Below are 144,179 nucleotides of genomic sequence, written 5' to 3'. Positions count from 1 at the left end.
CTTCATGGGAAATAGATGGAGAAACAGTGGAAACAGTGTCAAACTTTATTTTGGGGGGCTCCAAAATCACTGCAGATGGTGACAGCAGCCATGAAATTAAAAGACGCTTACTCCTTGGAAGAAAAGTTATGACCAACCTAGATAGCATATTGAAAAGCAGAGACATTATTTTGCCGACTAAGGTCCGTCTAGTCAAGGCTATGGTTTTTCCTGTGGTCATGTATGGATGTGAGAGTTGGACTGCGAAGAAGGCTGTTCAGTTCAGCTCAGTCGCTCAGTCGTGTCCGACGCTTTGCGACCCCATGAGTGGCAGCACAGCAGGCCTCCCTGTCCATCACGATCTCCCGGAGTTCACTCAGACTCACGTCCATTGAGTCTGTGACGCCATCCAGCCATCTCATCCTGGGTCATCCCCTTCTCCTCCTGCCCTTAATCCCTCCCTGCATCAGAGTCTTTTCCAATGAGTCAGCTCTTCGCATGAGGTGGCCAAAGTACTGGAGTTTCAGCTTTAGCATCATTCCTTCCAAAGAAATCCCAGGGCTGATCTCCTTCAGAATGGACTGGTTGGATCTCCTCGCAGTCCAAGGGACTCTCAAGAGTCTTCTCCAACACCACAGTTCAAAAGCATCAATTCTTCGGCGCTCAGCCTTCTTCACAGTCCAACTCTCACATCCATACATGACCACAGGAAAAACCATAGCCTTGACTAGACAGACCTCAGTCGGCAAAGTAATGTCTCTGCTTTTGAATATGCTATCTAGGTTGGTCATAACTTTCCTTCCAAAGAGTAAGCGTCTTTTAATTTCATGGCTGCAGTCATCATCTGCAGTGATTTTGGAACCCAAAAAAATAAAGTCTGACACTGTTTCCACTGTTTCTCCATCTATTTCCCATGAAGTGATGGGACCAGATGCCATGATCTTCGTTTTCTGAATGTTGAGCTTTAAGCCAACTTTTTCACTCTCCTCTTTCACTTTCATCAAGAGGCTCTTTAGCTCCTCTTCACTTTCTGCCATAAGGGTGGTGTCATCTGCATATCTGAGGTGATTGATATTTCTCCCAGCAATCTTGATTCCAGCTTGTGTTTCTTCCAGCCCAGCGTTTCTCATGATGCACTCTGCATAGAAGTTCAATAAGCAGGGTGACAATATCAGCCTTGACAAACTCCTTTTCCTATTTGGAACCAATCTGTTGTTCCATGTCCAGTTCTAACTGTTGCTTCCTGGCCTGCATATAGGTTTCTCAAGAGGCAGGTCAGGTGGTCTGGTATTCCTAGCTCTTTCAGAATTTTCCACAGTTTATTGTGATCCACACAGTCAAAGGCTTTGGCATAGTCAAGAAAGCAGAAATAGATGTTTTTCTGGAACTCTCTCACTTTTTCCATGATGCAGTGGATGTTGGCAATTTGATCTCTGGTTCCTCTGCCTTTTCTAAAACCAGCTTGAACATCAGGAAGTTCACGGTTCACATATTGCTGAAAAGCCTGCCTTGGAGAATTTTGAGCATTACTTTACTAGTGTGTGAGATGAGTGCAATTGTGTCGTAGTTTGAGCATTCTTTGGCATTGCCTTTCTTTGGGATTGGAATGAAAACTGACCTTTTCCAGTCCTGTGGCCACTGCTGAGTTTTCCAAATTTGTTGGCATATTGAGTGCAACACTTTCACAGCAGCATCTTTCAGGATTTGAAACAGCTCAACTGGAATTCCATCACCTCCACTAGCTTTGTTCGTAGTGATGCTTTCTAAGGCCCACTTGACTTCACATTCTAAGATGTCTGGCTCTAGATGAGTGATCACATCATCATGATTATCTGGGTCGTGAAGATCTTTTTTGTATAGTTCTTCTGTGTATTCTTGCCACCTCTTCTTAATATCTTCTGCTTCTGTTAGGCCCATACTATTTCTGTCCTTTATCGAGCCCAGCTATGCATGAAATGTTCCCTTGGTGTCTCTAATTTTCTTGATGAGATCTCTAGTCTTTCCCATTCTGTTGTTTTCCTCTATTTCTTTGCATTGATTGCTGAAGAAGGCTTTCTTATCTCTTCTTGCTATTCTCTGGAACTCTGCATTCAGATGCTTATATCTTTCCTTTTCTCCTTTGCTTTTCGCCTCTCTTCTTTTCACAGCTATTTGTAAGGCCTCCCCAGACAGCCATTTTGCTTTTTTTGCATTTCTTTTCCATGGGGATGGTCTTGATCCCTGTCTCCTGTACAAAGTTATGAACCTCTGTCCATAGTTTATCAGGCACTCTATCTATCAGATCTAGGTCCTAAGGCTGAGCACCCAGGAATTGATGCTTTTGAACTGTGGTGTTGGAGAAGACTCTTGAGAGTCCCTTGGGCTACAAGGAGATCCAACCAGTCCAGTCTGAAGGAGATCAGCCCTGGGATTTCTTTGGAAGGAATGATGCTAAAGCTGAAACTCCAGTACTTTGGCCACCTCATGCGAAGAGTTGACTCATCGGAAAATACTCTGATGCTGGGAGGGATTGGGGTCAGGAGGAAATGGGGACGACAGAGGATGAGATGGCTGGATGGCATCACTGACTCGATGGACGTGAGTCTGAGTGAATTCCGGGAGTTGGTGATGAACAGGGAGGCCTGGCGTGCTGTGATTCATGGGGTCGCAAAGAGTTGGACATGACTGAGTGACTGAACTGAACTGAACTGAACTGAACGCCACCTGGGAAGCAGGCAATGTTTTTTTTGTTTTGGTCCACATGCTATGATTTGAACCACAATACCCCCTGTCTGATATACCAACCTCCTTCCCCACTACCTTTTTTTGGGTAAGAAGTTGTGGCACTATCTTTGTGTTCAACTTTGTGGGATCTTTGAGTGCACTGATTTCAGCAGCTGCTCTGATCACAGAGGGAACATTAGCTTTTCCCTGGGGAATGTTGGACTTTCATGTACAACTGCAGAGATGACATCTTTGGTTCTGTGTGAGATGCTCACAATGGTTTTGAATCGTCTCAGCTTTCCCTGGAAGGTACATATCCTGGGTGTCAATGTACTGATATCACAGTATATCAGCCCAATACCTGTCCTTATACAACAGACTTTCTGACCCTAGAAAAGGTTTCCCAGTTTCTAGAAAGACTACTTGCCAGGGTGCAGCAATTGAAAAAGGGACATGAAATAAATCTACACTTTTACCATTCATCTTTATAAGTTGTCAGCAGTTTGAGTTGGTTGAGAGACTGACCTACTAATAAACTTCTGGATATGACACCTCTTGTTGAACACGAGGTAATGTGTTAAAAAATGAGAAGTGGGACAGCCTCTCTGTCTATATCCTAACGCTGCCTGTCCAGGGCTCTGCAGTGGTTGGCCTGATGCTTTCAGCCTGAGGGGTCTCTCTGAGGCAGCTGAGGGAGAGTGGCATGACAGGTTAGATGGCTGTCTGCCTGCTCTAGGTACAGATGGAGGACCGCTCTTGGCTATTCTTACTCCAGTGAAATCTGCGAGACTGTGACGATTGCATAAAGATTTGAGAGCACAGTGAGCCTTTCTGAGAGTGGATTCTTCTCCTCAATGGACATCCCCTAAAATGGCCTTGCAAATAAATGTAGATTTTTGCTTCTTGGTCAAAATTAGAGCCTTAAATAGGAGCATACTCTTCTCCTTTCCAGTCATTACAGTCAGCACTGGCTTCATCAGTTCAGGGGCCCACAGGCCCCTGTCGTTGCTGAGAAAGGCTTTGGAAGTCACCACTGGCTTCATCAGTTCAGGGCCCCCAGACCCCTGTCATTGCTGGGAGAGGCTTTGGAAGTGCCCCCTCCGGTTTGTTCATCCAGGCTCAGTGTCCATTGCTTTCCAAGGACAATCACTCATAACTTGAAGGCCTTGTTGCAGGCTCACCCTCCTGTCCTCCGCTATGCCTCCCTACCTTGGAATCCTGAAAGCAGCTCTCCTCCGCCCCCAAGAACTTCAGCTCTCTTTGCAGCAAAGGGTATCCCCCGAATGGGGTCTTCACTGCTGACAGGCTTTTCTGTAGCTGCAGCGAGCAGGGCTGCTCTCCAGAAGTGGTGCTTGGGCTTCTTACGGTAGCGGCTTCCCTTGTTTTGGAGGATGGGCTCTAGGATGTGCAGGCTCGGTAGCTATGGTGCAACTTAGTTGCTTAGTTGCTCCGAGGCATGTGGCATCTTCCAAGATCAGAGGTCGAACCCATGTCTACCGCGTTGGCAGGTCGATTCTTTACCACTGAGCCACCAGCGAGGCCCTTGAATCTTTACTGAACGTTAGATTCTTCCCTGAGAACAATGATTGCTGACTCACCTGTATCGCATCCCTAAGCAGGCATCAACTGACCTTACTCAAGGAAAAACCAAGTTCTGTTCAAAGGTAACCATTTTTTCCTCCCAGAGAGATGATGCTGGAAATGTCTTTAGATTAAAAATAATAAAAACCAAGCCATACTCTGTTACATAAAAGAGTAACTACTGCTTGTGATATGTTTTATTATGGTCTAAGCATTCGACACATATTTTCTCACCTATCATTGCGATAATATTGGAAAGTTGTAATAGCTACCCCCATTTTATAGATAAGGAAACTGAGGTTTAGAGACGCTAAGTAACTTGCCCTGAGATCACATTGCTGGTAAGCAGAGGCAGAGGTTCGTGCACCGGTGGTCTGGCCTCAAAGCCACTGCTCTTAACCACCATGCATGTCTGCCTCTCAGGTTCTTATGTGGCTGGTGGGGCCTTGAGTTCCTAGAGATGTTTCCCATCAGATTCTGCAGGAGATTCTGTCTCTTGAGACATGAGATAGCTCACATTACTGAATGGCCGGGGGATCTGATGTAATATTTGCATAGGTGGTGAATAGATTTTTTTTTTTTTTAACCTGAAAAAAAAAAAAAGAAAGAAAAACCAAAAGAGTTCTAAAAGAAGCTTTGATGTGTCTACATAAAACAGCTTTCCTGGAATTTCTTGGTTCCTGAAATAATACAGAAGCATTGTTATCAGCCTGTGTAGCTGATGTTGCATCTGTGTCTTGGCACTTTGAGGTGAAGAGCAACTCCAGCCCAGCAAGGGCATGTCAGTGGTAAGGGGCCCTCTGCCCATGCTTATGTTCAGTGTGTGGTTTTGGTTTAGTCAAGAAGTCATGTCTGACTATTTTCAATCCCATGGACTCTAGCCTGCCAGGCTCCTCTGTGCATGGGATTCTCCAAACAAGAATATTTGAGGGGGTTGCCACTTCCTTCTCCAGGAAATCTTCCAAGACTCAGAGACTGAACCCAAGACTCCTGCATTGGCAGGTGGACTCTCTACCACTGAGTCATCTGGGAAGATCCCACAAGGAAGATCCGTCCGGTGCAGTCGCTCAGCCGTGCCCAACCCTTTGCAACCCCATGAATCACAGCACACCAGGCCTCCCTGTCCAATTCCAGCTCTTGGAGTTCACTCAGATTCACATCCATCGAGTCAGTGATGCCATCCAGCCATCTCATCCTCTGTCATCCCCTTCTTCTCCTGCCTCCAATCCCTCCCAGCATCACAGTCTTTTCCAATGAGTCAACTCTTCGCATGAGGTGGCCAAAGTACTGGAGTTTCAGCTATAGCATCAATCCTTCCAAAGAAATCCCAGGGCTGATCTCCTTTAGAATGGACTGGTTGGATCTCCTCGCAGTCCAAGGGACTCTCAAGAGTCTTCTCCAACACCATAGTTCAAAAGCATCAATTCTTCGGCGCTCAGCTTTCTTCACAGTCCAACTCTCACATCCATACATGACCACAGGAAAAACCATAGCCTTGACTAGACGGACCTTAGTCAGCAAAGTAATGTCTCTGCTTTTGAATATGCTATCTAGGTTGGTCATAACTTTTCTTTCAAGGAGTAAGCGTCTTTCAATTTCATGGCTGCAGTCACCATCTGCAGTGATTTTGGAGCCCCCAAAATAAAGTCTGACACTGTTTCCACTGTTTTCCCATCTATTTCCCATGAAGTGATGGGACCAGATGCCATGACCTTCGTTTTCTGAATGTTGAGCTTTAAGCCAACTTTTTCACTCTCCTCTTTCACTTTCATCAAGAGGCTCTTTAGTTCCTCTTCACTTTCTGCCATAAAGGTGGTGTCTTCTGCATATCTGAGGTGATTGATATTTCTCCTGGCAATCTTGATTCCAGCTTGTGTTTCTTCCAGCCCAGCATTTCTCATGATGCACTCTGCATAGAAGTTCAATAAGCAGGGTGACAATACACAGCCTTGACAAACTCCTTTTCCTATTTGGAATCAGTCTGTTGTTCCATGTCTAGTTCTAACTGTTGCTTCCTGACCTGCATATAGGTTTCTCAAGAGGCAGGTCAGGTGGTCTGGTATTCCTATCTCTTTCAGAATTTTCCACAGTTTATTGTGATCCACACAGTCAAAGGCTTTGGCATAGTCAATAAAGCAGAAATAGATGTTTTTCTGGAACTCTCTTGCTTTTTGCACGATCCAGAGGATGTTGACCATTTGATCTTTGGTTCCTCTGCCTTTTCTAAAACCAGCTTGAACATCAGGAAATTCACGGTTCACATATTGCTGAAGCCTGCCTTGGAGAATTTTGAGCATTACTTTACTAGTGTGTGAGATGAGTGCAATTGTGCGGTAGTTTGAGCATTCTTTGGCATTGCCTTTCTTTGGGATTGGAATGAAAACTGACCTTTTCCAGTCCTGTGGCCACTGCTGAGTTTTCCAAATTTGTTGGCATATTGAGTGCAGCACTTCCACAGCAGCATTTTTCAGGATTGAAATAGCTCAACTGGAATTCCATCACCTCCATTAGCTTTGTTCATAGTGATGCTTTCTAAGGCCCACTTGACTTCACATTCCAGAATGTCTGGCTCTAGATGAGTGATCACACCATCGTGATTATCTTGGTCATGAAGATCTTTTTGTATAGTTCTTCTGTGTATTCTTGCCACCTCTTCTTAATATCTTCTGCTTCTGTTAGGTCCATACTATTTCTGTCCTTTATCGAGCCCAGCTATGCATGAAATGTTCCCTTGGTGTCTCTAATTTTCTTGACGAGATCTCTAGTCTTTCCCATTCTGTTGTTTTCCTCTATTTCTCTGCATTGATCGCTGAGGAAGGCTTTCTTATCTCTTCTTGCTATTCTCTGGAACTCTGCATTCCGATGCTTGTATCTTTCCTTTTCTCCTTCGCTTTTCACTTCTTTTCTTTTCACAGCTATTTGTAAGGCCTCCTGAGACAGCCATTTTGCTTTTTTTGCATTTCTGTTCCATGGGGATGGTCTTAATCCCTGTATGCTGTACAATGTCACGAACCTCCATCCATAGTTCATCAGGCACTCTATCTATCAGATCTAGGCCCTTAAATCTATTTCTCACTTCTACTGTATAATCATAAGGGATTTGATTTAGGCCATACCTGAATGGTCTAGTGGTTTTCCCTGCTTTCTTCAATTTAAGTCTGAATTTGGCAATAAGGAGTTCATGATCTGAGCCACAGTCAGCTCCTGGTCTTGTTTTTGTTGACTGTATAGAGCTTCTCCATCTTTTGCTGCAGAGAATATAATCAATCTGATTTCGGTGTTGACCATCTGGTGATGTTCATGTGTAGAGTCTCTTCTTGTGTTGTTGGAAGAGGGTGTTTGCTATGACCAGTGTGTTCTCTTGGCAAAACTCTATTAGTCTTTGCCCTGCTTCATTCCGCATTCCAAGGCCAAATTTGCCTGTTACTCCAGGTGTTTCTTGACTTCCTACTTTCGCATTCCAGTCCCCTACAATGAAAAGGACATCTTTTTTGGGTGTTAGTTCTAAAAGGTCTTGTAGGTCTTCATAGAACCGTTCAACTTCAGCTTCTTCAGCATTACTGGTTGGGGCATAGACTTGGATTACTCTGATATTGAATGGTTTGCCTTGGAAAGGAACAGAGATCATTCTGTCATTTTTGAGATTGCATCCAAGTACTGCATTTTGGACTCTTTTGTTGACCATGATGGCTACTCCATTTCTTCTAAGGAATTCCTGCCCACAGTAGTAGATATAATGGTCATGTGAGTTAAATTCACCCATTCCAGTCCATCTTAGTTCACTGATTCACATCATACTCAATGATTAAAGGCTGGATTCTTTTCTCCTAAGATCAAAAATATAACCAGGGTGCCCACTTTCACCACTTTTATTCAGTGTAGTACTGGAAGTCCTAGCCAGAACAATTAAGCAAGATAAATAAATAAAAGTCATCCAAATTGGAGAGGAAGAAGTAAAATGGTATGTTTGCAGATAATTGGACCTTATCTACACAAAATTCTAGTGACTCTACCAAAAATCTGTTAGAATTAATAAACAAATTCAGTAAAGTGGCAGTATATATAATCAACATACAAAAATCAGTTGCATTTCTAAACACTAATAATGATCCCTCCAAAAAAGAAATAAAGAGAACAATCTCATTTATGATAGCATCAAAAACAATAAAATACTCAGGAATAAATTTAACCCAGGATTGTCGAGGTCCTTTAATGGACCGGAACCTGGTGCTCTGGAGTCAATGATAAGCAAGTAAAAGAGAGAGAGAAGGAGGCTGATATTCCTTGGTTTACGCAAAAAACCAATAACGTCCTTTGACACAGGGCTTGCATAGCTCATGAAGGCACCTGGTGCCCTCTCGAGGGGGATGAAGGCACAGTGTGCCTTCTCAAGAGGGTCTTAGAAGCCTGGGCAGGAGAGTGAGCATGACGGGTCTCTGCACTCCAGAAAGTCAGCCTTAGAAAGAGAGAGAGAGAAAGAAAGACATGGGGACCCAAGCTCTGATGGAGCAAAGGTGTTTTAATCAACATGGTGTGGGCACATATACTGTCTTACAAGGCAGTTACTCTCAGCAAAGATAAAAATTCCAGACTTACAAAACATAGGTGATCCATATTAAAGAGAGAGAGCTGTAAACAATCACTTTTACGGTATGGTTCATAAGAAGGAACGGGGTACTTATCACCGTATTGAAAAACTAATGAAGGAAATGCCTGGATCCCTCAGCCCCGGGAGAGGCTTGCCTCTCCTCTTAATTCCTGAATATTCAGGAATTAATAAGTAACAGAGGATTCCTGACAGATCAAAAACAGCACACAGGAAGCCTCCTGTTAAATGCTTCCTGACGCAGGATGTGAAAGATCTGGACAGTGAAAACTATAAGATATTGACAGAAATCGAAGAAGATGCAAACAAATGCAAAGATGTCCTTTGTTCATGGACTAAAAGAATCAGTATTGTTAAGCTGTCCATACTACATACAACTATCAGTAAAAATCCCTATCAAAATTCCAATGGCATTTTTATAGAAGCAGAATGGAATAAAATTTGTATGGAACAGCTAGAACCTGAATAGACAAAATAATTCTAAGAAAGAAGAACAAAGCTGGAGGCATCTCAAGGTGATCTTTCTTTTGACAGATTCTCCATTTTCAATTGGTTGAATGCATAGGCAGAATATTAGGGTAACTTGTCACAACCTGAGGAGGGATTGGTGCATCGTATTTGGTCCATAATTAAAATTTTCAGGTCAGGCATTATTTTTAAGAGCTCTTTGGAACAAAGAACTCCTAGTCGATAATTAGCTGTATGAAGTGAAGTGAAGTGAAGTTGCTCAGTTGTGTCCGACTCTTTGAAACCCCATGGACTTAGCCCACCAGGCTCCTCCATCCATGGAATTTTCTAGGCAAGAATACTGGAGTGTGTTGCCATTTCCTTCTCCAGAGGATCTTCCTGACCCAGGGATCGAACCCGGGTCTCCCAGGTCTGCTTAAAAGGAACAAAAGAGCAAAAGTTGAACCATATTACATTTTAAAATATATTAGAAAATCATATTTCACTTGGCATTTGTATGAAATAGTCCAGTACTGTTGGGTGGGGGTAGTCACTGCACTTTGTGGCAGGAGGGATCTCAGTTCCCCAACCAGGGATTGCACCCATGCCCCTGCAGTAGGAGCACGGAGTCTTAACCACTGGACTGTCAGGGAAGTCCCACAACACTTTCAATGGCATTAAAATACAGACATATGTAGTCCAATGCTCTTACCACAATTGCATTCAACCTGCAGTTTGGACTGCTAATTCTACCCTCCAAATTATAGCCAATAATATCAGTCAAGGGCTTCCCAAGAGGCTCAGTGGTAAAAAAAATCTGCCTGCCAATGCAGGAGACTCTGGTTCAATCCCTGGGTTGGGAAGATCTCCTGAAGGAGGAAATGAAACCCCACTTCCGTATTCTTGCCTGGGAATCTGATGGACAGAGGAGCCTGGAAGGCTACAGTCCATGGAATTGCAATGAGTCAGACATGACTGAGCATCTGAGCACAATACAAATCAGTCATGGAACTCTTGTACTGAATTTGGATTGAGTTTCAGAATTCTTTTCAACATAGTACTGCAGGGAACAATTGGCAAAGTATTAGAACTGACAAGTTAGGATCTCCTAGTCATCCTTAATATTCTTTCGTCTTCCCTTTTCTATTTTAACCAGCTGACCACATTACAGTATGACACCATGTTAGGAAGGTGATTTTGAGAACCTGTTATCAGGGAATGTGATGTGTGTCACTTACAGTCATGCATGGGCAACACTGGGTCTGGGTTATTGTTGTGAAGATGGAAATACACGGAGATTCAGGAAACAGCCCTGCATGTGTGGGGTGGCACAGGAAGCAGGGAGCCAGCAAGAAGCAGTTGGCATAGAAATGTAAGATACAGGGAACTAGAAATAGAGAACAATGCCAAGGAGGGTTTGTATAGAATGATTTAACTTTGGGTATTTAAACGGCTTGCTTCAGCCACAAGCTCATTTGTAGTTGACCTTCAAAACAGGCAGAGATAAAAATTTGGGCAGAAGAAGCAACTTGTGGGATGAAGTAGTGCCTCTGGGAAGCCATCCACCAGACAGATGTGAAGTCACCAGGTAAGCCAGGCTGTGAGTGGGGACAGTAAGCCTGAGAGGGAGAGAATTTGAATGAAGAAAGGAGACACAGATATTGAATCAGGAGAAGTGCCCCCAGGTAAATGATGGGGAGAGGAAGACAGTCAGCTAAGTGAAACACAGAGGAGAGTTTCTGGGAAGTATATGGTGGCTGGAGAAATATAAAATTCAAATATAGAGTTACCTTCTTTACTAAAGAGATTATAGAAGCGGAGTGATTGAAAGTGCCAATAGCAGTAACATCAGTAGAAGAGAATGACCCGACAAATCACTCTGACCACACTGGGGTTATCAGTGACCACAAGGTAAAAGGCTTGGACTTCTCTCCACCTCCCTTTCAGAAAAGCTTCTTCCAGTTTTCCGTTAGGCACCAAAAACTCTATGGAAACCAGTCTGGTGATGAACGCTAATCACCTCCCTCTGCTAGATGTTCAGAGCTTTTCTCACATAGCCTCTCATCAGCGTTTGACATGGTTGACACTCTCCTTTCCTTAACCATTCTCTTTTTGGGGATTTTGGTGAGCAAGCCACTCTTAGCTTCTTGTTAGGTCCTTGACTGTTCTTCAGGGACCTCTAGCCTCCTCTCCATGGCTATTACATGTTCAAGTTCCTCAAAGATTATGTCCATCTCTCTTTTCTTCAAGCTTCCCAGGTGGCTCAGTGGTAAAGAATCTCCCTGCCAAGGCAGGAGACGAAGGTTCAACCCCTGGGTCAGGAAGATCCACTGGAGAAGGACATGGCAACTCACTCCAGTACTCTTGCCTGGGAAATCTCTTGGACAGAGAAGCCAGGCGGGGCTATAGTTCATGGGGCTGCAAAGCATCAGACATAACGTATTGCCTAAGCAACAGATCTTTTCTTCACACGTTATTAAAAATTTTATTTATTTATTATTTTTGGCTGCACTGGGCCTTCATTGCATTTTCTCAGGCTTTCTCTAGTTGTGGAAACTGGGGGCTACTCTTCCTTGTAGAAGCGGGGGCTTTTCATTGCAGCGGCTTCTCTTGTTTTGGAAAACAGGCTCCAGGTGCTTGGGCTTTGGTAGTTACAACTCATGGGCTCAGTAGCTCTGGCTCATGGACTTAGCTGCTTGGTGGCATGCAGAATCTTCCTGGACCAGAGATTGAACCTGTGTCCCCTGCAAGGGCAGGTGGATTCTTATCCACTGCACCACAAGAGAAATCCTTTTACACACTTTATATTCTCTCTGACCCCATCTGCATCTATACATAAGTCACCACTGAAATAACTCCCATGTTTATATAGCCAGCCTCAATTTCCCTCAGCTCTTCACTTGACTTTCATTCGAAAGTCTCAAAGTCTCTTCCACATCAAAACCAAATTCAAGTTACCCTCCTCACAAAGCAAAACAATCAAGCCCCAATCCCCTTCCTCTGTCCCATAGCTTAGCACCATCCATGCTGGGGTGGTGCCTGGAAAGCATCAGTTTCCCTCACATCCATTCTATTACCAAGTCCTGCTCATTTTTACGCCTTCATTACTTTTCTCCACCTCTGCGACTGCCGTCTTCATTCAAGGTACCGTTATCTATCACCATCTCTACTGAAATAAACTTACTGCTTATTTTGCCCACTGAAACATTACTCTCAAGCCCTTTTGTAATTCTCCCATTGAGAAGTGCAGTCCATGATCTGGGTCCTGGAATCGGGGTGTGCTGTGGGGCAGCATTGCCCAGTGTTACCTGACCCAGGGACTGAACCTGGATCTCCTGCATTGCAGGTGGATTTTTTACCACCGAGCCGCCGGGGAGGCTTTAAGCTGGTGAGAGTAACCATCAGCCATCAAAACAGCACTGTTTTGCAGCAACAGTAACTGAAACACAGATGGATCCCATTTATTGCCCCTATTTCTAATTTGTTCTTTTTTTTTTTTTTTTTCTTTTTAGCTTGTTTGTTTTGGCCACACCCTGCAGCATGTGGGATCTCAGTTCCCTGATCAGGGAGGGATACTTTACCCCCTGCGTGGGGAGCACAGAGTCTTAACCACTGGGCCCCCAGGGAAGTCCCTATAATTTGTTCTTGACACTGCTGAACCCAAGTAATCTCCCTACTGAAAACTCTTCACCACTCTAGGTGAGATATCAGATTTCTTCATCTGCGCTAGAGGACTCTAGCAGGTCACTCCACCCTCATCCTGTAGCGCACGACCTCTGCTCTGTTTTCCAGCTGCCCTTTTTCAGTTCTTGTATTTGCTGTGCTTCTTCCTGCCATAGGACTTTGCACTATTTCCTTTGCTTGCAAACTTTCCCCCTTTGCTCTTCAGCCTATTAATGGCCACTCATCCTGCAGGTCACAAATCCACCGGCTTCCTCAGAAAGACCTCCCTTGCCTGCTCAATTCTGGAGCAAATTTCCCTATTGGATGCTTTCAAAGATAAGATCCCTGTACCTCTAAGCACGGCAGTGCCACCAGGAATTTTGGACTTTATCCAAAGGCAGTAGTAAGTCACTGAACAATTTCTTAAGAGTAACTGAAATATTAATCTGGCCGCAGGATGTAAAGTATATTGAAAATGAGAAGCATAATTTTTTAGAAGCTTTTTTTGGGGGGCTAAATATTTGATTGATGCCTGTTTCCTGCAGCAGGCTGTCAGCTCTGTTGGGGCAGAGACCACGTTTATTTTGCTTTCAGTAGCGTTCTTGCTGTTTTGCCTGGATCTTTGGTCTTTAACGCACATAACACGGAAAGTATACTCTTTGCTGACAGAACAAAGCTGGAGGGTCTATTTATGAGGCCAGTGTGCATCCACTGTGGTCTGTTGCATAGCTTTAGGATAGCTAGACTACAGAAATAGTTATAAATCTGTTCTTGAGGAAATTACAGTCCAGGTGGGGAAACGGGGCAGGCACAGTAATACCTCTGATGCTTGAACTTCTGTTAAAATTCAGATGTTATGCTCGGTGCTCTGTTTAAGCTATGCTATTTATCTTCACAACTCCTATGAGGTGAGTATTGTTATTATTCTTATTTTGCAGACCAAAGAACAAACCCTCAGCAGGATTTGAACAAAAGATTCTTGTTCTAATAACCTGCTAAAAATATGAGATTTTTCTTGGGAGAGAATATTTTGATACAAATAGAAGTGGGGGATAAAGTAGGTTAGATCAGATTTTCTGGCTAAGAAATTGTGAGTCTCAACACATTTTTTTAAAAAATTAAAACATACAGAGTAAGTTATCTGACCAAGAGAGAATTAAATTAGGATTGAACAACAAAAAGGTATCTGGAATATTCCTGAATTATTTGGATATTGAGTAACACACTTTTATATAGTCAATGCATCAAAGAAAAAGTTACAGGAGAAATTAGGCAACAACATTGGGAATGTTATAAATAAATAAAATGTTTAAAAAGTATTATCAGAGGAAAGTATTAATACAGAAACTAATATGAGTTGAAGGTCTTCTATCATTTAACTCTCACAAGTCCCTGGAAAGGAGGTATTATTCCAGCTCTAAAACTCAGGAAACTGAGGCTTAGGCAGCCTGACAAGCCTGAGTGAGATTCCAGTCTCTGGTTTGAACCATAATCACCCTGGGAATTTTAAGCATATATACCGCTGGGCTTCCTGGTGACCCAGAGCATGAACTTCCCTGCAGGTGGGACCTGCTCACCTGTTCTGTAGACAAACCTACACCAGTCATTCCAGTTACTGTGGCTCAGACTCTATTCCACTATCCTTCAATTATCGATGTTAGAGTGGAGAAGATGGGAGAATGCGGGACACTACCATTCTTACCTCCGTTTGTCTTTTGCAATTGTGTGAATCTGGCATCTCGCAAACTCAGCCACAAGAGGAACTTGACTTACCTGGATTCATTGCTGTATCAGTGTCTAGAACAGTACCTGGCATGTAATGGATGCTTAATACATATTTGGAAAGAATGGGTGAATGGCTAAGGACACCAATGTAGGAGAAAGGTGATTATAATATGTTTACAGGTGATTATAAATGTATTTATAAAATAAAAACATTTTATTTATTATTTTATTTATTTATTGGGAATGGAGTGTGTGTGTATGCGCATTTATATGCATATATTTGTAAGACAAAATAGAAGCAGTGCTTACAGGGAAATACATAGCTCTGGTTTATAGCCCTGGTGGATTATATCAGAGAGGAAAAAAGGGTTGAAATCAGTGGTCTAAACATCTACATTAAGAAGATAGGAAAAGAAGTAATTAAATTTAAACTTTATACTTAAAAGTAAAAAGCTGAATATATATATTTTTAAGGTCAAGAAAATCAGGATGTCTGCCCTTTCTATTTCTATGCAAGATTAACCTAAGAGCCCTAGCGAGTGTATGAAGACAATAGATAATAAATATTGGAAAGAAAAATTAACATTGCCTCTATTTTCCAAAGAAATTGAGTGTATATGCAAAAAGCACATTCAAAGGAGTCTAAAACATAAAAGTTTCTAGGGCTGATAAGTGAATTTGCAAAATCATAAGATAAAAGATCAATATATAGAAATCATTGTTTTTCTATACACTGGTTTTTGGAAAAGGGTGTTTGCTATGACCAGTGCATTCTCTTGGCAAAACTCTATTAGCCTTTGCCCTGCTTCATTCCGTATTCCAAGGCCAAATTTGCCTGTTACCCCAGGTGTTTTTTGGCTTCCTACTTCTGCATTCCAGTCCCCTACAATGAAAAGGACATCTTTTTTGGGTGTTAGTTCTAAAAGGTCTTGTAGGTCTTCATAGAACCGTTCAACTTCAGCCTCTTCAGTGTTACTGGTTGGGGCATAGACATGGATTACTCTGATATTGAATGGTTTGCCTTGGAAACGAACAGAGATCATTTTGTCATTTTTGAGATTGCATCCAAGTACTGCATTTCAGACTCTTTTGTTGACCATGATGGCTACTCCATTTCTTCTAAGGGATTCCTGCCCGCAGTAGTAGATATAATGGTCATCTGAGTTAAATTCACCCATTCCAGTCCATTTTAGTTCGCTGATTCCTAGAATGTCGACATTCACTCTTGCCATCTCCTGTTTGACCACTTCCAATTAGTTTGCACTGACTCATTGGAAAAGACTCTGATGATGGGAGGGATTGGGGCCAGGAGGAGAAGGGGACAACAGAGGATGAGATGGCTGGATGGCATCACCAGCTTGATGGATGTGAGTTTGAGTGAGCCCTGGGAGTTGGTGATGGACAGGGCCACCTGGCGTGCTGCGATTCATGGGGTCACAAAGAGTCGGACACGACTGAGAGACTGAACTGATACACTGCTAGTGAACAACTAGAAAATAAAATTTAAGAGTATAATTTACAATATGCATAAAACCTCTACATTTCTAACTACAAAATGTTGCTGAGAAAAATTATAGTAGGTATAAACAGATGAAGCTATGCAGTATGTTAATGGATTGGAAATTTAAATAATTCTAAAATTTAAATTCCCTTCAAATTGATCTACTAATTCAGTGTAATTTCAGTCAAAATTCCTAAGACTAATTTTGCAGAAATTATCAAGCTGATTTTATAATTTATGTGAACATGTGGAGAACCTAGAAGAGTCAGAATAGTTTCAGAGAAGAAAAAGCTGGAAGAGTTATACTGCCTGATTTTATACTTACTTAGCTACGGTAATCAAGACTATGTTGTCAGAATAAAGCCAAATAAATGAATGGTAAGATAGAGAATCCAGAAACAGACTCACACTGATACGGTTTCGACTTAGCACCAGAGTACTGTATTGAGAAAAAGACTCCTTAAAGAGATGAGAATAAAAGAGCTGAGTATTTATATATAGAAAAAAAAAACCAGTCAACCTAGAGTCTGGTTTTACATTTTAGTTTAAACTTTTTAGTTTAAGGTGGATTCTACGCAAAAAGTAAAAATACAATACTTCTATAAGAAAACATAGGAAAAATTCACTTCAAAGCCTTGGGTTGGGCAAAGATTTGCTGAGTTGACCCAGAAAGTACTAACTTAAAAAGAATGTATCAGATTTTACCAAAATTTAAAACTTCTGCACATGAATTTTATATCAGCATTATTTATAATAGTCCAGAGCAGGAACAGCTCAAATGTCCATTAACTTGTGAGTAGATAAACAAAAAGTTGGTCTATCCATGCAATGGAATACTATTTGGCAATAAAAATAAATGAAGTATAGATACATAGAAATACAGGAAGAACCTCAGAAACATGCCAAGTGAAAGAAGGCAGACACACATATGTTGCATGCTTCCATTGATATGAAATAGCCACAGTGGGTGGATCCACAGTGGGTGGATTTCCACCTCTACCCCAAATGTAGTTGCCTGGGGTAGGCTTGGAAATGGGGCAAGTGAACTCTAGATGGGCCTGAACAATCTTGTTGGGATGATGGAAATGTTCTAAATCTGAATTAGGTTGATAGCTGTACAACTTGTTAACTTTATTAAAAATCATTTAATTATACACTTTAAATGAGTGAAGTTTGTTGAATTAAATTACACCTCAATACAGTTTAAATAATTCAAAACTTTTGCTCATCAGAGGACAGCATTAGGAAAATGAATAGGCAAACCACCCTCCCCTCCTCCTCCTTTTGAGAGACCCTGAGCCACAGACACCCAGCTGAGCCACTTTGGATTCCTAACCCTCAGGAATCACGTGAAAAAGTAAGACAGAATCTTGTTGTTTTAAGTTGCTAAGTTTTGGTGGTAATTTGTTATTCAGTGAGCTATAACATTCAGGTGAGTACAGAGGAGTGCTCAGGGGTAGTGGAGATGTTCTATAGCTCAGTCAAGGCATCCACCATACAGGTTTAGGTGTTTATCAAAAATCATAGTGCTGTGCACTTAAGATGTGTGAATTTACTCAAGACAATATATTCTGTGTATAAAAATACGTAGGTTTAGGACACTTCTTCCATTGAAATAGTGTGTGAAGAGGTAAACGCTGGAACCAGCAGAGGTCTGGTTTATTTGCTGAGAAGGAACATTACTATTGGGAAAACATACTTTGATTGTAAGCTGCTATAGCAGTTTTCGTCATCTAGGCAGAGAGAGTGAGACTTGAACTTGTAAGCACTCTCTGGCAGGCTACACTTGATACTGTTGGCCGTCCTCAACACTGCTTAGTCACTCTGTATACAGGGGGTCTTCTGCATCAGTCAGAGAGGAGGAAAAGAGGCCAAGCGTAGACTGGCTCAGACAAGACATCATTTACTCCTCTCTCACGCAGCAGTGCATGGGTGGCCAGATGCGCTGGGCATGGTGGCTGGATGGGCTTCCGGAAGCCATTCAGAATCCTCAGATCCTTCCAGTGCACTGCTCCGTCATCCTCTGGGGGCGGTCTGCGTCCTCAGGAGTGGACCTGGCTCCCTGCTGATTCCACCTTGCAGCCCACCTAGAGGAAAATATACACTGTTTCCACTGATCTTGCCGTATAGATGCTTGTCACATGGAGGTTAGCCTAGAATCTTGGTATCCCTTTCTTTCTTTGTCTTTTACTACTAAATGTCCTTTTTAATTTTTTCTTTGAAGGCCCTTAAAAAAATTATTTATTTTTTTATTTTGGCTGAGCTGGGTCTTCCTTGTAGCACCAGGGCGTCTCTCTAAATTCAGAGATTAGGCTTAGCTGCCCTGCAGCATGTGGGATTTTAGTTCCCCAAGCAGGGCTTGAACCCACATCCCCTTCATTGGAAGGCAGATTCTTAACCACTGGACCACCAGCGAAGTCCCTGAAGACCCTTTTCATAACATTATTTTTTGCTAAATATATGTATACAGCAACAAGCTCTCCCTCTGTCCCCCCATCTGTTCCCATCTTCCCGAGCGAGGGATCAAACTTGCATCTTCCTCACTGCAGGCTGATTGTGTCCCACTGAGCCACCTGGGAGCCCAACAACTTGGTACCGTCCCTTTTTTATAGATGGGGCACTTGTGACCGAATTTGGATGACTCCCTCCAGATTAGACAGTAAGAAGGTTCCTGTTGGAGCAGCGGTCCTCGGAAGAAGAGGAAGGTTGACAGTCATCACCTTCTTTGAGTGGAGAGCTATGGCTCAGCAGCGCCATTCAGTCTGTCCTTGAATCTGTCGCATGTCAGCTGGTGTTGGACACGTCCCCTCACATGACCAGGCTTCACTGTAAAATGAGGGACTCGGGTGTAGATATCCTCCGCATTATCTTTTGTTTGAGATCTGTGCTCAGTTCTCTTGACGTTGACTCCTACTGAGAACTTTGAGCAAGTGCTAATTGACTGTTACTAAGAAGGTTATCTGATGGCAGATCAGCCGAGTTTCTAAAAGTGCCATATTGAGGTTTTGGCAGGTTGAGTGAAACAGTGTTCGAAAACCTCCTGTTTCATTTTCCCAGTTGGCCTTTCAGCCTCAGCTGTGAGAGGAGTGGGGCTGAGCAATTCAGACACTCTCTTAGCTCCAGTTGCCAGGTTAATGGGGACTTGGGGAAGGAAACCAGGACTTCTTCTCTGATCGGTTTCTCCAACCAACCTGGAAAGTGAACTCTTTGACTCAGAAGCTGAACATTAAAAGTTTTTCTGATCTTTACCAGTGTGGTAGTACAGTGTCCTGGGACCAGTCAGGATTTGGCACCCAATTCCAATAAGTGTGTGTGTGTTGGAGGGGAGTGGGGGGTGGAGTGTTTCCCATGCCAGTAAGCAAGTCTTAGTGGCTGGGAGTCCTACTCAATTCTGACACTGTATAACCTGGAGATGGGGCTTTCCAGGTGGCTCAGACAGTAAAGAACCTACCTGCAATGCAGGAGATGCAATTTTTAATGTATCTATTTGGTATAACCTAGCCAAATAAATCAGAGAAGGCAATGGCACCCCACTCCAGTACTCTTGCCTGGAAAATCCCATGGACGGAGGAGCCTGGTAGGCTGTGGTCCATGGGGTCGCTAAGAGTCCAATAGGACTGAGCGACTTCACTTTCACTTTTCACTTTCATGCGTTGGAGAAGGAAATGGCAACCCACTCCAGTGTTCTTGCCTGGAGAATCCCAGGGATGGGGAGCCTGGTGGGCTGCTGTCTATGGGGTCGCATAGAGTTGGACACGACTGAAGCGACTTAGCAGCAGCAGCAGCCAAATAAATAAGCTTCCCAGGTGGCTCAGTGATAAAGAATCCACCTGACAATGCAGGAGATGTGGTTTGATCCTTGGGTCGGGAAGATCCCCTGGGAGGAGGGCATGGCAATCCACTCCCGTATTCTTGCCAGGATAATCCCAGGGACAGAGGAGCCTGGTGGGCTGCAGTCCATGGGGCTGCAAAGAGTCAGACATCACTGAGGCACCCGTGCGTGCACACAAGCACATAACCTGGAGATGACATCAAATTCCACAGTTTGAGGTCTCAGTTCCGAGACACCACCCCTCCACACACATACACACCCACTTCTAATGACAGGCTATCACCACCTGTGCTTCTGACCAACTGACTAGAGAAGAGAGGTCCTAATCACTTCCTCCTTGGGATCAATTAATTTGCTAGAGCTGCTCACAGAACTCAGAAAAATATTTTGCTTACCAGGTTATGTTTTTCTTCCTCTTTGTGACCCCGTGGACTGTAGCCCGCCAGGCTCCTCTGTCCATGTGGTTCTCCAGGCAAAAATACCAGAATGGCTTGCCATTCCCTTCTCCAGGGGATCTTCCCAACCCAGGGATTGAACCCAAGTCTCCCACATTGCGGGTAGATTCTATACTGTCTGGGCGACTACTGTTTCATACATTATGTCAGAATTTCTTTTTATCGAGGCTTCAAAATAAGGAGATTCTTTGTCTGAATTAGCTTAGTTGCTGTTGTCATTGTTTAGTCTCTCAATTGTTGCAGCCCCATGAACTGCAGCATTCCAGGCTTCCCTGTCCTGCACTGTCTCCTGGAGTTTGCTCAAACTCATGTCCATTGAGTCCGTGATGCCATCCAACCATCTCATCCTCTGTCACCACCTTCTCCTCCTGGCCTCAATCTTTCCCAGAAACAGGGTCTTTTCCAGTGAGTTGGCTCTTTGCATCAAGCAGCCAAAGTACTGGAGTTTCAGCTTCAGCATTAGTCCTTCCTGTGAATATTCAGAGTTGATTTCCATCTTATTCTCTAATATCTAACATATGACTTGGAATACAGAACACACATAAAAAAAGTTTCTCTAGTAAATGGCTAGAAGCTGTATGAGAAATAACTGTCCTATTTACACATTGTCTCAAGGGTCACCTTAGCACTGATTGAGTAACTAGGATTTCCGCCCATCCCTGGTCTCGGCTAAAGACCAGGACAACCAGGAATGGAAGTGTCATAACCACTGGCAATAAAGTTAAAGTACATGACGAAACTGGAGAACAGAAGGTAAAAATGGTTATGCTTGATTATAGAAGTTACTGGAGGGAGAATTTGTCATGAGAAATGCTAGACCACGTATGTCATTACTGACTCACACATGATGTCACAATTTTTATCATGTCCTCAAAATAAGGAGATTCTTTGTCTAAATTAGGTTAGTTGTAATTTTGCCTCGGATTACTAGAAGGGTTGAGTCATCTCTGTAATTTATTTGAAGACATGTTCTTCTTGGCATCTTACATATCTCAAGGTCAAAATGCAGAACCTTGCCAACACCCTCCTTGTTGAGAATGTCTTAAAAATGTATGTGTGTCTGCATGCGTGTGTATGTGTATGTGAAATCCGGAAATATGTAAATAGAGATAGAAGGTTAGCTTTTGCTTTAGAGTATTTTTTCCTGAATCACCTTTTACTTTTTTTGATATCCTTGACCTAAGGCTATATGCTTGACTTTTATTTTTGGCTGTTTTTTTTTTTTTTAATTGGAGGATAATTGCTTTACAATGTTGTGTTGGATTCTGCCATACAACAACGCAAATCAGCGTAAATATACATATATCCCTTCCCTCTTGAGCCTCCCTTCCACACCCCCATCCCACCCCTCTAGGTTGTCACTGAGCACTAGGCTGAGCCCCCCGTGCTATACAGCAGCTTCCCACTAGCTATCTATTTTACACATGATCGTGCGTATAAGCCAACCCTCCTCTCTCAAGTCGTCCCGCCCTCTCCCTCCCCTCATTGTGTTCAGAAGTTCATTCTCTGCGTCTGCATCTCTGTTCCTTCCCTGCAAACAGGTTCATCTGTACCATTTTTTGAGATTCCATATATATGTGTTAATGCACAGTAATTGTTTTTCTCTTTCTGATTTGTATATTCAGGTTTTTTTTTTCTTGCTATTGTCTACAACATTGCCAATGAGAGGCTAAATATTTTTAAACTTCCATGACTTTTTAAAAATATATTAACAGAACACAAGCAACCAAGTTAAAGAGTATTTTGATATGTTTCCAAATTATCCTCTAACAAGTTTGTATTAGTTTATACATCCACCATCTCCACATTCTTTTTGTCGGTATTGTATATCACAATGTTGTAAAGCTTTTACAAATTTGATAAGTGGAAATGCTATTTGAGTTAAATTTCTTAATTACTTCTGATGAATTTTATTTATTGAAAACTTCTAGTGAAGCTTCCTGAAACTTCTATACCTCCTCTTTTGAACATGTAAAAAATTAAATTATCTTTCCTGTTAGTGATTTATAACATATATAGAATGTATTATATTTGAGTGTGTATATATGTACATATGCTACATAGATAAGCTATACATAAATTTTCAAATATTTTCCCAGGCTTTTGCTTACTGTCTGTTTATAATATGTTCAGAGGTAATGGAATTGATTTGGTCTATGTTGTTATGGTTTCTGTATTTGCTGCTATGCTCAGAAAACCAATATTACTCCAACCTCATAATCCATTAAATATTTTATTCTATGTTTATAGCTTTAAACTTTTTTTAACTGTTTTAATCTCTAATGCATCCTGGAATATAGTTTTTTTAATCAATTAAACTGGATTTTTCTATTGCTTGTAATATATTTTACAATGTTGATATTAAAATATTTATAATGCTTAAGCAAATCTAAAATGGTCTTAAAACCATTTATTTAAAATCTAGAGGAGCCTGGTGGGCTTCAGTCTGTAGGGTCACAAAGAGTTGGACATGACTGAAGTGGCTTAGCACACAGCACATATATATCTCACATAATTATATTCACATACACATTCTTAGATATAGGGCTGGCAGGAAATATGTGAGCATGATTAAAATGATTATAGGGGTAATACTCAGAAGTATTCAAAATTTCTTCACTGAGGATTGCTCATTATAGTCTGAAATACATGATTTTAAAATTAGTCTGGTGCCTCAATGCTCCGTTGTTTGTGCTTCAGACAAAAATGCAGCGCCTGTTACAGAACTATTGCTATGCATTACCCAAGTATATTTACAAATTCTTTTAAAAAATATGTCCTCAATTACAGAAGTTGGTTTCAGGAGAACTGGACAGGACATTGAAGAGAAACACTTTAAAGTGGATGGTTAAAGTGACTTCCTGCAAATGTATGTCTGTGGTTTCTGTGAAATTGGCTTTTTTTTTTTTCCCCCTCCTCCACAATCCTCTTTCCTCCCTGAGTCTAAATTTTCTTGGAATATTTCTTCAAAATATTTGGACTTGATCTCAGAAGATAATCTGAGAATGAATGTTTACAGGTTTGGAGAATATCAGCAAATGATGACCACGTTTAAATTTTCACCAACCCCAGATGGAAGCTTCTAGATGTTTAGGTTTTGGAAGATGTAGGGCCATGAAGAAAATGTTGACATTTATTTAAACAGGAGGAGTGGATGAGAACAGGACCTGCAGTTGGGCTTTTCCGCTCATGTTCTTATGGAGTTACAAGGCAGGGGTTGTGACTGAGACCGCAGAGAAAAAAGGCACGCACAGAGGGCGGTATTAAGACCTGCACGTCAGGCTTCCCAGCCGGCTCAGCGGTAAAGAATCTGCCTCCCAATGCAGGAGACGCAGGTTCAGTTCCTGGGTTGGGAAGATCCTCTGGAGAAGGACATGGCAACCCACTCCAGGACTCTTACCTGGAAGAGGAGCTGGGTGGGCTACAGCCCGTGAGGTTGCAGAGAGTCGGACATGACTGAGCAATTAAACAACGACAACCTTACACATGAGATTTTCTCTCTCTCACTGTGTGAGATAAGCATTTGTGTGAGACTCTGAGGAGCAGAGGCTGCTGCAGGAAGACACCACATCAGCATGAGAACATTTCAGATCAGGGCAAAGATTGCTGCTCAGAGTCATGCAGCCCCCGTCAGAGGCCCAGACCCAGTTCCTGCCCTCTGCCCCCCGGACCCGGGCTGCCCCTCTGCCCTGCTCTGCTGTCTGTCTGCTGTGCTCCTGGTACCCACATGCGGGTCAGCTCTCTGTCCACAGAGACCCATCCCCACGAGTCCTCTGAGATGCCACTGCTGACCAGTATGTCAGGGGCAGGATGTCTGTGATAAAACGGACGTGTTTACTTCTGATACTGGTCAATGATCTGGTGACTATACAGAATGAGCACGTAGAACAGAAGAAACTTTATCTGATTAGATGAGGGGAAGGAGTGCTTTTAAGAAGACTGGAACCATCTCTAAGGTGGGAAGCTGCCTCTGATAAAGGAACTCCGAAGAGACACAACAGAGCAACTTCCCGACAGCACAGATCACAGAAGGCCTCTTTAATAGGACTAGAATTGAAATGTTCGCTTTAAACTTTTAATATTGTATTGGGGGTATAACCGATTAAAAACGTTGTGATAGCTTCAGGTGGACAGCAAAGGAACTCAGCCATATGTAAACATGTATCCATTTTCCTCCTAACTCCCCTCCCCTCCAGGCAGCCACGTAATACTGAGCAGAGTACAGTCGGTCCTTGCTGATTATCCATCTTAGATAGAGCAGGTGAGCAGGTCCATCCCAAACTAACAATCCCTTCCCCTCCCCTCCCCTACTAGCAACTGTAACGATGTTCTCTGAGTCTGTGAGTCTTTTTCTGTTTCCTAAATAAGTTCATTTGTATCATTTCTTTTCAGACGCCACATTTTAGGGATGCCATGGAATATTTCATCTTCTCTGTCTGAATTCACTCAGGAGAAACTGAATTTTTAAATGAAAGTCATTGCATACTAGCAAGGACCCCTGACTTCTACCTCCTTGTTGATAGATTCACAAGGAAAATAATGATTGACACGTTATTGTCCACTGTAAGTTACCTGTTTCTGTATAAGAAATGACTCTAAAGTTGGGTAGCCTAAACAATACATATTTCTTGTCTCACGTACCTTTCACGGGTTAGGGATCCGAGAGTGACTTAGCTGGGTGGTTCTACTTCACAGTCTTCCATAAAGTAGTGGTCAACCTGTTGGCCAGAAGGTTTACTACAACTGGAAGACCTCCCTCCAGGCTCACTCATGTGGGCCATTGGCGTGAAGCTCTGGTTCTTCTCTATGTGAAACACTCATGAGGCTTCTCTGAGACACGGTGACTCCAGAGAGAGGACCAAGATGGTAGCCACATGCTGTTCATAATCTTGGAGGTGGCATGTGACGGCTTACCCCATGTTTTATTGGTCACACTGACAGTGTGAGAGAGGACTCTGCAAGGCTGTACACAACAGGAGGAAGGGGTCATTGGGGGCCCTCCTGGAGCCTGGCTGGCACACTGAGTAAAGGGCCTTTTTTATTGGGACCTAACAATTTATAGCTACTCAGCTGCTCATCCTTTAGTTTAAATGTCTCAAGTCTGGCAGGGAACACATGAACACTGAACTTTGTTAAAATGTGAGGGAGATAAATATCTTTCATAAAAGCCATTGGGTAAATATTTTCTTTTGTTGTTGTTTGGTTTTTGGAGAAGAAGAATATGAGTATATGTGTGTCTGTCTGTGTGTTGGGGGAGGAGGGGAGAGACAGAGAGGAGAGGGAGAGAGAGAATGTAAAAAAATGTAATTTTTCAGATCCAATTTTTCTTCCAGTTGGTGTATGTGCATGCGTGCTGAGCCATTCAGTCATGTGGACGTCAGTACTTGCAGCATGTGGGCTCAGTAGTTTGGCTCAGTAGTTGCGGCGCACAGGCTTCTTTGCTCTGTGGCACGTGGGGTCTTCCCAGACCAGGGATTGTAATGTCAATGTCAATGTCAAAAGCTCTGATTTTTGACATTTAAAAGCTCCTTTTGGTTTGGGTAAAGACGTGGACAAAATCCACATGCAGACATAAACAAGCTCTTGCACATGTGTGTGCGCACACACACACACACACACACACACAGACAACAAACAGGTTTTGGCTCTTCCAGCCGCACCAGTCTGTCCTCATTTCAAATGAAAAAGCTTGGCCAATTTCCTTTCATGTCATTGAATGGTGAGTAATCACAGATGCCTTGTGCCCCCTTAGAGAAGCGTAGCCTTCCATCAGTTCTGGGGCACTTTTGTTTAGGAAACTCACCTCCAGGGGAGGCAGTCATTTTTAGAAGCTATGGCCTGAGATGCCAAGTCAGGTCTTCAGGTCCGGGGGCGGGGGTGAGACGCTCAAGGGAGCAGTCTCTGGCCCCTCCCAGACTCACCCAGTCTCTCCCTGCTAGTTGGATACATCAGCAAGTATCTCTGGATTCTACATTCTGCAGAGACCTTGCAGATAGAGAAAAAGAATCCTCCTGAAGCTACTCACAGCTGTTGAGGCCCCTCTATCTTCCATCAAACGTTTCCTTTTTTCTTGCAAAACCTGATGGACCCTGATAGATGGTGGCCTCCCTGAACTTTACAAAATGTCCTGAGCTGGTAATGGAAACACTGAAGATGCCGTTAATCACCCTGATAGCAGTCAAGTATGTCAGCACCAGTGCTGAGAAGTTCTTTGAAAGACATCCCACAGCAGAGTTGGCCACTGTTTCTAGGCCCTGTTCTGCTATCTTAACATTCATACGATGATAAGGAATGTCAAGAGATCTAGATTTAGGGTAAACCATAACTTCACTGTGCCAGGAAGTTTTTTTTAAACTTCACTCAAGAGTTTCTCAATGTACTGCCCTGTGCTTAGTGACTCAGTCCCGTCTGACTCTCTGTGACCCCATGGACTGTAGCCCACCAGGCTCCTCTGTCTATAACCTGCTCTAATTTTTAAAAACATCCAGACTGTTGCAAATTTCTAAGTTAAACTCAAATTTTTTCAGGTTTGTAAAATGCTGCCTTCCCCTCAGATGGTGCTAGAGGTAAAGAACCTGCCTGCCAATGCAGGAAACATAAGACAGTGTTCGATCCCTGGGTCAGGAAGATCCCCTGGAGGAGGGCATGGCAACCCACTCCAGTGTTCTTGCCTGGGGAAATCCCGTGGACAGAGGAGCCTGGTGGGCTACAGTCCATGGGGATGCAAAGAGTCAGACACGACTGAAGCGACTTGGCATGCATGCATGCACCTTCCCCTCATCCTCCTTTCTGGAGTAAAGATTAAGTTCCTCGAGACCAGGAATGAGTTTCATCCTGACCTCAGATCTCTCACAATGCCCCACCCAATGCTGGGCGTATCAGTAAATACTGCTTGGTTTCTGGCTTAACTGCATTTTCTCTAAATCTCTATCTGTGAAGAAGTGATAAATGACTCTGTGTGAAAGTAGATGTCTCTGCCATTCTTCTAAACTCCATACACACACACACACACACACACACACACACACACACACACATAGATTAGTATGCGGTATTTTCTGACTTCCTTCACTCTGTATGACGCAGTCATAGAGAACAAATGCACGGACCCCTGGGGGAATGAACGGGGAGGCTGGGATTGACATCAATGCACTACTGATACCATGTATAAAATAGGTAACTCATGAAAATTTACCGTAGAGCACAGGGAACTCTATTCAGTGCTCGGTGGTAACCTATATGGGAAGGAAATCCAGACAAGAATGGATGTATGTAGAGGTGTGACTGATTCACTTTGTTATACAGTAGAAACTAATGCAAGAGTATAAAGCAACCATACTTCAACAACAATTCTTTTAAAAGTGTGCTCCATATAAAGACTGTGCCGTGAATAGCTGGATTCTGCAGCGGATTTTCATCTTTTATGTATGGTGATCGTAGGGAAGAAGATTTGATTCCTTTGGTGAGACTGGGGTCTTGAAGGAAACTTGAAAAAAAATGGAAGTTTTTTAAGCAAAATTCTGGTGGGTTAATTATACGGGAGGGCAGAAAGCCACCGGTGTTCGTTACTATGGCTGATATTCGATTATTCATTTACTATCGACACTAGTCAATCCTAAAGGAAATTAGCCCTGAATATTCATTGCAAGGACTGATGCTGAAGCTGAAGCTCCAATACTTTGGTCACCTGATGTGGAGAGCCAACTCATTGGAAAAGACTAGTGGGAAAGATTGAGGGCAGGAAGAGGAGGGGGCTGCAGAGGATGAGACGGTTAGATAGCATCACCGACTGAATAGACATGAGTTTGAGCACACTTTGGGAGACAGTGAAGGCCAAGAAAGCCTGAGGGGCTGCAGTCCACGGGGTCAGAAAGAGCCAGACACAACCTACTGACTAAACAACAATTGATCACAATACCCACTTCCACTGAGACTTAGAGAGGATGGGGAATTTGCCCAAAGTGACACAGTCAGTGAGAGAAAGATCCTCTGGACCTAAAGCTCCTGCTCTTTCTACTGTATTAGAGTCCTTGGAAGATGGTATATCCTGATTATTTGCAAGTCACCAACAGTTTGAATGGAGAGGGGAAAGGCTACCCTACTCCAATATTGTGGCCTGGAGAATTCCATGGGCTGTAAGAAAAAGAATCACAATGGGCTTCCCTGGTATCTAGTGGTTAGGAGGCCACCTTGCAATGAGGGGGATACTAGTATGACCCCCTGGCCCAGGATGATGCTACGTTCTCTGGAGCAACTAAGCTCCTGTGCCTCAAATATCCAGCCTGTGCTCCAGAGCGTGGGAGCTGAAACTACTGAAGCCCATGTGTCCTGGAGCCCATGCTCTGCAACTAGCAAAGGCACCGCGATGAGAAGCCTGAGCATGAGCTAGAGAGCAGTCCCTGCTCACCACAACTAGGGAAATGCCTATTAGCAATAAAGACCCAGCACAGCCAAAAATATAACAACAATGATAAAATCACATGGATGATTAAAGTCAGTTTATTTGGAATTCTCATGGGAAGAGTCCAGTTACAGAGGCTTTTGATTTTGGCTGTTGCCCTGAGTAAGGTAATTGATCAGCCGCTCCGAGCGTCCACTAAGCCTCTGAGGAGTGCAGGGGTCAGCGTGTGCAGAGATCCCTGCGCACAGGGCCTGGTTCATGCTGAGGCACCCAATCATATCCGAGTTTTCAAAACATAGGCATTGTGGCATCAACAGTAAAACCTCCTGCAGAAATGTACACTGTTGTTCTTAGAGCCATAGTTTCAGCTGCCAACTCACTGTAAAGGCACCGAGTGACCTGCCACCTAGATTAAGTCAGGAGGTTTTGCTGAAAAAGTTACCCACAAGGAAGGTAAAACAGAGCTAAGAGGAAATGTGACCATCTGCAGAGCTACCGTTGCAGTGGAAAGTGCAGCTTCATCAGAGATCTTTCAAATAGAGAGCATGGTGCAAACTGAAGTCAGTATTTGTTAACAGAGCCGCTCATCAGCAACTTGGTTCCTGTCTCTTAACTGATAAGGACAATGGAAGGCATCAAAAGAAGTGTGGCTATCATATGTGGCACAGAGCTGTCAGAGAACTGGTCTTTCGAGTTAGCAAACTCTGCTGGTAGGAAGCTGGGGAAGAAAGAGCTCACTAGCCGGATGGTAAGTGTCTTTCCTTGGAGTGTTTTTCAAAATGCTTTGATCTCAAAGGGAATTGAATTTGAACACAAACATTTAGGTTGAAAATAACCATTGCCCTTGATTTTCTGTTTATGAAAAAGGTAGTCTTACCAGTGGGAAAACCAAGGTACAGAGTGATGAAGTCCCTTAAAGTCTTGTTTGTGTTACTTGGAACTTTGGCCTCATGCGCATGCTAAGTCGCTTCAGTCATCTCTGATGCTTTGTGATGTGTTATGGACTGTAGCCTGCCAGGCTCCTCTGTCCATGGGATTCTCCAGAAAAGAATACAGGATTGGGTTGCTATGCCCTCCTCCAGGGGATCTTCCTGACCCAGGGATCGAACCGGCATCTCTTATGTTGCCTGCATTGGCGGGCGGGTTCTTTACTACTGGCACCAAATGGGAAGCCCACTGGCTTGCTGTATTGGAAAAGAAATGGAGGAGGGTGGGTTTGGGAGGGGGTCTTGTGGTGTACGGTACATGCAGAGTGCTCATATTCCAGAATTGTTCTTGCTGGAATCCGCTGAAATTCAGAAATGGAATCTGCTCAGACGGTGGAGAAGGGAAAAAATCTTGGCAAGAAAGGAGCTCCTCGGTAGGGGTGGGGGGTGGGGGGAGAGGAATGCGGTGTGTGGAAGCGGAGAAGGAAACAGGATGGGAAAAGAGAGTGATGTGTTTCAGGAGGAGGGCTGCTGGGGGCCTGTCTTTTGAGGGGAGTGGTGGGCAGCGAGGAATAACTGACTCAAACCCATGTCTGGCATGGGGACCTCTGGTTGATGGCTCCGTTCCTCTCCTCTGTGAAGGCTCTCAACAAAGCTTGCAGGGTCAAATGTGGCAGAGCTGGTCCCTAAAGCTGTACCCACTGTGTATCAGGTGTGGAGAAGAGGGAGGTATGCATATTCACGCGCCATATTCAATGACATTTTCATGTGCCACGGCCCCCAAAGTCTCAATATGCCCCTTGTCATGACATTCCTGCTAGTCTGTATACAGTATGTGAGAGAAAGCTCCGACACCCACAGAACCACATTTAATCCCTGCTCTCACTCTTACTGATGACTCTAGACTATTCATCTAACCACTTTGATTCTTGTACTGTTCACTTATAAAGCCAGCATATTAGTACTAACATCAGGCTCAGAGGGTGGTGTCTACAGATGAAATGGGTGCAGAGTCACAGGTGGCTCAGGCAGTAAAGAATCTGCCTGCAATGCAGGAGAGCCGGGTTTGACCCCTGGGTCAGGAAGATCCCCTGGAGAAGGAAATGACAACCCACTCTAGTATTCTTGCCCAGGAAATTCCATGGACAGAGGAGCCTGGCAGTCTACAGTCCATGGGGTCACAAGAGTTAGACATGACTTGGTGACTAAACGACCACCTAGCTAACATCAAATGCTTAATAGTGTCCGCCCTCATCGTCATCATTATTTTTTTACTTTTCCTACTTTGGGAATCTTCACCTCTGTGCTCTACTGGTGGCTCGCTGTGGCTGCTGATTTGAGTCACAGAATCCCCAACAGGAAGGAGAGTTCTCTCTGCTCTTGAACGGGATGTGTAGGTGAGGAGCTTGACCCTTCTCTATTTGGAAGGGTGGACCAGTAGCTCAAAAAGATCGGGGATGTCTTTGGTTTTCAGATTCCTGCTTTTCCAGTAGGAGAACTCTTCATCTACGTCCTTCAAAATATTTGTCCTATGATTATGAGGACATAATAAAATCTCCATCTTAGTAATTAGGAGAAAAAATTATATGGCCAAATTTTGTGCTAAGTTGCTTCAGTCATGTCCGACTCTTTGTGATACTATGGACCATAGCCCGCCAGACTCCTTGGTCCATGGGATTCTCTAGGCAAGAATACTGGCATGGTTGCCAAACCCTCCTCCAGGGGATCTTCCTGGACCTAGGGATAGAACCCGAGACTCCTGCATTGGCAGGCAGGTTCTTTACCAAAAGCATCAGCTGGGAAGCCCCCTATTGCCAGGGTCCAGCCCCGGTGGATCCAGGGTGATTTGAAGGTGGGGGGACGGAGGTGGCGTCCTTGGAAAAATACATATTTAATCACAGATATATAGAGAGATTAGAAATGGATAGTGTAGTAGGAAGATTAGTGGAGAAAAGGGGCTGAATAACTTGGTCTACGTGGAATAGCATCCACGCTCCAGATGGGAATTCAGCCAGAAAAACAGGGAGCAAGAAAGAAACGACATGGGGGAATCAGTCTTTCTGGAAACTGATCCGATTTCTTTATTTTTGGGTTTGCTTATATACCTTTTGTTACATATAGGGATGAATGCAGAATCACGTGGGGGTCAGCAGTCCTGACCTTTATCAAAATCAGGTGCTTTTCATAAAAAGGTCTTAGGGATTTTATGATCCTTTCTTTCTGATAACCAAAAACTTATTTCTTCCAAGGGTGTTTTTTCTTAAACCAGGCACCACCCTCCAAATAAAGTTACATTCCTATAGGGTGAGGGTGTAGTGAGTTACAAAAGAAAGGAATTTATTTAACCCAAGGTTAACATGATTAATCTTAAAGGTTAATACTTATTTCTCCTATATGCTTAAAGGTTAATACTTATTTCTAGTTATATTCATTATAAGGGCAGGGAATATGGAGATTTAGCAGCAAACATCAGCCCAACAAATGAAAATCCTTTCACCAATGCTCCCCTTAAGATCTATTTAGTCTTAAGATAGTGATAAAGTTATGTTTTTACATAGCAAGGACACAGTGATTTATAACAAAGTACAGTGATCTATTACAGAAGAGACAATCCATTAACTCAAAAAGTCTAGTATTGCTAACATCAAAAACTACTATATTTCCTTTTCTATAGTCCAAATATATTGATTAATATATTCCCAGGTGCCTAAGGATATGGAGGCCTGCCGGCAATCATTGACTCAACAAGAAGAAAAAGCCCTATGCTAATTAAGACTCTCAAAATACTCCAAAATTCTCTGTGCTGTTTACGGTTAAGAGGTAGTAAACAATCATGTGGCAGGAGTATGGATAATCCTGTCACACAAGCTAGTCTGTCAGCAGAGAGGTTTGACCTGAGACATCCTTGTCCCACCCAGAGCAGGGAATTAGCAGCAATTATCGACATAACAAATGAAAAACCCTTCACCAATATAATTCCTATCCAACCCACTATACTAATAATTTCTAACTCCCCAAAAGAATTTGCCTTTAGTAAGTCTAAAACATCTCATGCCTCTCAGGCTGGGAGGCTGTAAACAATCACATGTGGCTGGACGAACCTATACAGGTGGGCTAGATAACCTTCAGAGGAGTCCGTAAGCTGAAACACTCTTGTCACGCCCAGGAATTTTTATTGACTTGGAGCTGCATGTTAACTCCTTCTCCGAGAGAAACGGTTATGGGGGAGAGCCCCCCGTAAAGTCAGAGGTGTAGGTGAGAGCATAAAACAGACTCTGGTTTTGGGGTAGATGCTCGGGAACAGGGGGTTTCCTGAGGCTTGATCACGCCTTTGCATATGCCAAGCCTTCTTCCTCACGACCTTTGCCATGGGCGGAGTTCCTCACGCTGGCCCCCGGCACCCTATGGCCAAATTAGTTTAGAGTAATTCTGAAACTGAAGAGTAATTCTGAGAATTCTTTAAAAAAGGGTAATCTGCCCTTGCAGTCAGCAGGCATTGGAAGATTTATTTCTGCTTAACTTGGCAGAATTCATGGCTGCTCAATATCTTGAATTTAGTTATTTATTGGAAGCCCTTGCCTTTCACGTTTTGTCTTGCTAAGTTATTATAAACTACTATACTTTTACACTGGATGGTATCATAGTAGTTAGAGGCCAAACTGGCTTAGTTCTCTATAGAAAATGGGCTTAAAGGAAATTAGGGCTATTTATTTTATTTCATCTCTCTGTCTCAATCATAAGAAGGAAAGATCTACCACTGTAATCTCTCTTTTTAGTTAAGATTAGGGGGAAAAAAGATGTGTCTTTGAGGTTCAGCAAGTCTGGTTTCAACCCCAGCCGCAACTGTGTGAGCTTGGTTAAATTATTTAACCAGTCTCATCCTTGGGTTTTTATTTTAATCTGTAAAATTTGAATGTTGCTGATGATAAGTACTATGCAATATTGTACTTTCAATGCAAGGACTTAATTGTTGAATAACTGAATTATTTTATAGTGATAGCTTTTATTTATCACGATAGCTAGACTTTATTAAATGCTTCTGCAAGATATCATGGGTATGCTATTAAAACTCTAACTGAACCCTTACTGAAAACTAGGAAACCAAGACACCCATGGCCTCAGTTCAGTTCAGTTCAGTCGCTCAGTCATGTCCGATGCTTTGCAACCCCATGAATCGCAGCACGCCAGGCCTCCCTGTCCACACCAACTCCCAGAGTTCACTCAGACTCACGTCCATTGAGTCAGTGATGCCATCCAGCCATGTCATCCTTAGTCATCCCCTTCTCCTCCTGTCCCCAATCCCTCCCAGGATCAGAGTCTTTTCCAATGAGTCAACGCTTCCCATGAGGTGGCCAAAGTACTGGAGTTTCAGCTTTAGCATCAGTCCTTCCAAAGAAAACCCAGGGCTGGATCTCCTTCAGAATGGACTGGTTGGATCTCCTTGCAGTCCAAGGGACTCTCAAGAGTCTTCTCCAACACCACAGTTCAAAAGCATCAATTCTTCGGTGCTCAGCCTTCTTCACAGTCCAACTCTCACATCCATACATGACCACTGGAAAAACCATAGCTTTGACTAGATGGACCATTGTTGGCAAAGTAACATCTCTGCTTTTGAATACGCTGTCTAGGTCGGTCATAACTTTCCTTCCAAAGAGTAAGCGTCTTTTAATTTCATGGCTGCAGTCACCATCTGCAGTGATTTTGGAGCCCCCAAAATATAAAGTCTGACACTGTTTCCACTGTTTCCACTGTTTTCCCATCTATTTCCCATGAAGTGATGGGACCAGATGCCATGATCTTCGTTTTCTGAATGTTGAGCTTTAAGCCAACTTTTTCACTCTCCACTTTCACTTGGAGATGATGGCCTAGTCTGAATGAATAAATGACTAAACTTAACTAAAAATTTTAAAGATATTTTAGGATACAAAATGTAAGTTTCTATTCAAATGTAAGCATGTTTAAGGTAGTATTATTTTGTTTGTCAGAATGTTACCTAGAGGTTACAGTGTCCTGGGCGCTGTTCCAAGCCTGCCTGGTCCTGATTCTGTGGAGCAGATTCTCAGTGCCAAAGCCCTATGATCTTAACAACTAAGTCAAGAATAGTGACAAGCAGATCTAATTCCTTGAAGTGATGCCAGCATCTTGTGGTGAATCTCCCAGCAGTGACAAGACTTTTCATCTCTCCCTCTGAGACCACGTGAATGACATTGGTGCAGAAGGAGATGCCTGCCTCAAAACCATTGCCAGCCACAGGGGAGAAAGACGAGAAGCGGTGGTGTTGTCAACTGGCTCCAAAAATCCACTAGAACTTTTCTTGGGCAGCACCTCCTCTTTCAACCTTCATCATATCATAGCAAAATAATATAGTGGTTAGGAATCTAGCCTTTGGAGCAAACCTGCTTAGGTTCAAATTCTGGCTCTATCTCTTGGCTTAACACAACTTGTACCATTTGCTTACCCTCTTGGTATCTCAAGGCTTCCCTGGTGGATCAGAGAGTAAAGAATCTGCCTGCAGTGCTGGAGACCCAGGTTTGATCCCTGGGTTGGGAAGATCCCCTGGATAAGGGAATAGCAACCCACTCCAGTATTCTTGCCTGGATAATACCATGGACGGAGAAGCCTGGCAGGCTACAGTCTATGAGGTTACAAAGAGTAGGACACGACTGAGCAGCTAACTCTCAGTGCCTCAGTGCCCTTGTCTGTAAAACAGCTGTAATAATAACAGCGCTTGTTTCCCTGGGTGGTTGTGAGAATGAAGGTGCTAACACACGTAAGTCATTGAGAACTCTATGTGACATACAGTGAATTCTAGAGAAGTTTTGGTTATTATATTATTGTGCTGGTCTGGAATCAGTCGCAGAATCCTTCTGGGATGTGGTGAGTTTTGAAAATTAGTCGAATTTACTCATGACTGAAGTCACACCAGCTATGTGGAGCTAAAGGCAAATTTGCAGCTAACATTTGTTTGACAGGGAACCCGAGTCGAGGGTTATGGTTTTCCATGTCATTCCCCATTAGGCAGTCTGATGACTTCCCTCTGTTTCTAGGAACTCCTTAGAAAAACTTGCCTTTCCTGTCTAAGAGCCCTGTAGGGACTTGAATCTGAGAATCTGGAATCTGTGTTTGGATGAGACTATGTTAGTTCTGGACCTTAAACAGTACATTTGCAAAATCCCTTGGAGTCTGTTTACTTCTCATCTCTTGCCCCCATTTGCTTCTGAAACTCTCAGCACCAAAGCTGCTATAACTGGCTGAGCCTTCCTCACTAGAGTCTGCCAAATAAACTATCAAGGAGTATCTGGATGGGCAGTCGTGGGGTTCCCGGATTTCCAGATCATTTGGAACTCAAAGTGTAATAATATTGGAGCCACAAACACCAAGCATTAGCTTGAGTAACTGATGCTAAAACGAGATAAGATCTGATTACTTCTTCCAGAGGATTATTCTGTTGTCCTTAAATATTTATATACCAAGGTCAAGTGTTCTTGGTGTACAGTGAACCGGCACTTTTGAACGAGTCATGGATTTTGGCTCAAGATGAAATTTTAGGGTGGGTGGAGTGGGTGTGTGGAAGGATGTCTCTTATCTCCCCTTTAAAATAAAAGAGGGAATTTGTGCGTGTGGGGAGTTTGTAAGGAAGAAGCTGCAAGAACTGGAAAATCTTCACGGCTCAGTCACTGACTTGAAGTTCTTTCCTTCTGTCCCTCATTTTGGGTAAGCATCCTTTACTTAACTAAAGTTCGTAGTGAAAATGTTTCTATACATGTAATGAGAAAAGTACCAACAATTCATGTTTAGAGGAAATGTGCTATCCTGAAATATATTAAGGGTTATTGTAGTCATTCTATATTTGTTGGTTTCTTTATTGGTTCCATCTTTCCTCTGACTTTTTAAGAAAAAAAATATATAGCTGTTATCCTTTTGTTGAAAGAAAAAAAATGTAATTGTTTTTCATAGACCTTCAACTTGTCTTAGAAAGCCTTTGGTGGATCTTGGGGAGAAACAGGGTGAGAGACATGTTTTTGAGGGTTTGGTATAGTGTCTAGGGCAATAATTTGATGAGCGTTTTACCCATCTCTTTCTTATAATCCTTACGAAATATGGGATGACAGCTTGCCTGTGTTCTTGGGGGAAGAAGGGGATCATGTGAACGCACAGCCAGTTGCCAGCGTGTGCACATGTTTGTGGTTTTATGTCAGCATTGATAATACTGTGTTGTCTAAGGTCACTTGAATTTTATGAGTTTCCTTTTTTTGTTTTTTTTCAAAAATAGAAACTTATTTTCTTTCCTCTTAATTTAGCTTCAATCATGAGACAGTGAAACATCATAAGGTCCGCATGGTCCCAAGGTCTAGTATTCAATGATCTGTGTCTGAAGTCAGCTTATATACTAAAGATCTGCTAAGGATGAATCCTCCTTGCAGGGGGCAGGGGTATTAAGCAAGACAAAAATCATGGCTGTAAATATTTTGCTTGTGAATTTTAAAAATTATTTTTAATTGGATAATAATTGGTTTTTTAATTAATTTATTTTTAACTGGAGGATAATTGCTTCCTTGTGATTTCACATGATTTTTTTTGTAGAGATACTGACAGTTCTTTGCAACTATCTGTCTTAGGGAATATCATCAATCTCCTAGGTGGGAGCTTTGCCACTGGATGTCTGACTCTACCTGAATCATCTCGAGAATCGGTTCTCAGCACCTACTCTCGCTTGAGAAACTCAGGATGAGCCTTTGGGTCTTGGTAATTCTAACAGCTCTCATACCTTCCACTTCAGCCAGGCTTAGTAAGTATTGCTTTTGAACTGAGATTTAAAACAATTTTAATTAGGTAATTCTAAGTACATGTGCCTTGCTATCCAGTTGCTCCAACTGAATGGCAATGTGGAGACTTCATTTATGTTCTACAGCTACTGTTTTTAAAAAATTCATTTATTATTTATTTTTGCTTGCTCTGGGTCCTTGTTGCTGCAAACAGGCTTTTTGTAGTTGCAGTGACCAGGGGCTACTCTTCATTGTTGGTTGCCCTGTGGCCTGTGGGATATTACCAGTCCAGGGATCGAACGTGTGTCCTCTGCATTAGCAGGGGGATTCTTATCCACTGTGCCACCAGGGAAGTCCTTAGAGTTATTCTTCATCAGCAGTTCTTCATTTGTCCCCTTTATGGGGATAAATTTTTTATAACAAATACAGCATCATTTTGATTTAATGCATTCAAATACATCAAAATGTAACATGATGTCTGCACATAAAGGTATGGTCAGCGTTTGTTGACTGGACAACATGCTTTGTGTAGGTGGACTTGGCTGCTTTTCTTTAGAGCAACGTGGAGGATCAAGGTCCAGGTTAAACCACTAATTTATGTACCCACTGTTAGTCGCTCAGTTGTGTCCAACTCTGCAATTCCATGGACTGTAGCCTGTCAGGTTCCTCTGTCCATGGACTTTTCCAGGCAAGAATACTGGAATGGATTGCCATTTCCTTCTCCAGTGTACCCATTAGAATATTTCATAGAAGAGCTTAGATGATTTACTTATTCTTTCTCAAAGTATCACAAAGTATGACAGCTTTCTCAATTTAATCTTGCTGTTGTTTAATCATCATGAAGTCAGGTCCGACTCTTTGAGACCCCATAGATTGTAGCCTGGCAGGCTCCTCTGTCCAAGAGATTTCCCAGTCAAGAATATTGGAGCAAGTTTCCATTTCCTACTCCAGGGGATCTTCCTGATCCAGGGATCGAACCCAAGTCTCCTGCATTGGCAGGCAGGTTTTTTTTTTACCACCAAGCCACTGGGGAAGCTTAGAAGGGGATATTTAGAATACCAAAATTGTAACCTTTTCATATGATCACTTCAAGAAACTTATGTGTTTGTTCGTTTGTTTTTAATTTGCAGGGCCATTTTTGGGCCTGGAAAATGAGGCTTTAATTGTGCTATGTCCCAGACAAGGAAACTCTTTATACCCTGTGGACTGGTATTACTCAAAAACCAACAAAAGCATTTCTACCCAGAGAGGAAATCGGATACTTGCCTCAGGGAAGCATCTCAAGTTCCTCCCAGCCAAAGTCAGCGACTCCGGATTTTATACCTGCATTGTCAGAGGGTATTATCCAGGCCTGCTCTTTTGTCCTTAACAATTGATATTCTGAGCTGCCTCACTTCTCTTCCCTTTCTAGACCTTTCTGGAACAGTCAAATTGATGAAGTAATCTGAATAAAAGAGCACTTCTAGGAATGTCTTCATGGTGAAGTTCAGGTGGTGGTGAACTATTTGTTATTATTACTTGGAGGCACTGCAAAGCTTGCAGTATTTTAGATCCCCAAACAGGGACTGAGCTCTGTTCAGGATGTGCCCCCCTGCGGTGGACTCATAGAGTCTTAACCACTGGACCACCAGGGAAGTCCCTGGTGAGCTATTTGGATGTATACTTGCAGGGCTTAACTTGTAGCCCAATTAGAAAAAGACCAGGTTGTTCTAGTGGCTGAGAAACTGAGAGCAATCACTCACTTTGAGTTCCAAATAAGAACAATCCAGTGTAAAAAGCAGTGACCTAGATGGATGACGTCTAGGTTAGGCTTGTGATGAATGTAAAGGGGAGTCACCTGGGCCTCCCACCTGAGGGGCAAGCCCAAGTCCTTTACTCTACACACAGTTGCCACAAACGTTGTGTCATAAATGTTGCGTGCCTGTTTGGTAAATATAAGCTGTGAGACCGACTATGTCAAAAGGCAACTTGCTCTGGCTCGGTGCCTGGGCTCCAAGGTCAGGTGGTGTCAGTTTTGAATCCACGGTCCTCACTGCTTGTCTGTGTGTTGTTGTTAAGTTGCTTCTCCTTCTCTGTTCCCTCATCTGTCAAATACACATGATAACAGAACCCACTTCAGAGCCTGTTATGAGCATAAAATGAGATAATGTTACCACCATAAATGGTACATAGAAAACTCTTAATAGACACTAATTATTTTCATTATTAGATTAGGTGTTGGTGTGACAGCACGTATAGTATATAGAGAAATGGTGAGGGAGTCATTTTTAAGGCTATAGTAGGGGCTATGTTTTAAGCTTTGCTGGTGGCTCAGTGGTAAAGAATCTGCCTGCCAATACAGGAGATGTGGGTTCGTCCAGGAAGATCTGCTGGAGAAGGAAGTGGTAACCTGCTCCAGTATTTTTGCCTGGAGGACCTTATGGATAGATGAATCTGATGGGCTACAGTCCATGGGATTGCAAAGAGTTGGACACAACTGAGCAACTGAACAGCAGCTACAAGGGGTTATATTTTATTTAAAATGTAACCAAAAAAGCAATTAAAACTTTAGATTTTAATGACTATTTTAAAATAAGAACTACTCTATATCAATTGTTTTAGGAAGAAAAATTAGAGTTGAATTATTTCATAATGTTAGTATTAAGTAAAAGAGTCAGAGTAAGTCATTCCATAATGCTAATATTAAGTAAAAATTAGAGTCGGATTAGGCTTCCCTGGAGGCTCAGTGGCAAACAACCTACCAATGCAAGAGACACAGGTTTGATCCCTGGCTTGGGAAGATCCTCTAGAGAAGGAAATGACAATCCACTCCAGTATTCTTGCTGGATTAAGAGTTGGATTAAGTCATTTCATAATGCTAAATAATATAAAGTAAAAGTTAGAGTTGGATTAAATTATTGCATAAGGCTAAGTGACTTTTTAAAAATTGCTTCCTTTATTTTAATAGTCCTGCCTCCAATAAGACTGGATATGTGAATGTCACCATTTTTGAAAAACAACCAGATTGCAATATTCCAGATTCTCTGATATATTCAACGACATCTGGATCAGAAAAAAAATCCCGAATATTTTGTCCCACAATCGACCACTACAACTGGACACAGCCTGTTGAGTGGTTTAAGGTAAAAAGAAACTTGCCGGGAAATAGATGAAAATACACAATCAAAATAGGTATGAAAGAATTACTAAAAGTGGACTGGAACCTTTCATTTCAGAACTGTGAAGTTCTCCGAGGACCAAGGTACCTGGCACACAAGTCATTTTTGCTGATTGATGATGCAACCAAAAAGGATACTGGTGATTATACATGTAAATTTATGCACAACGAATATGGAGTCGAGTATATCGTAACAGCAACCAGATCATTCACAGTTACTGGTAAGCTACTGAATATAACAAGGGCAATATCGAAAAAAGATAAAGGGAGAGAAATTGTGTCCTTCTTGTTGATTTGCCTGTATTTTATCCTCCTCCTTGAGCGTCCTCCTGCCTCACCTTTTCATACACATCCTCTAATACGACGCAAAGAGATTTTCTAAATTATACACCATCAAGTTTTAAGACATTTGGGGGAGGGGCAAAATTATGCTACTAATCCAAAGCCACATCTGCTATCTCCTCTATGTTTTAATTTTTCAAAGGTAATGCAATCACCTAACATTTTTTTGAACAGCAACTCAACTATTTGAAAAGCAAGATTAACTCTCTTTCTTCCAATGTCTTGTCAGAGTTTCTGTAAATAGAGCAAGGTCTATTTACTATCTGATATAACTAACTGGATTAGAAGTATAACAAGAAACTTTATAAAGATATACATAGATATTATTGGGTGGTTTTCAATCTTGATTGGCAAGGCTTTCATCATCATCTACAACTTTAGGTAGGTCATTTAATTCTAATTTTTATTTCAAGTTCACTTTACAGTCTATAAAAATCCATCAGGGGAAAGGCTTGACAATCAAACCCGACAGATCTACAAAGAGTTGGGGTCTCCTCAGCATAGCTTGATCTATAGGTAGAGATGAAACCTATATGCCTGGAACATTTCTTTGGGCAGAACAATAGTGGACAAGAGTTTGGTCTGGAGTTTTCCAGGGCTCCGCCCCTGTAAAATGTGCAGCGCTGGACCACATCTGTGCTCGTATCTCTCAGTGTTCAACATCAAACCCCACAGAGGTCCTTAATCACAGCATTCTGAAATAAGCGAGAATCAAGGGGTACAGGAATGCATCCGTGCTCCATTAGAACTGCCTTCTAATTCAGTTAGTTATATTAGAGATTAAATAGGCTTCTCTCTTTTTACAGAACCTCTGAGACTATTTTTACCATGTCTAAGCAAGGCTACAGTCCATGGGGTCGCTAAGAGTCGAATACGACTAAGCGACCTCACTTTCACTTTTCACTTTCATGCATTGGAGAAGGAAATGACAACCCACTTCAGTGTTCTTGCCTGGAGAATCCCAGGGACGGGGGAGCCTGGTGGGCTGCCATCTGTGGGGTCGCACAGAGTCAGACATGACTGAAGTGACTTAAAAAAAAAAAAAAAAAGGCAACAATGCTACACAAGCCACACAGGTGGAAGGTTGCGAACAGAAATGTAGACTGATGTGTTTATCACTTTCACGGGTCTTTGGAAATCTTCCCTGTAGTGTTATGCCTATTCTATAGAATCAAGGTTTTCTGGCAATTGCTACATTATGCAATTCATTTAATGGTTTGCATAGTATTTGTTTTAACAATAAAAAAGAGAAGAGAAAATTAAAAAAAAAACATAGCTAGTAACAGAAAGGTATTGCTTGGCTGTTTTTGTTTCATTTGTGTGTGTGTGTGGGGGGGGGTGTATGTGTACATGTGTATTTGTTGCCATGGGTCACTATCGAAAGATCTGAGAAACGTCACTATGAAACAGGACAGAAATATGAAAATACAACCTTTGTATTGACGATTACTCAATGCTCTCCAAATACTGAAATTCTGTCTTTGTCTTTGATTTCAGAGGAGCAGGGCTTTTCTTTGCCTCCTGAAATTAAAGCGCCTCCACAAAATGAAATAAAGGAAGTGGAAATTGGTAAGAAAACTATAAGAATACTGTAAGATTTTTGCCTGGAAAATCCTTCCATGTAACCCGGGGGTCAGGCTATCTCCATAGTAGGTCTTGAGGATTAAATGAGATATACTTGCAAACACCCACCTTGGGCACTTTCTACAATTAGGGACATGTGCTCACCACCATATACAGCACTTATATTTGTACTGTGCTCTGCTTTGCTTTGGAGAAGGCAGTGGCACCCCACTCCAGTACTCTTGCCTGGGAAATCCCATGGACGGGGGAGCCTGATGGGCTGCAGTCCATGGGGTCGCTAAGAGTCGGACACGACTGAGCGACTTCGCTTTCACTTTTCATTTTCATGCATTGGAGAAGGAAATGACAACCCACTCCAGTGTTCCTGCCTGGAGAATCCCAGGGACAGAGGAGCCTGGTGGGTTTCTGTCTATGGGGTCGCACAGAGTCGGACACGACTGAGGCGACTTAGCGGCAGCAGCTGCTTTGCTTTTTGCTTTCTGGTACTTTCGCCTGTGCTGCCTCGTTTCCCTCTTGCTTCTGTCCAGGAGGCAGATATTGTCCCACTTTAAATTTATGGATGATCAGGCTTAGACAGGTCAATGTGTGCTGTGTGCTAAGTCACTTCAGTCATGTCCCACTCTTTGCGACGCTATGGACTGTAGCCCGCCTGGCTCCTTTGTCCGTGGGATTTTCCAGGCAGGAATATTGGAGTGGGTTGCCATGTCCTCCTCCAGGGGATCTTCCCGGCCCAGGGATCCAGCTCGCAACCCACATCTCTTGCATCTGTGCTGGCAGGCAGTTTCTTCACCACTAGCCCCCTGGGAAGCCCCATCTTTCTACTAGAACAGTAGAGTACCTTGTGTTCCAATTGTGTTGTTTATACCGTTGTCATCTCCTGGGAGATTCTAAACACCTTTTATCTCTTCAGATGCCTCTTTTTTTTTTTTTTTTTTTTTTTAGTATTTTTAAAGTCTTTCCTGAATTTGTTACAGTATTGCTTCTGGTTTTGGTTTTGTGGCTGTGAGGCATATGGGATCTTTTAGCTTCCCAACCAGGGATGGACCTCACACCGCCTGCACTGGAAGGAGAACTATTAACCACTGGACCACCAGGGAAGTCCCTGGATGTCTAATTCTTGACCCAGGAATTACGAACTCAGTAGGGGACAGCTGAATGCACCGTCCTAAGGCAGGAAACAGCCCTTAAGAAATAGTGGAATAGTTAGAAATCGTGGAATTGTAGCTGAGTCAGGGGAAATGGTTTTACCTACAGAGAGAGGAGGGGTATTTGGTAGGATGAGAAAGGAGTGGAAGACAGCCATTAAAAAGAAATTGCAAATGACCCAATTCCATTCCTTTTTATGGCTGAGTAATATTTCCCATGCCAAGTGAAAAAAGTCAGAAAGAGGAAAGCAAATATTGTATATTAATGCATATATGTGGAATCTAGACAAATGAGGCAGATGGACCTATTAGCAGAGCAGGAATAGAGATGCCGATGTACGGAATGGATGTGTGGAAATGGTGGGGGTGGTGGGATGAACCGGGAGGTTGGGACTGACAGACACACACTGCCGTGTGAAACAGATGGCTAGTGGGAACCTGCTGTCCAGGGCAGGAAGCTCAGCTGGGTGCTCTGTGACGACCGAGAAGACTGGGGTGGAGGTGGGGTGGAGTGGGGTGGGATGGATGTCCAAGAGAGGGGCGATATGTGCACACATACAGCTGATTCGTGTTGTTGTACAGCAGGAACTAATACAACATTGTAAAGCAGCTATATGTGCTCAGTTGCTCAGTCGTGTCCCACTCTTTTCAACACCATGAACTGTAGCCCGCCGGGCTCCTCTGTCCATGAGTTCTCCTAGGCAAGAATAAGGAGTGGGTTGCCATTCCCTTCTCCAGGGGATCTTTCCAACCCAGGGATCGAACCTGTGTCTCCTGCATTGGCAGGAGGATTCTTCACCACTGAGCCACCTGGGAAACCCCAAACAACTATATCCCATTTTTTTTAAAAACAGCTATACCCCAATTAAAAAAAAATTTCAATGTATAGTAAAGGGAAATCTTAGATTATAATGTGGCATTGGTGAAGCCTCTTTAGTTTCTGCTGCAGAGCAGGGGAGAAAGGAGAGAGAGGAGGGGGCTGACCTTCACCCTGACCTGTGAGTGAAATGAAGAAGCTGGGAGAGGAGAGGAGGAGGTGAAGGGAGGGCAGAGAAAGAAGGTGCTGCCGATGAGGAAGGGAAACGGGGATCCATTTACGGCCACACATCTGCCTGCAGTGCAGGAGACGAGGATTGGCTCCCTGGGTCAGGATGATCCCTGGAGAAGGGAGTGCAGCCCACTCCAGTATTCTTGCCCAGAAAGTTCCATGGACAGAGCAGCCTGGCAGGCTGCAGTCCATGGGGTCAAAAAGAGTCAGACGTGACTGAGTAACACTTTCACTTTTCTTTCATGGCACACAGAGGGGGTTCAGTGAATTTTTTTCACGTTAAATTAAATCCCATTTGAACAGAATTTTATGGATGAGTTTCTTTCCTTGTTATCTAGGAAAACCAACAAACCTAACGTGCTTGGCTTGCTTTGGGAAAGGCCCTCAGGTCATGGCTGAGGCCTTCTGGCGGGTGAACAGAAGTGAGGTTAAGAACTTTGGTGAAAGCAGAATACAAGCGACGCAGAAGCTAACACAAAGGTATTTTTAAATGGCAGTTAAAGCAGCCCCCCCGCCTTCCCACGTGGTTTGCAACTGCACAGTAAGCACTGACAGTAACAGAGTGCCTTTTAATCCTAGCGGTGAGCTGACGTGCCGACACACTGTTTTAAAAATAGAGGCTGTAACGGAAGAGGATTTGACATCGAAGTATGACTGTCTGGCCATGAATTTCCATGGCTTCATCACGCACGCTGTAACACTAAGGAAGAAAAATCCAAGTAAGGCCTGTTTCTGAGACTCCAGTCACTTGAGTTTGCTGTGTTGACTGTAAGCTGAAATCATATTCTTAGAGAACAGTGTGTTGGCATGTGGTTACAGGAAAATCCATCAAGACAACAGAATGCTCCATCTCACAAATTGAAGAAGGCAGGAGGAGAAAAGATTTGTCTTGGGTGTAGGCATTACACATATATACATTGTATTTAGAGACAGGTATATATTGTGTAGAGAGACAGAATTCAAGACAGAAAGGAAGCGACTGAACTGTCACTGTGCTTTTTATGATCAGCACACTCAGACACCGTTAAACAAGTCCGTAAGGACACACTCCTTCTCCCTGGGAGTGAGTGCATCTTTCTTCCACTCCCTCCATGTACGACTGTGCACAATGATAGCAGCAAAATATAGTTTCACCAACACTTCCTTCCTGAGCACCTGTTGATTCTCTCACTTGTTTGCACATCCAAGTAAAGACACTCCCTTGGTTAGATGAAGCATTTAGTCCAGTGTAACAAAGGGTGCAGGGAAATTTTTGACATCTTTTCTTGTCACTCCATGTGTGATGATGTAGAAATTATTTAATGTGTTTGTCATATAGTCACAGGGAGAGTTCAACTCCCAGTTTATACCCCTAAGTGGGGTACTGCGCTGTGCTTAGGCGCTCAGTTGAGTTGGACTCTCTGCGACCCCATGGACTGTAGCTCCTCCAGGCTCCTCTGTCGATGGGGATTCTCCAGGCAAGAACACTAGAGTGGGTTGCCATGCCCTCCTCCAGGGGATCTTCCCAACTCAGGGACCAAACCCAGGTCTCACGCATTGCAGGTGGATTCTTTACCATATGAGACTCCAGGGAAGTCCAAGCGAGGTACAGTCCAGATTAATTTGGATAAACACACAGAGGCACAACTTGATTGGGAGAGATGGGAAAATTTAACTAATTTGATAGAGTTAGTCTTTGCCTGAGGTGGTCCTTGGGATTTTTCTTGTTTGAATTCAACACGAACCACTGATTCGTAAGGTTTTATAAAACAATGGAGCCACAACTACTCCAGATGATTTTAAATGCTATCATGCTCCATGGGTCGTCAGGATTCTGCTAGTTACACACACACACATATACATGCATGTCATCTCAGGATGTGTTGAAGCTGATGAGACGTCATCTTATGCTGACATTTGTGGTGTTGGTGGGCACGGAAGACCCCACAGGAACAAGGAAACCACCGACCCCAACTGTGCCGTGGCGTCCTTACCCCACTGCTGTCTGTGCTCGCATTGTTGTTTTATGAATGTTCTCTAGGTTCCCATGGATTGGAATTGTTTTCTTTTTTTTATTGGAATGTAATTGCTTTTGTTGTGTTCGTTTCTGCCGTTCAACTGAGTGAATCAGCTATGTGTATACATATATCTCCCACCTTGGATCTCTCTCCCATCCCCGCCCCCATCCCACGCCTCTAGGTCATCACAGAGCTCCCAGCTGGAATTGTTCTCATGTTACGCATACATGTGATTTTGTTCCTTCTAATACATCTTTATATGCTAACTTTCACCTGCTTTTCTTCAAATCAACACGATTATACTCTGTCTCAACAACTGTGTAAATTAAACAAAAATTGTTGCAACTGCTTTTAATGGTCATAATAAATTCCTTTGTTTCTAATCATACAGTAAAAGAAATTACACACTGTCCTGAATTTTAAAAATGAAAGCTTAAAAAGCCTATGTCCCCCTATGATTAAATATTCAGCATTTGATACCACTACTATTAATAATAATACTGTGTGCATTGAGTCGTGTCCGACTCTTTGCGACCCCATGGCCTGTAGCCCGCCAGGCTCCTTTGTCCATAGGATTCTCCAGGCAAGAATACTGGAGTGGGTTGCCGTCCCCTTCTCCAGGGGATCTTCCCGATCCAGGGACTGACCCAGGTTCCTACATTGCAAGCACATATTTTACTGTCTGAGCCATCAGGGAATAATAATAATAAACATTTATTCATTGTTCTCTAAATATGAGGACCAGTCATTATTTTTCATACAATTTTTCATCTGTTTTATCAAAAATCCATAATGAAGTTACTATTACTATTGTCTACTTTTATAGATGAGGAAACTGAAACAAAGAGAGGTTGACTAATTGTGCAGTCTTACGAGCCAGGATTCAGATGCAGCTTTTCCTGTTTATAAACACTTACAGAAAATATTCAGTGTTAGGCATCACATATAAGGGTTATTTATGCATTTGTAAAGTAACATTTAGGAAGATACTGAACTTAACTTCTCTTAACGTCTTCAATTAACTTCTTTCTGCTTGTAAACCAGTCACATGCATAAACATTGTGCAAGAAATTGGGATTCCCAGCGCTTGTCCGGGTATTATTTTTAGAAAAAGTGACCTGGAGAGGAATCGTGCTGAAACAATTTACTTAGGGAATATTTATCATTTAAACTGATGACAACACAGACACTAGGCCCCCTGCCAATTTTCAGTTTTGAATCAGCTCACTTTGGTCATTCTTTTTACATTTTTTTTTATTAAAAAGAATTTTTATTTCTGTCGTACCATTAGGCACATGGGATCTTAATTCCATGACCAGGAATCAAACCTGGGTCCCCTGCAGAGGAAGTGCAGAGGCCTACCCCCTGGACTGTCAGGGAGTTCCCCGCCTTGGGAATTCTTGATTTCATAGTGGTAGATAGTCAGGGAGCTGATGAAATAATGAAGGAATTTGCAAGTCTGGACCAGTGATTATCTTTGCAAAACTGGGAGCCTATGTTTTGAGATCAGATGCAAATGAATAGGGAATTATATAGCCAAATCTCATTTGAGTCTCCTCAAATTTATCTGTAAGTGGGACTATTTGTAAGATAGGATGGTTAATGATTTTAAAGAGGGAAGTAAACTTACAATAGCCAAAATCACTATGGATGAGCACAGTCCTTACATTCAGTTTGTATATATCTGATACAGTCCAATGGAGACCATCTTGCATATACATGTCGTGAAGCAATGAGTAAGGGTAAAATGTAGCAGTGGCTAAAACATGTTCAACAGAAGGGAAATAATGGTGTATTTAGGACCTAAAGCCCAGTAATTTGACTTTATCAAACACTCAGTAGGGAGTTACAAAGTTCTCGTTTCTCCCTTTGCTTTCCTGGGTCACCAACCCCAGATGTGGTAAGTCTCTAAGACCTGCTGATTATTTCTCTCGAATGCCTCCAATGCCAAGCTTGTCCACTCCTTTCTCCTTATCACACGGATCTGGCCCCTCCCATACTGCAGAAACTTCCCTCTCATTCTACCCAGAGGATCTATTGGCCACGGAAACAAAACTTCCATACCATCTGACTAATCTTGCTTGAAAAACACCTTTATTGTTAAGGAACCACTCAGCACTCTTCAGTGGATCCCACAGCCAGGATATAGACAAAATGCTTTAGCTGGACCCTCCAGTCTGATCAGAACCTAGGTCTCGATCCAGCTTTCCAATCATGTATTCCAGCAATTCCCCGAATTAGATTATCTGTCTTTCTCAGAAAACACACCCCCACGTCTGCCCTTGGAATCACAGCATCCTTGCCTGCCAGGAGTGCGTTTCTTCCTTCGAAACTCTCCGAGTCTTACTCAGAGACCTCCAGGGACCTTATTCTGCAGGAAGTCTCCAACTGCTAGCCCAGCACACAGTGGGCAGACCTTCCTAAAACCTCTGTTAGCTAAAATTGATGCTTTCACTTCTTATCTTAGCTAAGTTTACATGTGTCTCCGTATGTTTTATATTGAAAAGACCCTGATGCTGGGGAAGACTGAAGGCAGGAGGAGAAGGGGACGACAGAGGATGAGATGGTTAGGCGGGATCACTGATTCAATGGACATGAATTTGAGCAAACTCCAGGAGATGGTGGACAGATAAGCCTGGCGTGCTGCAGTCCATGGGGGCATAAAGAGTCAGACATGACTGAGCGAGAACAATAACTGTATCTCTTATGCTTTGAAAATCCCCTACAATGCCTAGCCTGGTGCCTTGCACAGAGTAGAGGCTCAATAACCATTAATTTACTGATTCTTGAAACAGCCATGAGAACTCCATGTAGGCAGTCCTTGTGTGAATCTCTTGCCCTCCCAATGGATGCCAGTACCCACGTGTTTTTATTTTCTCTTGTTTTAATAATAATAATGTTTCTCCTCCTCCGTCTTTTGAATAGTGGATCAACAAAGTACCTACTACATGCTTGCAGGATTTAGCCTATTATTATTTCTAATCAATGCCTTGGTGATAATTCTAAAAGTGTTCTGGATTGAGATTATTCTGTTCTGGAGAGACATAGCTAGACCTTCTAAAACTAGGAATGGTAAGTGGCAAGTTTCAAATTTTCTTTAATAGAAAAGGTTCTATAATGGCTGTTGTTTGCTTATCTAATAATCTCTTAATAGTTATACTACTGAACCGAGATTTTCTTTTGCTTATTATTAGCGTATTATCAATAAATCTTTTTGAGTACTCAAAGGACACTCTTCATCCTGTCTGGTCATTCCTTGTGGTTTTGAAATTCACCTAAACAGCTCCAATTTTCTCCCCAGTAGAACTGCTGTTGTTACTAATTCCTCCATAACAGAGTCTGTTCCCAGCCCAGAAAGGGCATTTGGGGAAATATGTACTGGTAAAACTTTATGGAAGTCAAACATTTACAGAATTGTTCCTCTTTTCCAGAGGTGAACATGTTAGAAAGGTCCATCAGATTGTAGGTGTATTTTTACCATAAATCCTGTTCCATAAAGCGTCTTACCTCCCTACGTATGTATACACATGAAAGGAAGCAGTTATACCTGCTAAATATGAACACCGTTCTTTCATTTGGAGGCAAATAAAATTAGATTTTCCATAGCGTTACTCAACTAGAGCTAATTGTTTGATTTGTGAGAAATTCAGACCCTTTAAACATTTCTCCTCCCTTGCCACCATTACCTTTTAGCATTTTCACTTCCCCATGGGGAAAAGAAAAACTAAAACTTAGATCTGCCTGGCACAGCAAAAAATCCCTTATCTGTGACTATAAATACTTATTAATATATTATTAATCAAACAAGACAATATGGTTTGAAATAAACTGGTCAGGCACTTGTCTGTGTTCAGTCTGAACAGCTTGAACTCTGTTCAAGTTCAGCTTGAACTCTGTTCAAGTCTGAGACAGTAAAAAGGAGAGTGTGCGACTAAGACTGGTTTCCTGATGACTGTACTGTGTGTGTGCAGCCGTGTCTGACTCTTTGTGACCCCATGGACTGTAGCCCGCCAGGCTCCACTGTCCATGGGGTTTCCCAGGGAAAAATACTGGAGTGAATTGTCACTTCCTGCTCCAGGGGGTCTTCCCAACCCAGGGACGAACCTGAGTCTCTTGTATCTCCGCTATTGGTAGGTTTATCCTTTACCACTGCGCCACCTGGGAAGTCACTTCCTGATGACATTTTGGGGATAGTAGATTGTTGTCATCCTATCCAGATTCTAGAATATTTGAGGGGCTGTGGTATATTTACCAATAATCCTAAAACTCCCCGAGAAATGTCTATCAAGAGTAAAATGAGAATTTTTTAAGGACCAGTTAATAATGTTGTGTTCCTTGCTCTCATGTTCAGATGGGAAGATCTATGATGCTTATGTGATCTATCCACGAAGCTGCAAAAACAGTCCAGCGGGGGCCAGCTCTGTGGAGTATTTCGTTTACCAGATTCTGCCCGACGTTCTTGAAAATAAATGCGGTTACAATTTATGCATCTTTGGGAGAGACCTGCTTCCTGGACAAGGTAAACTTATCCACAACCATCAGGGACAGAAACTCTCATTCCTCAGAAAGCTAAGTGATGAGCTCTGGGATCAGGAGTTGCAATCATTATTCCAGGTCTTAGGACCAGAACTTTTAAATATTTCTCCAGAAGAAGGAAGTATTTCTTTTCTTCTCCTCTCCCCATCACCACTCTGATCCTGAGGTCTTCACAGGAGTGGCAGTGATGTGAAGACAGGGTAAGTCATCCTTGTTTGTGGATTTGGCAGGGCCCAGCTCCTACTTCGGGCTTCCCTGGTGGCGCAGTGGCAAAGAGGCCACCTGCCAATGCAGAGATACAGGAGACACAAGTTCGATCTGAGTGGGGAAGATCCCCTGAAAAAGGGAAGGGCAGCCCACTCCAGTATTCTCGCCTGGGAAATCCCATGGACAGAGCAGCCTGGTGGGCTACGGTTCTTGGGGTCACAAAGAGTTGGACATGACTGAGCAACTGAGCACATCCACCAGCCCATGTCCGCCACTAGGAGAACTGACATCTCTGAAGTCTGTCTAGATCTGAAAGAAGAAGACTTAACATCCAAAGAATTACATTCTCCTATCCAGAGGCACTGGCTAACATGTTTGAAAGGACTCAAAGTTTTTTATAATTTTCCTGACACTGAAGAAACATTTGCAAATTTATGTCCTCACAAGAACAGACAGAATTGTGTCTTCTGTTTCTTAATACTCCTAGTCAATTTCACGTGCTTTTGACAGCTGGGTCACAATTCTAGCATTTCAGTAGTGTTTCTTCTTTCCCTCCATATTCATGTCAAGTACTACCTTAGGGACCCTCTTTTTTTTTTTTTTTTTTGAGGCAAGGAATACCGCCTCAAAAGTTGAAAATAATCAACTTGTTGGTGGTCTGGATGCCAGGTTCTTTTATAGAACAGAGATGGGTGGGGGAGGTGAGAAAACCAAGTAAAAAGTCCATTAATCTTTCAAACGTCTCCTAGAATGGCCAGCCTCAGGGAGGGGATATGTTAATTTCCTCCTTCCTGTAGCTACTCCCAGGTGGACAGGGTCCTGAACAAAGGAACTTTGGAAACCCTCTTTCTAATGCTTCTCGAATTCCTCACGGACCAGGAAGCACGTGGGACATGAAGCAGGCAGGGTATGTTTCATAGACTGTGAGTTTAAACCGGCATTCCTACCACAAAGAGGGATTCAAATGCCGATATGCAAGACAGCAAAAGAGACACAGATCTAAAGAACAGACTTTTGGACTCTGTGGGAGAAGGCGAGGGTGGGATGATTTGAGAGAAGAGCATTGAAACATGTATATTGCCACATGTGAACTAGATCACCAGTCCAGGTTTTATGCATGAGACGGCACCCAAAGCCGGTGCACTGGGACAACCCAGACGGAAGGGACGGGGAGGGAGGTGGGAGTGGGGCTCGGAATGGGGGACGCATGGTGGATACACCCACGGCTGACCCATGTCAATGTATGGCAAAACCCACCACAATATGGAAATAGCCTCCAATTGAAATAAATAAATAATTTTTTTAAAAAGAAATGAACACATCACAGGTGAATCTGACTTATCCTGAAATATTTAGGTGCTGTTAATGGCTAGTACCAGCTTTGGAGAGCTGTAGAGTATACAGTTCAGGAAGATGTAACCCACATCTCTCCTGAGGTGCCCTTCTTCCTCCAGCTCTCCACACTGGCTGTTTGTGGGCCCCAGGGACTGTAGCCCTCCAGGCTCCTCTGTCCATGAAATTCTCCAGGCAAGAATACTAGAGTGGGTTGCCATTCCCTTCTCCAGGGGATCTTCCTGACCAGGGATGGACCCCGCATCTCTGTTTCCTGCATTGGCAGGCAGATTCTTTACCACTAGCGCCCCCTGGAAAGCCCATGTCCTCTGATCTCACCTCAACCAAAATAAATTAAAAACCAACACCAAAATTCACTTTTCCCTTAGAAAAATTTCATAACTGGCTCATGCAGTGCATTTCTTCTCATGACAGTTACCCATCACTGGCTCTTTCAAGCCCACTCTGCAGCCCCCGCTCCATCCAGTGGCCTGATGACTGATCTTTATGGGAGGCATCATCTGCTCCACATCGGGCCTGGCCAACGGGAGGCACAGGCAGGGGCTCGGAGGGCAGGGTATACCCCTGGGCCCCTCCGGGTGGGGCAGCCTTGGTGGCTGTGCTTCTCCCTGCTGAGCACTGGCTCCTGTTGGCTTGGGCTCCATAACCGTTCCCACCCTTCACACCTGGAGGGTGACTGTCACTCTCTAAGGTCACCAGGTATGGAGGTCTGCGCATCTCTCGCTGATTTCCCTTGGCTCTGCTCACATCTTTTATAAGCTGTCCTTTCATTAAACTCTCTCCACTCCGTGCTCCCAAGTATTCCGAGATTTCTGTTAGGACCCACTGACACAAGGTCTCTGGCTGGCACCGTTTGACACTGATTTCTTGATTCCAACCCTGTGGACTGGCTGTCTCTGGCCCCTGCTCTCTAAGAATGTCTGACTTTTTTATTATCATTATTATTCATGGTTGTGCTTCCTTCATCACTCTCGTCCCTCCTTGCTTTGACAGCTGCGTGTTTCATGTTTTCAGTCCACCCAGGAGTTAAGGGAAATCACCGTAGAGGTGATGGTCCATAAACACTGACTTGACAAACGGATCTCATCTTGCTTAAGATCTTCCTAGTTCGAATCAAATTAGCTTCTAAAAAAGAGACTATTGGGGGTTGGGGGAGGGGGGAGCAAAGTGGATCCAAGGCTTCCTGGAGACTTGAGTCAGTTCAGAGAAGCAAAGGTTCCTGAGTTTGCGCTCTTCAACAAGAGAGTTAAATTTCTAAGTCAGAGCGAGAGCGGCATGGAAATATACACATTACAACGTATCAAATAGGCCGCTGGCGGGAAGCTGCTGTACAGCACAGGGGACTCAGCTGGGTGCCCTGTGATGACCTAGAGGATGGGGTGAAGCACGGGTGGGCGGGAGGCTCAAGACGGACGAAATAAGTGAAGTAAAGTCGCTCAGCCGTGTCCGATGCTTAGTGACCCCATGGACTGTCCAGGCTCCTCTCATGGGATTTTCCAGGCAACAGTACTGGAGTGGGGTGCCATTTCCTTCTCCAGAGGATCTTCCCCACCCAGGGATCGAAGCTGAGTTTCTGTATTGTAGGCAGACGCTTTACGTCTAAGCCATTAGGGAAGTCAAGACGGATGGGATATGTGTATACTTGTGGCTCAGACATGCAGGTGACACCACCCTTATGGCAGAAAGTGAAGAGGAGCTAAAAACCCTCTTGATGAAAGTGAAAGAGGAGAGTGAGAAAGTTGGCTTAAAGCTCAACATTCAGAAAAAGAAGATCATGGCATCCGGTCCCATCACTTCATGGGAAATAGATGGGAAACAGTGGAAACAGTGTCAGACTTGATTTTGGGGGGGCTCCAAAATCACTGCAGATGGTGACTACAGTCATGAAATTAAAAGACTCTTACTCCTTGGAAGAAAAGTTATGACCAACCTAGATAGAATATTGAAAAGCAGAGACATTACTTTGGCAACAAAGGTCTGTCTAGTTAAGGCTATGGTTTTTCCAGTGGTCATGTATGGATGTGAGAGTTGGACTGTGAAGAAGGCTGAGAGCCAAAGAATTGATGCTTTTGAACTGTGGTGTTGGAGAAGATTCTTGAGAGTCCCTTGGACTGCAAGGAGATCCAACCAGTCCATTCTAAAGGAGATCAACCCTGGGATTTCTTTGGAAGGAATGATGCTAAAGCTGAAACTCCAGTACTTTGGCCACCTCATGCGAAGAGTTGACTCATTGGAAAAGACTCTGATGCTGGGAGGGATTGGGGGCAGGAGGAGAAGGGGATGACAGAGGATGAGATGGCTGGATGGCATCATAGACTGGATGGACGTGAGTTTGAGTGAACCCCAGGAGCTGGTGCTGGACAGGGAGGCCTGGCGTGCTGCGATTTATGGGGTTGCAAAGAGTTGGACACCACTGAGCGACTGAACTGAACTGAACTGATGGCTGATTCATGTTGTTGTACAGAAGAAATTAACACAACATTGTAAAGCAATTATCCTCCAATTAAAAATTTAAAAATTTTAACAATTCTAAGTCCTTTTGCAATATGTAAACTAATATTCTAGGAAGGTAATGTGTAGATAATTCCTCTGTCCATGGACTTCTCCAGGCAAGAATCCTGGAGCGGGTAGTTGTTCCCTTCTCCAGGGGATCTTCCCGAATCAGGGACTGAACCGGGGTCTCCCGATTTGCAGACGGGTTCTTCACCAGATGGGCTACCAGGGAAGCCACAACGTGTAGACAGTGAACCTGAATTCCAAGTCTCCTGCTATGTAACTGTAGGTTCCCCCTGAGCTGAAGAACTCTGGACTGCTCTGCCTGGGAGAGGAGAGGGCCTGACATTCGCGCGGTGACCGCGGTGTGCGGGTTCTTACCTCTTCCGCCATGTCTTTTATTACCAGATGTAGCCAGCACAGTGGAGACCAGCATCCGGATGAGCAGGCGGCATCTCTTCATCCTCACTCCCGAGATCGCGCACAGCAAGGAGTTCGCCTACGAGCGGGAGATCGCCTTGCACAGCGCCCTCATTCAGCAGGACTCCAAGGCCATCCTCATTGAAATGGAGGCTCTGTACCCGCCTGGCGGCCTGCAGTTTGAGGAGCTTCAGGACTCTCTTAAGCATCTCATCAAAGTGCAGGGGACCATCAAGTGGAGGGAGGACCACGTGGCCAACAAGCGGTCCCTGAATTCCAAGTTCTGGAAACACGTAAGGTACCGCATGCCATCGGTGCCAAGTCGACTCCCCAGGAGAACTCCAAGCTTGGCATCCTTGAGTGCCCAGGGGTAGTAGTGCTTGCTTTGACGGCGAATGCATCCCGTGTTGTGGATCCGAATTTGTCCTAACTGGGTCAAGCTGCTGTACCAGACACTGAGCTCCAGAAATAGGACTATAGCGGAGGGCTCTCAGACCTCAGGCTTCGTGCTCTAAGTTTACTTCCGCTTCCCTGATTCCGGGTGCACGCAAAATGCCCAGGGAGTTTCAGCCTCAAGCTCCCTGACTCCTAACCTCACATTCCGTCGCCCTTGGCTAGTCCTTCTCCATTGTGGTTCAGCATCTTTCTAGCTACTCTTCCTCTCTCTCACTCTCTCATTCTCTCTCTCTCTGTATTCCTTGTCTATGTTACATATTTTGAACCTATTTTGAACGTTTTAGAATTAAATGTTCATGTAATCTTAAAGAACACTCATCATGTCCAGCGGAACACTGGTATTAAATCTTCCTCACTCTGCCAGAACGTGTTCGAGTTTATTTAACCAGATGCTTAATTTTTATCATCTCAACACTGCCGATTCTGTTGGTGTACCTTACTCAATTATCCAATGATCATTATATTGGTTAGTTTTGATTCTAAAATTTATTTCATATGAGAGAAGTGGGAATAATCATACCAAACTCCTTGTATTTCTGTGCTAATCAAATGAGAAATAAAAGTATTTAGACAGGAGTAAGAATTCACTAAATAGTGACAACTTGTTATGACATTTTCTTATAATGTGGATTTCATTCTATGTCCTCTTAAGCAGAGGTCCCCAATCTCTGGGATCTAATGCCTGATGCTCTGTGGTGGAGCTGATGTAATAACAATAGAAATAAAGTGCACGAGAAATGTAATGTGCTTGAATCATTCTAAACCATCCCCCTCCTGGCCCCCCGTCCATGGAAAAATTGTTTTTCATGAAACCGGTCCTTGGTGCCAACAAAGTTGGGGACCACTGCTGTAAAGAGTAAATTCTTTCCAGATTCACTACCACCTAGAATGACAGAGGCTTTTCTGATTCATGAACACAGGATATTTTGGAACTGATTTTATTTCCTTCTTTGAATTAACTACTTGAAAGCATAAAGCCAAATCTGGAAACTTTCTATAGCAAATACATGGGATATTATAACAGGGAATTGAAAATAATCTCTTCCCTAGCTCCATAATAAAAGAAACTGAAAAACTGGATGTAATAAAAGTTACAAATGTCTGCTGACAATTCTCACCTTACTAGTCTCTTTGGGAGAGGCAGTTCCTTTTCAGAGAGAAGTAAAGTAAGAATTTTTCCAGGTTTACCTATTCATTTTTTAAATCACCAATTGATTAGCAGACATTTAAAATTTTGATTATGCCCAACTTATCCATTCTTTTTACATGGATAGTGTTTTCTGTGTCCTAAAAAAAAATTTTTTTTTTTTTTTTGCTTATCCCAAGGTCATGGAAAATTTGTCTTATGTACTGTTATGAACTGTATATGATTCAAGCTTTTATGTTTAAGTCTATGGTCTATCATAGATTAATATTTGTATGTAGAAATATCCCCCCATAGGGATAACCAGTTACTTCAGCAGCATTTGTAAAAATACTTTTCATTCCCTACTGAACTGACATGGTATCTTGGTTAAATAGCTATAGACTATATATATGTGAAAGTGAAATTTGCTCAGTCATGTCTGACTCTTTGTGACCTCATGGACTATACACGTCCATGGAATTCTCCAGGCCAGAATACTGGAGTGGGTAGCTTTTCCCTTCTCCAGGGGATCTTCCCAACCCAGGGATCAAACCCAGGTCTCCCGCATTGCAGGCAGATTCTTTACCAGCTGGACCACAAGGGAAGACCAGACTATATATGTCTCGATCTGTTCTTTTTATTTTCCACGTGTATGCTCATGCTAATATCACACTACCAAGATTACTATTGCCTTGTTGTAAACCTTCAAGTTGGTTTGATTCCTCTCTTTTCTTTAAGATTGTTCTGCCTTTTTAGATGGTTTACATTTTCATATGATTTTTAGAATGTGTTTCAGTTTTTTTGAAAACTCCTTCTATGACTGAATATACAGACTCTATAAATTCTGTAGTTTGTGGAGAGTAGATATCTTAACAATGAGTCTCCCATTCATAGACATGGTCTAGCCCCCCATTCACTGAGGTATTTCCTGTCTCCTAGCAGTATTTTGTAGATTTCATAGTAGATATCTTGCGTATCTTTGAAAAATAATATCCTTTGGTATTTGATTTTTTTGCTTTGGTAAGTGGTATCTTTCTAGCAAAGTTCATTTTCCAAATTTCCATTTTTAGTATATAGGATTGCAATCTGTTGCACTAATGGTCTGGTAGCAAGTGATGAGAATGAAGACAGAACACGAAATCTGGTGCAATGGGTCAGTGGATCTGCAGCCTCTATTGGACTGAGGTTAAGAGTCCACTCTGAGTCCAGCTTTTATTCCTAATTGCAGACTACAAGATTTTCTCAGATCTTATCTTTCTCAAGACACATGCTGTATTAATAATGTACTCCTAAATGTTATGCACCACACTGACAAAGCCCAGATCTCCTTGTGTTTACCCCAGGCCTTTCCCTTTTGAGCTAGTCTTGGGAGCAATTAGCAAGTGCGTAGGCAGTGTTAGTGCCTGACATTGACTAGCATTCCAAAATCCATGCTTTTACAATCCCAGTCATACTCCCTCTGGGTCTGGCCTTGGGGCTTGTAACAAGGAGATTATTCTTAAGGAAAACATGAAAGATAATCATTAACATAGTTTCTTAATATACGCTATTTTTCCAGGTGCTATTTCTGTGAAATTTCTCAAAGCTGTGAAAGTACATTATTAGAAATTCCCACTACACAATCGATTTCTATATATTCACCTTGTATTTTACGATCTTGATAAATTCATTAATTTTTTTCCAACAGGCTTTTCTTATAGATTTCAAAGGGTGATCAACATAAAATTATGCCCTCTGCTAAAACCAGTAGTTTTATTGCTTCCTTTCCAATCTGTATGCCTTTTATTTTTATTTCTTTACTAATTACAAAATGATTGTCTTAGGTGAGAGCTGACATCTTTATCTTATTCCCCATCTTAGGAAAGTGCCAAGTGTTTCACTATTAGTTTTGTAGTTACACATAGCTTTCTTATAGGTATTCTTCATCAGAGTAAGAATGGTCCCTTCTGTTCCCAATTTTCCTAGTGTTATTAATCAAGAAACAGTATTGAATATCGCCAGTTGCTTTTTGGTTGCATTTTTGAGAAATCCTATGGTTTTTCTCTTTTATTAGATGAATGACTTTGATTGGATAAAAAGAATGAAAATCACTCTCTTTAAACTGTTTACCTGTCTGCCATGGGTTTCATTTCTCATTTTTGTTCGAAAGATATAATCACAGGCCAGTCTAAAAATACATCCTGAGTTCCATCTGCTGATTTTTTTAAAAAATGCCACAATGCGGGAGTTGAGAGTTCAAGTTGTGTTGGGGGCAAATGAGGACTGGACTCCGGAGATAGCATTTCAGATAGTTCTGAGAAACTGCTGTGAGGAAGTGAGGGGAGGAGCTACGATATTTAGGAGTTTTGCAACCAAGGAGGGGTAGTTGGGAACATCAAATGATTACTGTTAATTAAAGAAACCAGATGCTTCAGGTTAAGGAATTTAGCTCTTTTCTATGTGTGGGAAGATGCAAGAGTCTGGGCTCACTGAAATCATTCCTTTGATGTGCATCTCATCTGTCTGGGGGTCATATCCTGTGTGTGCACGTCCTGAAGTGCCTCAAGGTTCACCTTAGGGAGCGGCTACATACTGCTGACACCTGCTGCTGCTGCCAAGTCGCTTCCGTCCTGTCCGACTCTGTGCAACCCCATTGACGGCAGCCCACCAGGCTCCCCCATCCCTGGGATTCTCTAGGCAAGAACACTGGAGTGGGTTGCCATTTCTTTTTCCAATGCATGAAAGTGAAAAGTGAAAGTGAAGTCGCTCAGTCGTGTCTGACTTAGGGACCCCATGGACTGCAGCCCACCAGGCTCCTCCGAATGGCACTCATTTCCTTTCAGAGTGACCTTAGGGCTCACATTGGAGGGCTGAAATAGCGGATGTCTGTGACATCCTTATTTACTGATATGGCAGGAAATGTTCCATTTCTCACACCACACCATAAAAACTTAAACACACCTTCTCCTTTAGCCTCCTTTTCTTCTAACTCTTTTAAAAATTTCAATTTAACACCTCTGTGCTTCTCTTTTACTTCCCAAGAGGGAACGCCCATCCATCAGGCTTAGCAAAAAGCCTTAGGACCCAGCCAGGACCCCAGAGCTTGAAACACCAAGTCCTCCGCACCTTTGGTTAGCCTCGGGGAAGCCGGGCCCTCAGGGTTAGAACTGCTCTTCTACCTCCATGGGGTCGCCTGCCGGCCCAGCCCCTTCCCCTAAAGCGCAAATGCTCTCAGTCCAAAGACAGACTCCGGGGCTCTGATGCCAGCTGCCCGCTGCGCCCAGGGTGCGTAGGAGCTGCCCCGGCGCGCCCCCTCCTGGCCCCGGGGGCCGCTCGCCAGCTTCGGGGACCTAGGCGCGCCGCCCCTCGCCGCAGCCTCCTCGGCCCCCTCGGCTCCCGGCTCCAGCGAGCCGCTCCCCGGAACCCAAGGGCGGGGCGCCCAGCGACTGGAGCCTGTACCCCGAGCGCGGCGAGGAGCGCGCACTCCGCTCCCGGTGCGCCGCGGACCCGGACACCCAGGACCCAGAACGCGCAGAACCTGGAACACCCGGGACTCTAAGCGCCCCCATCCGAGAAGCATCCCCAAACTGGGAGAACCCCGGACCCGGAGGGCCCCCACGGAGAAGCCAGACTCGAAGAATCGTGACCAGAGCAAACCCGGACGGGGAGCGTCCCAGACCCAGGACACGTCCCCCGGCCGCGGAACAGGAGCAGCGAGCACCCCACTCGCAGCTGAGTTCTGCCAGACTCTCTCTGTCTTCATACTTTCCGTTCCTTTTTCTTTTTCTTTTTCTTTTCTTTTTCAGCCTTCTCTTTAATTGCACTTGCGGCTCCTTTCTTCTTTCACGGTGGGAGAAAGGCAGCAAGTATTGTTTCTCGCCTGCCTCCGCCATCTGAACGGTGTGGAGGAAGCCCCCGCCCTAGCCTCGGGACCCCTTCTGACGGTAAGAAAGACCTGTCTTAATCACCTTCACCTTCTTCCACTTTTCCTCTGCTGCCAAGGGGGCGGCCAGCCTCTGGGGCAGCGTTTCTGAAAGATCAGTTAAATATGACGATGTATGAAAGTGTTAGTCGCTCAGTCGTGTCTGACTGTTTGCGACCCTACTGTAGCCCCGCCAGGCTTTTCTGTCCGTGGAATTCTCCAGGCAAGAACAGATAGAACGGAGTCGCCTGTGTGTCTCCTGCATTGCAGGTGGATTCTTTACCGCTGAGCCACCAGAGAACCCCATTATATATGTTATGCATATAATTTTAAATATTAAGCACATGTGCATACTTGCATGAATAATTGGTGATTCACCATCAACTTTCCCTGATAGTATAATTTTAGAGTCTAAAACCGTCCCAATTTTTTTTTTCTAGGAAGGTGAGAATAGGGAAAGGAAGTGAGAGTTTTCATTTATCAAGCAGTTACTTGTGTCTGACACTGTGCAGAAAACGTTTAGATGCCTCGTTTTCGATTCAGCCTCCTACAGGCCAAATGAAGTATGCCTCCTATTCTTTTTTGGGGGCGGGGTGGGTGTAATTGCTTTACGAGGTTGTGTTGGTTTTGCTGTACAATAAAGTGAGTCGGCTGTACGTATACATATACCCCCTCCCTCCTGAGCCTCTCTGCCCCTTCCCCCTCTCGGTCATCACAGACCACTGAGCTGAGCTCCCTGTACTGTGCAGCAGGCTCCCACTAGTTACCTATTTAATACATGATAGTGTGTATATGTCAACCCTAATCTCAATTCGTCCCATCCTCCCTTCCCTCCCTCTGTGTCCACATGCCAGTTCTCTGTGTCTTTGTCTGTAGTCCTGCCTCGGAAACAGGTTCATCAGAACCGTTTTTCAAGATTCCACATATATACGTTAATATATGATACTTGCTTTTCTCTTCCTGACTTACTTCATTCTATATGACAGACTCTAGGCCCATCCACGTCTTGATAAATGACCCTATTGCATTCCTTTTAGTGGCTGAGTACTATTCCATGTAACCCACTCCAGTACTCTTGCTTGGAAAATCCCATGGACGGAGGAGGCTGGTAGGCTACAGCCCATGGGGTTGCAAGTAGTCGGACACGACCAAGTGACTCCACTTTGCTTCAGTATTCTGTGTAGCACCACATCTTTATCCATTCATCCGTCACTGGACGGGTTTAGGTTGTTTCCACATCCTGGCTATTGTCAACAGTGGTGAAGCATGCTTCTTAAAAGGAGGGGGCCCTAGGTTCGGTAGTTTACCCAAGGGCATCCAGCTACTAAGTAACAGATTCCCAGATTCACTCCTACATTTTCCTAATTTCAAAACCTTTGCCTTGATCTGAGGTGCCTCCCAGGGTTTTAGAGCCCCAGCGGCTGTACAGTTCAGTTCAGTCACTCAGTTGTGTCTGACTCTTTGCGACCCCATGAATTGCAGCATGCCAGGCCTCCCTGTCCATCACCAACTCCCGGAGTTCACTCAGACTCACGTCCATTGAGTCAGTGATGCCATCCAGCCATCTCATCCTCTGTCGTCCCCTTTTCCTCCTGCCCCCAATCCCTCCCAGCATCAAAGTCTTTTCCAATCAGTCAGCTCTTCGCATGAGGTGGCCAAAGTACTGGAGTTTCAGCTTTAGCATCATTCCTTCCAAAGAAATCCCAGGGTTGATCTCCTTCAGAATGGACTGGTTGGATCTCCTTGCAGTCCAAGGGACTCTCAAGAGTCTTCTCCAACACCACAGTTCAAAAGCATCAATTCTTCGGTGCTCAGCCTTCTTCACAGTCCAACTCTCACATCCATACATGACCACTGGAAAAACCATAGCCTTGACTAGACAGACCTTAGTCGGCAAAGTAATATCTCTGCTTTTGAATATGCTATCTAGGTTGGTCATAACTTTTCTTCCAAGGAATAAGTGTCTATATAGCAGTTGGCAAATAGATGCCTGGGCTGTTCTTCAGATGCAGGTACCTGGGCTCAGTGTATTATTGATACATCACACCCATTTGGTGCTGCTGTCCTGGGATCTGGAACCCGATTTTCCAATGCCTTGGATGGGCTGGAAGGGAGCACTGGTTTGATCCCTGGCCAGGGAACTATTGATAAGATCCCATGTGCCACATAGCTCAACCCAAAAAAAAAAAAAAATTACAAAGCAAAAGAATGATAGATTTGAATGCATACATATAAAATTGTCCATACGTTAAGACATCAAAACAGGGATTGAAAGGGAAAGCTATGCAACAAATTGAAAATTTGCAACAAATTTCTTAAAAATTTAAGAACTGGATAAAAGAAGCATGAAGACATGGATATAAAATAGCTGAAAATACATGATTGGTATTTTGCCTCATTTATATCAATAGAAATGCAGGATAATAAGTCATGAGATACTATTTTACCAATTTAAATTTCCAATCAGATTTAAAGAAGGGGAGAACTCAATGCTAATGTGGGTATAGTAGAGGAATATTGTTTTGTGCTGATGTGTTAGCCTCTCAGTCATGTCTGACTCATTTGTGACCCCGTGGACTGTAGCCCACCAGGCTCATCTGTTTTTCCAGGCAAGAATACTGGAGTGGGTTGCCATTCCCTTCTCCAAGGGATCTTTCTGACCAAGGGTCTCCTGCATTGCAGGCAGATTCTTTACCACCTGAGCCACCAGGGAGGCTCAGGTCTTGTGCTGGTGAGGGGTATGAATTACTACATTTCTGGGTACAGTTGGTGGTATGCATTTATCATGTTTAGAATATAGTCTTTGACTCATAGCTGTATTGCCATATAGTAGCACCAAGGAAAAAATAAGAAATATAGAAAAATATTTGATTGGCCAAGAAGTTCCTTCTGGTTTTTCCATACACTGTTACAGGAAACCCTGAATGAACTTTTTGGCCAACCTGTAATAATAGCTCAGTGGTATTTATCACTCACCAGACACTTTGCAGCGGTAGCTCGTGGAACCTTCACAACATTTCTGGGAGGTAGTATTGTTATTCCCTTTCATGGATAAAGTGATTGAGGAACAGAGATGGTAAGCGACCAGCCCAGTGTTATTCAGCTGCTAAAGGGTAGAAAGAGTTATCTATTTTATACATGGTATCAGTAGTGTATATGGGTCAATCCCAATCTCCTCATTCATCCCACACACTGCTTTTTCCCGTTGGTATCCATATGTTTGTTCTCCACGTCTGTCTCTTTCTGCTTTGTAAATAAGATCATCCGTACCAGTTTTTTTCAGGATCCACGTATATGGATTCATCTTTGACATTTGTTTTCCTCTTACTGACTTACTTTGCTCTGTATGACTGTCTGTATAAAAATAGATAACTAATGAGAACATACTGTAGACCACAGGGAACTCTACTCAGTGCCCTGTCAGGACCTAAATGGGAAGGAAATTTAAAAAAACAAACCGGGGATATGTGTTTGCGTAGAGCTGATTCCCTCTGCTGTGCGGTGGGAACTGACGCACTGTGAAGCAACTGGGTGTCGGCTGTCGCTTCCGTCAGGCCCCACTCCTTGTGACCCTATGGACCACAGCCTCCCAGGCTCTTCAGTCCACGGAATTTTCCGGGCTAGAATACCAGAGTGGGCTGCCGTTTCTTACTCCAGGGGAAGCAACTATACTCCAATAAAACTTAGTTGTTTAAAATGTACAGTTTGTGGCTGTACCCCCAAAACTGACCTATGCTGCCATACACAAGAAGATGGCCACAGAGTCATTTTATAGTAAAACATATCTTGTGAATTATAAAATATCCATAAAAGGAATATCACATGGTAGTTAAATTCATAACAAAGAGTCTTTTTTGACACAGGAAAAGGATATTTCATTAAGTAGTAACTGCAGGATGTGAGATGATTTTAAATCTTAATTATTTGAAAATATACAGAAAGAAGTATGAACCAATGCTAAAGTATGGTGCACATTGAAATTATTTTCTTCTTTTCAATCTTTATTTTATAAGTGTTTCATAATTGGAATACATTACTTTAGAAATCAGAAAATTTTTTTCAAAGAAAGAAATAAAAAGAAAAATTTTTAAATTATGAAAAGGCAAAAAAAAAAATTGGTATCAACATCAAACATAACACTAAAAATACCCACCAAACTCCCTCCATGTAAGAAATGTAATACTTATATCCTCCTAAATATATCTTATTGATAAGTAGCAGGGTGTCTATGACATTTATCAGAATAGCTTTTCTTCTGGAAATGACTTTCATAATTTAATATCTTAATGTTTTAAATCCATAATAAGCACATTAAAATTTTTATATATACATATACAGAGAGCAGTGCAAATACCGGCTAATCTGTATACTGGGTTCTTCACATGTTGCATATTGAAACTCAGAGTTAAATCATCAGAATGCTAAATAATCTCATAATAACTTCATCTCTTAGCAGACCTTGAAAATTTTTAAAATAAAACAAACCAAAAAAAACCCCAGCAGTGTCCTTTACAAGACTGTGTTGACCTCAACCAGAGGAAATGAAGCTTTTCATTCTACCTGAGATAAGAGGATAGTGTTAATAATAAAATTGCGTCTGTGTGTGGTCGATGGATTGATTTCAAACCATAGGTGTATTCTAATTTGGTTATGATCAGTTGGTACTTTCCACTCATACTATATTCCTTTGTCTTTACATGATTGAGTATTCTCTCTCAGAAATTACATCAAAGCCTTGATGATGTTATTCCTAAGACTTAATGTGAATTGTTTGGCAGGTTAGCCATTAAACTTCATTGAGAATTCAGGCATTAACAATATTCTAAGAGCTTCTTGATGAAAGTGAAAGAGGAGAGTGAAAAAGTTGGCTTAAAACTCAACATTCAGAAAACGAAGATCATGGCATCTGGTCCCATCACTTCATGGGAAATAGATGGGGAAACAGTGACAGACTTTATTTTGGGGGGCTCCAAAATCACTGCAGATGGTGACTGTAGCCACGAAATTAAAAGATGCTTACTCCTTAGAAGAAAAGTTGTGACCAACCAAGACGGCATATTAAAAAGCAGAGATATTACTTTGCCAACAAAGGTCTGTCTAGTCAAGGCTCTGGTTTTTCCAGTAGTCATGTATGGATGTGAGAGTTGGACTACAAAGAAAGCTGAGTGCAGAAGAATTGATGCTTTTGAACTGTGGTGTTGGAGAAGACTCTTGAGAGTCCCTTGGACAGCTAGGAGATCCAACCAGTCTATCCTAAAGGAAGTCAGTCCTGAATATTCATTGGAAGGACAGATGCTGAAGCTGAAACTCCAATACTTTGGCCACCTGATGTGAAGAACTGACTCATTGGAAAAGACCCTGATGCTGGGAAAGATTGAAGGTGGAAGGAGAAGAGGATGAGATGGTTGGATGGCATCACCGACTCGATGGACATGGGTTTGGGTCGACATGACTCCGGGAGCTGGTGATGGACAGGGAGGCCTGGCGTGCTGCGATTCATGGGGTCGCAAAGAGCCGGACACGACTGAGCGACTGAAATGAACTGAACTGAACTGAGTGGCGATTAGTGAAAGAATTATTTGGGGTACAGAGACTACCACACCTTTAGGAATCCTTCATAAAGACTTGCTCATTTAATCGCTCAGTGCTTTTTGGAGATAGGCCTTCTTATCGACACTATTTTGGTAATGAGCAAATAAGCCTTGTGACTTCTGAGTAACTTGCTCAAGGTTGCACAGCCTGTGAAGACTCAGCAGGAATGCCAGCCCAGTTTTGTATGTCCCCAACTCCAAACTCTTTCCACCGTGTTTCGCTTCCTTTACAGGTGTGCAATATATAAGGAGCATGGGTTTTGTTTATGAGATATTCAGTCTTGACCTATGAACCCCAGTGCACCTATTTTTGTATTCTCTCTCAATTTGTATTATAATCAGTCAAACAAAAGATGGGTTGGATTAGCATCAAAATTCAACACAGATTGGAGTTCATTGAGTCCATTTTGCTTAGGCATCTGGATTGTATAAAACTTTGAAGTTTGGCAGTTTTTCTATGGTTATGTGAGTATAGACACACCTCTTCCTTTTTAACAAGTATGCTTACTGTGTGGGAGCCATTGACTTTAGTGATACAGTGATGAGCAAGATAAACGGAGCTCCTAATTTGTGAAAAACTTAGTTCTGAAAAGAAAATATTTAAGAATTCAACCCATATGAAGTTTGTGATGAATATTTTGGTATAGTGGGAGGGAAAAAAAGAGAAGCTTCAATGGACATACACACACACTCCCACACATGCAAACTTCTCATTCACAGGATAGTGGATTTTCTGGAAATACTGTTGTACTCACCTTTGACCTTTGAGGTCAGATTTAGTGGACCAGACCTAAAATACAGCAGGCCGTCTTAGAAATTTGCATTTTTAGGTATTCCTCCTGAATTGCCTTGAAATTTTTATTAATTCTACATAGCTGAAAGTTCTAAGGAACACTGGTGACTGTATGAAGGGATGTGAACATTTTCTGAGCTAAATTTTTAGCCTGTATGCCAGAAGACTTTGAAAACCTCCTTCGTGAAACAGGTATGCTTTTGTTTGAAAGTCTTGGCTGAATCTGTTTTATTCTGTTTTCCAGAGAAGCCGTTTGAAGCAGAATCCTAAACATGCATTGTAGAGAAATACTCCTGACAGTTTGGGTACTTATGTTTATAAGCACCTCAGGTTAGTAATTATAATCAATCACAAGCTTGCTTCATTGGTGTTCTAGAGGGAATATCAACGTTTTACTTATTTATGTGGAGGTGGTTACTAAAGATGTTGAACTTATTAAAAATTGTGATTTAAAATTTTACTTTAGAAAATTACCAACCCTTTGATATCCCTGGCATAGAAAATGAGAGATTCATAGGAATGGAATCAAGTAAAAACTCACGTGAGGTTACTGATAAAGGAAAGATTCAACCCTGGGAGTTTATATAGAGAGCAGGAAGCGAAAACTTTTATTCTGAAATACGTTTGTCTGAGATTAAAATTGGCTTCATGTTATTTGAAACCAAAGAGATGACAACCATCCTTGTCACTGATTTTTACAAAGTTTTTCACATGTGATTTCCATCTCAAAGGGAGGTTATATCATGGCTCCCTGGGGTTTCCCTGGTAGCTCAACAGTAAAGAATCTGCCTGCCAAGCAGAAGACCTGGGTTTAATCCCTGGGTGGGGAAGATCCCCTGGAGGAGGGAATGGCTGCCCACTCCAGAATTCTTGCCTGGGAAATCCCATGGACACTGGAGTCTGACGGGCCACATTTCATAGGGTCACAAAGAGGCAGACACGGCTGAAGCTACTTAGCAAGCACGCATATGTAGGTTATATCTCTTAAACTGGAAAATATATCAAGCTTTTACTGACTTACCATCCTTTGAGGTGTCAGTTAAAACTAACACCCTCATTTACACGGTATCACACCTTCTAAGCTGAGGTCCTGAGCTGTAAGGTAAAGATTTCGCAACAACCACCAGAAGCAAGATTGGTGTTCATTAAGTGCTGTGCTTGGAGGTTGTTTTGACAGCCAAGTTTTCAAAGAATGCTTCTGCCATTGGAGCCACTTCCTGTCTACCTCGTGGTTCACAACACTGAATTAAAACCAGACAGTCGCTTTGAAAAATAAACCCTGGCTATAGAGATAGCACATACTTTGTGTCCCCCCCAGAGAACTGCTTGGTTCAACGTACGGGTTCTCATGTTCAAAATGCAGTCAAAGGGAGCTTCCAGAAGACAGGATAGGGAAAAAGTCCATTCCTGCCTACTTTGAACTATTGGAAGTGAGGAAGGAGGGGAGAGGTGACTCAGGATGACCCAAAGGATCCGATAAATCCCTAAAGCCGAAGTGTCTGGATTAGTTGAGAAAGAGGGAAGGAGAGAGAGAGCTCAGAAAGGAGAAGTGACCCAGATTTGAGTAAGTCAATATGAATTAATCATCAATATGAATTATATGAGTCAATTATTGATTATCCACATGATAACCTAGAGAAGTAATGGATTTACACACACATAAGCATACTTTTAACCATCCTCTCCCTTGCCTGGGGACTGGTTAGGTAGACAGGTTGAAAACAGGACCCATGAGACTTCTGATGATTTAGGTGGGAAACTCTGAGGTTTCTAGGTTTCTTTTTTTTTTCCCCATGGTGATGCCTCAACTGGGATGTTTCAGGGTAAGTGTGGCAACACTGTGACCTTGGTGACTGTCATGAGTAACATTTTCTCTCTCAAGAGACAACGTGCATTTATTTGTCTTCCAGCTGCTGTAGGTTAAGTTCCAGTATCTTCCTGTTTGGGAGATGCTGTTGGAAATTTTGTCTTCATTTACCTTCTGCAAGTGCCTTACTGTTAGAGAGATTGACCTCCTGTTTCTTAACGCTGGAAAGGTTGACCCTAAAATAAGAACCCACAGAAATGAGATAGCAAGTTTTCCCAGGATGTTCTTACCAATCCAGCTTCTTCATCTGAAGAAAACTTACATTTGTCATTCTGTTCTGTTTTTTCCTTTCGCTTTGCTGATCTTTAGAAGAAACTTGTACCTCACGTCTTCACATTACTGCAGTCGAAGGGGAACCTTTCTATCTGAAATATTGCTCATCCTCACCCAAGCATGAGAAAAAAACAACCACCATAAAATGGTACAAAAATGAATCGCATGGGCCTGTTGACCTGAGCTTGCGCAGTTCACCCAGAATTCTTTTGCGTGATTATGTTTTGGAGTTTTGGCCAGTGGAGTTGCATGACAGTGGGTCTTACTTCTTCCAAATGGGGTGAGTATACCTTCTCTTTGTGGTGGTATATTTCACAGAACTCTTGGACTCGGTGTGGCAAGTCAAATAAACAATAACTGGAGAAGTCTGATTATCCATATGTTTTCTTCTTCCTGTTCTTCCTACAACTTGAAGTAATACGTCATTGTTGAAAAACTGAATTAAATACCGCCCTATGTTTATTTTCTTAGTGATGTTAACAAAAGGGGATTGCTTCACTGTGACTTTCTTTTAGGTGACCCTTGCCAAAGATAAGTGAGGCTTCAATGAAATTCATTTTTTAATGCAGCTGCTCCTGTTGCCCAAAGTCACCGGTCAAAAGAATCAAGTGGTGCAGTCGTCATGATGTTTCTAAGCATGACGGGAAGCAGAGCAGATTCCAGGGTGATGACCTCAGATGGGGGAGATGGGCTGGAATTGGTGTAGATACTCTCTAGTCCTGGTGGCCATAATTCTTTGGTTGGCTCGGTGGTAAAGGAAACGTCTGCCAGTGCGGGAGACACGGATTTGATCCCTGGGTTGGGAAGATCCCCTGGAGAAGGGTATGGCAAGCCACTCTAGTATTCTTGCCTGGGAAACACCGTGGACAGAAGAGCCTGGTGGGCTACAGTCCCTGGGGTTGCACAGAGTCAGACGTGACTGAGCGACGAACACACACCCCCCAGTCCAGTGTTCAGGAGTTGACTGAGAGCCACATGGCAGTGCTGGTGAGAGATGTGTGTGTCAGAAGATCACAAACCTCCCTCCCAGGGCAGTGAGAGTGGAGCCTCCAATGGACTTTGCACAGCCTTCTCCGGACTAAGCCTGGATAGAGTCTTCCAGGATACCTGTAGTCAAGAATCCTGAATTCTATGAAATGACGGCCGCTCACTGAACGTGTCAGTGCTTATTACTGAGCTTAGTTCTCTTTATACTTTATTTGGTGAGATGGGGAAGGAGTAACTGGGACAAGAAGTATTCTAAGTGATGAACCGTTAGTGAGAACACGGATGATATAGTGTTAATCTGGTACCTCTGTGATGTTGTGTATGTACTTATGTGTACATGACATATGTGTGGTTTTCTTTTAAATTAGTTTATTTTTGTTTTTGGTTGCCCTGGGTCCTCACTTCCTGTAGTTGCAGTGAGTGAGGGCTATTCTCTAGTTGCAGTGATCAGGCTTCTCGTTGCACTGGCTTCTCTTATCGCAGAGAACGGGCTCCAGGGCACGAGGGCTTCAGCAGTTGTGGCACATGGGGCTTAGGTGCCCCATGGCATGTGGAATCTTCCCAGACTAGGGGTTGAACCCATGTCCCCTGCATTGCAATGCGAATTTGTAACTACCTGGCCATCAGGGAAGCTCCATGTGTGGATTTTTGTAGAGATTTGAGACTGACCTGTAGAAATCAGCTCAGGGCCAGGTGCATGGTGATGGACCGCTGCTGCACACAGTAGATTCCTTCACGAGCACCTCTGGAGTGAGTCCCGATTTATCATCAGAGCCCTTGAGAGCAGAGTGAGACATCGCAGTGAAACCTTACTTGCACTCCTGTGGTTTTGCACAGAGTGAGGTCATTGGGGTTTGTTTTTACATATAGGAACTCCCAGGAGTCAGAAAGAAATTCAGAATCTCTTATTAACCTGTGAATGTTATGTGACCTTTTAACAGGGGTGATTCCAGAAGTGGGTTACAGCTGGGCCTTTCCACTCTAAGGCAGACTATATAACTCACAGTTGGAGTGGAAGAACAGGACTTGGGCATCCATGAATGAGTCTCTTTTTACAAAAATAAGGGAACATTTTTTCACTGGATTGGTTACTGAAAAGTGGTATTTGAAAAATCTCTGTCCTAATGATAAAATATCTCTAAACCTTTATTTTCTAGAAATGATACTCATGACTGGAAATTAAATGTCATCCCAAGAACAAAACACAGCTGTTTTACTGAGAAACGGGTAACGAGTAAAGTTGTGGAAGTTAAGAAATCTTTGCAGATAGCCTGTGAACACAATTACTATCAACAACTGGTCAATAGAACGGTATTGTATAAGGTAGTGCATTTAAAATATTTTAACTGAAGACAATCGAAAAGAACAAAATTCCAAAAGGAGGGTCTGATGGCCGTGCAGCATTCCGGTCTCATAACATGTAACATACAAGCTCTGGGTCTGCACAGCTCAGCTGACTTGTCGGAGACCCTACTTCCGCGTAGGATGCTCCGGGTTAGGCGTTCAGTACCCGCGTTGAAGCTGCACTGGTGGTCAGATTCTTAACCACTGGATCACCAATGAAGCCCTCTTTATGCCTTTCTAATCAGTCTACTGTCTTCTGGGGAGGGACTTCAGCGGGGCTGGCTGGTGTGCTAGGAACACGATTCTCAGAGTAATTCTGCTCCCCACTCCACTACCAGCCCCTAGGTTGGGTAGTCCTGAATACATGGAACTAGGCTAAAAGCATTAAGAAATAGTTGTGTGGAAAGTTTTGACCCAAACGGGGATATTTTTGTGGTAGTGGTTTTTTTCCCTCTCTCTCTCCCCTTCCTCCACTTCCTCCCTCTCTTTGTGTAAATAAGAGAGAGATTAAAAGGAAATGATGAAAGCATTTACAATATCCCCATACTCTATTTCCCAGAGAATATTAATAATGCTAATGATAATACCAGAAATAGGATTGTATTTCTTTTTTTCTTTTTTTATTGTTCACATATACCGTTTATTCATCTTATCCTTGTTAACAATATACATACATAACCATATAATACAACAGTCATGAGCAGGAAATTAGCACTGATACAATATGCTTTTGACCTGTGGTGTTGGAGAAGACTCTTGAGAGTCCCTTGGACTGCAAGGATATCCAACCAGTCCATCCTAAAGGAGATCAGTCCTGGGTGTTTATTGGAAGGACTGATGTTGAAGCTGAAACTCCAATACTTTGGCCACCTGATGCGAAGAGCTGGCTCATTTGAAAAGACCCTGATGCTGGGAAAGATTGAGGGCAGGAGGAGAAGGGGACAACAGAGGATGAGATGGTTGGATGGCATCACCGACTCAATGGACGTGGGTTTGGGTGGACTCCGGGAGTTGGTGATGGATAGGGAGGCCTGGCGTGCTGCGGTTCATGGGGTTGCAAAGAGTTGGACATGACTGAGTGACTGAACTGAACTGAACAATATTATTAACTAAACTACAGACCTCATTCTAATTCCACTAGTTTATCTTTTTGTTTCAGGGTCCAATTCACTAATGGGAGTATATTTCATTGTTTCAGTAGAGGCAGTACCAAATCACTGAGACATTTGTTCAGAAATTGCTAGTTTTCATTCTCTTTCCCTCTGTCTCTAAAAATCTTTAACGTAACATTTTAAATTCTTGTCATAGGATACCATTTTTACTCAAGGTATTTTAACTTGCTTTTTCTAAAACAGAACTGTGAAAAGATCGAGAACAATAAAAACCCATTTTTAAAGAATGCAGAGTATAAAGATCAGGGATACTATACCTGTGTGTTTTTCCTACGTCATAATGGAAAACTATTCAACGTCACCAAAACCTTCAATATTACAATAGTTGGAGGTAAGATAAATTTTAGAATCAGGAAGAAACAAATATGTCTTAGTAAAATTGACTGTTTTCTTTCTTCTAAAGTCATACAGGAAGGCAAAGGCAACTTAGTTGGACTTGTGACCACATCACTAGTTCACATATAAGGGTCAAAATCATTTTGGCCTCATCTTCCACTCTGAATAATTTTGCAGTGATGGAGTGAGGGTGGGTAATGAAAGCTGATATAAGTGAACCTTGGATGTTCTTCCATTTGGTATTTCAGTACATGGTGGAATCTTTTCTTAAGCATCTGCTTTCACTCAATATTGCTTATTGAACATCTCTATTCAATAAACTGAGTATTGGGAGGTAAGAAAAGCAGGGAAATATGAAATTAAGTGAATAATGTACTGTTTTCAGGAATTTAATTATATATAGTCAGGAGAAGTTAAAGCCAAATCTGAACTCTGGACCCTGACACTAAATTAAATCTTGGAGACAGAATTTTAGGTGAAGTAGAAAGAAATAGCTTTATTGCTTTGCCAGATAAAGGGGGCCACAGTGGGCTAATGCCCTCAAGATTGTATTTCAAAGGAGGCGTGGTCAGCTTGAGGACATTCTTCTGATTGGTTGGTGGTGAAGTAAGCGAGCATCAGCATGATCAGCCCAGTAGTAACCAGTCTGGGCTCTACATTCTTGTGGGCAGCATACCATTCGTTGTCAACTTAAAAAATATTCACAACCTTAAAGTTGAGAGTTATGAAGCCCAGAAGGCAGCGTCTCAAGTGACCCTGAGAGAACTGCTCCAAGGAGGTGAATGGGGAGCCAGGTTAGAAGTTTTGCAACAAAGGGCAGGTAATCTGAACCTCAAGAATATTGTTAATTAAAGAAAACTAGATATCACAAGTTAAGGAATTTAGTGCTTTTCTGTGTATGGGAAGATACAAGAATCTGGGCTCCCTGAAGCCATTCCTCTGCTCTGCACCTTTGCTTCCATGATGGTTCAGCTGGTAAAGAATCTGCAATGCAGGAGACCTGGGTTTGATCCCTGGCTTGGGAAGATCCCCTGGAGAAGGGAAAGGCTACCCACTCCAGTATTCTGGCCTGGAGAATTCCATGGACTGTATTGTCCATGGGGTCGCAAAGAGTGGGACACGACTGAGCAACTTTCACTTCACTTCACTTCAGCTATCTGGGGCCAGTATCCTGGGTTTTCACATCTGGAGTTTCCTAAGGGCTCACCCTGGGCAGTGGCTGTAGCCTGGCCACTGCGAGATGGCAGGTATGCTACTTCCCGAGTTCCCTCAGGGCTCAGAGGCTCACATTAGTGCTGTGCTCATTTTCTTAGTTGTGTCTGACTCTGTGCAACCCCATGGACTGTAGCCTGCCAAGCTCTTCAGTCCATGGGATCTCCCAGGCAAGAATACGGGAATGGGTTGCCGTTTCCTAATTCAGGGGTTCTTCTCAACCCAGGGATTGAACCTGGAATGGGTTGCCATTTCTTCCTCCAGGAAATCTTCTTGACCCAGGGATTGAATCTGTGTCTTCTGTGACTCCTGCATTAGTAGGTGGATTCTTTATCACTAACACCATCTGGAAAGCCCTAGCTCACATTGGAGGGCTGCAATCTTTGATGAGGATAAGATGGTTGGATAGCATGACAGACTCAATGGTCATGAGTTTGAGCAAACTCCAGGAGATAATGAAGGACAGGGAAGCCTGACACACTGCAATCCATGGGGTTGCAAAGAGTTCGACGTGCCTGAGCAGCGGAACAACAGCAGCAGTCTCTGATGACTGTGACATCCTTTGTTAATTGGTGTGGCAGAAAGTATTCCATTTATGACTGCTAACTTCTCCCACCTGGTAGGGGTTTCAGTATTTGCAAAACAGCTCAAAGATACTGTTCTGTGTATCCCTTGAGGGGGAGCCAGGACGCTGCCCCAAGGCTGCACTATTCTTTCTTGACTGTTCCTCCCTTGTCACCACATCCTGGAAACTCAAGGTCCTGGAGGCTGAATGAAGCCAATTTCCTTTATTCAATAAACGGGGGACACAGAAAGTCTTTTGTGCCCAGGAGCCCCTCTGGATCCTGCTCTGTATCAAGATAATAAGCCACATAGAAGAACCATGGAATATGAAATTGAAGTCATCTGTGAGTTTCTAAGGGTTCAGGAAGAGTCCAGAGGTAGAAGAGATGCTGGAGGCTGTTTGAGCTGGTTCCTAGAGGCAGAGCATGAAGGACAGATAGGAGGACACGCTAGGGACAGTCCACTCAGGCGAGAGCATGTACGGAGCACAAGTGTGGAAGAAGCTTTACATTTGGGGATGACGGCTTTTATTCTGGTTTACCATGAACCCAGACCCTATGTAATGGAAACACTGAGGCCTGGACTTGTAGGGTATTGGAGACCTTGCTTGCTTGTTTGGAAAGTCTCTTCAGTCATGTCTGACTCTTTGTGATCACATGGACTGGAGCCCACCAGGCTCCTCTGTCCATGGGGACTCTCCAGGCAAGAATACTGGAGTGGGTAGCCATTTCCTTCTCCAAGGCATCTTCCCAACCCAGGGATCTAACCCAGGTCTCCTGCATTGCAGGCAGATTCTTTACCATCTAAGCCTCCAGAGCTGGAGACCTTAGAAGTAATTATTTAATTAAATCCCACCCAGTGAAGATATCCTTCATATGGCTCAGCCAATAATAGATCATTCAGTCTCTTCTTGGGAACTGCCTTGGAAATGACCAAATCACTCAGCAGCTGGGTCCAAATTTTAAAGCTTGATTTTCAACAAGTCTTTTTTTTTTTTTTTCCCATTGAGTCCACTTATGCCTTCACAATGAACTGTGGAAAATTCTTAAAGAGATTGGAATACCAGATCACCTGACCTGCCTCCTGAGAAAACTGTATGTAGGTCAAGAAACAACAGTTAGAACTGGACATGGAACAACACACTTGTTCCAAATCGGGAAAAGAGTACGTCAAGGTTGTATATTGTCGCCCTGCTTATTATATAACTTATATATCATGAGAAATGCTGGGCTAGATGAAACACAAGCTGGAATCAAGAATGCTGGGAGAAATGTCAGTAACCTCAGATATGCAGATGACACCACACTCATGGCAGAAAGCAAAGAAGAACTAAAGAGCCTCTTGATGAAACTGAAAGAGGAGAGTAAAGAAGTTGGCTTAAAACTCAACATTCAGACAACCAAGCATATGGCATCTGGTCATATCACTTCATGGCAAATAGATGGGGAAACAATGGAAACAGTGAGAGACTTTATTTTCTTGGGCTCCCAAATCACTGCAGTTGGTGACTGCAGTCATGAAATTAAAAGACACTTACTCCTTGAAATGGAGAAGGCACTGGCAGCCCACTCCAGTGTTCTTGCCTGGAGAATCCCAGGGACAGGGGAGCTTGGTGGGCTGCCATCTATGGGGTCGCGCAGAGTAAAACATGACTAAAGTGACTTAGCAGCAGCAGCAGCAGCAGCAGCAGCAGTACTTGAAAGGAAAGTTATGACCAGCCTAGTCAGCATATTAAAAAGCAGACATTACTTATCCAGAAAGGTCCATCTAGTCAAAGCTATGGTTTTTCCAGTAGTCACATATGGATGTGAGAGTTGGACTATAAAGAAAGCTGAGCACTGAAGAATTGATGGTTTTGAACTGCGGTATTGGATAAGACGCTTGAGAGTCCTTTGGACAGCTAGGAGATCCAAGAAGTTCATCCTAAAGGAAATCAGTCCTGAGTGTTCATTGGAAGGACAGATGCTGAAGCTGAAACTCCAATACTTTGGCCACCTAATGTGAAGAACTGACTCACTTGAAAAGACCCTGATGCTGGGAAAGATTGAAGGCGGGAGGAGAAGGGGACGACAGAGGATGAGATGGCTGGATGGCATCACCAGCTCAATGGACATGAGTTTGAGTAAATTCCAGGAGTTGGTGATGGACAGGGAGGCTGGGCGTGCTGCAGTCTATGGGGTCACAAAGAGTCAGATGCGACTGAACGACTGAACTGTACTGACGCCTTCCTGTAGTTTCCACTCGTGTCTGTGGTTGCCTTCAGTAACGCCACAAATTAAATCTGGTCCCTTCTGCAAATGACAGCTCCTTCAAGTGTCTGAAAACAGGTGGCTTATCCATTCTTCTTATTCTTTCCCAGGAAGCTGTAAACTCCTAGATTGACTCATCCAACAAGGTGGTGGGCTCACAGTTTCTAGAGCTCATTTGCTTTAGCAGCATTTTCCCTTTTCTCTCCAACTGTCCACGTATATAGCTTTATTCCATGCATGCATTGTGAATGTACAAATTACCACAAGCTTCCTGTCTTCAAACAACATAAATGTATTGTACAGTTTTAGAGGTCAAAAGTCTAAGATGGTTTCCCTGGGCTAAGTTCCAGGTTTCGGTAGGATTGTGTTCATTCTTGAGGCTCTGCAGGAGAATCAGTACCTTGCCTTCCCCAGCTTCTAGAGGCACCTTCATCCTTGGCACACGCCCCTTGACAGTGCCTTGCACCCAGTAAATCTATTTTGAGGCATTGAGGGCAGAGAGAAGGGAGAACATAAAGACAATTCCCAGTGAGTCTGCGTCTTCTAAGTCTGGAGGTTTCATTGTCTTCCTGCATTTTCTGGCTTTTAGCTGTGCTGGGCAGAAGTCATAGGTGGAACTGAGGGGAGACCAAGTTCAGTAAGCTCTCTCCAGCTAGGTGAGCTTTCAGTTGATGGAAAGTGAAAGGGCAACCAGTATTCCCTGCCTCCCTTATCTAATGAAAATACAATAAAGTAATAAATGTAAAGTGATGTTTGTTACCTGCAATAATAAGTATATTACAACAGATATTGTAATACATCTGTCTTAGCAAAGCTCCCTGCAACACTAATGCATTTTTCTTTTCTTTATTCACTTTCAGACCACAGTAAGATAATTCCAGCTCTTCTTGGACCAAAGATCGATGAAGTTAAAGTGGAACTAGGTATATTTTGACCAATATATATTTTGGGTTTATGAACGGGGGGCATAATTGAGTCTTTCAAGGCTAAATCTGGTTTTTTATTGATCAACATTGTGTTTGTAACACATATCATGTTTACTGAACAATATTACAGAAGCAGGAAAGCCTTGTCATTGTTTGAATGTTGCCCTTTTTAGTGATAGTTAAAATTAGCAATGTGTTCAAATGATTATGGAAGTGCCTATGGTTTGCAGACCCATGGTTTTAGTCACTTTCTATGTGGCTTTTCTATAACAGTAACTGTTGTTTAGTCACTAAGTCATGTCTGACTCTTTGCGACCCCCTGGACTGTAGACCTCTAGGCTCCTCTGTCCATGGGATTTTCCAGGCCAGAATACTAGAGTGGGTTGCCATTTCCTTCTCCAAATAGTAACTGTGGTCCTTTTTAAATATGAAAACTCAGTGGGAATTCTCTAGAGAAATTATTCAAACTTACTGTATGGTTTGAATATTTGATTAAGGGATTCACTTTGAATCAGTGGACTGACTTGACTGTTGTTTTTGCTATTCAGTTGCTGAGTTGTGTTGGGTTCTTTTGTGACCCTGCGGACTGTAGCCTGCCAGGCGCCTCTGTCCATGTACTTCTCCAGGCAAGAAGACTGGAGTGTGTAGCCATTCGCTCACCAGGGGATCTCCTGAGCCAGGGATTGAACTTGTATCTCCTGCATTGGCAGGGAGCTTCTTTACGCCTAAGCCACCAGGGAAGCCCCAGTTCACCCTGGAAGAACTTGATTCCTCACTGTACTTTCTGTCCAACTGTTTCTCTTGGTTTCCCCTGCACTTTGACAACTTTAATTTTTAGCTAATTTAATTTTTTGTCTTTTATCCATTTTGTTTTTCTAGACGTTACAGTGGATGTTTTGGCCTGACACTACTTATTAGACTGTTGGTTGAAAAGAAAGTCCACTGGCCTTCCTAAGTTTTAATAATTGATTTCAACATAAATATTTGAATAAAGGCCAATTCATAGTTTGGTGATGACTTGTAATCACAACCTAATTTCTCTGCTTTATAAGTTTTTTTTTATGAAAATAAGGCATATTTTTCCTAGATGCAGCACTATATTAGCATTATATGTTACATTAATATACATTGGCTTTATTAATTTTAGCCTTTGGGAAACTTGAGTTTCTAAAATCAGAATGTTGGTTGTCAACTTTTACCTAGGAAAAGATATACAGCTCAACTGCTCTGCTTTGCTGAATGAAAAGGATGTAATTTACTGGCACACCCCGGGAAACAATAAAAGTGATCCTAATGTACATGAAGGGAATATGACGAGAATTAGGTATGGATATGTGATATATTGTTGTTGTTCAGCTACTAAGTCGTGTCTGAGTGTTTTGCAACTCCATGGGCTGTAGCGTGCCAGACTCCTCTGTCCATGGGATTTCCCAGGCAAGAATACTGGAGTGAGATGCCATTTCCTAATTTAGGAGATCTTCCCAGACCAAGAATCAAACCCACATCTCCTGCACTGGCAGGTGGGATCTTTACCACCGAGCCACCAGGAAAGCCCCTGTATCATATATATATATATATATATATATATATATATATATGATCAAAACACCAGACTCCTGAAAGACTGATAAGATGCTTGAGATGAATTAACTTATTATAATTATAACTGACATAGTTTATAATTATAATTCTCATATCTAAGCTGATGAATGATGCAGAAATTTATTGCTGAGATCTAAATTAGAAAGAGAAGGTCGAGACTTCCCTGGCAGTCCAGTGGTCCAGTCTGCGTGCTTCTAATGTAGGAGGTGCGGGTTCGTTCCCTGATCAGGGAGCTAAGATCCTGCATGACATGTGGTGTAGTTAAAAGAGAAAAAGAAGGTCAGTGAGGCTTATTAGCACTGCCTTACAGAAGTAGCTTTTGGTGAGTCAGGATCTGATGGGGGTGAAGACTTTACCTTAAGCATCTTATGAAAGAGTGATTAACTAGGCCACCGTCATATGAACTTTGAACATCGTGTTAGATGCTTTGATTTTACGAATGTGCCAGAGAAAAGACCAGATCAGGAGACTGGGACATGTCAAGTCACTCTGGGCCCCTTGAGCGCGCTCCGGACCCTTAGTGCATGCCTGGCTGTGTCGCCTACGTGTCACCGTGGGGCCAGCTGGGTGTCCATAGGTGACACAGCCCGTCATCAGCACCTCTCTCCGAGAATCCTGGGACGCCCCTGGCCACAGGCAGGCCAGCTATTAATACCACTTCCTCTCCAGATCTGCCCCCGTACTTTCCCCTGTGCACACTTTTCTTTGTTCTCTTGTTGGAAATTATGGAAACGAGAACTAAAAATTGCGAAGATGGAGAGAGCCATTTGAAGACAGTTTTTTGGAGATATCTTCACTGGGTGTGAGGAATGCTGACATAGACACTGCCTCCTGCTCTTTGGGGATAGTTCAGAGCTGCCATTCCTTATAGTGATTATCTTTTTTTTTTTAGGGTAGTCCAACTTATCAATTATATTTGCTTTTTAAAAATTTTTATTGGAGTGTAGTTGCTTTACAATGCTGTAAGTTTCTACTGTACAACAAGCCGAATCAGCTATATATATATATGCATATGATTATCTCTCTTAAAGGTGAGAATTAAGGAAGTTTCTTAAGTCCAGGAGGTCTCCAGAGATTGTCGGCTGTAAATGATGACTCGAGAAAACACTGATTTAAATGACTCATCACCTACCCCACGACATTTGCTGTTGGTCGATTGACGTTGACCATGGTAACTGTGGCAGCCTTTTCCTGTCAGTGTCCATTAATGGAAATTAGAAGCGTGATAAGAGCAGGTAGAATAAAACCCAACAGGGTGGTTAGGTATAAATTCCTAGGAGGCAGCGTTAGTGCAAAAAGCTCCAAATGACATATAGTTCAATACTTAAATATCCTGTATTAAAGAACATGAGTTGGAGTAAACTCTGGGAGATGGTGGAGGACAGGGAAGCCTGGTGGGCTGCGGGCCTGCTGTCCATGGGGTTGCAAAAGAGTTGGACCTGAGTGACTGGACAGCAGCAAGAAAGGAATGGTTATACTTTATGAAAACAAAGCACACGGAACCTATGACCATGTGTTCATTTTTGCCTGCACCTGCCTTTGTGGTATCTTAGTTCTCTGACCTAGAATCAAACCAGCACCTCCTAAAGTGCAAGTGCTAAATCTTAACCGCTGGACCGCCTGGGAAGTCCCTCTGTGGCCATTTAATGCTTCTGAACGGTTTGGAGTCATTACTGTCATTATTAAGTAAGTGTACACTCAGGTTTTAGTGAGTCATGGTCCTGAGGTGTCTGTCACCTTAGCTGCATTTTTTAGCTTTTTTTTACACACACACACGCACACACACACACACACATATATATGTTGTATATATATTCTCTGTCGTCTTGCTGGCAGCCCTCAATTCTTGCTGACACGTGTGTACAAGCTTCTTACAGTGCAGGGTCCATGCCCTCACCCAGAATCAGGTGTGCGCTTGCTGCTCATGCAGCTCTGGCTCAGCTGGACTATGTGGCCTTCCGGCTGCTGTGTCTTGTCCTCAGCATCCTTTCCCCCACTGGATTCCTGCATTTCCCTCTTCCCATGGTCTATCGCTCATCTCTGGAGGCACAGAAAACCAACTCACCAAACTTACAGAAATGAGGCTTAAACTCAGCTAAGCGCTAAAGCACCGCTGAATCTTTCCTTATAGTGGCTGCATGAACTTATGTCTGCTATTTTGGCTTCTTGGTAGCTTTTCTGTGTGTTGTTTGTGGATTTCACATTGATGTTGAAAGAAAGATGAAAGTGTTAGTCGCTCAGTTGTGTTTGACTCTTTGTGACCCCGTGGACTCTTTACACCAGGCTCCCCTGTCCATGGAATTCTCCCGGCAAGAATACTGAAGTGGGGTGCCATTTCCTTCTCCAGGGGATCTCCGCAACTCAGGAGGCAAACCGAGGTCCTCCCACATTGCAGGCAAATTCTTTACCATATGAGCCACCAGGGAAGCTATTTCTGGTTTGGTGACTTCAGTAGAGACTTTGGTTCTAAAATGAAACTGAGAGAGTTGGAGGCTGCAGTGGGTCTCCATCCAGCTGCTGGAGGCCTGGCAGGTGAATGACTATACCTGGGAGTGCTGGTTGACCCCAAGCCTATAGAACCTGCCATTGGCAAGAGGCAGATATCAAGAGCATTTGCCCTGTATCAAAGACAGGACATCTTGAGTCCTTTCATAAGAGAAAGACAGCTGACTGCACTGGTGGTCTTTGGTCCTTTTCTGACACTCTCTGAGCAGCTTGACTGGTATTTCTCATGTGCTTGGAGGATGTCTGAAAATAGTATTGTGTTTTAACTTACATGCGGAACAAAATAAGCATTATCATTAGGGCTGTGAGGACAAGGTTGACATGCATCTGTATCTGTACCAAGGATTCGCTGCCCATCACTGCTGGCAGAGACTTCACGGTGGGTGGGACAGAATAGTCAGGACAGGAGGAGTGGATGAAACACAGGCACACCTTGGAGCTACTGCGGGCTTGGTTCCAGACCACCGCCATAAAGCAAACACTGCAATAAAGCAGGTCCCATGAGTTTTTTGGTTTCCCAATGCACGTGAAATTATTTACACTATACTGTGCGCGTCCCCAGTGACTCAGTGGTAAAAAAGAGATGCGGGGATGCAGGTTTGATTCCTGGATTGGGAAGATCCCCTGGAGAAGGAAACGGCAACCCACTCCAATATTCTTACCTGGGAAACTGCATGGACAGAGGAACCTGGCAGACTACCGTCCATGGGGTCGCAAAAGAGTCAGACACAATTGAGTGACTGGGCATGTACTGTACTCTATTAAGTGTGTGATGGCATTAAATGTAAAAAACAATGTCCCTACCTCATTTAAAAGTACTTGATGGCTAAAATAAATGCCCAAACCATTATGATAGTAGCATCAAAGATCCCTGATCACAGATTCCCTAACAAATATAATGATAATGAAAAAATGTGAATTTATGAGAATTACCAAAATGCGACATAGAGACAGAAAGGGAGCAAATGCTGTTGGGAAAACGGCACCCAGAGACTTGCTTGATACACCTTGAATTTATAAAAAGTGCAGTATCTGCAAAGTGCAATAAAGCAAAGTTCAGTAAAATGAAGTATCCCTGTAATTGAGAGAGAAAATATTTTCTTGTATTTTCAACTGTCATCTTCCAGGCATTTTAGTTCTAGGCAGCACCTGCCCCAGATGGTCTCAGGAGGACTGACATTCCCAGGGAGCAGGCAGCTCACACTTGAACAGAACTCACCAGAAAGCGAAGATCACTGAAGTCCACAGAGCATTGCTTTTTACAGATGTATTTGTGCAAACAGATTCCTCTCTCATGGGTCATGTTGCTGGTAACGACACATAGCCTATTCTAAACCCTGTTCCTCTCTTACAGGACTTCAGAAGGCAAATGGCTTGCTTCCAGAATACTGAGGATTAAGAACATAAACACAAGAAATCTAAACTCTTCATACAATTGCACTGCGGCCAGTGAGGGCAGCACCGACACCAAAAGCTTCCTCTTGCTGCTAAAAGGTGTGAGAAATTTTATTTTTGGAAGTTGATGCAAACCTAGAATGCTGTAGCTGAGAGGCCTGTCATAGCTCATCGCTTCCTCACCTTACACACCAGGAACCAAGCTCCTGAGAGGTGAAGGGTTTGACTTTTCACAGGTGTTCGGTGGCAGTGCTGGTGCTCAGCCCCACTGCTGTCTCTCATAATGTTAAGCAATAAAGAGTGATCACCACGTGGGTCCAGTTAAGTAACTGTTTTCAGGGAAAAAGAAAATCTAGAAGGAAATGTACTAGCATGTTGGCAGTGGCCCTGGTCACACTGTGGAATGGTTATTAAAAATTATTCTGTTGGGATTTCCCTGCGGGTCTAGTCATTGGGACTCTGAACGTCCAACGCAGGGGGTGTGGGTTCAGTCCCAGCATAAGATTCCTCACGCTGTGTGGCCAAAAAATTAAAATTTTTTTAAAAAAAGTGTGCAACTTTAAAAGTTTTGAACAGATTTATTTAAAAAAAATTATTCTGTCCTTTTTACCTTTATGTGTTATATTGTCCGTAATGAGCATAAACTCAATCCATCTAGGAAAGGTAACTTTTTTTCTCAAAGGACATTTTCATATAAAAATATGCAAAAATTCTCAGAGCTGAGTGCCAGGTAATGTGTTCACTACTTATTTGTAATATTTAACCCACCTTCAAAACAGCAGCCCTGTATGTGAAGGAGAAAATATTACTAGCTTCACCACTGTCCTGTGCGTACAGATAACACACGGAGTTTAGGGTATCAGTGGCTTTCTCTAGGACACAGAATGGGTGACGGATCCAGGCTGAAGCCCACATGCCCTCGCCTGGGCACTCAATCTCTCAAGGTTACCAGGGAGTAAGGGGCGGGGGAGGGGCAAATCGGAAGTCGGGGATGGACATATGCGCACCGCTGTGTATAAAACAGATAACAAATAAGGATCTACTGTATAAGTCAGGGACCTCTACTCAGTATTCTGTAATGGTCTATGTAAGAAAAGAATCTGAAGAAGCGTGAATTTATGCATACATATAACAGATTCACTTTGCTGTGCGCCTGAGACTCGCGTAACAGTATAAATCAACCGCACTTCAATTAAAATAGAGTGTCCTTGGCAGAGACATGGGTGGGCCTAGAGAGTGTCATACAGAGTGAAGTCAGAAGGAGGAAAACGAATACCGTCTATGCATGGATATGTGCAATGTAGCAAAATGGCGTGGATGCTCCTACGTGCGGAGCGGAAATAGAGACGCAAACGTAGAGAACAAATGTACGGGCACCAAGGGGGAAATGGGGGGTTGAGATTGACACATGTAGACTAATGAGGTAGATGACTGATGAGTAGAGCACGGAGAACTCTGCTGGATGCTTTGCGGCGAGCTGAATCGGAAGGAAGCCCACACGGGAGGGGGTACATGTATATGTGTGGCCGATTCATTTGGCTGTACAGTAGAAACTAGCACCACATTGTAAATCAGCAAAAATTAATTAAAAATAAATAAAAATGAAAAGATTCCACGCCTTCACAATGTGTTCCCAGCCCACGAACTGAGCTTTCTGTGCGGGTCCTTCTGCGTTTCGCTTGGTGTCTCAGCATCCTAGAAATCTGACTTCCTCGGGTAGGAACAGACTCTCAGTCCACATCTCTGAATAATACCCTTGTATACATTTCTATGGAGCAGAAAGATCACCTCAGGAGACTAAGGGCAGGAGTTCAGAGTAACTGGATAGACAAGTCGATTTGTGTTAAAGGTAAAAAACTGACCACAGCAGTGTGACTGTCAAAAGACTCTGATGAAATTTCCCTGACTGATTTTTCCCATTTTCTTTTTCTTTCTAGAAGACACGGTTGACATCCCAGGCCACGTCTTCACTAGAGGAATGATCGTAGCTGTCGTGATCTCAGTGATGGTTGTCTGCCTGGTGACCGTGGGTGTCATTTATAGAGTTGACTTGGTTCTATTTTATAGACATTTCATGGGAAGAGACGAAACCTTAACAGGTAACGAATGTCATAATGCTGGGATCTTTTATCTTACAGTTTCATTAAGAAGCTGTGAACTAATCACCTTACGTTGATTATATTGTTGAGTTAATGGCAGTAGGGGAGAAGGCAATGGCACCCCACTCCAGTACTCTTGCCTGAAAAATCCCATGGACAGAGGAGCCTGGTGGGCTGCAGTCCATGGGGTCTCGAGGAGTCGGACACGACTGAGCGACTTCCCTTTCACTTTTCACTTTCATGCACTGGAGAAGGCAATGGCAACCCACTCCAGTGTTGTTGCCTGGAGAATCCCAGGGATGGGAGCCTGGTGGGCTGCCGTCTATGGGGTCGCACAGAGTCGGGCACGACTGCCGTGACTTAGCAGCAGCAGCAGCAGCAGCAGCAGCAGAGGCTTTCCATGAGAAAAGCTATCTGGCGGATCATCTGCTGTGGATGCTGTCGGCGCCGCTTTCTCTTGTGCTCACTTACCTGCTGCCGAAAATCATTCCCTGATCCTTTCATCCATGTGTACTGTGTTCTTCTAAATGTCCTGTGACGTGTTCTTGCCCAAGGACGGTGTGTCTGAATGTCATTGCTCACACACCATCTGGTGCCTTACGCAAAGTGCACACTCAATTAAAGTCATTTAAATTGAATTGTATCATGGTTCATTATTTAAACCCGGCAAAGGAGGCTGCATGATGGACTTGCAAGAACCTTGAACTCCATACCACATGACCTGAGTTCCAGTCCCCTAGATCTGCTATTTTTTTAATCTGCTCCTCCTTCTATCTGGGGACTGTGGTTTCTCAGTTTTCCTAATTTTGAAGGTGATTAGAAGTCCTCAAGATTCAAAATAGAGGGGCTTCCCTGGTGATCCTGTGGCTAAGACTCCACGTTCCCAGTGCAGGGGCCCCGGGTTTGATCCTGGGTCTGGGAACTATATTCCGCATGCTGCAGCTGAAAAAAGACATTCTGAAAGTCACTACTAAAAAAAAATCCCGCCTGCCACAGTGAAGATTCCGAGGGCTGCAAATAAGGCCCAGGGCAGCCAAATAAAGAGATAAAAATTTTTTTTTAAATTCAAAATAGTTACCAAATTAGAAAGATATGTGTATAATGCATCGCACTTGCTTTTGTATCTGTGTGTGTGTGTGTATGTGTGTGTATAGCACATATGTAGCTCAAAACACCAAAACTCTTAGAAATGATACATATATGTTCATTCAACGCCTGTTTCCCACCTCATCTCCTATTGGTAGTATATTCAAATGAATATTAATAATAGAGAATCATATTTCACTCCTGTTTGAAAGTCAGATCTTGCCATGCTCTACACCCTGTTCTGAACTTTGCTTTACTGTACCTTGGGTACCCTTCCATCTTAGTTTATAAAGCCTCTCGTTTTTTCGGATCGCACAATGTTTTATTTCTGTGGATGCACCTTTGTTTATTGAGTCACCACTTGATGGACACTCGGGTTTCTTACAGCCTTCCGTTATTGCAGAAGTGATGCAGTGGAGAACTTTGTATAGCCATCATTTCGCTTGTGTGCAGTGTAACTGAAGGGAAACTCCCTGAAGTACAATGAAATATAGATGTGGATACAGTTGGTTTGATGTATATTTGTGCGCTTAGTCGCTCAGTTGTGTCCAACTCTCTAGCCCCATGGACTGTAGCCCACCAGGCTCCTCTGTACATGGAATTTTCCAGGCAAGAATACTGGAGCCAGTTGCCATTTCCTACTCCAGGGGATCTTCCCAGGCCAGGAATCAAACCCACGTCTCTTGCGTCTCCTGCATTGGCAGGCAGATTCGTTTACCACTAAGTCACCTGGGAAGCCCAATGGAATCACTGGCTCTTACTTATACTGATAGAAGGCTGTATTTCACAACAACCTAAGAGTTATTCAAGGGACCCACTTACTGATTAAATTCAGAAGTAGCTCTGTTTCTGCCAACTTTTCTTGCCTTTGATATGAATGTGAATTCTGCAACTTTTACCAAATGTTCAGTCTTTCATACATGCTCTATCCTGCAAAGCAGTTGCTCTAAACCAACGATAAGTTCTGATTTGAATCGCTGAACCAGGGTGCAAGAGGCAGAACTGGAGAATCTTTTCCCAGAGACAGAAAGGGTTGTTTTGTGAGCCTGGATGCTGCTGAAGATATTGGGCTGGGTCGTTGAGCATAAGTGATAACTCAACATAAAGAACATGGACCAAGAATGCTTTTACCCTATTCTTTTGATATAAAGAAACCAATAATATTTAGCCTTCAACTCAGTAGCAAATTCATTCACCCCAATAATGTGCTCAAGCATAAATCTAATTCCTCTAGCATCGAACCAAATGTCATGGGGTAAGGTAGACCTTTTTATAGTTACTCCCCCTTCTTCCTCTACTGACCCCAACTAACATCATATCCATGGAGATCTCTGCTTACTCTTTGACCAGGTTTTTTTGTTTATTTGTTTGTTGTTTTGTTTTCATTGTCTTGTAGCTGCTAATACTATTTGTCAGCTTTTTCAAGTTGTTGCATGTGTCCGCTCTGTCTTCTCAAATAGATTGGATGAAAGCAGAAGAGAGAGCTGTGTATTATTTTTTCAGTCACCCAGTTAGTAGAACAGTCTTTATTGTTGGCTGACACAGTCCCCTTGAACACTGCTTTCCTATCCAGAATTAAATAGGAGCAGATGTTATCAATGAAAACCTATAATAGACCAGAAGCTTTTCTATTGCCGTCTAAAGCATCATAGACCATGTAGCGTGTGTTCCTATAGCATATGATTTCAGTCATCTCCCATCACTTCTTTCCATTCTCCAGGCTAAATACTCAGCTTTCTTTTTCTAAATTAATGAATTAATTTATTTTTATTTTACTTTACAATACTGTACTGGTTTTGCCTTACATCAACATGAGTCTGCCACGGGTATACACGTGTTCCCAATCCTGAAACCCCCTCCCTCCTCCCTCCCCATACCATCTCTCTGGGTCATCCCCGTGCACCAGCCCCAAGCATCCTATATCCTGCATTGAACCTAGACTGGCGATTCATTTCTTAAATTATATTATACATGTTTCAATGCCATTCTCCCAAATCATCCCACCCTCTCCCACTCCCGCAGAGTCCAAGAGACTGTTCTATACATCTGTGTCTCTTTTGTTGTCTCGCATACAGGGTTATCGTTACCATCTTTCCAAATTCCATATATATGTGTTAGTATACTGTACTGGTGTTTTTCTTTCTGGCTTACTTCACTCTGTATAATCGGCTCCAGTTTCATCCACCTCATTAGAACTGATTCAAATGTATTCTTTTTAATGGCTGAGTAATACTCCCTTGTGTATATGTACCACAGCTTTCTTACCCATTCATCTGCTGATGGACATCTAGGTTGCTTGTGTACCCCAATGTTCATCCCAGCACTGTTTATAATAGTCAGCTTCCTTTTTATTCTCACTTTCAGGGGGTGGTTTTGAGGGTAGATTCAGATGGCGGTAGAATTAAATGATATTAATAGCAGTAGAATAAGCCAAGCTAATATTTGCTTCCCGATCCTGGAAAGAGAGCATATTTGGGCTCCTTGACCTTCTGTTTTCTTTAAGCTCCTTTAGTGCCCTAACCTAAAGTCTGCACTCCTTTCAGTTATGGCTTTTGGGGGCCTGGTCTAGGACTTGAACTCTTCATCTGTCTTCACAGGTCTCTGTGTCAAGAGACCTTTTAGGTGTCAGGCAGTGGGACTCTTTAATGTACATGCTTGGGAAACATTTGCCAGTTGACTACTTGATTCCCATACAAGGTCTGAGTATGTTATTTTTTTGTTGGCCTATAATAATAACTGAGTGTATTCCTTGTTGTTGACCACTTCAAAAGTCAGAGATAAAGAGGAATGCATGAAAAACATGGAACCAAAGGATATTTGAGGGACCTTAGGCATTTCCTAATTTAAACATTCTTGTTTTATTTTATGATTTGTTTTCTATCAAAAACACTTTATTCTTTTATTTAATAGCTTCATCGAGGTATAATCAATATATGAAGAACTGCACAGACGTTTTGATTGGAGTATAATTGCTTAACAGTGCGTTAGTTTCTGCTGTACCACAAAGTGAATCAGCTATGTGTATACATATGCCCCTTCCCTCTTGGGCCGCCCTGCACCAGTGCGCCCCCCGCCCCAACACCCCACCCCTCTAGGTCATCACAGAGCACCAAGCTGGGCTCCCTGTGCTCTTCAGCAGCCTCCCACTAGCCATCTGGCTCACACACAGCGGTGTATGTGATTTAATGTCTACACTGTGTTGGACTGATGTGCTTGAATGTGAGGATGCTATATTTAACTTTTCTCTTTCAATGATTCCATTCCCACCTTCCAGGACTTTCACTCAAGTCTTTAGTTAATAAAGCCTTGTTTTCACACTAATGAAAAGGGTCAACCTTATCTCCTAGATGGAAAAACATATGACGCTTTCGTGTCCTACCTGAAAGAGTGTCAGCCTGAGCATGGAGAGGAGCACGCATTCGCTGTGGAGACTTTGCCCAGGGTGTTGGAGAAACATTTTGGGTATAAGTTATGCATATTTGAAAGAGATGTGGTTCCTGGAGGAGGTAAGAAAGGGAATACCAGACAGAAAACTAGTGGAAGGGGACTTCCCTGGCAATCCAGTGCTTAAAACTCCTAGCTTCCACTACAGGAGGTGTGAGTTCAATCCCTGGTCGGGGAACTAAGATCCCGCATGCTGTGAGGTGTGGCCAAATAGGTAAATACACATTAATAATAAATAAACATGGTACATCCAATTTTAAAAGGAGGCATTAAAAAATAAGGAAAATTAGTGAAGATGGTTTTTAAAAGATGAATAGCTTACCTTATAAAAGGCTCTCCTGTTTACTTAAAAATGAAAGAAAAGTGAAAGTCACTCAGTCATGTCCGACTCTTTGTGACCCCATGGACAGTCCAGTACATGGAATTCTCCAGGCCAGAATATTGGAGTGGGTAGCTGTTCCCCTGTAAACAGAAACTATGAGCAACCTGCACTCCTTCCAAGTGTGGCTTCTGGGGAGCCGGGTCCAGGACTTGAACTCTTCCTCTTGCTTCAGAGGTCTCTGACTCTGGAGAAAGGGAGCAAGTGCTCCATTTTCAGAACCAGGGCCAGAATTGCTATCACAAAGCATTTAATAGACCAGAGTGAGGACTTCCCTGGTGGCTCAGTGGTAAAGAATCTGCCGCCTGCCTGTCAGAAGATGTGGGTTCTAACCCTGGGTGGGGAAGATTCCCTGGAGGTGAAAATGGCAACCCACTCCAATATTCTTGCCTGGAGAATCCCATGGACAGAGGAGCCTGGTGGGTTATAGTCTATGGAGTCACAAATCATCAAACATGACTGAGCACAGGATGAGTCCCTCTTTTGATGGTATTTTGTATAGCAAAACCTAATTAAACTAATTTAATATGTGATTCTTTGGACTATAAATGCAGGTTAATTCTTACCAGAAAACGTTTCTTCTTTATCGTGTTGACATTGTGAGAAAATTAAAGTAGAAATTAGGAGTAATGGTAAAGGTTAAATAGAATGAGATTGATGGTTCGTACCATATTTTGATTGCAAAATTCAAGTTTTAAATTAATATATGAATGCAAATGGCTGTAACATGATACTGAAGTATATTATAGCTAAACTCCAAATTATTCTAGATGCTGGTGCCTCACAAATGACGCAACACCAATGTCTTGATAGTTGCCATCCCTCATTCATTCAGCATTTGCTGAGCACCATTCTTGTGCCAAATTCTAAGCTGGGCATTTAAGATAAGGCAGTAAATAAGAAACAGTTCTGGGGACTTCCCTGGTGGTCCAGTGGTTAAGACCTCACCTTCCAATACAGGGAGTGCAGATTCCATCCCTGGTTTGGGAGCTAATATCCCATGCAGCCAAAATGCAAAGCAAACAGAACAATCTTGTAACAAATTCAATAAAGACTTTTAAAAATGGTCCACATCAAAAAAAAGGCTTAGAAAAAGTATTTTTTTCCCTCCTAGGTTACAAATTAAGAAGGGAAAATGTTACAAATTAGAAAGAGAAAATATTTTTAAATTACAAATAACCTGTCTAAGGAATAATATACCAAATTGTCAGATGCACTCAACACTGTGATACTTTTGTGTGTCGCTTCTTTGCATCCAAGAAGACACGCTGTCACAAAGTATTTCTTCTTGACTTTGCATCCATTTTATTATTAATATATTTCCATTATTTTCTAGGAATCATTTAAAGAACAGGTTTCTTCTTCATTCTTAAATAAAAATAAAGAATGTTTGTATTGTTATTCAGTTACTTAGTCATGTCCATCTCTTTGGGACCCCATGAGCTGCAGCACAGCAGGCTTCTCTGTCTTCCTTCACTATCTCCCAGAGTTTGCTCAAACTCATGTCCAAACTCATGCCATCCAACCATCTCATCCTCTGTTGCACCCTTTTCCTCTTGCCCTCAATCTTTCCCAGCATCAGGGTCTTTTCCAATGAGCTGACTGAGTGGCCAAAGTATTTGGAGCTTCAGCTTTAGCGTCAGTCCTTCCAGTGAATATTCAGGGTTGATCTCCTTTAGAATTGACTGGTTTGATCTCCTTGCTGTCCAGGGGACTCTCAAGAGTCTTCTCCAGCACCACAGTGTGAAAGCATCAATTCATAACTAGTTTGGATCAGAACCTCAGTCTCAGAAGGGCTAGATCTAGAACAGAGGTTGGCAGTCTGTCAACCCCAGGGCAGCTCCAGTCTTTGAAGCAGCCTCATGCATTTGCTCCTGTGTTGTCTGTGGCTGCTTTTGAGCTACATCAGCAGAGCTGAATAGCTGTGACAAAGACAGTATGACCTGCCAAGGCTAAAATATTTACCATTTGGCCCTTTACAGAAAAGGTTTATCAACCTGTGGTCTAGAATAATGGCAATGTTGGCTCTTTTTTTTAATATTTCAATTAGAAGTTTAGCATGTTCTTCCACGCATTTAAAGAGGCAAGATGGTGTCATGATTAGGAATAGACACTCTGGAACCAGACCACTTGGGGTCAGATTCCAGTTCTGCCATTTACCAGCTGTGTGACTCTGGGCAAGTTACTTAACCACTCTGTGCTTTGGTTTCCTCCTCTGTAACATGAGGGTAATTACAGTACTTTCTTCATAGGATCATTGTGCTGATTAAAGGAGTTCATATACGTAACATGTTTAGAAGACGGTATGGCACAGAGTTGGAAAAAGAAATAACAACCCACTCCATTATTCTTGCTTGGGAAGCCCCGTGGATAGAGGAGCCTGGTGGGCTACACCCATGGGGTCTCAGAGTTGGATGTTACCGCGCACAGAGTTAGGCTAAGGAGGTATTCATTATCATCTTTGTGCAGTTGATTGCTTCTTTTAATAGGCACGTGGGCTTCCCTGGCAGTGGTTAAGATTCCTAGCTTCCAATGGAGGGCGTTTGAGTTCTATCCCTGGGCAGGGAACTAAGATCCCACATGCCTCACAGCCAAAAAAAAAAAAAAAAAAAAAAAATTAGTTAAAAAAAATAGGCATATGAAACTGAGAATGACTTACTTCAAACTTTATTAGTGAAGCTGAGTTAAATAATACAAAATAGGACTGTGCAACATGATTTTTATCTCATGTCCACCCTTTTGGTTTTCTTAAATTAACCTGCCACCTCTTGTATTTTCAGCTGCTGTTGATGAAATCCATTCATTGATAGAGAAAAGCCGAAGGCTGATCATTGTTCTCAGTAAAAGTTATATGTCTAGCGAAGTCAGGTATGAACTTGAAAGTGGACTCCATGAAGCGCTGGTGGAAAGGAAAATTAAAATCATCTTAATTGAATTTACACCTGTCGGAGACTTCAGCTTTTTGCCTCAATCACTGAAGCTTTTGAAATCCCACAGAGTTCTGAAGTGGAAGGCAGATAAGTCTCTGTCTTATAACTCGAGGTTCTGGAAGAATCTTATTTATCTGATGCCTGCAAAAGCAGTCAAACCCTGCAGAGACGAGTCAGAAGTCTTGCCTGTTCTTTTGAAGACCTAATCTTCAGAAAAGCCGAGCGGAAGAAAGAGCTCTTGACAGTCTGATGACTGAGTGTCTGAGCCTGTGGATAACAGAGGGCATTATTCAAATATTTAACTCTACTCCGTGAACATCTTACTCACAGACTGAAGATGAACTTGGCATTTAGGGTGCCGGGGATAAGACTACACATTCATCTATGGCCGTGGACTTCCACTGTGTGTGTACCTAGTTGCTCAGTCACATCTGACTCTTTCTGACCCCATGGACTGTAACCCACCAGGCTCCTCTGTCCATGGGGATTCTCTAGGCAAGAATATGGAGTGGGGTGCCATGCCCTCCTCCAGGGGGTCTTCCCAACCCAGGGATCGAACCCAGGTCTCCCACATTGCTTGCATATTGTTTACCATCTGAACCACCAGTGAAGCCCAAGAATACTGGAGTGGGTATCCTATCCCTTCTCCAAGGGGACTTCCCAACCCAGGAATCAAACCAAATCTCTTATAGGCTGATTCTTTACCAACTGAGCTACCAGGGACGTCCCTGAGCTCCCAGAAGTTCCTCCCAGAGGAACGCAACAGAAATGTGTCCCCTTTCTCTCCTTCTATGACTGGATGCAAGCAGTCTGCTCAGTCACATAGTCAGCAACGGTGAGGTTGGATGTTGTTCAGTCGCTCATTTGTGTCCGGTTCTTTGTGACCCCATGGACTGTAGCCCACTAAGCCTCCCTGTCCTTCACTATCTCCCGGAGTTTGCTCAAACTCATGTCCATTGGATCAATGATGCTATCCAACCATCTCATCCTCTGATGTGAGGCTGGACACGGCACAAATAACTTAAGGGCAGGCTTTAAGAGCTTTTTAATGCTAAAGGTTGAGCTAAAGGATTTTAAGTTTACCTTGCGGTATTGTCTATGCCGTGGGTGACACAGGAACTGGAATGGTGTCTCCAAGCTCTCGCGAGAACTGCCTACCTCCACACACCTCAGTGCCTGGGACTGGCTGGGGATGGGGCTGCAGGGCTGTGTGCAGGGCGGGGTGTGAGGTTTGAGCTATTGTATCAATCTCAGGGCATCTTTAATTATCCTTGCTACAGCTGCAGGCCTACTGTTCTTGAAATCCCACTAAGATGCTACAGAGGGCTTGCTTAATTGGACCTATTTGTGGAAACTTCTTAAAAGGAACTGCAAACAACCTTTTATCTTTCATGCCAGACACAAATCATTTTCTGTTTTTTTTTTTTAAACAGTCTCAGACATTTATTGATTTTGAATGTTTAGACATGGGATAGAGACCAGATCAAATTAGTTATTCAGCAGCCAAATAATTGATGGTTACTTGCTCGATTTTTTTTTTTTGAACCTTTTATATTGGGATATAGCTGGTTAACAATGTTGTGATAGATTCAGGTGGACAGCAAAAGGACTCAGCCATACATACACACATATCCATTCTCCCCTAAACTCACCTCCCATCCAGGCTAACATAACACATAATGGTACATAACATTGAGCAGAGTTTGCTGTGCTGTCCAAGAGGACCTTGTTGATTATGCATTTTAAATATACTTGCTTGATTTTTAAAAGGTTACAAATTTCAAATGCCCCTCAGCTCAGCAGTAAAATAAATCAGCCTACCAATTTATTTGATCGGAGAAGGCAATGGCAACCCACTCCAGTACTCTTGCCTGGGAAATCTCATGGATGGAGGAGCTTGGTAGGCTACAGTCCATGGGGTCGCCAAGAGTAGGACACGACTGAGCAACTTCACTTTCACTTTTCATTTCCCTGCACTGGAGAAGGAGATGGCAACCCACTCCAGTATGCTTGCCTGGAAAATCCCAGGGACGGGAGCCTGGTGGGCCGCCGTCTATGGGGTCACACAGAGTCGGACACGACTGAAGTGACTTAGCAGCAGCAGCAGCAGGATCAAACCTGCCAAGGGAGACGCAGGTTCCTTCCCTGGGTCGGGAAGATCCCCTGGAGAAAGAAATGGCAACCCACTCCAGTATTCTTGCTGGGAAATCCCATGAACAGAGGAGCCCAGTGGGCTACATTCCGTGGGGTCTCAAAGAGACAAGACTGAGCACAGAGGCGCAGGCATCGGATGGAGGGACAAGACACGGGGGTGTGCAGCCAAGACTCCTGAACTGGACCCCGGGCTTTCTATTACCATGACCTCTGGTGTCTCCTCTGACTCACCTGTGATGAGTTTTCCTCATCAGTAAAATTAGAATTTATAAGAATTGTACAGGGGGGCTAAATGAATAAATATCAATGAAACACTTACATCAGTTATTGGCACAGAATTAACGCTCTGTAAGTGTTGGCCCTGCCACTTTCGTTATTATTAATTGTTGCTTTTCAGTTGCTAAGTTGTGTCTGACTCTCTGCAACCCCATGGACTGCAGCTTGCCAGGCTTCCTGTTCCTCACTGTCTCCCCAAGTTTGCTCAGATTCAGATACATCGAGTCAGTGACTTGAGGATATTCGTTTATTCAGAGAAGCATAGACGAGAAGTATATCTATACGATAAGCTTCATTGGAAAGGATATTTCTTCACTGGACTTGTGCAACTTTCAGTGTCTAAATACATGTATCTGCCTCCTTAAAGTGAACCCAGTACTCTGGGCCTTCCTGACGGCCTTAGTGGTAATGGCTGGACCTGAAAATCAGTGAGAGAGTGAGAGCTACCAGCCTTACAGACAAAGGAAAGAGCTGGGTAAGCTTGGAAGCCTAGTTGGATATACGGGTACAGTGTGACAATTCCCCCCAAATTTAAAGCAGATACTGTTTAAAACAGCTGTGGTACTACTGTATATAAAATAGATAATCAGCTAAGACCTACAGTACAGTCCGGGAAACTCTACTCAATATCCTGAATGACCTATGTGGGAGACGAATCTGAATGGATATATGGATGTGGATACATGAATCACTTTGCTGTACATTGAAACTAACACAACATTGTAAGTCAATGATACTCCAACAGAAAAGAAAACATTAAAAAAATTAAAGGCAACTTAAAAAATTAAATAGAACAGCTGTGGTAGATACTACTGAAAATCAAAAATAAGATTTTCAGTATAAGAAAGTGATCTAACTGTTGTAGCACTTACAACTTTGTATGCCAGTTGTATGGTTAAAAAAGTAAAAGGATTTAATTACTAAGAAGATTTATATGTGAAAATATACCGTCATGAGAAATTTTATTCCTATCATCGTCTCTAACAGAATGATTTGCTTTCTCATTATGTTTCTTTAAATACATTAAGTGGATTTTGTAGTAAATGTGTTAAATGTATATATTAAATATGTGCTTTAAAACACATTAATGGATCGTTGATGTCGTGCTTCTATTTTTGAAAAATCTCAACATCTTTTTCACTTATTTTAAAATTTCAGGGACTTCTCTGGTGGTCCAGCAGCTAGGACTTTGGCTTGCAATGCAAGGAGTTCGAGTTTAATTCCTGATCAGGGAGTTAAGATCCTGTATATCTCTCAGCCAAGAAGTCAAACATAAAACAGAAACAATATTGTAACAAATTCAATAGACTTTTAAAAAATGCCAACCCCTCATTCTCAATGTGGATTCCCACCTCTTTGATAAGATACAGGTCATTCACAATGAACGCTTACATCTGTCTTTTTTTATGTCAAATTACTTTGTACCTACCTTCTTAGTTTCACCTTCCATCCAGGAGCCAAAACTGAGCTTACTGTCACAAGGCCACCCAATGCCCAGCAGGAATATCAGGTTTTGCACATGCCAGTTAATTTAAGTGCATATTTTAAAATATAAGTGCATGGTGCACTGGGATAACCCAGAGGGATGGTATGGGGAGGGAGGTGGGAGGGGGGTTCAGGAGTAGGAACTAACGTACACCCGTGGAGGATTCATGTTGATGTATGGCAAAACCAATGCAGTATTGTAAAATAAAAAAATAAAATAAAATAATAAAAATAAATAAATAAAATGTAAGTGCAAACATTTCCAACCAGGACCAATAAGTAGGTCTGATAAAATAATGTCATTCTCTTTTATGACTTCATACATCCTTACATATGGAGTCCATCTCAGAAAATGAGAGATGAGTCAGCCACCGAAGATGTACAAAGAAACACTCCATGTGTGTCCATTATGTGCTGGAAGTATTTACTAAATTATTCTGATATTCTCTCAGAGCAGGTGGTGGTTTAGTCACTAAGTCATGCCCGACTCTTTGTGACCCCCTGTTAGCCCACCAGGCTCCTCTGCCCACGGGATTCTCCAGGCAAGAATACTGGAGTGGGTTGACATTTCTTTCTCTTTGCCATTTTCTTCTCCACTCTGAGAGCAGAGAGCGACCTTATTACCCAATATTCTAAAGCCTGGAACATGAGACACGACCAATCCAGGGACCAATCCTGCGCATACAGGTGGCTAGTGTGACAGGCTGGAGCAGAGACAGTACCCAGCCTTCTCTTTGGAATCACCCGTTGCACAGCGAGACTTGGGGAAGCTGTGGGCACTTCTCGGGGAGATATGTTGCACCAGAGGGTCTAGAGAGTCTTGCAGAGAAGAAGCAGGGCTGCTTAGGACTGGCTCATGCTACACAAGCGAAGTCACTTCAGTCGTGTCTGACTCTGTGCCACCACAGGGCCTGCAGCCCGCCAGGCTTCTCCGTCCATGGGATTCTCCAGGCAAGAGTACTGGAGTGGGGTGCCATTTCCTCTTTCCAAGGTATGGCTCAGAGGGGGACAAAAGAGTACAAGGGTTCTTCTAGGCTACTCGGGTAGGGATGGAGGGCAATAGCACCCAAGTTCTCCACAGGATGGGAATGTGCACTCGACCCTGGTACCTGCTGAGATACAGGGAGTCAGACCCCTGATACTAGGAGCGCATCCAATATGGATGCTAGCGGTTGACCAGCTGGCTGCAGAGGACTGTCAGCCGGGCATAGAGGGGGTGAGCTCCCTGCAGCCATCATCAGCATGCTTGTCTGAACGAGAAACCAGCACAATCGAGCTGAATCGCAGCTTTAAATGCTCAGGGGAAATAGCTCATCACATCACCCCGGCAAGAGTGCAGCTCTGAGGGAGGAGACCTGGGCTTTAGGGGGAGCCAGCTTCCTGAGCAGAAGCTACTCTGAGAGATGGGCTTGGGAACCTTGCGGGGCTCTTCAGAGAGTGGCCAAACCACAGCTCTGACAGGAAACGGGCTGTGTGCGCTGTAGGCAGGACACAGGGTCCCTGCAGACCTGCCTCCGGACCACACTGATAGTGATCACAAGCCAGGTGGGGAGGGCTGAGACCAACACTGTGTATCTGCGAGAGGCTTGTGAAAACCAGCTTTCTTCTCTTTGTCGCCTACCTTGTGGTTGCACATACCATCCGGGGAACACACGATGCCCCATTTACACAAGAGCCACAACTCGATGTGCAAGTTTAACAATGGTGAGACCCTAGAGAAGCTGTCTTACAGAGTGAAGTAAGTCAGAAAGAGAAAAACAAATACTGTATATTTACACATATATGTGGATTTAGAAAAATGATACAGATAAACCTATATGCAAAGCAGAAACAGAGACACAGACATGGAGAACAAGTGTATGATTCCAAGGGGAAGAGATGGGATGGGCTGGGAGACTGAGGTTGACACATATACACTATTGATACTGTGTATACAGTAGATAACTAATTACTGTACAGCACAGGGAACCCCATTCAGTGCTCTGCGGTGACCTAACTAGGGAAGAAATCCCAAAAGATGGGATATACCTGCATGGAATAGCGATTCACTTTGTTGTACAGTAGAAAGTAATGGCATTGTAAAGTAACAATACACCAATAAATAATAATAATACTTAATGGTTAACATATTAAAATCAACTTTCAAATTGGGTTTTAGGAATCCCAGGGCTCATGAGAGGTGTCTTAGTGCATATCCAGGCAGTGGGATGGAGTGAGTGGACATATAGGTGTGCTGGACCCCAGACCGCTCCCCACCCCCCACTGCCTCCAACCTGTCAACCAGACCAGCACTGCTTTTACCCATTTTTATTTTGAGATTTCATGTGACAGTTTCATTTGGCAAAATCCAACATGTCTGAATAGGCCATGTTTTAGATGTAATGAATGCAAGCAGTCCTTTCTAACTAAACAGAAATGATTATAGAATTGTTTAGAAAGGGAAATAGACTCTAGGCACCACCTTTATGGCAGAAAGTGAAGAGGAACTAAAAAGCCTCTTGATGGAAGTGAAAGGAAAGTGAAAAAGTTAGCTTAAAGCTCAACATTCAGAAAACGAAGATCATGGCATCTGGTCCCATCACTTCATGGGAAATAGATGGGAAACAGTGGAAACAGTGTCAGACTTTATTTTGGGGGGCTCCAAAATCACTGCAGATGGTGACAGCAGCCATGAAATTAAAAGATGCTTACTCCTTGGAAGGAAAGTTGTGACCAACCTGGAAAGCATATTGAAAAGCAGAGATATTACTTTGTCAACAGGGGTCCATGTAGTCAAGGCTATGGTTTTTCCAGTGGTCATGTATGGATGTGAGAGTTTGACTGTGAAGAAAGCTGAGCACTGAAGAATTGATGCTTTTGAAGTGTGGTGTTGGAGAAGACTTTTGAGAGTTCCTTGGACTGCAGGGAGATCCAACCAGTCCATTCTAAATGAGATCAGTCCTGGGTGTTCTTTGGAAGGACAGATGCTGAAGCTGAAACTCCAATACTTTGGCCAACTTATGCAAAGAGTTGACTCATTGGAAAAGACTTTGATGCTGGGAGGCATTGGGGGCAGGAGGAGAAGGGGACGATAGAGGAAGATGGCTGGATGGCATCACCGAGTCGACGGACATGAGTTTGAGTGAACTCCGGGAGTTGGTGATGGACAGGGAGGCCTGGCGTGCTGTGATTCATGGGGTTGCAGAGTCGGACACGACTGAGCGAGTGAACTGAACTGAACTAAAGGCTAATCTTCCAAGGCTATCTTCCATAGTGTTAAGTGTTAGTCACTAAGTTGTGTCTGACTCTTTTTGACCACAAGGACTGCAGCACATCAACCTCCCCTGTCCTTCACTATCTCCCAGAGTTTGCTCAAATTCATGTCCACTGAGTCAGTGATGCTATCTAACCACCTCATCCTCTGCTGCCCCTTCTTATGTCTTCAGTCTTTCCCAGTATCAGGGTCTTTTTCAGTGAAAAACATTATATAGCATTATATGGCTCAGCCACACAATGGTCACAATGTTGTGAATATTCAACATTTAACAAAAATTAAGGTATATTATTTGGAGGCAGAAAGGGAGGGAAAATGTGTTTGTGGTAGGGTTAGGGTTTGGGGGTTAAACACAACTTTCATCGTTAGGAAGCCATCAGATTATATCTACAACTTTGTCCAAAGTCAAAGTTCTTAGAAAGGCAGGCCATGTCGGCTTACTCATTAATCCCCGATCCGTTTGCTGCAGTGTTTCTCACACTCTGCAGGCTCTGGATCCCCAACTCTAATGGGAACCCTTCAATCCCTCTTGACTTCTCTGCTACAGCCCGCAGCAGCTACCTCTCTTTTCTTCTGAAACTTCACTTGGTTTTGTGAGATTCCCTCCTCGTTTTCATGTGTGAATGTGTGCAAGCTCAGTCCCTCAGTCATGTCCAACTCTTTGTGACCCCATGGACTGTAGCCTGCCAAGGTCCTCTGTCCGTAGGATTTCCCAGGCAGGAATACTGGGCTGCCATTTCCTCCTCCAGAGGATCTTTCCTACCCAGGAACTGAACCTGTGTCTTCTGAATCTCCTACATTGGCGATTATAGTCTCCCTTATATTACTGAGACCAGTCAGCACGCCTGTGTCTTTTCTCCAGCCATATTCGGTGGTATATGATTAACTAGGGGATAGAGTTAGTATTTTTTCAAGCTAACACAATAAAATAGAGTGTCAAGTGAATAAGGGTATAGGCAAGTGACTGATAATGCTGAATGATGATAAAATTTAAGTTGGAAAATGCAGAAATGATGGGTATCATATTGGTAAGATCAACAAAGATTCATCTGTGACCGCATGATGTCACAGATGAATCCAAATTGGAGTGTTTCAGGGAATAAGCTGATAGGAGGAGACTGTCAGGGTGGAGGGTGCTTGAGATGGAAATTACAGAGGCATGTCAATTACTAGTAACGGCAGGTGTAGGAATAAATGCCTGAGGTAGGTGTGAAGGACAAGACTTTTAGAAGAAAGGAAGTTGAAGAACTGAGAGATCAGGGTGTTCCTTGGATCATCTAAGTGAATATGAAAATTCAGTTCAGTTCAGTCGCTCAGTCGTATCCGACTCTTTGAGACCCGATGAATCGCAACACACCAGGCCTCCCTGTCTATCACCAACTCCCGGAGTCCACCCAAACTCCTGTCCATCAAGTCTGTGATGCCATCTAGCCATCTCATCCTCTGTTGTCCCCTTCTCCTCCCGCCCCCAATCCCTCCCAGCATCAAAGTCTTTTCCAATGAGTTAACCCTTCCCATGAGGTCGCCAAAGTATTGGAGTTTCAGCTTTAGCATCGGTCCTTCCAAAGAATGCCCAGGACTGATCTCCTTTAGGATGGAGTGGTTGGATCTCCTTGCAGTCCAAGGGACTCTCAAGAGTCTTCTCCAACACCACACTTCAAAAGCATCAATTCTTCAGTGTTCAGCTTTCTTCACAGTCAAACTATCACATCCATACACGACCACTGGAAAAACCATAGCCTTGACTATATGGACTTTTGTTGGCAAAGTAACGTCTCTGCTTTTGAATATGCTATCTAGGTTGGTCACAACTTTCCTTCCAAGGAGTAAGCATCTTTTAATTTCATGGCTGCAATCACCATCTGCAGTGATTTTGGAGCCCCCCAAAATAAAGCCTGACACTGTTTCCACTGTTTCCCCATCTATTTCCCATGAAGTAATGGGACCAGATGCCATGATCTTTGTTTTCTGAATGTTGAGCTTTAAGCCAACTTTTTCACTCTCCTCTTTCACTTCCATCAAGAGGCTTTTTAGTTCCTCTTCATTCTGCCATAAGGGTGGTGTCATCTGCATATCTGAGGTTACTGATATTTCTCCCGGCAATCTTGATTCCAGCTTGTGCTTCATCCAGTCCAGCGTTTCTCATGATGTACTCTGCATATAAGCTAAATAAGCAGGGTGACAATATACAGCCTTGACAAACTCCTTTTCCTATTTGGAACCAGTCTGTTGTTCCATGTCCAGTTCTAACTGTTGCTTCCTGACCTGCATACAGATTTCTCAAGAGGCAGGTCAGGTGGTCTGGTATTCCCATCTCTCTCAGAATTTTCCACAGTTTATTGTGATCCACACAGTCAAAGGCTTTGGCATAGTCAATAAAGCAGAAATATGTGTTTTTCTGGAACTCTCTTGCTTTTTCCATGATCCAGAGGATGTTGGCAATTTGATCTCTGGCTCCTCTGCCTTTTCTAAAACCAGCTTGAACATCTGCAAGTTCACGGTTCATGTATTTCTGAAGCCTGGCTTGGAGAATTTTGAGTGTTACTTTACTAGCGTGTGAGATGAGTGCAATTGTGTGATTGTTTGACCATTCTTTGGCATTGCCTTTCTTTGGGATTGGGATGAAAACTGACCTTTTCCAGTCCTGTGGCCACTGCTGAGTTTTCCAAATTTGCTGGCATATTGAGTGCAGCACTTTCACAGCATCATCTCCCAGAATTTGAATTAGCCCAACTGGAATTCCATCACCTCCACTAGCTTTGTTCGTAGTGATACTTTCTAAGGTCCACTTGACTTCACATTCCAGGATGTCTGGCTCTAGGTGAGTGATCACACCATCGTGACTATCTTGGTTGTGAAGATCTTTTTGTACAGTTCTTCTGTGTATTCTTGCCACCTCTTCTTAATATCTTCTGCTTCTGTTAGGTCCATGCCATTTCTGTCCTTTATCGAGCCCATCTTTGCATGAAATGTTCCCTTGGTATCTCTAATTTTCTTGAAGAGATCTCTAGCTTTCCCATTCTGTTGTTTTCCTCTATTTCTTTGCATTGATTGCTGAAGAAGGCTTTCTTATCTCTTCTTGCCATTTCTTGGAACTCTGCATTCAGATGCTTATATCTTTCCTTTTCTCCTTTGCTGTTCACTTCTCTTCTTTTCACAGCTATTTGTAAGGCCTTTTTTGCATTGTTCTGGTGAGCATAACGGACTGAACTCTTCAGGGAATGTGAAACTGAGAGGACCCCTGAAGGGCATTCCCAGGGACAGAACCCCAAGTCCCCCACCTCTTGTCTGTAGGAGAGCTTTAGCTGCCTAGGCTTTCCTTGAGTTCCAAAGAGCAAATTTAATCAAAGTGAGAAAATGCAAAAACAAAGGATAGCAATAAAGCAAGATGCAATGCTAAGAGTTCAGCCATAAAACTAAGTCAAGGACATTCAGCTCCTCCTCAAGGGCTGAAGATAAGATTACCTCTCCTGTCAAGCCCTCTTCATTCTCAATCTGAGCTGTCAAACAACTCACTTTAGGAATCGCCTCCCTGAATCACTTTAGACTCACCTCCAAGGTCTGCATCAGGATCTCTGAAGCTTTACAAAGACAGCTCCCACATCCCAGCTCACTTGAATCTAGTTCAACTCAACAGGTACGAATACAGGCCATAGGCAACCCTTTTGTTTGGCCTTTCCCTTCCAATCTAGACATGTCTCTTCCCGGGTCTTTATTCTGATTGCTGTGTTGCTGCCTCATGACACTGTGAGCCTGGAGCTTCATGTGCCTGCAATATCGTTCATCTGCTCCCTGTGACCTGTCTGGAAACAGGCCTGGAAGAAACCCCATTTTCTCTTAGAATTCTAGGCAGATTTGTGACTTGGGACAGATATGTTTTGGGGTTCATTCCTAGTTAGAATAACTCACTCCCTTTTTTCTCCTCCATCTCAGGTAAACACTTATTTCGCCTTCATCCCAAAGTGAACATAGTCTTCTTTTGCATCTTACATCATCCTCTAGATAAATGTAGAAACAGCCCTGGAGCGCTCTGATGCTCAATGAATCAGCCTTATCTTGAGGAAGGATGGTTTCTAGGCTTAACCAAGAAGCTGAATCAAAACTCTTTCTGACCAGGGTGCTCTCAGAGAGCCCTCAGTTTCTTATTAAGTGATTTTATTTGTTCTATGAAAGGAACAGTAGTATTCTTAATTGGGATTTCCCAGGGGGCTTAGTGGTTAAATAATCCGCCTACCAATGTAAGAGACGAAGGAGACGCAGATTTGATCCCTGGGTCGGGAAGATCCCCTGGAGGAGGAAACCACTCCAGTATCCTTGCTTGGGAAACTCCATGGGCAGAAGAGACTGGTGGGCCATAGACCATGGGGTCACAAAGAGTCAGACACAACTGAGCAACTAAGCACACACCACATGGGGTGTTCTTAATTATATGTTATATTTTGAATCTTTCCTTTAATAAAAGTAGGCACCAAAAAACATTGATGATTTTAGAGTTTAAATTTATTTCCATGTCTATATAAATAAATTATTGTTTCAAATAAATGTTGATAGAGTTTTTCTTTTTTTTCTTTTGCAGAATTAAAAAAGTTAATCACAAGAAAAGCTTTAGGTTATATCATAAAGGTTACATTTTGGGGAGTTAGTTTTACAAAACAAAACAGAAAAACCCAAAACCCACAGTTGAGAAGTTGAGTTGAATGCTAATAATCTGTACAGGAAATTCCTGTAAAGGAAGTAGGCTTACTCACTCTTTCAACTAAACCTAACCGCAAACCTTATCTAGTCAAGGAGGTTGGCCTGGAGAAAATTTTAGATGCTTCATCTTTAGGTCGTTTCCTTCTACTGATAGAGGCAGTTAATTTGATTTTTCTCCTTATGATCACAAATTTGACAATGTCAATGGTCATTTTCCTTTAGTAAAAGGTTTTCCTTTTTTTTCTCTCCAGTTCTATCTTATTATTTCCAAACTTGCGTGAGTTACATGTATCTCTCTGGGCAGGATGACATACTGTATTCCTCTTTCAAAATGGATATGCTCACATTTCTTCATCAGATAGAAAAGCTGGCAGTCACTGAACTAAAGCCTTGAAGTTCCTTCCTCCTTTTCAGTGTCTTAAGGACAGGAAGTGCAGGTAAGACATGAGTACATTTTTTTCACGAGATTTCCTAACCAACAAATGTAAGTTGAGGAAAGAACTTGAAACATTCTCAGAATGGGTTGCTAACGCAGTTCCTTTTCATAAACTGTTTTATACTGATAGGTGTGGTATTGAACTAGCAAATTTTGTATCTCCATATATTTGGAGGCTTCGCGTTATTAAAAAGCTTGTGGTTACCAAATAAGCCTTTCTATAATGCTGCGGGAAAGCTGGAGAGTGGAGGGATTTAAGGTGGTTGCTGAATTTCAACGCTTGTCTTGACTTGACCGCCTTAAGATCTCTGAGAGTGTGAGCTACACTCTTTAAAAAATTAGTTGTTTGGCTGCACCAGGTTCTAGTTGCGGCACATGAGTGAGATCTTCAGCGGCAGCAAGCGGGATCCAGTTCCCTAGCCAAGGATTGAACCCCGGCCCCCTGCTTTGGGAGCTCAGAGTCTTAGCCACTGGATCAAGCTACACTCTTGATCTTCGGTAATTCCTAGACAATGATATATAAAGCTACCATGGATTATGCGAGAACCATAATAATATTAGTTGAATTAAACGGTTGCTATTACACCAGATCAGAAGTCTGCATGTACATGTGTTCTCTGTGTATAGTCACCGATGATCCCAGGGGAAATTGTCTTTGACGGTGGGATTCCCCTACTTGAGTCTCAGATTCTTTGTTGATACCTGCCTACTCCACCTGCCTTTCTTGCCTGGAGAATCCCAGGGACGGGGGAGCCTGGTGGGGTGCCGTCTATGGGGTTGCACAGAGTCGGACACGACTGAAGTGACTTAGCACCGGCAGCATTCTCCCATCAAAAGCCTGGATCAGCAAAAGAATATAGTTCATCATCAACCAAAGATATTGAAAGCGTAGTCTTGACCAACTGATTGGGAGGCGAGGGGGTGGGGGGATCATCAACCTCTGACAAAGGAAACATGGAAAACAGGTATGGAGCTGTTTTGGAGAAGAGACCCTTCAGATACTTGAAGTTACCCTGTGACTCTCATTTCCATTTAAAAAATGTATTAATTTGGCCATGCCAGGTCTTAGCTGCAGCTTGCAGGATTCCTAGTGTGGCATACAGACTCTTACTTAGTTGAGGCATGTCGGATCTGGTTCCCTGAGTAGGGATGGAATCCAGGCCTTCTGAATTGGGAGCACAGAGTCTTAGCCACTGGACCACCAGGGAAGCCCCCTCTCATCTGCTCCTCTGAGGTGGTGACATATGGCGATAGGAAAATTAGAATCTCTGAGACCCTCTTCATACGGACACAAATTCCTCTGCTAATATATCTAAGATGTGCAATAATCATTAATAGTGGGGTCCGCTCTTCAAGCAATGTGAGCCTTTCTTGTCCATCAGTAAAACCAGAAAGGCAACAGCCGCCTTCCCAAGTGTGAGCAGAAAGTATGTAAAAGGGGAGGACCCGGTTAGATTCAGAGCTCCCTGGCTATTGTTTTACTCCTATGAACAGACTTGCAGCCTGGTTTGGTTAAGTTGCTCAGTGCATGATAAATGTTTGATAAACGCACCTTGGGTAATTCCTTATGATTCCTGGAAGTGTTTTTTTGGTGATGGTGGAATGGAAGGCATCTCATAGACACTAAAAGATCTCAAAGAGGTAGATGCTGACAAACAAAACCCATTGAGTTATCCCACATGGATGGGGTTTACAGAATGGACCAGCTCTCACGTTCAGCTGACGGCAGTGCTGGCAATAACTGCCCTGCCTAGCACAGACCCCCTCCCCAGGCTCTGTTCTTGCCCTGGAGCAGGACTGCGCCGGGATGCTCTCTGGGTCACGGTGACTTCCCTGACACTTGTCTGTTTCTTTCATGTGTTTATTTTTGGCTGCACTGGGTCTTCACTGTTTCACGCAGCCTTTTCTCTAGTTGCGATGAGCAGCGGCTCCTCTTCGTTGCGGCGCACAGGATCTCATTGTGGTGGCTCCTCTTGTTGCCAGCACAGGCTCTAGGGTCGTGGGCCCAGTAATTGCAGCACACAAGCTTAGCTGCTCCACAGCATGTAGGATCTTCCCGGACCAGGGATAGAACCCCTGTCCCCCGCAGTGACAGGTGGACTCCCATCCCCTTCACCACCAGGGAAGTCCCCTGACACTTGTTTATAATATAGAGCCCAATGTTCTTTTCTTTGAGAATCTGATTTAATATGGTTTGGAGAGCTCAGACATGTGAATTTATAACAAGCATTCTGAGTGATTCTTGTCAAGGAGATCATTTGAGAAACACAATCCCAGAGACAAAGGCATAGCCTAGGGACAGTCCTAGGCAGCCTGAGGTCCTACGCCAGCAAGTAAGCTTGTCATGGATAGAACATCTGTCCACTCAAGATGTGGTTGGGAATTTCTGAGGGCTGGAGACTTACAGGTGTCATGGTGGCTGATTTTCTATGATTGGTCATTGGTTCATTCAATCATGGAACCATGGAATGTTAGAGCTGAGATAATCTTAGAAATCATAGAGTCTCATGATTTCCCCCATCAGGGAGCTTTAAAAAAAAAAAAAAAGCAGATTTCTCAGCCAAATCCCCAGAAGTTTGAGCCCCCTAGCTCTAAGGTGGAAGAACGACTGTTATAGTCCAAATAATTTATTTTGCAAATAAAAAATCCTGAAGTGCAGAGGGAGGCTATGTGTCTTAGCTAGAATCACACAGCAAGTTAATTGTCGACATTGGTTTGTTTTGACTCCTGAATTCTTCTTCATTTATTTGGACAATAGAATCGATTATGATTTATGCATGAAGATTTGTCCTAGGCTTTGGAGATAAGATTTCTGAAACAGGATCTCTGCCCTTAAGGAGCTCCCAACCTGGTGGGAGAGCACAGTATCAGTTCAGTTCAGTTCAGTCACTCAGTCCTGTCTGACTCTTTGTGATCCCATGAATCGCAGCACGCCAGGCCTCCCTGTCCATCACCAACTCCTGGAGTTCACTCAGACTCACGTCCATCGAGTCAGTGATGCCATCCAGCCGTCTCATCCTCTGTCGTCCCCTTCTCCTTCTGCCCCCAACCCCTCCCAGCGTCAAAGTCTTTTCCAATGAGTCAGCTCTTCGCATGAGGTGTCCAAAGTTATATGAAACGACAGTTTCAGAGCGGTGTGGATAAATTCTGAAAGAGGACTCACTGAGCTCTGTGTGAGCCACACCCTATTCCTAGAGACAGTGTGCAGCCTGCGAGACAGGCTCAGTTCCTGCTGGCATGGAGCTTTAATTCTAGTTAGGGGAAAAGTCTCTAAAACAAGATGTTTTTCAGACACTAATGAGTGCTGAGACGAAGCAATCCAACACATGAGTGATAAGAGAGATGGCTGCTGGCTGGTGCAGTGGGGAATAGGGAGGGAGGTAGACCACTTGATCACGCTGCAAGTGGTCAGTGGAGGTCTCTCTGGGAATGAAGCACAAGGTAAGGCCCAAGGCAGCCATATCCGGTCATACAGGGTTTGGCGTCTGATGCTTTGGAATGGACTCTTTATCTCATGGGTGAAGGGCTGGTGAGGTTATCAGCACAGAGATGACATTCTCAGGCTTGCTGTCTAGGCGGATGCTTCTAGGCAGTGACTGGAGATGGAGCTATTGTCCCTTCAGGGGCTTTGTGGGCAAAGGAAAGGCAAGAAGAGGCGGGAGGCAGACCACATCTTGAAAAGCAGTTACTTATCCTGCCCTATTCCTCGATTACAATCTTGGTAAGAAGATAAGAAGAGCCCCCTCCTCACCCCCGCGTTGTTACCACTGGGGAAAAGTGATGTGGTGACTCTGGTCCCCGTCCCTGGCACCCTAGGTCTTCCACCATCTTCGGAAGCCCTTTCTTCACTGAACACGCCCTCCTCTCAGCAGATCAGGCGCCAGGTGGAAACATCTTGACTTCGGGTCCCACCTGGGCAAACGGATCTGGAGGGACCTCCCACTGTAGATGACTCTGTTCACCTCCATCCAAGGTAATGTCTCGGTGGTTTTCTGGGTTTGTCCCTTCCTGCCTCCTCAGAGGAGTTGGTACATGCTGTCTCTCCTTAGCCTCACTTGCATTTGGCCTGCTCCCCCTCCCACTCCTCCTCCAAGGTGGAATGAAGTCAGCACAGGAGGAGACACCTCCCTGTCCTGTCTCCTGTGTGCAGGGTAGCCTGGGGAGGGCGTGGCTTGCCCCACTCCCCACCTTCCTTTCGGACTCCCTCGTCCCCATCACCCTAAACCCTCCACACTTGCGGATCCGATCGGCCGTGGCCAAGCCTCACGGAAGCTGTCCAGCCCTGCTTGCGCCCAACTTCTCTGTGGCTTTTGCCATCGATACCGAGTCTTTCCTCCAAACTTGCTCTGTGCTTCAGGTCAGGGTGGTCTCCGTGTTGTTTCTCTCATACCGTAGCCCCTTCTGCCGTATGAGGACTCGCTGAGAAGGTGTGGCTTACGAACCAGGAAAAGAGGCCTCACAGAAGGTGACCCGGCTGGTGCCTCGATCTTGGACTTTCCAGACCCCGGAATTTCGAGAAAGATGTTTCTCTTGGGTATATCACCCAGTCTTTGGTTTCCTGTTATGGCAATCTGAATGGCAAGAATACACGGAGGACCTGTACCAAATAGGTCTTAATGACCAGTATAACCACGATGGTGTGATCACTCACTTAGCGCCAGACATCCTGGAGTGTGAAGTCAAGTGGTCCTTAGGAAGCATCACTACAAACAAAGCTAGTGGAATGATGGAATTTCGGCTGAGCTATGTCAAACCCTAAAAGATGATGCTGTTAGAGCGCTGTACTTTACGCAAATTTGGAAAACTCAGCAGTGGCCACACGACTGAAAAACATCAGTTTTGATTCCGATCTCAAAGAAAGGCAATGTCTTTGAAAAATGTTCAAACTATCACACAAACCATGGGGTCCCAAAGAGTTGGACACCACTGAGCAACTGAACAATAACAGCAACAACAAGCTGAATGGACCCAGCAGCCTCATCTCTCCTCTCTTCCAAATGGTCTGAAGGGTCCAGCAGCCACTCTATCAACAAGGTGGACAAAACCACCGTGAGCACAGCCCAGGGTCTGACATTCTACCCTGGGGTGACCTTCTTTCCCTTTCAGACTTCAGAGAATCCTTAGAAACGCCACCCAGCAACAATACTCCCTGTCTTACTTGGGGCACAACAAGTCAGACATCCTGTTCTCTAACATCTCTTACAAGCCAGCAAAGGACAGGCATTCTCATTCATACACATGAGCTACAGGACTAGCTTCCCTAACAAGAATCTGACATTTTCGCTCAACTTGGGTCATCTTTTCAGCAAAACTTTCTCTGAACTCTTTCTAAACGGCTCATGAAAATATACGCGATTAGAAGTGACGTGAAAGTCGCTCAGTCTTGTCTGACTCTGCAGCTCCATGGACTGTAGCCCACCAGGCTCCTCTGTCCATGGGATTCTCCAGGCAAGAATACTGGAGTGGGTTACCATGCCCTCCTCCAGGGGATCTTCCCAACCAGGGGATGGAACCCAGGTCTCCTGCATCGCAGGTGGGTTCTTTAACTGGCTGAGCCACCAGGGGAGCCTGAAAATTTACATACTTGGTGAGAAACTTAAGAAAAGGAAAAAAAAAAAAAAGTATTCCAGGAAGAAATAGCATCAAAAGAACACACTGTACAGAGTGTAATTTCAAGCAGGGCCCAGAGTCGGAGATGCCCTTCCTCCTTCAGTTGAGTAAGAAGTGACGTGTGCAGGGACTGCCACACACCGCTGAAAAATGCCCCTAGAGTGTGGGCATGTGAGGGCTCTTTGGGCAGGACCTGCCCTTTCAAAGCTTCCTGTGTGACTTGTGTTTTGATCGCTGGTTCCAATTTCTTCATTTCCCATTTCTTGATTTACAGAAATGAAGACGATTCTCAGGGTGGAGCTCTGAGGGGCAATGTCCTCTACTGTGGCCGCAGAACCAATGTCCTGAAGCGATGGCAGGGACCCAGGGAGAATGATGCTTTGTTTGGGCTGGATATTTCTTTGGCTTGTCGCACAAGGGAGAATTAGAGGATTGAATACTCCAGGTAGGGGTTTTTTTACTTTTCCTGCTAACCCTGTGAGTCTTATGTTCCAAGTTGAAAGAGACAGATATTCTGTAATACAGGAGAAATTTATATAATTATGCAGAGCGCTTCCTCTCTGCTGTTAAAATGGGGGTGACATTTTTGGGGAGACACGATTGGGCTGAACAGCTTTGAGTTAATCCCAAGCATTGATGGGGAGCCCAGTTACCCTCTTGGAGTGTTCGGTGGCTGCAACTGAAGAGGAATTACAGGCAGGCTGGCCATCTCTAACAGGAAACCTCCATTACTATTAGTGATGCTGAAGACCAGTGGAAGGGAATTAGACCTGAACTTCTTTTCCTCACAAAATGGGAAATAATAATAAGAAAGACACCCATGGGAGCTCAGTTCTTTGTGAAACCATATACTCTTTGGAAATAAAAGTTAGAATGTCTTCTTTCTTAAAAATTACAACTTTCAATATTTATTTCACAGAATAGGCACTTTTCCAGTCACTGTTTGAAGATAAAGAGTTGCTTTTATTTTTTTATTGGAATGTAATTGCTTTACAATATTGTGTGAGTTTCTGCTATACAACCCCGTGAATCAGCCATATGTATACACGTATCCCCTCCCTCTTGGACTTCCCTCCTACCTCCCACCCCTCCCCTCTAGGTCACCACAGAGCACCGAGCTGAGCTTCCTGGGTTGTGCAACTGTTTCCCACTAGATATCTGTTTCATTCTTTATAGTGTATATGCACCAGTGCTATAGAGTTTCATCTTCTAATGTGTTTCTGGGTTGTTTTGCTTATTGTGGTTTTCAGATTGTTTCACTGAAAAGCCGCTTAGAACATACTCTGCAAGGTGTGGAGAGGAGTTTGTCTTGTTTTGTGATTTGCCAGAGCCACAGAAATCCCACTTCTACCACGGAAGTCAACTCTCACCCACCCAAGGTTCTGAATACCTGCCCTGTCGTGGCAGTGAGAACCTATCTGATGTCCAGTGGTACCTACAGCCTCAGAATGGAGACCCAGCAGTAGAAATCACTCAGAATGCTCCTCAGGTCATCCAGGAGAAGAGCACCCTTCATTTTCTGACCACAGGGATAAATCATGCCGGGTTATATATTTGTAGACCTAGGATGAGGTAATGTCTCAAGTGCATTTCTCTCTGCAAACATCTCCACGTCCTTTACTATCTGAATATAGCAGCTGTGTTCACGTTGTTGTTGTTCAGTTGCTAAGTCATGTCCGACTCTTTGTGACCCCATGGACTGCAGCACGCCAGGCTTCCCTGTCCTTCACCATCTCCCAGAGTTTCCTCAAATTTATGTCCATTGAGTTGTTGATGCCATCTAACCATCTCATCCTCTGTCATCCCCCTTCTCCTCCTGTCTTTAATTTTTCCCAGCATCAGAGTCTTTTTTCAATGAGTCCACTCTTCCCATCAGGTGGTCACAGTATTGAAGCTTCAGCTTCAGCATCAGTCCTCCCAATGAATATTCAGGGTTGATTTCCCTTAAGACTAACTGGATTGATCTCCTGTGTTTACGGGACTTTATTAACTTCCCTAGGAGCCCCCAAGAGAATGCCTGCTGTGTCCGGATGATCTTAGAAGTTAAGCCCCAAACAAATATGTCCTGTGAGAGTGCTGTCTCACATGAGCAACACCTTCTTCTTGGTAGCATGAGCTCCATTTACTGCCCAGGTCTCAGCCACCAAAGTGATGCACAGAGTCCAGAGGTGACCTGGTACCAGGTAAGAATGACTTCTCTGAATCTGATGTCAGAGTTTGTTTTTTATGCTAACAGTTCCTTACGTACATCATAGAAGCATGGGTTTGAATCTGAGGTCTGGAGCAGGGGTCCCCAACCTCCAGAATCTAACGCCTGATGATCTGAGGGGGAGCTGATGTAATAATGATAAAGTGCACAATAAATGTAATGTGCTTGAATCATCTCAAAAGCACCCCCTCCCCCCACCCTGGTCCATGGAAAAACTGTCTTCCTTGCAACCTGCCCCTGGTGCCGAAAATGTTGGGGACCACTGCTCCAGAACTTCCCAAAGCGTGGCCTCATGTCTATGGAAAACACCTGACTTCCTAAAGCAGTCAATCCCCTAGCAGCCACAGAATCTGATATCCCAATCATTAGAACCACCCTCTTGATCAGTGCCAGAAAATCTTCTAAAACTCAAGTACATGACTTGGGAGGCTAAGACATAAACTTATGACCACTCGCTCATGCAGAAAACCTGATTTGTTCAACTTTACTGCCTTTGGAAAGCAAAGGGTATGGTTAAGGTGAAAGGGACACCCAACAAGTGTGTCTTGAAGGGTTTCTAAAGAAGCAGGAGACGAGAATACTTTCTGAAGAGGGCACACCTGGGCAGACCAGACGGCAAACACAACGCCTCCCAGGCGACAGGTGTCTCGCACTGGTGAGTAGTGGGTGGGGGGAGGGCAGTGTTAAGCAAAAAGGGGACAGGCGCCAGGGAAAGACAAGTTCCCAAACGACTCTGAGTCAGGAACGACGTGCAAGTAAACTTCGTGACAAAAACATCTCACCTTTCCCCTGGGCTTTATGGTTTTTCTAAGTTCTATCAGACACACAAATGCTGCATGAGCATCTCTTCTCAAGTCCTCTGATGTCAGTTGAGCCCTGGGTGGAAGAATTTGGGAAGAGAGTTTAAATTGCCTCTGGTCCCATCACTTCATGGGAAATAGATGGGGAAACAGTGGGAACAGTGGCAGACTTTATTTTGGGGGGCTCCAAAATCACTGCAGATGGTGACTGCAGCCATGAAATTAAAAGACTTACTCCTTGGAAGAAAAGTTGTGACCAACCTAGATAATATATTCAAAAGCAGAGACATTACTTTGCCGACTAAGGTCTGTCTAGTCAAGGCTATGGCTTTCCCTGTGGTCATGTATGGATGTGAGAGTTGGACTGTGAAGAAGGCTGAGCACCAAAGAATTGATGCTTTTGAACTGTGATGTTGGAGAAGACTCTTGAGAGTCCCTTGGACTGCAAGGAGATCCAACCAGCCTATTCTGAAGGAGATCAACCCTGGGATTTCTTTGGAGGGAATGATGCTAAAGCTGAAGCTCCAGTACTTTGGCCACCTCATGCGGAGAGCTGACTCATTGGAAACGACTCTGATGCTGGGAGGGATTGGGGACAGGAGGAGAAGGGGACAACAGAGGATAAGATGGCTGGATGGTATCTCGGACTTGATGGACGTGAGTCTGAGTGAACTCCGGGAGTTGGTGATAGACAGGGAGGCCTGGCGTGCTGTGATTCATGGGGTCGCAAAGAGTCGGACACAACTGAGCAACTGAACTGAACTGAACACCTGTAATGCTTGTTTGAAGTTCAATACTTTGCTTTAAGAAAGCATGCAAAAGTTTAAATTCTACTTCCAAATATATCTGTTTATTAATGTAACATCATTATTTTAAATTGCCACTGATCAAATAGTTTTTATGATTTCTCTTTAAAAATGTACTTATTTATTTGACTGTACCAGGGCTTAGTTGCAGCCTATGGGATCTAGTTCCCTGACCAGTGATGGGAGCACAGAGTTTTAGCCACTGAACCACCAGGGAAGCCTCTATCTGTTGGCTTTCTGTATTCCCAGACTCAGCATCAGATACCCCTGGAGGGAAAATTATTGTGGGGTGAGATGCTATATCCTCACTTGATTCTCTTGAGATTCAGTGACAACTGGTGTTATGGCCATTGTAGAAGTAAGTGAACAGGGAGGGTGAGTGTGTGCTTAAGGTCTCAATTTTATATCTTAAAGTGACACTGAAAACACTGCCCCAGGGAAATCCTAATTTAAGAAACACTTTACTACAATGAGGTATCATTTCACACTGGTCAGAATGGCCTTCATTAAAACGTCTACAAATAAAAACTGCTGAAGAGAAGGTGGAGAAAGGAAACCCTCCGACACTGCGGATGGGAAGGTGAAATTGGTGCAGCCCTATGAGCAGCGCATGGAGGTTCCTCAGAAAGGAAGACAGGGGAGCCGTTCAATCTAGCAGCCGCACTCCGGAGCGCACATGCAGACGAAACGCTCATTTGGAAAGATACGTGCACCCCAATGTTCACTGAAGCACTATTTACTATAGCCAAGATATGGACGTAGCCTAAGTGTCCATCCAGTGAACAGAAAAAGAAGATGTGGTGTACACACACACACACACAATACAATATTACTCAGGCGTAAAAAACAATGAAACACTGCTATTTGCAGGAACATGGATGGACCTAGAGATTGTTACGCTAAGTGAAGTAAATCAGACAGAGACAAGTACCCTATGATATCACATATATGTGGAATCTAAAATATGACAAAAACTAACTTATTGATGAAAAGGAAACAGATTCACAGACAGAGAAAACAAACATGACTATCAAAGGAGAAAGGAGGCGGGGGATAAATCAGGAGTGTGAGATTAGCAGATACAAATAACTATACATAAAATTGATAAACAACAAGTTTCTACTGTATAGCACAGGGTCCTATAGTCAATATCCTGTAAAAAGCCATAATGGAAAAGAATATGAAAAAGAGTGTGTATATGTATATGCTGCGGCTAAGTCGCTTCAGTCGTGCCCGACTCTGTGCGACCCCATAGATGGCAGCCCACCAGGCTCCCCCATCCCTGGGATTCTTCAGGCAAGAATACTGGAGTGGGTTGCCATTTCCTTCTCCAATGCATGAAAGTGAAAAGTGAAAGGGAAGTCACTCAGTTGTGTCCGACTCTTTGTGACCCCATGGACTGCAGCCCACCAGGCTCCTCCATCCATGGGATTTTCCAGGCAAGAATACTGGAGTGGGGTGCCATTGCCTTCTCCAGTATATGTATATACATATGTGTATATGTATATATATATATATATATATATACATATATATATATGTGTATATATATATACACATATTTATGTGTGTACAGATGATACCACCCTTATGGCAGAAAGTGAAGAACTAAAGAGCCTCTTGATGAAAGTGAAGGAGGAGACTGAAAAAGTTGGCTTAGAGCTCAACATTCAGAAAACTAAGATCATGGCATCTGGTCTCATCACTTCATGGGAAACAGATGCAGAAACAATGGAAACAGTGAGAGATTTTATCAGTTCAGTTCAGTCGCTCAGTTGTGTCTGACTCTTTGCGACCCCATGAACCACAGCATGCCAGGCCTCCCTGTCCATCACCAACTACCAGAGCTTACTCAAATTCATGTCCATTGAGTCGATGATGCCACCCACCCATCTCATCCTCTGTCATCCCCTACTCCTCCCACCTTCAATCTTTCCCAGCAACACAGTCTTTTCAAATGCGTCAGTTCTTCGCATCAGGTTGCCAAAGCATTGGAGTTTCAGCTTCAGCATTGGTCCTTCCAATGAATATTCAGGACTGATTTCCTTCATGATTGACTGGTTTGATCTCCTTGCTATCCAAGGGACTCCCAAGAGTCTTCTCCAACACCACAGTTCAAAAACATCAATTCTTCAGCACTCAGCTTTCTTTATAGTCCAACTCTCACATCCATACCTGTATAGTGTGTGTGTGTATGTGTGTAACTGTCTGCTATACACCAGAAACTAACACAGCATTATAAGTGAACATCCTTGAATTTTTTAAAAAACACATTAATTTCATAGCCTCTAAATTGTAGTAAGAAAAGTCAGTGGTTCTGTTCATTATTTTCAGTTCTCTCGTAAGAAGAAAGCTTCCCATGGTTCAAATGAATCTGTCTTCTGGGGTGATCAACATCTTACTATGTCAAGGTGGCTGTTCCCAGTCCCGGAAAGTAAGCTTGTCCCCAGTTATCTAAGTTGAAAATGCATTTGAAGTTTCAATGTTCGTGTTCCTAAAATGAAAGCTATTGTTCCTTTCTGGTAAGCACAATCCACAGGGTAGTTGACAGCTTTCTGTATAAACCACTCGTACAAACGAAACCCTAACACCGTGAGGCATGCACAAAAGGAAGTTTTATTTCTTCTCTGGCTTGGCTGCAAAGGTCAGGATGTGTTCAGTGGTGATGACGCATCTGTCTTAAAAGCAGGCAAACAATGACTGACTGTTGTTAACATTGTATCTTTTTTGAAAGTTTTTATTTTGTATTGAAGTATACCCGATTAACAATGTTGTGATGGTTTCAGGTGGACAGCAAATATATACATGTATCCATTCTGATAGAGATTTGGACAGGTCATCACACAGTATCATGGAAAGTCACAGACCTCCTGGAAGCGACATATCACTAAAAGTGATGACATTGGACAAATGGGGCTTCCCAGTGGTAGAGAAACGGCCTGCCAGGGCAAGAGACATCAGAGATGTAGCTTAATAATTTAATAATAAATAAATTATTAATAAATTAATCATATATTTAAAATTAATGATAAATTAATCGATGAACTCAAATGGACTGGACTGTAGCTCACCAGGCTCCTCTGTCTATGGGATTCTCCAAGCAAGAATACTGGAATGGGTTGTCATACCTTTCTCCAGGGAATCTTCCTAACCCAGGGATCGAACCCAGGTCTCCCACATTGCAGGCAGATTTTTTACCATCTGAGCCACCGGGAAAGCCCTAAATAAAAATATAAGGACAAATAACTGGAATAAACAGAATTCGTCTAGAGATGATGTTATGTTGCGCTGGTCCAAAAGTTCCTTTGGGTCTTTCTTTGAGATGTCGTGGAAAAACCCAAATGAAGTTTTTTACCAAGTCAGTATCACTGGGAGAGCTTCCCTGATGGTGCAGACGGTAAAGAATCTGCCTCAATATGGGATACCTGGGTTCAATCCCTAGGTTGGGAAGATTCCCTAGAGAAGGGAATGGTAACCCACTCCAGTATTCTTGCCCGGAGAATCCCATGGACAGAGGCCACAGTCCATGGGGTCACAAAAGGTCAACACGACTGAGAGATTCACCCTTTCTAATATTAAGGGGAGCATGTTTTTTGTTCAATCTTTAGTGAATCTTTGACCCAAGGCAGAGTTAGAGCAGTGGGAGAGGCTCCTCTGGAAGGGCTTGGGGCACTGAGCCTTGGGGGCCCACGACACGGCCGTGACCTCCTGCCAGTAAGACTGTGCCCAAATGACTTTTCCACTGGTGGTTTAAGACGGCCTCACTGACACCCTACTGCACTGACGTGGCTGCTGCGTCCTCTCTGACCCTGAGCTCCATGGAATTTTCACACATAGACCGCCACTTCTTTTCATTTCCCCTGGCCTCATTCTTCTTGTCCCTGGTGCCCAGTGGCATCCTGTGAGCCCAGGGTCATGGGGAGCTGGGGAGCAGGTGAGGCTCACCAGACCAAAGGCTGATGTGATGCCAGGGAGGGAGTGGGTTTTGGAAATTATTTCCAAGGTCCATACATTGGCCCATTCAATGGTTCTCACTGTGAAACTTCTGAACCCTGGGCAACTCCCTGCCCTCTGTGCAACACTACAATCCACAGGGTGTCAGAGGTGTCAGTTCTCTGTAGGACTCACTGGTGTTCTTTGTACACTCACGCTGATCCACTCTCCTCCTTCCCTGCTTTGTTCACGACCGTTTCTTGTCTGAGCAAAACAAAGAATTTCTCATGAGGCCCCAGCAGCACCTCTTTCCTACTTGGATCATTTACGATTGTCTTATTAGAAGGGCTACCCATCCCTCTTGAGACAAATGGTTTATCTCTTTTCTTTGATGTTTCGCTTGAGTTCTGTCTCATAAACTCTAGTTTTTAAATTTTTATTTATTTTCGGCTATGCTGGGTCTTCGGTGCTGTGCAGGTTTAGCCGCCAAGGAAGCCTCCATCTCATAAAATCTTAATGATACATACTCAGCCATACTTACTTTTCATTAAAATAAATCAGGCTCACTTTGTAATTACTCATCTTCCCCATGGCCCAGCTACAGGCTGGTTCCACCTCTGTGTCCTCTTCTCTGTGTGCTACTTTCTCATATAATTTAAAACCCACCTTCACCAATTTCTGTTCTGCAGGTATATACCGTCTTCTCTAGAAGTTTCATCTCTGAGTTTTACCCCATGCTCTGAAGCTTCCGTTTAAAAGCTTCTTGATCCTTGAGATCCACTAAACACTGTCTAACCTCATCTGTCCCCCTTCTTGGTCTTGTTTGACTTCCTACCTGCAGCTGCCCAGCTCTGACCAGCTCTGATCTTCTTCTCAGCCCCTGGCCAACCTACTGGAAATTCTTTCTGGGGCCACAGGAAACACACCAGAGACTTGAGGAGGGGAATTCCTGCTTCTGAGAGTCAGCAGGCAAAGTGGAAGGGAAATTCCTTAATCAGAACATGAAACTCAGAGTCAGAAAAATGTAGACGGATTCTCAGGTCTCTCGTGAGCTGTACAATATGGAGTAAAACACAGACTTCAGAACCTCAGTTTTTCATCTGTAAAATGGAAGCATAGAGTCTGTGCAAACCCAGAGAACCCTTAGAATAATCATACGAAATACACAGAGAAAAAACTTTGCAGCCTACATGCACTGTTGTTTAGTGGCTGAGTCATGTCCAACTCTGTTATGAGCCCATGGACTGTAGCCCGCCAGGCTCCTCTGTCCATGGATTGTCCAGGCACGAACACTGGAGTGGGTTGCCATTGCCTTCCCCAGGGGATCTTCCTGACCCAGAGATCGAACCCACATCTACTGCATTAGTAGGCTGATTCTTTACCACTCAGCTACCAGGAAAGTCTCTACATGGGTAGTAGGTTATCATTATTTTGTTACTTTTGTTTTTTTAATCTCTTTTCTTTTGACTGCAGTGGTGAGAAATACACCATTGGAGTACTTGTTGGTACACTGTTAGTGGGAAGTTGGAAGGCCAGGTGCAATGTGAAGGTTAGAGAATTAATGATTACAAGACTAATGATATACTGATCACCCATCATTCAGTAAATATTACAGTGCCCCTAAAGATACAAATACAGAATTTTTTCACAATTTGAGGGTATGAATTTCTGCAATATCCTTATATCTGACTGACCTTCTCTGGTTCAAATTTGTGAAGTTTGGCTATAGCTGAGCTTAATATGAATAGTAATTCTCTGGTTAAGTTATTTAATTTTCTTCTCTCTTGGATTAGAACGGAAAACTTCTTTCTGAAAAGAGGAGCAACCCAATTGAAGTGGATGAAGTTTATGACTATCATCAGGGCACGTACGTGTGTGATTACACTCAGACAGATAATTCAAGTTCATGGACAGTAAGAGCTGTTGTTCAAGTGAAAACCATTGGTAAGTGAGATTTTTCGGTTTCAGTATTTGATATTTCAAGTCCAGTTACCCAATTAAAGTTATCTTCTTTGGCTTAGTGATGTTTTTCCTTTTGGGGGGTAGGGGGAAGAAGATAGTCATAGACTACAGTCATGAAAAGCCTGGAATATTGGTAAACATCAACTTTCCATTAGCCCAGCTTCCATCCTCTGAGGAAGGCCGCGTTGTGGATCATATTCAGTTGTCACAATTTGGGTTTTCTACGCACTGATTCTTTGTTTTGTGACGCTATGTATATGTATATATATATATAGGACTTTCCCGGCGGGTCATTGGTTAAGATTTTGCCTTCCAATGCAGGGGTGTGAGTTCAATCCCTGGTCAGAGAGTCAAGATCCCACATGCCTGCTGGCCCCAAAACCAAAACATAAAACAGAGGCAATACTGTGACAAGTCCAATAAAGACTTTTAAAATGATCCACGTCAAAAAAAAATCCTAATTAAAAAGTGAAAGATTCACGCACAGAAGTAAAAAAGCTTAAATATTTCCCACATGAGAGATAATACATTTTAAAACAATACTAAATGTTTCACATCCAGAGGTAAGGGACACTCCTGTGCCTGTCACCAGCTTCAATAGAGGCTTTTCCATCCCACTGTTTCTTTCCTGAAACAAAACACTATAGATAGAGCTTGAGGTCTAGGTCCCCAGCCCTTCCCACTTCCTCTCTTTGCAGATGTAGCCCACTCTTTCCATTTATGTGTTTATGCTTTTGCTACATATGTATATTTCCATTAATAAAGTAGGATATTGTTTTAAGTTATAGAATGAGATTTGTGTTACAAACACATGGGATTGTTCTTAGGCATTATTTTGCTAAATTACAGCCCCATGAGCAATGTACAGATTCCTATTTGTCCAAAATATTAATATTTGGTGATTTCAGGCTTTCTCTCTATTTTATTTTTTGAATTATGAAAGTATGATAGTACATTTAAAAGAAACTTAGAAAATACAGAACAAAGTTACATATAGTTCTACTATATATTACAATTACTTTTTTAAGTAGATAGATTGAGATTTTTAGTTGGAGTTTGAATATCAAACTCTCAAAAATTAATAGAATGAATATACAGAGAAGCAGAAGGATATAGTAGGCCTGAAAAGCACGTGAACCAGCTCAACATAATGAAGATTTATACAATTTTCAGACAACAGCAGAATATACATTCTATGCACGTTTCCACAGACCGTAAGCCAGGAGGCACTGAGACATAGCCAAGGACATGAAACAAGGCGCAAAAACTTCATGGTCTAAAGGTATTGAGATCATACAGAGTGTGCTCTCTTATCACTGTGGAATCATGTTAGAAATCAATATCAAAAGATGTTTGAAAATACCCCACGTAGTTTCAGGTGCAACGTGACACTTAGCAAGAGAGACCTTAGACTTAGCCATTGGAAGCCTCAATAAAGTTAGAAGAGGTTTCAGACTTTCTGGTTTGTCTCAACCGGACTCTTTTTTTCCATTCCAATCTACATTTCTCTGGCGACTATCAAAGTTGAATATCCTGTCATTCGTTTCTTGGCCCATTGAGCTTATTCTTCTGTTGACTTGTCTATTTTTACCCCAGGCTTTCCCTTGGGTCATTCTCATTAGATTTACCAACATCAGCATGGATAAACTATATGATATAATTTAAGTATGGCTGATCTCAAATCATAACCATACAGAATGGTTGACTGAGCTCTTAGTAAATCTATTAATTACTTTTACTTCCTTTTCTTTCATTACAAGATACAAACCACATGGGGCACCCTGAGACCTGTCTACTTCCTGGCCCTCGCACTCACCACCACTTTGGACGTCAGCGACTTACATTCACATGAGACTGTTCCTTGGGTGGGGGGTTAGAAGGCAAATAGCCCGCACGGAGGGAGCACTAGCTGCTCCTCCGCTCAGGCACGATGACTCACCCCGTCAAACTTTCAGTGGCATGATTTGCTCGCCTCTCTCCCAGAGGACACCTTGAAACATCCCCTGCATCTTTGCACGCCTTCTCCGTCATCATTTCTGTCTTCCTCACTTACTCCTTCATCCTCTCACGTGTTCATTCTCACACGAGTATTTGTAGAACATCTAATACATTTCAGGCACTGGGCTTGACGTGAAAGATGTAGGAGTGAGCATCTGGACATTTCTCTGACCTCCCAGAACTTTCTATCTTGTGGGACAAACCAGAAGGATTCAGGCCACAGTTCAGTAGGATGAATAGCGAGAAGGGGAAGCCGTGAAGCACGTAGGAGGCCCATCAGACCCACACCTGGGTACCCGAGGCCAGCTGAGAAGTGAGGGGCAAAGACAAATCAGTCCACTGAAGATGGACAAGATGCTGTTCCAGCCAGAGTGAGCAGCACAGCTGTGCAGGAGATGAGAGAGAGCATGGTGCATTCAGGGAGAAGAAGAAAGTGAGTTGAGGGTATCTGGAAGCAGAACTGACTCCACACTGTTTTCCTAAGTCTGGACTTTGTTCAATGAACAACCGGGAGCCATTGAGGGTTCTATGGAGGAGTGTGTCACGAATAGATTTGGTTTGGACATAGATCTCTCTGCTTATTGTGCAGAAAATGGGTTTTTGGGAGCAACAGTGGAGGCAGGAAGAAGAATTAGGAGGATTTTATGAGGCCAACAGGCAGCTGCTGATGGTGGCCTGAACTAGGAGGGACAGAGGGATAGAGAGAAGTGAATGAACTCCAGAAATATTTAGGGAGCTACACCTAAAGGGGTTTGGGAATCAGGAGTGAGGAAGAGGGAAAAAGAGGAGTCCAGGATGAGAGCCAGGTTTTATGCTGGGCAAGGAGGTGGACTTTCCTGTAATACACTGAGAGAAGATGAGATAGAATGGGGAGGAGTGGGGTGAGCTGGGATGGGATGGAGCAGAAGTGGAAGGGGAGGATGTGGGATGCGGGGCTGGTAGAGGGAGCAGGCAAGAAGCTCGATTATGCTCCTGAAAGATGCCTCTTGCCGCTTTTGCGGGAGGGGCTGTGCTGGGCCCTCTAGTTTCGGAGCGTGGCCTTCTCTAGATGCGGCTTGGGCTCGGGTGTCCCATGGCATGTGGGGTCTTAGTTCCCCAGCTCGGGCTGGAACCTTGTCCCCTGCGTCGGAAGGTGGATTCTTGACCACTGCACCACCAGGGAAGTCCTCTCTGGTCACTGTTTGAGCAGACCTAGCAAAGGTGATTAGAAATGGCTTTATATGTATGTAAAAAACATGCGGATGGAGTTTAAGTGCAAGATGAAAGAGGGAAGTCAAAGACGGTTTACTTTTCTGGCACGCTGAGCTGGTAAACCATGGCACCGTGTCATGAGACAGACGAACAAGAAATGAGTATGAGGAAGAAATTCAGTGTTAGCCTTGAAAGGACTTTCAGCCACCAAGTCCCGTGACAAGTGGGTGTTTGGATAAACCAGACTGGGATGTAAGAGCTGGGGCTATGAATGTGAGAATGGTTGGCATACAGTCGAGGAAGACGGGGTCAGGCTGGGAGTGAGGACAGAGAGGAGAGATCCAGAGCATCCAGCACTGGGGGGTGTGGGGGACGAGGAGCATCCTCACAGGAGCTGAAGCAGGGGTGTGAGGACAGAGGAAAACTGCCCCAGAACTCGGAGATAACGTGTTGCAAGAAGGAAGGAGGGAGGCTTGGCCTCATGTGGTGAGACCCAGGAATAGATCTCTGGCTCTGGGAAGAGAAGGGTCATTACTTGCATCAGCAAGTGGGTATCAGTGGAAGGGCAGGGAGGGAGCGTAAAGGAAGTGAAACCGATGACGCAGGAGAGAGAACCTTTCAAGGGCAGAGACCTCTCACGGGGAAGGTACCTGGAGCTGCCCCACGTGGAGAGCAGGTGGAATGAAGACCACCCGGACAGAATTGAGAAGTGATATTCACCAGAGGCAGAGCAGGAGGAGGAGCCCAGAGCAGGAGCAGAGCAGAGACTGGGAGGACAGGCCAGCATCGGGGCCAGGAAATGTGCAACCCAAGGGGGAGAGGAGAGCATGCCCGCAGCAGCCACGGCTGCTTGCTGCTGTTTAGTCGCTCAGTCCTGTCTGACTCTTGTGACCCCACAGAGGGTCCCACCAGGCTCCTCTGTCCATGGGATTTCCCAGGCAAGAACACTAGAGTGGGTTGCCATTTGCTTCTCTAGGGGATCACCCTGATCTAGCTACTAAGAGGGAAAGCAGGTTAAAAACTCAGCAGACTTTTGTGCAAGGAGGTCACAGAGGTCACTGGCAACTTTGGCCAAAGGGGTTTCAGTGGAGAGACAGGAGCAGAAATCAGACGTGTGGGAGGGGAGGGGAGGGAGGAAATGATCACACAGTGCTCCTTGCAGAACTCAGTGGGAAGGAAGGAGAAGGGGTGGGGATGTGAGTTGAAGGGCGTTTTTTCCTCTGTTTTAAGATAGAGAGACTGGGGAATTCCCTGGAGGTCCAATGGTTAGGGCTCTGAGCTCTCACTGCCTGCCGAGGTTGCAGGTTCAATCCCTGGTCAGGGAACTAAGATTCCTACAAGCCACCGCAGGGAGTGGCAAGAAAAAAAAAAAAAAAAGATGGAAAGACAGCAAGGATAAATGCTGATGGGAACAGAGCGAGAGAGAGAAAGTCAAAGATACAAGAAGGTGGTGTAATTGAAGGAAGGAGGTCCCTGAGAAGTAGGAGAGGAGTAGGAAGTGCCTGGAGTAGAAGAGGTGAATTTTCCTATCTTAGGAGATGAGGCATCTTCAGGAGGGAGTTTGACAGTGGAGGAACATTTGAAAGTTTGTGACAGGAAGTTGAGGGATAAATGATTCATGAAGGGCTGAACTCACCTTTATTTTGAAATAAATCGTAAATTTGAGGATGGAGGAAGAGGTGGTCTCCAATCTGGCTGACCCGTACATTTCCTCAGGTGGGTTCTCCTTCCTGTTGCATTTCTCCAGATGGACCACAAACCAGCCTTGGAGGGAAAGGATGAGGGTTCAAGTCTGTGGGCGGCAAGCAGGCTGGCCTAGAAGAAAATGTACCCGGGCAGATATGGACTTATCAAGGACTCATGTTTTGCTAAAACCTGCAATCTGATGTCACAGTCATTTCTGGAAGCATGATTTTCACATGCAAACTTGAATTTCTAGTCTTATGGATTATGGGTAAAATCTGGAAAAGTTCCCCCAAATTAGATCAAAATGTGACCGTGCAGACCAGGCCTTCGGATTTCCAATGCAAATAATGATTTCTATTTTTATCTTTTAGTGAAAAACACTAATCTCAAGCCAGATATTCTGGATCCCATCAAGGACACCTTGGAAGTAGAACTTGGTAAGATGGGTGGGGTCATCACCCTTGAATGTCCTTGTACTTCTGGGAGCAGGTCTAAGTGTGATTTAAGGAAGAGCATCAGGATCTCAAGTCAAACAGAACTGGGGGTGAATCTAGACTAAGCCACTGATGAGTTCTGTGACCTTATACAGTGGCTAAATCTCTTGAAGCCATGGTTTGTAAAACTGTAATTGGACAAGCCAAAGTGACCTCACAAAATTGCATTGAGAAATAAGGGTGACTTGAAAGTCAACCATGGTTAATAGATTTTTAAAAAAGATTCTTCCTTACTCCACATAAATTGGAACATAGATTGGTTAGGTCCATTGATTATAAATTTAACCAATTTACCAACGTGCTGCTGCTGCTGCTGCTGCTAAGTTGCTTCAGTCGTGTCTGACTCTGTGCGACCACATAGACAGCAGCTCACCAGGCTGCCCGTTCCCTGGGATTCTCTAGGCAAGAACACTGGAGTGGGTTGCCATTTCCTTCTCCAATGCATGAAGGTGAAAAGTGAAAGAGAGGTCCCTCAGTCGTGTTTGACTCTTAGCGACCCCATGGACTGCAGCCCACCAGGCTCCTCCATCCATGGGATTTTCCAGGCAAGAGTACTGGAGTGGGGTGCCATTGCCTTCTCCTAATTTACCAACGTAGGCTGCACTAAATATGTATGAACATAGTGTGTTTGGTTTGGCCTTTAAAATAATCACAGGGGAATACTACAATCCCTGTTTAAATAAGTTGTATTCCGAAGTAGTGTCTTCTTTGGGCTGGAGGGGAAGCGACGTCTAGTGGTCCCCTTTGATTTCGTCAGCTTCAACAATACCTGCATCTTCCCACATAGCCACGTAAGAACTGCTGTCTTCAAAACCAAGTGCTGATTGAGCCAGTAAAATAAATGCCATTTTAAGTGCTAATAAAGTATTTATCCTTGCAGAAAGAAAGGAAAAAGTAATATTATTGTAAAAGACCACCGCATAGCAATTTCCTTTAGATGCTAATTACAGCTGCCCTGACGGCTCAGGGATAAAGAACCCAGGAACCAAAGCAGGAGACACTGGTTTGATCCCTAAGTCAAAAAGAGATCTTTCTGGATCTTTTTTACCCCTGGAGGGGGAAATGGCAACTCACTCCAGTATTCTTGCCTGGGAAATCCCACAGAGGAGCTTGGTGGGCTACAGACAAGACTTAGTGACTAAACAAGAAGATAATATATCTCATTATAGAAAAAAATGTCAAGATAGATACGGTAAATTACCACTAGGTGGCGGTAGCGGTATACCTGATAGTGAACTAGAGCTACTGGGCTGGCTAAAAGAGTCATTGGGTTTTCCCTGTAAGACCTTATGGAAAAACCCAGATGAAGTTTTTGGCCAACCCAATAGTACAGGCAACATCACAAGAATGAAAGGAAGGAGGAAAGAAGGAGGGAAAGCATTAACTAATATAAAAATAGCCACGTTACCTATGTGCTGTGCTGAGTAGCCTCAGTTGTGTCCGGCTCTTTGCGACCCTGTGGATGGTAGCGCACCAGGCTCCTCTGTCCATGGGGTCCTCCAGGCAAGAAGACTGGAGTGGGTTGCCATGCCCTCCTCCAGGGCATCTGCCCGACCCAGGGCTTGGACCTGAGTGTCTCACGTCTCCTGCACTGGCAGGCGGGTTGCTTACCACTAGTGCCATGTGGGAGCCCTAGTAACGTATGGTACCAGTGAATGTTGATGTTATTACTGTCGGAAAAGCATTATCAACGTGGAAAGGTGAGTTTTCAAATGACGTCCCTAAACTTTATATGGTTAAAATACTGAATTTCTGGATAACCCTTCCCCAGAAAATGGGTAGAAAGAGGGCAGTGTAGTTACACGCACACCCATCCACAGAGCACAAATCAAAATAGAGCTGAATATCCAGATAATCACCAAAACCTCAGGATTTTCCTTTAACATGCAAATGCTTTTGGCCACCTACTATGAAGAGCCGACTCATTGGAAAAGACCCTGATGCTGGAAAAGATTGAGGGCAGGAGGAGAAGGTGACAGAGGATGAGAGGGCTGGATGGCGTCACCAACTCAATGGACATGAGTTTGAGCAAACTCTGGGAGATGGTGAAGAACAGGGAAGACTGGTAGGCTGCAGTCCATGGGGTCGCAAAGAGTCGGACACGACTGAGTGCCTGAACAACAAGAAATGCAAATACTGCCTATAAAATATTCTTCAGCAACAGCCTTGTAACTACTTTAGCAGCAGCATTGCAAGACAGGGCTAGTCACTGAAGCTGCTCATTTTCCTGGTGTTTATCCTGAAACCACATCAGAACTCTTAGTGTATGGCCATGCCAGTCTTCATTCGGGTAAATATAGCCACAGGTTTGAGATCTAAGTGTTGCCCAGTAGAGACAAACATTGCTGGTTTTACACGTTTCTCAATGAGAGATGGGTAGACGGTTGGCTATGTCCGGCGCGCCTGCCCTACCTGTGCACCTGACCGCCTCGGGGGACAGTTCCAGGTGGTGTCTTCCTCCTTCAGGGCACATCATTCTCACCAGCGGCCTTCCTGATTTCTGTGGCCTCTTCCTTTTCAGGAAAGCCTTTAACTCTTAACTGCACGGCACGATTTGGCTTCGAAATTAACTTTAATCCTGTGATAAAATGGTACATCAGAGATTCTGACCAGGAGTGGGAAATCGAAACACCCAAGGGACGAAGGTAAGAAGGAAATGAGCCAACTTATTCTTTGCAATTCACATGAAAGGCTTTCACCTTTAGAAAACCCCTCAAATGTACACCCAGAGCTGCACACACACCCCCACAGATGATGGTGTGGCCACTAGCGCCAGCTAGTGGAGCAAGCAAAAGCAAAGACGTGCAAAGTGTGAGTTAATTTTAAACCTGGGGGCCAAAGGCAGTTTTCTATGGGCTTCCCTGGTGGCTCAGAAGTAAAGAATCTGCCCGCCAAGACAAGAGATGTGGGTTCCCTCCCTGAGTTGGGAGGGAGTAGGAAATGGCACTCTCCTTCAGTACGGTTGCCTGGGAAATCCCATGCGCAGAGGATCCTGGCAGGGTACAGTCAAGAGGGTCATAGAACTAAATATTTCAGTTGTTTTATTACTTTTTAAATTTATTTTTATTTTTGGCCTTGTGACTTGTGGGATCTGCCCCCCTCCCAACCAGGGATTGAACCCAGGACCCTGGCAGTGAAAGCCCGGAATCTTAACCACTAGACTATCAGAAGTTCTCCCCTATATCCTTTTTTTTTTTTTGGCCTTGTGATTTTTTTTTTTTTTTTTAGCTGCACTGTGCAGCATGTGGGATCTTAGTTCCCTGACCAGGGATCAAACCTGCATTCCTTGCATTAGAAATGCAGTCTTAACCACTGGACTACCAGGGAAGTCCCTGAAGTCCCCTTTTAAAAATTACTTAAAAAAATTTTTTTTTTTAAATTTTATCAGCTGTTTCAAAGTTCTGTTTGTAGAACAGCTTGCTGTGGCTGCTTTGCCCACCACACTAACGAGCAGGCACACTGACCCAGGCTACTTGAATAGACTCGGTGTGTCTAACAGACTGGAGAAGACTCTGCACTCATGCCAGACACTCCCATCCCCCTGTGCGGTCCTCCGTTCGCAGTGGGGTGAGTCAGGGTCTGAACTCTGTAGTCCTTAATGGTCTGAGTGTATCCAGAGGAGAAGGCACAGGAATAAGCAGTCTGACCGCAATTATGAGACATGAGGAATAGCTAACACAATCCGACCTGGGAAATGAGAGCCAGAGGTGGGATAGCTAGTTTTTTCTTATTTTTTTTAGGCATGTCCACAGCAGCTTTATTTACAACGCTGTTGTTGTTATTGTTTAGTTGCTCAGTCGTGTTGGACTCTTTGTGACCCCACGGACAGTAGCCCATCAGGCTCCTCTCTGTCCATGGGATTCCCCAGACAAGAATATTGGGGTGGGTTGCCATTTCCTTCTCCACGGGATCATCCTAACCCCTGACGGAACTTGCGGCTCCTGCGTCTGCAGGCAGATTCTATACTGCTGAGCCACCAGGAAGTCTTTCAGTAGAAGTTAGACATTTGTAAATTGTCGTATGTCTTCTCAAGGGGAATTTGTCATGAAAGAAAGATCAGATGAGGCCCACAAGCAATTATCAGTTCAGTTCAGTTCAGTTGCTCAGTAGTGTCTGACTCTTTGCGATCCCATGGACTGCAGCATGCCAGGCTTCCCTGTCCATCACCAACTCCCGGAGCTTGCTCAAACTCAACTCATCAAGTTGGTGATGCCATCCAACCATCTCATCTTCTGTTGTCCCCTTTTCCTCCTGCCTTCAATCTTTCCCAGCATCAGGGTCTTTTCCAATCAGTCACTTCTTCGCATCAGGTGGCCAAAGTGGTGGAGCTTCAGCTTCAGCATCCGTCCTTCCAAAGAAAATTCAGGACTGATTTCCTTTAGGATGGACTGATTTGATCTCCTTGCAGTCCAAGGGGCCCTAAAGTCTTCTCCAACAACCAATTATATTCTAGTATGATGCTTAGCCAACTCCATCACTTTTAAAAAGTGGGTCATCTCTGAGTATCCTCCATCCTTCCAGCATCTCCGTGTACTATCTGACAGCTCTTCTGAAAGCCAAGCGGTTTGTCTGCTTATACAAGTTCCAAAAACTGTTTAATGCATGTCAATCTGTGTTACCCAAGCAGTGTGGTATTTTCCCTCTTTTCCTAGTGTTAAATCCACCTTAAAGGACGAAGTCATAGAACGTGTTGTCCTCTTGGAAAAAGTTACTGAGAGTGATCTTCACAAGAAGTTCATTTGCTTTGCCCAGAACTCCATTGGGAACACTACTCAGTCCATCCAGCTAAAAAAGAAGACAGGAGGTGAGCCTGAAGGGGGGTGCAGGATGCAACCAACTGCTTTTACCTAGGAGGAGAGGAACTTTCCTAGACAGTAGGCATGGTGATGATGGCCACAAACTTGCACCAGATGCCAAAGTTCTAAGTGTGCACTTTGCTTGTGTTGAGTCATTCGATACCTTCACCAAGGCCACACAGCTGTAAGTTTCACATCGGTGATCGAGAGCTGGTCCTCTTACTGATGCTCTGCATACAGGGGCTGTGCTGGAAAAACCTATCATTTGTTAATTCACTCATTCATTTTTCTGTAAAGACCTACAGAACATGCCCTACATGATAGGCGTCACACTAGGACCTAGCCCTCTTTCTTATTTTCCTCCCCTGGCTTCCAAATCCAGAGCATGTGATGGTCTGGACTTGGAGAGTGGAGGAGAGAAAGAAGGGAGATGGAGAAAATGCTCAGTTTAGGAGTTACACGTATATATCACAGATTGTGGCTGGAGAGGAAATTCCTGACAAGGAATGGCTTTCAAATTTCTTTAAGAAGTTCAGAGTTGAAGGTGATATCATTCATTCACTGATGAATAGAGATGAGAGAACAAGCATGTTTGGAGTGCTTGTGAGGCTTAACCAGGACACACTTAATGCCTGGTGCCTGGTGGATGCTCTGTAGAGGTGTAGGTTGAAGGTGCCAGGTATTAGGTACTTTAGAGGTGAGAAACCAAGCTGGAAGTAGCTCTGGGCTTCAGGAAGTCTAGATTTTAGTAGATTTGATAACACATGAAAGTAGATTATAGTAGGCAATGAGAGGGAAGCTTATCAGGGAAAAGTAAATAAAAGTAGTTTTTGTGAGTTTCCCCAGTCACCCCCAATCAGGAGCTGGCCATTATCCTGGGTTCTCTTGAGCTCATTTTATGACAGTTCCTTCAAGATGTGATTTAAGACATGTCTGGAATTGAGAGAAATGTTTTCAGTGGCAGTGATTCTGGTAAATCACCTCTGGCAGAGGTGCCGGGCAGGTGCTGTGTGAGTGGGTGTGCTGGGAGGGTGCTCTGCCTCTGTGACCGCTCGCCTCACAGCCGCGCGTCCCTGTCCCCAGCGGTGTTCCTCTACGTCCTCCTGGGCACAGTCACGGGCCTGGCAGGCATGCTGACCACGGGCGCGCTGTTCTACATGTACTGGATTGAAATAGTGCTGCTGTACCGAACCTACCAGAGCAAGGACGAGACGCTCGGGGGTAAGACGGCCCACCTCGCCTCTGCTGTTTCCCCTCTGAGTGGACCTAGAGGGAGAGAGCTTGGGACATGCACTTCCCCTGAGGGACAAAGTCGTGACCCCCAGCCTCTGAGATCCTTCTGCTGGTCTGGTGGCTTTCCACCTGGGAGGGCTGGGCCCCTGGGGGAGAATGTTCTCTTCTCTTTCCAGTTACTAGGAATCTTGCCAATGATGCTACTGTAGGACATATTGGACTTAAAAATGACTTTCCACTCAACATCCTAAGGCGAGAGGGTGGATGACTTCACATCTCCACGCCTCCTGCGTTTTCTCGTCTGTAAAGCAGGGTTGTAATCACAAGGAATGCCATGCGGACTCGTTGAACGGACACACTGAGGGTTAGAATAGCATGTAGCACAGCGTGAGCGCACAGGACATGTCCATTCCAGGCTTCCCAGGTGGCACCATTGGGAAAGAATCTGCCTGCCAATGGGGATTGGCAGAATGCAACCCCCTGGGAAGGGACGATCCCCTGGAGAAGGGAATGGCAGCCCACTGCAGTATTCTTGCCTGGGAAATCCCATGGACAGAGGAGCCTGGTGGGCTCCAGTCCACAGGGTCGCAACAGTTAGACACGGCTGAGTGATTGAGCATGCACGCATAGCTGCTTCACAGCATTGTGTGAGTTGCTGCTGTACAACAGAGTGACTCAGCTCTGTGTACACAAATATCCCCTCTGTCCAATAATACTGTTTGAGAGGCATCATGCAAAGGGCTGGGAAATGGGCCAGCTGTGTCCAGTTTCAGAGCCCAGAGGCTAACTATTGAGATTTTCTAAAGTTTCCATTTAGTTCTTCAGCACACCTTAGAATCTATGTGTATTTATAATAGTTGAGTCAACAACGGCATTTGTTGGTATTGTTGTTCGGTCGCTAAGTGCTGTCTGACTCTGTGTCCCCATGGACTGCAGCCCACCAGGCTCCTCTGTCCACGGAATTCTCCAAGCAAGAATACTGGCATGGGTTGCCATTCCCTTCTCCAGGGGATCTTCCCCATCCAGAGATCGAATTCACCTCTCTTGAATTGGCAGGCAAATTCTTTGCTGCTGGGAAGCCCCAACAGAATCTTATGAGACCTTAAAAATATCCTAAACAAGTTCCAAAATATATTTGTCTATCTGAAAGGGAAAGGAACAAGCCTGCTGTAAGTCAGACACTAAACTCTTCATCTACATTATCCCAGGAAACTCTGACAGCAGCCTGCCAGGGGTCCCTGATTTTACACTTGGGGGTTCAAACCCAGGTATGTGTGCCGTCAGCTTGCTAGCGTGCTGGGCCCTCACAGTGCTTTGCTCTCTGGATATTATCATGCTTTGATGGAGCAGACTGTCCTTTGATGTGTAACTAATGAGCCAGCAGGGCTGCAGCTACACAGAAAGCTTGGAGGAACTCCGGAGTGTGTGTGGTTTAATCAGAGAAAAAGCTCTGGCTGTTTGATCTGACCTCAGGGAAGACGCAGGAGTGCCTCATTGATTAGAAGCTGATTCTGGGTGCACAGTCGATGCCCCTCAGCAGTGTGGTTCTGAAAAAGTGAACGCAGATGCTGCTTTTGATTTTCAAAATCAGTTCTGGGCTTCCCCAGGGATTCAGTGGTAAAGAATCTGCCTGCCAATCTTGGAGACGTGGGTTTGACCCCTGGGTCGGGAAGATCCCCCTGGAGGAGGAAATGGCAACCCACTCCAATATCCTTGCCTGGAGAATCCATGGACAGAGGAGCCTGGTGGGTTACAGTCCATGGGGTCACAAAGGGTCCGATCCAACTGAGTAACTAAACAAGGATCCCAAGTCTTAATTCTTCCCCACTTACCATAAGGCTTGAGCTTAGGTAGGTATTTACATTTTCTCTTGTTCCTCTTTCTCAGACCAAAAGGAGTTTGACGCCTTTGTATCCTATGCGAAATGGAGCCCCTTTGAGAGCGAGGCCTCTTCGTCTCTGAGTGAGGAAACCTTGGCCCTGAATCTTCTCCCTGATGTTTTGGAAAACAAATATGGATATACCCTGTGCCTGCTTGAAAGGGACGTGGCCCCCGGGGGAGGTAGGTTTGCAGCCGGCAGGAAGCGCAGAACCGGAGAGCTACAGGCATGCACTCTCTGTGTCGTCCTCCGTTCTTTCTCCTGGGCTACTATCCTCTGGAAGGATTCATGAGCTTAGAACGCCTTGGGCAGCAATGACACGGAAAGCCGTGTGTTGCAGAGACATGCTCCATCGTGAAAAAAAATCCGTCTTCAGAATGCCCCCTAACCCTAACCCTAACCCTAACCCTAAGCTATCTTTTCTGGCTCCTCAACCGGAAGTTAGTTCTCTCCTCCCAAATGAGTGGTCCCTCTCCTTCCTGGGACTCTGCCAGCCACAGACTCAGCACTGGGCCCAGCAGGCTCCCAGGCCGGGCACCCATCAGATGTGCAGACCTCATTCGTCCCATCGTCCTCCTCTGCCTCAGAGGGCCCCACCCAGGAGCCATGCCCCTCCCTCATTCCAGTCAACCTTGTTCCAGTGAGTTTTGATCCTGGAGAGACTCAGAAGTGGAGGGGAGAGAACACAGGGGAGGAAGCTGACACTGACGGTCACTAGACAGGGAGTATAATCCAACTGTCTGTACAGTTAATTGATGTAATAGAAGTGATCAAGAAAACCAGACTTCTCCTTTCCTTTGCCATCGCAAAGAACCCCGCTGGGTGGATCTGGGAGATTCAGGGTTATGGTGACTCAAGGTTTAACAATAACAATTGCAAATAATTAAATTCTTTCTCTCCAGTGTATACAGAGGACATTGTCAGCGTTATTAAGAAAAGCAGGAGGGGAATCTTCATCTTGAGCCCCAACTATGTCAGTGGACCCAGCATCTTTGAACTACAAGCAGCAGTGAATCTGGCTTTGGAGGATCAAACACTCAAACTGATTTTAATTAAATTCTCTTCCTTCCAAGAGCCGGAGTCCCTACCTCATCTAGTGAGAAGAGCTCTCAGGGTTTTGCCTACCGTCACCTGGAAAGGCTTAAAATCAGTTCCTCCTAACTCTAGATTCTGGACCCAAATACGCTACCACATGCCTGTGAAAAGCTCCAGGGGAGTCACGTGGAATCATCTGAGAATTATGCCATGGATTTTTTCTCTGCAAAAGACGCAGTAAGACAGAACCCACTGGGAGGAGCTCCCAGCCTGGAGGACGGTAAAATGCACGTGAACCGCTTCCCCTGCCTCCCATCCTGCCCCTGGTGAGCAGAGACCTTGACGGACGGAACACGCAGCACACTCCAGGCTGATATCACCGGGAGGGGCCCTGCCAGCCCCGAGCAAGCTTGGCCGGCACTGGAATGAACGCAAGCTGTGGTGCAAGGCTCTGATTCCCTGGACAGGACAGAGGGAGGGCGAATTCTCTAGACTCCTGCACACATTCAGCCCACAAAGTCCCTAAGATTTTCCTAGTGGTCTGAGCAGAATCGGCCGATACAGCCACCTGGTTTTGTGGCTGTGGACTGTTGTGTCTGTTATGTATCGTACACGTCGCTTTATGTATCTTTGCAATCAAATAAATATTACTTTATTAGAAACAAGTGATTAAAACTTTGCCTAAAGCATCTCTGTGAAGAAGACAATTCTTATTCTGTGTTCACCATTCACCGGAGCCCCGTATGCAAGGAGGAAAAAAGAAAACAGGGGTCAAGGACCAGACAGGACCTGGGTTCAGCTCTACGACGTCCTTGTGGGAACTAGAAGGAAGATCCCCTTCTTCTGGGCTGACACAGCCCTGAGTCAGGACACAGGCCTTAGGGAGCAGAGTGGGGTTAGTGTCAGCTCCTCCTTGTCGCCTGGCCTTTGTGCAGAGCCTGAAGTTCGTGCTTTACGCTGGACCACAAGAAGTGGGGACCAATTAAGCCAACATGATTTGGCCACCGAGGAGACAAGGAATGGACCAGTGGTTCTGCATGCATGTGTGTGTGTGTGTGTGTGTGTGTGTGTGTGTGTGTGTGTGTATGTGTGTTAAGTCACTTCAATCATGTCTGACTCTTTGCAACCCTATGGACTGTAGCCTGCCAGGTTCCTCTGTCGATGGGATTCTCCAGGCAAGAATACTGGAATGGGTAGACATTTCCTTCTCCAGGAGATCCTCCTGACCCAGGGATCTTATGTGCAAAATATTGTGTTGGCCTGAAAGTTCGTTCAGGTTTTTCTGTAAGATATTATGGAGTTTTTGGCCAACCCAATAGAAAGACAGTGGCAAGAGGCAGCAGTCAAGACAACAGTCTGGGAAATAATTGTCTACACTGGTTAACAGACAGCAGTATTAGGGCTTGAACAGTGCTTAAGTCTGAACCATTGGCCCATTGAGACTGGTGGTCCCCATGTGCTTCCTGACCCACTGGTCTCATTGAGTTCCTCATAAGTGATGGACCATCAGCTGGGGGACCAAGTACCTGTTTCTCCTAGACAAGGCTCATTTCATTCTCACCAGTGTGTTTTCCTGATGAGAGTTCAGCCTGCAGTTATAACAGTGTTCTAGTCACAGACGGATGTCTGAATGCCATGCTCTGTCTTCCCCATTTGTTGTTACTGTTCAGTTGCTAAGTCGTGTCCAACTCTTTGCAAACCATGGACTGCAGTGCGCCAGGCTTCCCTGTCCTTCACTGTCTCCTGGAGTTTGCTCAAACTCAGGTCCATTGAGTCAGTGATGCCATCCCATCATCTCATCCTCTGTCGTCCCCATCTCCTCCTGCCTTCAGTCTTTCCCGGAATCAGGGTCTTTTCCAATCAGTCAGCTTTTTGCATCAGGTGGCCAAAGTATTGGAGCTTCCCCAATAGAAGGGAACGATGCATCTGTGCAGCAAAGCAAGGCACCTTCTGGGCCGACTCACGCATTCTGTGTCCCATTCACTGGTATGAGTGTGATCCAGGTTCAAAGTCATTGTCATCTGGCCACTGCTTAGTGCCTGTGGGAAAGGCTCTGAAGTATCTTTGCACAGAGGCACCCACATCACTAAAACCACAGTGGCTTGGCATCAGGCAGCATCCTTGTTGGGAATTTCAGTGATAAAGTTAAAGATGAGTTCAAGGGTACAAATTATTCCTGGACGGAGTTTCTTGTGGGAAGCCTCATTGCAGGGTCTCAGAAGGGAAGGAGGCACGCTGTCGTTGTGCCATGGTGTCATGGCGATGACCCGAGTCCTTGGTTTTCCGGTCGGTCACTCTCAGAGACCTAAGCCTCAGAAATCTCTTCCGGCCAGTCTATCCAGGTTTCTTTTATTCTAGAATAAGTATGGCCATAACTGATATTTCCGGAGGTCCAGAGTTCTGTTCTTTTTAAAATATTTACTTATTTATTTATTTATTTATTTGGCTGTGCTGGGTCTTAGCTGTAGCACGTAGGATCTTCAGCCTTCGATTTGGCGTGTGAGATCTTTAGTTGAGGCATGTGGAATCTATTTCCTTGACCAGGGATCAAACTCAGGCCCCCTGTATTGGGAATGCTGAATCTTAGCTTCTGGACCACGAGGAGGTCCTTGGAGTTTTGTTCTTAGATTGCTTCAGTCAATGTTCTTAGATTGCTTAAGTCGCTTCAGTCGTGTCCAACTCTGTTCGACTCCATAGACGGCAGCCCACCAGGCTCCCCCATCCCTGGGATTCTCCAGGCAAGAACACTGGAGTGGGTTGCTATTTCCTTCTCCAATGCATGAAAGTGAAGAGTGAAAATGAAGTCGCTCAGTCATGTCCGACCCTCAGCGACCCCATGGACTGCAGCCTACCAGGCTCCTCCGTCCATGGGATTTTCCAGGCAAGAGTACTGGAGTGGGGTGCCATCGCCTTCTCCGTCCAAAGCTTATTTCTGCATATACACAAAAAAGAGACTAGGTCTACCATTTACAGGATACACTCTTTCAGGCAAATAGGTGCACTGAGGATAACAAATAAACATTTAGGATAAAGCTTTATTTATATTTCTTACAGGTAATTCAATCAAATAAGGTGGGCAGCCAAAACAAGTTTGTATATACAGGAGACTGATGGTAATTAAACAACTGATCTTGGTAAATTACAATGTGAAGGAATATTTTTTCCCCCCACCGCACCTTCTAAATAAGGCGCCCATATGCTCTGGCTCTGTTTTACACCTGTTGTCCAAGTGCAATTTCATAGCGAGAGTATAATTTCTGATTCTGAAAATGTGTCCCATTTCAGATGACGATCATCTTACCTCTCGGGCACGTTGTAGAATGGTCTTTACTGACCCTGGATGATATCTCAGGCAGATCTGACAATGTCCCTGGTCTCACCCGGGTTTTAATACCCACATTTACTATCTATATTATTACCTTTCCAGACTGCAGTGGCCAGATAAGATGGAGTAAGCATTCAACCACCTTTCCTCCACTCTTTGTAGCTATGAAGCTTGGATTAGAGGCATACAGAAATCTTTTTGGTTTTTCAAATATGACACGAACGAACCCATCTATGAAACAGAAACAGAATCACAGACATGGAGAACAGACTGGTGGTTGCCAAGGGAGCTGGGCTGGAGGAAGGATGAAGTGGGAAGCTGGGATTAGCAGATGTAAGCCTCCAGGTACAGGACGGATAAACAAGGCCACAGAACTGCATTCAATATCCTATGATAAATCATCATGGGAAAGGATATTGTCAAAGGTACATATGGACACACACGCATAACTTACACTGCTGGGTACCTGCTTGGCTTCGGGAGCCGCCGTCTCTGAGGTTGGGGGCGGGGGGAAATATCCGTGTTGATTCCTGGAGCCGTGGTCTCAAGAGGGAGTGGCCAACATCTGTTGACGCTTCTCTCTTTCCTCTTGCCACCTGGTGGGGGCGCTGGAAGCCGCGATGGGAAACGCACTGCGGGGTGGGGCGCTCTCGCAGAGGGAGCAAGACGTGTGTGGAACCTGAGACCTTGCTGAGTGTAGCCAGGAAGGCACTCAGGAAAGCGGGCTCACCCCCAAGCTTCAGGGACGTGAATCTGACCCTAAATAGAACCCCGTCAGCTCTGAGAACTGAACCATAGGACAGACTGCTTCCTGAGTTCCAGGGACAAGCCCAAACCGAAGGACAGTGAAATAAAACTGACAGTCAAACCGCAAGGCTGGTTAGAATTTTGGGCTTGAGTCCAAGTAGGTCAGTTGCCTGCTTAAACAAAGTAGCATCCTACATAGGATTTCATAAGATCCGGAGTTTCATGACATAATATTTCAAATATCCAGGATGCAGTCCATTGAGAGCAAAAACTGACACTTTCTGATGCAATTTTCAATGCAGGTAGACGTAATATCAACGTACAAGGGACAAGGTAGGGGCCTTTGTGTAAGGCACACAGCTTGAAGTAGTAAAATATTATTTCCAAGTAGAAAGTGAAAGCGTAAATATATTTTTATCCCTTACGTTAGGCTTTGCTTAAGTCGTACTCTCTGCGACCCCATGAACTGTAGCCCTCCAGGCTCCTCTGTTCATGGACGTAACGTTTTCAGGCAAGAGTACGAGTGGGTTGCCATACCCTCCTCCAGAGGGATCCTCCCCACCCTGGGGTCGAACCCATGTCTCTGGTACTGGTAGGCGGGTTCTTTACCACTAGCACCATCTGGGAAGCCAGTGTGCAGGTGAGTCAGAGCAATGTGGGTGTGCACAGGGGCATGGGTGGGGTAGGAGGGTATCCATCGTGGGCCAGAGGCTTAAACTGCATGGCGTCCAGGACAGATGAGAGACGGTTTACTCTGTGTGTACAGCTTGGGAGGGGCACCGGCAGACATCACACACCCCTGCTGCTGATTGATGGGGCAGCAAGAGGAAGAAAAACACGGAACACAGCAGCGGGAAACAGGAAGGCTCTCCTGCACGGCCCCTCCAGCTCCCTCTGCTGACGGAGCTCCACTGTGCTCACCATAAGGGATAAGGATAAATGCTTCAGAAACTAAGTCCATTCCGTGGAGTGGATACTGGATGGTGAATTTGGGGCCAAGAGGTAATGGAGTGATTCCTGGCATAGCGTGCACCAATCCGTCAATAGCTGTACATGCAAAAATTAAGTACTTCTCAGCAACAGAAGAGAATGTACCGCCGAGACACACACAGCTTGGCTGAAGCTCAAAGCATGATGTGCGTGCAAGCATGCTAAATCACTTCAGTAATGTCTGACTCTTTGTGACCCTGTGGACTGTAGCCCGTCAGGCTCCGATGTCCATGGAGTTTCCCAGGCAAGAATAACCATGGCCTCCTCCAGGGGATCTTCTGGACCCAGAGACTGAACCTGAGTCTCTTATGTCTCCTGCATTGACATTTTTATTTTATTTTTTATTTTTACTTTATTTTACTTTACAATACTGTATTGGTTTTTCCATACATTGACATGAATCCACCACGGGTGTACATGCATTCCCAAACATGAACCCCCCCCTCCCACCTCCCTCCCCATAACATCTCTCTGGGTCATCCCTGTGCACCAGCCCCAAGCATGCTGTATCCTGCATTGGACATAAACTGGCGATTCGATTCTTACATGATAGTGTACATGTTTCAGTGCCATTCTCCCAAATCATCCCACCCTCTCCCTCTCCCTCTGAGTCCAAAAGTCCGCTATACACATCTGTGTCTTTTTTGCTGTCTTGCATACAGGGCCATCATTGCCATCTTTCTAAATTCCATATATATGTGTTAGTATACTGTATTGGTGTTTTTCTTTCTGGCTTACTTCACTCTGTATAATCGACTCCAGTTTCATCCATCTCATCAGAACTGATTCAAATGTATTCTTTACCATTAGTGCCACTTTGGAAGCCTGTTGTTGTTTAGTTGCTAAGTCGTGTCCAGCTTGTCACCCCATGGACTGTAGCCCACCAGGTGCCTCTATCCATGGGGTTCTCCAGGCAAGAATACTGGGGTGGGTCGCTGTTTACTTCTCTAGGAGATCTTCCCGACCCAGGAACTAAACCCACATCTCCTGCGTTTGTGTGCAGATTCTTTACCACTGAGCCACCTGGGATATATACATGTATAAATGATTCAATTTACTGTAATAACCCAACATTGCAAAGCAACTATATGCCAATAAATTTTAAAAAATAAAATAAAATTCATCTGGTGTCTATTATGTACTAAGCACTTTCCTCTCAGACATGTGTTATATCACTTAATCTTCACATCACCTTTAAGACAGTCATCATCATCACCACCATCACCATCATAACCATCATCATCACCATCAATAAGGCAGTTGAAGCTCTGTGGTGTTTAGAAGACACCCAGGATCACACAACTTCAACTTTCTTGTCTCTATAAAATCCCTATTCCCTTAGGGAAGCAATCACATTGGACTTGTAAGACCGAGCCAGGAGCCACACTCTGGTGTGAAGACGTGTTTCATTTCAGAGCTCATATTCACACCCACCCCATCCACCTGCAGCACCATGGTGCCTCTCCTCCCCTCACGATGCGGAATCTCCCAGAGTATACTGCACCCTTCCGCAGTGTCCTCTTTTCCTCCTTGAGTAGTGGAAGTTTGACTTTGGGGAGCAGAGACAGAGCTCGGCTCTTCTGTCCTGAGAGCGGGGTCAAAGCTCTTGACTTCACTCCAGCATGGGATGCAAGCTTTCAATTTAGGGTGTGACGTGCCAGCCCTTGATCTGAGGCCATCCAGCTTAATTGCTAGTTGCGGGCTTGGAAAGCAAATGGTGTTTCTGGACAGCACCGGCCAATTCTCTATCACTGCTTTCTTCTCCTTTCTTCCTAAAAAAGAATCAAATTTGAGCCCCAACAAAGTAACAAGAGCTTTGGGGCAAGCATGGATACTTCAATTCCAGAAGCGCTGTGCAGATACTTTTCAGCAAAGTCTATTATACCGCCTACTGGGGAAAGAAGAAAAGATGTGCTGATCATTTTGTTTAAAACTATTCTTGGAGGAAGGTGATTATCTAATTAACCATGGGCAAGCACAGAAAAGTCAATTCTGCTCTTTCAGAACAGAAGTGGCTTTGTGAAACTGAGGGTAAAAAGGAAGAAAACCAGCACCCTCCACCTCAAACTTTGCTTCCAGCTGTGCACAGTTGAAGTCCTAGGTGAAGAGAGATTTCTCTGCTGGGTACATCACCCCTTAATTAGTCTCTTGAGGGTGGACCGGATTTGGTCACTTAAATTACAAGGGATCCACTGGAAGAGGATGTCATTCCACTGACATCCTCCACACCACTGAACTCCATGAGTAGACGGGTTTAGAAGAGCAGATGACAAAGATCACAAGGCTTCTTGGGAGCTGGCAGCAAAAATGGTCAGAGGAAGCCAGGTTTCTACTGCTAATACAGTCATCAGATGATTAAACCAAAAGCTTCAGATGGGTCATTAGTTTGCTGACCTAAAATGCCATAAAAATTCCTTTGGTGCTCTGCTTTGCAAGCTGAGTTTTCCCTCCATCATATTTCAAATCTGTTCATCTATGAACCTGGTTTAGATGATGATTACATGGTCACCTTAATCCCTGAGCTTCCCTGGTGGCTCACAGTAAAGACTCTGCCTGCAATGCAGGACACCCAGGTATAACCTCTGGATAGGGCAGATCCCCTGGAGAAGGGAATGTCAACCCACTCCAGTATTCTTTCCTGGAGAATTCCATGGACTGAGGAGTCTGGGGTAATACAGTCCATGGGGTCACAGAGAGTCAGACACCCCTGAAATGACGAATCAATTCAGTTCAGTTCAGTTGCTCAGTCTGACTCTTTGCGACCCTATGAACCGCAGCACGCCAGGCCTCCCTGTCCATCACCAACTCCCAGAGCTTACTCAAATTCATGTCCATTGAGTCGGTGATGACATCCAACGATCTCATCCTCTGTCATCCCCTTCTCCTACCTTCAATCTTTCCCAGCATCAGGGTCTCATTTGAAAAAATGAGTCAGCTCTTCGCATCAGGTGGCCAAAATATTGCAGTTTCAGCTTCAACATCAGTCCTTCCAATGGACACCTAGGACTGATTTCCTTTAGGATGGACTAGTTGGATCTCCTTGTAGTCCAAAGGACTCTCAAGAGTCTTCTCCAACAGAACA

General features: G+C 43.9%; 3 protein-coding genes across 7 annotated transcripts; all 3 read left to right on the top strand.

The window, feature by feature from the left end:
- Positions 1-29,557: 29,557 nt before the first annotated feature.
- On the top strand, positions 29,558-57,066 carry IL1RL1 (interleukin 1 receptor like 1). 2 transcript variants are annotated; one of them, XM_042246362.1, is made up of 11 exons: positions 29,558-29,641; positions 37,439-37,608; positions 38,716-38,923; positions 40,533-40,707; positions 40,801-40,963; positions 42,582-42,653; positions 45,200-45,341; positions 45,441-45,580; positions 49,784-49,930; positions 51,210-51,377; positions 55,856-57,066. In XM_042246362.1, the coding sequence occupies exons 2-11, from the start codon at positions 37,548-37,550 to the stop codon at positions 56,239-56,241; spliced, it is 1,662 nt and encodes a 553-aa protein (XP_042102296.1). In that variant the 5' UTR covers positions 29,558-29,641; positions 37,439-37,547; the 3' UTR covers positions 56,242-57,066. The 2 variants fall into 2 exon arrangements, with proteins under 2 accessions (XP_042102296.1, XP_027822841.2); XM_027967040.3 differs by lacking the exon at positions 29,558-29,641 and adding an exon at positions 36,442-36,533.
- Positions 57,067-60,910: 3,844 nt separating this feature from the next.
- Positions 60,911-97,618, top strand: IL18R1 (interleukin 18 receptor 1). Of its 2 annotated transcripts, XM_012173705.4 has the most exons (11): positions 60,911-61,372; positions 67,979-68,064; positions 69,911-70,154; positions 72,019-72,184; positions 73,561-73,708; positions 78,599-78,661; positions 79,868-79,988; positions 84,126-84,265; positions 86,104-86,265; positions 90,699-90,857; positions 93,955-97,618. In XM_012173705.4, exons 2-11 carry the CDS (start codon positions 68,007-68,009, stop codon positions 94,308-94,310), a joined length of 1,617 nt encoding a protein of 538 aa, XP_012029095.2. In that variant the 5' UTR covers positions 60,911-61,372; positions 67,979-68,006; the 3' UTR covers positions 94,311-97,618. The 2 variants fall into 2 exon arrangements, with proteins under 2 accessions (XP_012029095.2, XP_042102295.1); XM_042246361.2 differs by lacking the exons at positions 60,911-61,372; positions 67,979-68,064; positions 69,911-70,154; positions 73,561-73,708 and having other exon boundaries at positions 72,070-72,184.
- Positions 97,619-106,098: 8,480 nt separating this feature from the next.
- On the top strand, positions 106,099-136,724 carry IL18RAP (interleukin 18 receptor accessory protein). 3 transcript variants are annotated; one of them, XM_042246360.1, is made up of 12 exons: positions 106,099-106,404; positions 110,276-110,376; positions 112,288-112,458; positions 113,264-113,585; positions 114,013-114,196; positions 121,555-121,705; positions 126,970-127,035; positions 129,614-129,737; positions 131,745-131,896; positions 132,972-133,109; positions 135,009-135,182; positions 135,903-136,724. In XM_042246360.1, exons 3-12 carry the CDS (start codon positions 112,386-112,388, stop codon positions 136,274-136,276), a joined length of 1,758 nt encoding a protein of 585 aa, XP_042102294.1. In that variant the 5' UTR covers positions 106,099-106,404; positions 110,276-110,376; positions 112,288-112,385; the 3' UTR covers positions 136,277-136,724. The 3 variants fall into 3 exon arrangements, with proteins under 3 accessions (XP_042102294.1, XP_042102293.1, XP_027822840.2); XM_042246359.1 differs by having other exon boundaries at positions 110,220-110,376; XM_027967039.2 differs by lacking the exon at positions 110,276-110,376.
- Positions 136,725-144,179: the final 7,455 nt, after the last annotated feature.

Source organism: Ovis aries, chromosome 3 (genome assembly GCF_016772045.2).
Source record: "Ovis aries strain OAR_USU_Benz2616 breed Rambouillet chromosome 3, ARS-UI_Ramb_v3.0, whole genome shotgun sequence".
Lineage (NCBI taxonomy): Eukaryota > Metazoa > Chordata > Mammalia > Artiodactyla > Bovidae > Ovis > Ovis aries.
Note: the sequence above shows the minus strand (reverse complement) of the source record. Positions and strands in the feature narration are given on the sequence as shown.

Bases quoted from the DNA above. Each gene is read 5' to 3' on its own strand.
- IL1RL1 (XM_042246362.1), top strand. From the start codon at position 37,548: ATGAGCCTTTGGGTCTTGGTAATTCTAACAGCTCTCATACCTTCCACT. The intron at 40,708-40,800 runs GTAAAAAGAAAC...CTTTCATTTCAG, and splicing joins AGCCTGTTGAGTGGTTTAAG to AACTGTGAAGTTCTCCGAGG. The intron at 49,931-51,209 runs GTAAGTGGCAAG...TCTCATGTTCAG, and splicing joins ACCTTCTAAAACTAGGAATG to ATGGGAAGATCTATGATGCT.
- IL18R1 (XM_012173705.4), top strand. From the start codon at position 68,007: ATGCATTGTAGAGAAATACTCCTGACAGTTTGGGTACTTATGTTTATA. The intron at 70,155-72,018 runs GTGAGTATACCT...TTTATTTTCTAG, and splicing joins TCTTACTTCTTCCAAATGGG to AAATGATACTCATGACTGGA. The intron at 79,989-84,125 runs GTATGGATATGT...CCTCTCTTACAG, and splicing joins GGGAATATGACGAGAATTAG to GACTTCAGAAGGCAAATGGC.
- IL18RAP (XM_027967039.2), top strand. From the start codon at position 112,386: ATGATGCTTTGTTTGGGCTGGATATTTCTTTGGCTTGTCGCACAAGGG. The intron at 121,706-126,969 runs GTAAGTGAGATT...TTTATCTTTTAG, and splicing joins TGTTCAAGTGAAAACCATTG to TGAAAAACACTAATCTCAAG. The intron at 133,110-135,008 runs GTAAGACGGCCC...CCTCTTTCTCAG, and splicing joins CAAGGACGAGACGCTCGGGG to ACCAAAAGGAGTTTGACGCC.